This window comes from Pogona vitticeps, chromosome 4, assembly GCF_051106095.1.
Source record: "Pogona vitticeps strain Pit_001003342236 chromosome 4, PviZW2.1, whole genome shotgun sequence".
Lineage (NCBI taxonomy): Eukaryota > Metazoa > Chordata > Lepidosauria > Squamata > Agamidae > Pogona > Pogona vitticeps.
In genome coordinates this window covers 195,042,884-195,160,020 of record NC_135786.1, presented here as the reverse complement: position 1 = coordinate 195,160,020, position 117,137 = coordinate 195,042,884, and the positions used below count along the sequence as shown (strand labels likewise).

Sequence of the window (117,137 nt, the reverse complement as noted above, 5' to 3'; positions counted from 1 at the left end):
TACAGCATTGTTAGAAATTGCCTTTGTATACTAGTGAAAGGATAACAATTGTATCATTACCATATTTCTGATGAGCTAATTATTAACAGTGAAGTAACAGAAGTGTATACTTTTCTCATTAGCGCATACCCTTAATGAGGTGGAAGGTAAGGTATATAGTAGAACCCTGTATCTGTGGGGGATTGGTTCCACACCCCGTTGATGTTTTAAAAGTACAGATAGTAGCGAACGTCTAGTAAATATGCTTTAAAACTTTAATTCATTAATTTCTTATTTGTATGGAAAGAGGACCTTTTTTTCTGTCAGAAACCTTCCCCCTTCTATCAAGCTAGCAATTCTTCCATGGCTTCTCTTGTGAAACTTTGCTCTAGGTGTTCTGAAGATCTGGGCTGGATCCGATGAATGGGTCTGCCCGAGCTGAAACTACTTCAGGTGATCAGTTTCATGGAGCAAACACTTTGCTTTTAAACTTTAATTTATTAATTCCTTACGTACTTGTATGGAAAGAGGATTTTTTTTCCTTTTGGGAACCTACCCCTCCCTTCTACCAAGCTAACAAGAATTCTCCCCAGCTTCTTTGTGAAACTTTCCTCCAGGCATTCTGAAAATCTCACCTAGATCTCAGGAATTGGATCTGCAGAATTTAAACAGCTTCTAGTGATCTGGTTTCATTGACTGCAGGTGACCATGAGTAAGTGCATCGGTGGATACTGATCCAGTGGATACTGGGGTTCTTTCTACTGTACTTTTGGAATTCTTCAGTCATACACAGATCAAGGACACTGCAACATTTAATGTAAGCATGGAACTAGATAAAAAGATTGAACATCATTTTCTATGGACACCACAAATTTAAGTTGGCTGGATAGCTGAGAGGTTTAGATATGTGGCTGTGGAGCCAGAGGTTGGGAGTTCAATTACCCATTCTGTCTCCTGTGAGTAAAGTCAGCCTGGATGGCCTTTGGCAAGCTTCATAGTCCCAGGTCAGCCCCAGAAGAAGGGAATGGTAAACACAGTTCTGTATGGGAAAGCCACAATAAAAAGCCTCACAGGATATGATGGCAAAAGATTCCTGATGAGTTCAAGCCAGTGACAGTTTTCCCCCAGAAGTATATTTGTAGGTGTACTAGGTCCCACACATTAAAATATGAAAGAAAATGGCACATTTCGTACTAAATTTGCCGTTCTAAATGTAATTTCTCTGACATGAATCATACTGATTATGTTATATTGACAATGAAAGATGTCTTCACATTTTCAGTAAAAGGGGACGAAGTTATTTGGATGAGTGGGGGAACACTTGTTCTCTTCTAACACATTTTCATTTCAGGTCCCTTTCTCCCCTGCTATTGACTGATCTCAACAGCTTCTATTTCTGCCATGTGGCACAAAATATGGTGGTACTGCACACTGGCCAAAATACTGTTGCACAACTATGCATGTGCAACTCAAGGTTGCACACATGGTAACTGCACTAGCCTCAAGACAGGAGTGCAATTCCCACAGCATTTCCACTGGCACATTATACAAAAAGCTGTGTCAGGGATGTGCGACTGATTGCAATTCCATATAATCATCTTAGAACTTCAGAGTTGGAAGGGATCACTGAGTCCAGCCCCTATCAGAGAAACACAGTGCGGGTCTGAACTCACAACTTCTGGCTCCACAGCCAGATATCTAAACCACTGAGCTATCTAGCCGTCGTCATCGTTTAGTCATGTACGACTCTTCGTGACCCCATGGACCAGAGCACGCCAGGCCCTCCTATCTTCCACTGCCTCCCGGAGTTGGGTCAGATTCATGTTGGTCGCTTCTATGACACTGTCCAACTTATCTAGCAGTTCTTTGTAATTCTATCTTGCCAGGCATAACACCTGACACATTTATATCAGCATAACTTTGCATTACACTGACATGAAAATACTGGCCAATGTTGGTACCAACATATTTGTTTTCTTATACATTAATCAAATGCTGTTTCCAAGCTGGTAAAGATATTTGGCCTCAGCCATACTATGGAAATGGATGGTTTGATACTTGTTCACCTCAAATTTTTACTTCTTGATACACTACACCTATAGAAACAATACACACAGTATCCCACATAGTATCTTTGTGACTAAGAAATTCCTGCACTAATTTGAATTCATGACGGTGTTCTTTATAGCAGGACACCTATTCAAGAAAAAGTTTTGAAGAGCTCACTGAACGGTAACTAGGGGTAAAGCTTTTTGAGCACTAGCTCACTGTTGCCTTTCAATAAGCACTACCGCCGCTACTGACCACTCCTGACAGCCACCCTACCTGGCTATCTGGACCAATTGAAGCCTGTGCAAAAAAACATTGTACAGAAGGGGATGCACAGCCCTTGTACAACAACCATAGAGAAGATGTCGAGAAAAAAAAGACGTTTTAGGAGTGAGAGAAGTTATTTCGGCATCTGAATCCCAACACAGTTCTCTTCCCCCCCCCCCCCGACTTTCAGCAATAAATCATTCAGGGCTAAGTCTCACGCCTCAGCGAGAGCAGACCCACGGAAAGGCCTGGGATATGCTCCGTCAACGCAAGTCCCCGTGATTCAGATGGTCTCCCCCAGCTCCGTGGGAGGAACAAGAGGCTCTAACCCCAAATATATAACTAGCAACAGGCCGCCCTTTCATGACAGCCCCAATTTGCTGCCTCAGGCGGCTCCCTCCGTGTCAAAGGCCCTTAACCCCAGAGAGGCCAGCACTGCTTCTCCCTCTTTCCCATCTGCGGACACTTCTTCACCGGCTATTCGGCCTCCTCAGGCACGACTACGGCCTGGGCCATTTCTCCCAAAGCGACAAGAGGCCCCTCCACTTCCGCAGATCCAGGCACAGCAGCTGTTGCGGGTAGGGAAGCTCCACCTTCTCTCCCTGGCCCCCGCCTCGATCGATGTTTTCGGCTTGCCGCACGACGGCCTGGCTCCCTCGACCGAGGTTTGATGAGCCCGGACTGGCGCCGCGGCTGCCGAGCTGTCGCTTTGGGGTCAGAACGGGTGGATGCGCGTTTAGCCGCCCGGGCGGGTGGGTTGGCGGCTCCATCTTTGCTCGCACCGAAAGCAGGCTTCGGTGATCCCAGTTAACGGAGGCGGCGGCGGCTCTTGGAGGACGACGACGACGACGCTCCGCTGAACAGGCGCCATGAGCACCGAAGACGAGATCATTCGCATTGCGAAGAAGATGGACAAGATGGTGCAAAAGAAGAACGCGGTGAGAGGAATGAACTTGCACTGGGAGGGGGGAGGGGGGAGGAAAAAAGAGGCGCCCGCGAACCCCCTCGCGCGCTCGCCTTGAACTTCGGCCCAGCCAATCAGGGGCGCCGCGCGCTCAGCTGGGCGCCCGCCTTTTTCATGAAGGAAACAAATGAGGGCTGATGGTGGGGAGAGCGTCGCTCGCGCGCGGCGCGTCTGTTGGGAGGCCTCCGTGGTCCGTCCGCCCCCCCCCCCCACGCGGGCAGGCGCGCGCCAAAGGAAGGAGGCGGGAGGGCGCGGCGCGGGTCGGGGAGGCGCCTCCTTTCCCCTTCACTCACCTGGCCTCTGACGGAGAGTCGTTTATTCCTGTCTTGTGCTCACCTGAGAGCCACCCATGCCACCACGTTCAGAGAGCCTGAGGGAATCCCACGGATTGCATTGATCCGGCCACCAGCCGGATTGTTGTTCTTCCTGGAAGCCGGGTCTCGTGACTTCAGCCAAATAAATATTTACTCGTGACAGCTTAAGGGCCCTTTTGGAGCAGGTTCTTTTGCTCGCCCTCTGTTTTCCAGCTTCTTTGTAAAGTTTAAATAGCGCCTGGTATCCAAAGGGCGACCTTTGCGGGTTTTCTTTTCCACAACCCTCCACTGCCACTTTCTGAGGTTTTTAGTCTCAACGATTAGCGGGTCTTTAACCACTTCTGTAGTAGCCTAAAATATGTGTGTGTGGAGGAGGTATGTGTATGGGCTTTATATCTTAATTTCTTTTTTTCAGAGCTGGAGAATAATTAGACCGTTGTTTCTGACGTGGGGACTTAAGCCTTTCATGAATCTGAACATCTTTTTCTGACATACTGGATATCATATGACAGGATAGTTTTATGTACTATAGACTTGAGACAGAAGTTACTTAAGTAGAGAGTGAAATACTGTACATCCATAATTTAGCAAGTAATTTAACTCACTAGCATCTGCCTTCATCTTAAAAACTGACATTTTAAAGCATCTGTGAATTTTGCCTTTGTGTGCAAGGCAATAGACAAAAAAGTTATCCACACTGACCATAATTTTATTGGGTTCTGTTTTTTAGAAAGTAAGTCAACTAACAGTATTCTGACTATTAAAAGCACAGAACTGAAATAATCCTGAGTGATGAGTTTTAGGGAACATATCTTTAATAATTTTGTAGCAAAGATATAGGGATTCCAGAGCACTTTGTGCAAGGGGTTAAGACTAGCAACGAAGTCAAGATGAATTTTGCTTGATTGAAAGTCTGCTTTTATAGGTACAGTACTGTACATGGAGAAAGAGCTAAGGGTGCAGTGCTAATAAAGCAAGATGGCTGAAGCTGGATGAGTTGATATTAAGCCAGGTGAGGCTGTGCTGATTCCACATCCATCACAACCAAGGGATGTAGGAAGTTATTTGGGATTACCCAGATTTACATTTTGTGCCAGCATACTGTCAATGAGCCTGGGCTGGGAGAGGCTTGAGTCTGGCATAATTCAGCTCTTCCCCTTCTCCACCCCTTATTTGGCTATTCTGCCAGCTGATCCTAGTCAGCTTAACAGCTGTGCCAGCAAATCTGAGATTGGGGGGCGGGGTTGCAAGCAAAAGATAGTTCTGTCCCTTCCAAACCCTTTATAGCTTGTATATCTTTGGTCTTTGATTTCACTTTAAATAAAGTTTGTCTTATTCCATTCAGTTTTGTTAAAATAAGTATTGCAGTCATACATATGGAAATAATAATATTATGGCCAAAATCCCATTTTTGTAAAGTTATATGGTGGAAGCTGATGATGTAGTCAACTGACTCAGGTAACATTTCATTAAAATTAATTAAAAACATCCTCTCTGCTTTAGGTTCTGATGCTCCCTAGCACTCTATTTTGCCCTGAAGGAGTCTTTGATAGATAACATTTGGTACCAAATCACTGCCATCATTTCCAACCCTGGCAACAGTGACCAGGGGATAATTTATAATTTTGAAAGGCTTCTGCCCTCCTATCCCAAGGCTCCCAAAGATTTCTCCAGTGCAAAAGGAAGCCCAAGGAAACTTTGGAACCTAAAGTTGGGGAGAAGCTTTTAATTAGTTTTTGGTAAATGTTACTGATGCCAGCTGATTATGTCATTAGCTTCCACTGCATAACTTTATGCGAACAGGAATTTGCCCATTGAGACTTTCTACTACATTTTCTAGTATTATTCATATTCCATTATTAGTATTGTTCATACTAAAGTAATATTAGTAGTCAAAATCACTGGGGGAGTGTAAGATTCTGTTTAAATGGACATAAAGATTGCTATAAGGATTCATTTGAAAAATATTCAGCATGAATAACCTCAGAACAAAGCTAAGGAGTTTTGGTAGTTATGCTAGCTACAATCCCACAATTTCATGTCTTCTCCAAACCCATGTCTAATTTTATGCTAATTTTGAGCCACAAATTATGTTTTTACAAATGTTGTAGACAAAAATCTTAAAATGGGAGAAGAGATGCTCTTTTTTTGAAACTTTATGTCATTTTCATGCTGGAGTGGGGCAGATGCTTGCAGGTTGTGATAGGTTATATGCAACATTCCCTCTAATTCTCTGGAGTTCTGTGGGGAGACTCCACCCCCTGCATGCAGGGTTCCAGCCACAAATGGAAGCAAATTGGTGGATACACTTGTTGGGCTTCGCACACCTGATGCAGAGGCATGCTTCTGTGCAGCTTCGAGGAAATGTATAGCATACAAGTAGCATGAATCTTTGGTAGTGGTTTAAAGTGCATTTGATAGCGATGATTAACTGTGAACTCCTATTGTAATACTGTCTTGCGGAACCTGGAGTTTGTAGCCCAAGTCAAGCCCCAGACCTGTACACATTTTGGACAAGTGTGGAGGAGATAAACAATGTGGGAGAAATTGTTGTTTTCCTCCTTAGTTTTTGGGTTATCTCTACATTGTTTCCCCAAAAATTAGACCTAGCCTGAAAATAAGCCTTAGTGTTATTTTTCAGGATGCTTCTAATATAAGCCCTACCCCAAAAATAAGACCCAGTTAAGTGAAATCCTGCCCTCCACCATTGATTGTGCAGCAACCAGAAGATGACATGACTAGCAATAGTGTTCAGGCCTTAGTATTTATTTATTTTTAAATACTGGCTTATTTTTAGTACATTTGATTGCTCATTTAAAAAGGGACAAAGCAGAGAAAACTGATGCATACACTGATGGCAGAAGTATGAATGGGAATACCATCCTTCTGTATTTACGCTTTGGATCAATGTTGGAGCTGGTATAGCCCAACCAAGAACCAAAAGTTCTGAAAACTCACTCCTGAAGAAGGCCACACCTGAAATGTGTCGAGCCTAAGCTTTTAGATAGGAACAAAGTCTGCTTTGCCAATATTTTTATACATCTTGAGACTTAGTCTCTCATTTATAAAGGTAACACACAACTACACAGAAGCCTTGGTCCATTTCTTCTTGATAATTCAGTGGTGGCTCTGCTTCCCTTTGCCTAGCTTTGGGGGAACTGAGCCTGCTCTCTTCAGGGTTAATGCAAAGATGTTTCTCCTCTAAGAAGATCCTATGCCCTGTACGTTAATTAAACAGATGTTAGAGTACAAAGCAGCATCTTCTTGATCTAAGTCAGTTTCAACTTTACAGCATAGAACACACGGAAACATACCATATATACAGTGGTGCCTCGCTTAACGGGTGCCCCGTTTAACGAAGAATCCGCATACCGATGCAGATTTTGCGATCGCAAAAGCGATCGTATTACGATGTTACCTATGGGGAAAAATCGCTTTGCGATTTTTCCCCATAGGCACCATTTTCCCCCAGCTGACTGGCGGGGGCATCAGAAGGACCGCGGGAGAGGGCTCCCCCTGCGGTCCTTCTCAAGCTCCCGCCGGTCAGCTGGGGGAAAATGCAGGTGGGAGCTTGAGTGGGGAGACCTCTTCCTCCGAGGAGGCGGCGGCGGCCGCTCATCCGAAGGCCGGGCTCGCTCCTCCCGGGCCGTGGAGGGGGAAGGGGGAAGAAAAAGAGACCCGGCGCGGCCGGGCGCTTGGCTCCGCCTCCCCCTTCACCTCCTCCTCTTCCAGCCGGCAGCCGGCTGCCTTGTTGCTTCCCGGGCCGTGGAGGGGGAAGGGGGGAGAAAAAGACCCAGCACTGCCGGGTGCTTGGCTCCTCCTCCCCCTTCACCTCCTCCTCTTCCAGCCAGCAGCCGGCTGCCTTGTTGCTTCCCGGGCCGTGGAGGGAGAAGGGGGAAGAAAAAGAGACCCGGCGCGGCCGGGCGCTTGGCTCCTCCTCCCCCTTCACCTCCTCCTCTTCCAACCGGCAGCCGGCTGCCTTGTTGCTTCCCGGGCCGTGGAGGGGGAAGGGGGAAGAAAAAGCGACCTGGCGCGGCCGGGCGCTTGGCTCCGCCTCCCCCTTCACCTCCTCCTCTTCCAGCTGGCAGCCGGCTGCCTTGTTGCTTCCCGGGCCGTGGAGGGGGAAGGGGGAAGAAAAAGAGACCCAGCACTGCCGGGCGCTTGGCTCCTCCTCCTCCTCCCCCTTCACCTCCTCCTCTTCCTCTTCAAGCCGGCAACCGGCCGGCTTGTTCCTCCCAGGGCGGCAGCGGCGGCGGCAGGGAAAGGGAAAGGGCCTGGCGCTTGGCTCCCCCTCTCCTGCTTCTGGCTACTTTTGAAACACCCGCCGGCCAGCTGGGGGGAAATGCCAGCTGATCGGCGGTTCCAAAATGGCGGCCCACTATTTTCTGGAGATTCCTCGCTTACCGAGGCGGCGAAAATGGCCGCCCCTATGGAGGATCCTCGCTGAACGGTGAGTTTTTGCCGCATAGGAACGAATTAAACAGGGTTTGATTCGTTCCTATGGGGTTTTTCTTTCCGTTTAGCGATGTTTTCGTACAGCGACGTTAATCTTGGAACGGATTAACGTCGCTGTGCGGGGCACCACTGTACTTAGAATAGTCTCTACTTCCCCCTTGTGGCCATTTCTGGTAATACACCTTGGAGACGTGCATTTTGGGGGGGGGGTCATCTATTATTTTGAGGCAGTGGATAACTAACCATAGTTATTGATCCTTTAGCAAACCCCAGAAAGTGAAATGCATCTTGTTATGGTTATATAAATAATTGAAGATCAAGACTGACTGGTCAAGTTTATGTTTAGGGGCAGGGGGAACAACCTTATTTCTTATGTGAAGGACAAAGTGCATATTTGGTCTTTTATAATGTATTTTTACAGGCTGGGGCTCTTGATTTACTCAAGGAACTCAAGAATATGCCCATGACTCTGGAGTTGCTGCAGGTATGTGTTTTAAATTTTTCAGTAATTTTTAATATAAACTTTATTGTATCATAAATATAGAAAAACAGTGTCTAACACCAATAAGATATTTTGGTGCCTGGCAAAAGAAAAGAAAAACTCTTATGATGACAGTTGTAACTACTGGATAGCCAAATGGCTTAGGTCATGCTTTCCATCAGTATTCCTCAGATGTTGTCCTTGCAATTTTTTTTTATTTCTCCAACTGTTTAATTTATTTTCAGATTGTTTTTTTCTTATATTGAGCCTTTGTTTCTGTTGTTTTCAAAATATTCTCCATTTTCACTGCCTTAAGTGATTTCTCTCTAATTGTACTGATATAATCATTTAGGCTTCTTTTTTCCTCCTCTACTGCCTGCTGTATTTGCAGTAATCTACGGCCTCCAATTTTTCATGGTAAATATAATCTGTCCACATCACTTTTTGGATGCAGTATGTGATGCATGTTCATTAGTTTCCATGTTTTTCTGAAATGAATGGGGCCTCTAGATAAGCCCATCTTGACAGCTTTATCTATGCAAATACAGTCATGTGAAAAAGTGTACCCTCTTTGAATTCTATGGTTTTACCATAGTTAGTGGCTAAGTTTTTATTTTCAGCTATGAGAATTTGCAAAATGCTATAGCAAGATTTTATATTATACTACATATTTATTTTATGTATTTTATCTTTGTATAATTGGGTCTGTTATCACATAATAAAACTTATAAACTTATAATTATGGTTTTACATATCAGGACATCATAGAAATCATCTGGTCCTTAGCAGGTCTGAAAATTAGGTAGATACAACCTCAGATGAACAACAACACGACATATTACACATACGTGAAAAACTAAGGAAACCTTTCAGTAGCTTAGCAGCTATAACTTAAAGCAATCATTTCTGTATGACATTATCAGTCTCTCATATTGTGAAGGAATTTTGGGCCATTCTTCTTTACAACGTTGGTTCAGTTCATTGAGGTTTCTGGGTATTGCTTTATGCATAGCTCTTGTAAGGTCCCGACACAGCATTTCAGTCGGGTTGAGGTCTGGACTCTGACTGGGCCAATCCAACACCTTGAATCTTTTCTTTTTCAGCCATTCTGTTGTAGATTTGCCAGTTTGCATGGGATCATTGTCCTACTAATCTGCACTGACATTTCAGTGGGTCTCGTCTAGATAAGACTAGCATTGGATTCAGCCCATGCTTTGTCCTGTTGTAAGGGTTGCATATATGATGTTTTGTTTTGCACTGTAGATGGCAGTTTGTTGTTTAGTCAAGTCGTGTCCGACTCTTCGTGACCCCATTGACCACAGCACATCAGGCCCTCCGGTCTTCCACTCCCTCTCGGAGTTGGATCAAATTCATGTTGGTAGCTTTGATGACACTGTCCAACCATCTCATCCTCTGTCGTCCCCTTCTCCTCTTGCCTTCACACTTTCCCAACATCAGGGTCTTTTCCAGGGAGTCTTCTCTTCTCGTGAGATGGCCAAAGTACTGGAGCCTCAGCTTCAGGATCTGTCCTTCCAGTGAGCACTCAGGGTTGATTTCCTTCAGAATGGATTGGTTTGTTCTCTTTCCAGTCCAGGGGACTTGAGTCTCCTCCAGCACCACAGTTCAAAAGCATCAATTCTTCGCCAGTCAGCCTTCTTCATGATCCAGCTCTCACTTCCATTCATCACTACTGGAAAAACCATAGCTTTGTCTATGCAGATCCTTGTCGGCAAGGTGATGTCTCTGCTTTTAAAGATGCTGTCTAGGTTTGTCATCGCTCCTCCTCACTTTCTGCCATCAGAGAGGTATCATCTGCATATCTGAGGTTGTTGATATTTCTTCCGGCAATCTCAATTCCGGTTTGGGTTTCCTCCAGTTCTGCCTTTCACATGATGTATTCTGCATATGTTAAATAAGCAGGGAGACAATATACAGCCTTGGTGTACTCCTTTCCCAATTTTGAACCAATCAGTTGTTCCATATCTCGTTCCAGCTGTTGCTTCCTGTCCCACATATACAGTGGTACCTTGACTTATGAACTTAATCCGTATTGGAATGGTGTTAGTAAGTCGAAATGTTCGTAGGTCAAAGCACCATTTCCCATTGAAATGCATGGGAACGAGATTAATCCATTCCAGCATTTCAAAAAAACATACCAAAAATAAAAATAAACAGAGCAAGTCCCACACTGGGACTTAATAAATAAATAATAAAATCCAAAAACAACACAGCACAGAAACATAACCCCCCCCCAGTCCAAACCCACCCTCCAAAACCTACCCAGAACAGTTTTTTTAAAAGGAAAAAGCAGCACCTTACCAATCCGAAGCCTCCTCAGCCTCCCGGGCTTCCACTGCTGCTGTGACCGCCGCTGGCGGAGGCTTGAGCCTGGCCAGGGTGCTTCAGCCGCTCACCTCCCAGCTCGCCTTCCACTTGCTTCTTGCCACCCTCCGTGGGCCGATGGCAGGAAATTCCATTGGTGGATGGTGGCAAGGAGTGAGCAGGAGGTGAGTTGGGAGGCGAGCAGCTAAAGAAACCTGACCAGCTCAAGCCTCCCTGCACTGGGTGATCGCTGCCTCCACTGCGGCCGGTGGCGAACAGCTGAAGAAACACAGCCAACTCAAGCCTCCTGGTGCTGGGCGACTTGCTAACGGCTGAAGAATCCCGGTCAGCTCAAGCCTCCCGGCGCTGGGCTACTGTTGCCTCTGCCGCCCCCGCCACTGCGGTCAGAGCACGCAGGAGGCTCAAGCCTCCTGATTCTGGGTCACCTCTGCCTCTGCTGTGCCCACCAGAGCACCCAGGAGGCTCAAGCCTCCTAGCTCTGGGCTACCTCCACCACATCCCTTTCCCTAACTATTGGGGCGAAAGAGCTACAAAGAAGCAGCCTTTTCGCCACCAACAGTTAGTAAATTCAAATTTCCCGCCCTTTCCCCCTGCCTTTTTGTGTTTGTAAGTGGAAGCTCCATTCGCAAGTCGAAGCAAAATTTTGCGAATGGAGCAGATAGTAAGTTGAAATGTTCATAGGTAGGGACGTTTGTAAGTCGAGATTCCACTCTAGATTTCTCAGGAGACAAATAAGGTGGTCAGGCACTCCCATTTCTTTAAGAACTTGCCATAGTTTGTCGTGGTTGACACAGTCAAAGGCTTTTTCGTGGTCAATGAAGCAGAAGTAAATATTTTTCTGGAACTCTCTGGCTTTCTCCACAATCCAGCGCATGCTAGCAGTTAGGTCTCTAGTTCCTCTGCCCCTTCGGAATCCAGTTTGTACTTCTGGGAGTTCTCAGTCCACATACTGCTGAAGCCTACCTTGCAGGGTTTTGAGCATAACCTTGCTAGCGTGGGAAATGAGTGCAATTGTACGGTAGTTGGAGAATTCTTTGGCACTGCCCTTCTTTGGGATTGGGATGTAGACTGATCTTTTCCAGTCCTCTGGCCACTGCTGAGTTTTCCAAACATGCTGGTATATTGAGTGTAGCACCTTAATTAACAGTGTCATCTTCTAAGATTTTAAATAGTTCAACTGGAGTGTCATCACCTCCACTGGCCCTGTTGTTAGCCATGCTTTCTAAGGCCCACTTGACTTCAATCTCCAGGATGTCTGGCTCAAGGTCAGCAACCACACTATCTGGGATGTCTGGGACATCCAGATCTTTCTGGTATAGTTCCTCTGTGTATTCTTGCCACCTCTTTTTGATGTCTTCTGCTTCTGTGAGGTCTCTCCCATTTTTGTCCTTTATCATGTCCATCTTTGCACAAAATGTTCCTTTCATATCTCCATTTTTCTTGAACAGATCTCTGGTTTTTCCCATTTTATTATTTTCCTCTGTTTCTTTGCACTGTTCATTTAAGAAGGCCCTCTTGTCTCTCCTTGCGATTCTTTGGAAGTCTGCATTCAGTAGATGGCAGTAGCAGTCTGTTCTGCTTTATTGTAAAGTCTTATTAATGACATTTCAGTTTTGACAACTTTCTAATAAAATAAATAGTGGTAGGCTTATGTTTTGTTTCCTTCATTTCCTTCCATACTAATATCCTAGTTTTTTTGGAGCAGCCAGCTAGAATCAATTTAGTTAAGCAGCTCCACATGTAATATTCAAAAATTGAAAGTATTAAAATATTCTCACTTTAGAAAAGTTTATTTATAACTGCCGCAATATTCATCTCATTTGTTCAGAGGACATGGCCTTCTCATGGCATCGCTAAAAACCTGGACCTTATGACACTTTAATCTTTCTGTGTCAGAGGGTACATTCTGAAAGCTGTATACAAATAATGAAATAGTATTAAAGGCTTTATTGTATTCATTAGTTTAGAAGTGGATTATTATACATATCTCATAGGTACAGTGGTGCCCCACTTGACGATTATCTCATTTGCGATCACAAAATGAGGTTTGTGTGGGATTTTTTGTTTAATGGCGATCGGTTCCCTGCTTTGGGAACCAATTTTTTGCTTAACGACGATCAAAACAGCTGATCGTCGGGTTTTCAGAATGGCTGCCCACTGTGCAAAATGGCTCCCCGCTGTGTTTTAGGATGGATTCCTCGCTATACAGGCACTGGAAACTGGCCGCCCTATGGAGGATCTTTGCTAGACGCTGAGGTATTTCGCCCATTGGAAAGCATTGAACCGGTTTTCAATGCATTTCAATTGGTTTTTTACTTTCGCTTGACAATTATTTCATTCTACAGCGATTTTGCTGGAATGGATTATCCTCGTCAAGCGAGGCACCACTGCATCTGAAAACTTTGTAATGAGTGACGTAGATTTACTTTTGCACCGAAGATGGACTTTCTCTTTGTATTTTATGTATTTTGCTTAAGTAAACAATTTTTTATATATTCATATATTTTGTGGCATTATTTTTGTTCAAGTAATAACAAGACTAAAGGTTTACATATGTATCTTCCAGGTGTAAACTGTTGTCAGTTGTTACTATTTTATTAAACAATTAGAGTCTCAGCTTAGAAGATAAAATAAGTATGTAATAGGACACATTTTCATTGTATTTACCTAGGCAGTAAACTAAGCTTGTTGTGTAGAATTGTGTTGAAGCATACATCTGCTGAAGTGGCAGCTGTAATAATTAAGATAGTTTGTTAAGAAGTTCTAATTAAGAAGTATATTGTGGATACTATTGTATAACTGAAATAGGGATTTATTTAGAATTACCAGCTAAATGAGAACTTTCCAGTAGTTTCAGATTTAGTGATCAGCTTCTGATTTCAGAAACAAGAATCTTAAAACAGATTCATCTGTAATGAATTCTTTGTCTTTGCAGTAGATCAAATTATTTTGAACTGATTGCCTTCAACATTCAAGAGCATAGAGGCAAAATATGTACATCTGCTTACGTTAATAGCATGTTTGCTACTCAGCTAACTAGTTCTCAAATAGGTTTTAAAATACAGGTGAATCAGAGGAAAACTGTAGAGGCAAAGGTGACTTTCCTGGATCTCAATACAGTGGTGCCTCGCTTAACGAGCGCCCCGTACAGCGATGAATTCGCATAGCGATCCCTTTTCCGGGATCGCTAATTCGAAGGCATCGCGTTGGCCCCAATGGGCGAAATTCGCATAGCGAAGATCGGTAAGCGTTTCGCTTACTGACCTTCGCTTTGCGACCCGCGGATCAGCTGTTCAGTGGGTCCAAAATGGCCGCCGGAACAGCCGAAAGGGCCGGGCGCAGGGTTTTCGCGCCCTTGGTAAGCAAGGGGAGGACGCGAAAACGCTGCTGGAACAGCTGAAATGGCTGCGCGCAGCGTTTTCGCGCCCTCCCCTCACCAAGGGAGCGAAAACGCTGTGCCCGGCCCTTTCGGCTGTTCCGGCGGCCATTTTGAAGCCGCTGAACAGCTGATCCGCGGTCTCGCTGCGGCCGAAATGGCCGCGCGCAGCGTTTTTGCGCCCTCCCCTCGCTTACTGAGGGCGCGAAAATGGCTGCCGGACCCGGAAAACATCGCTGTACGGTGAGTTTTCTGCCAATTTGGAACGCATTAAACGATGTTTAATGCATTCCAATGGCTTTTTTTGATCCGTACAGCGATGTTTTCATATAGCGAAGGTTAATCCGGAATGGATTAACCTCGCTATGCGAGGCACCACTGTATTAATAACATCAGGTTAAGTAACTCCTTGTGCAGCTGCTTAAGAAGAAAAAAGTGTTCTGGCTCTGACTTGAAACACCCTACACTAAGAATTATTTGCACTTTTATGGTTGATAATCCATCTTCATGCAGTTGTGCCCATTCTATTTATTTTACATTCTTGTACATATTTTTTATATTGTATGTTTCAAGTGTTGATATTTTCCTTGCAGTCTACAAGAATTGGGATGTCAGTGAATGCAATACGGAAGCAAAGCACAGACGAAGATGTTACATCTTTAGCAAAGTCTCTCATTAAATCATGGAAGAAATTATTAGGTATAGTTGCATCAAGGTTTTGAACTGTGCTTTCTGCAGCTTTTTTTCAAACCAATTAATTTTGATAACAAGGGCTTCCCTATTTTCTTCTGTCTACAGTACAAATATTTATTTTATAGTGGAGCAGGCAATGTGGCCGTCAAAGGTGGTCATTCTTGATCTTATAGCTTGACTACAGAGAGGTTGTTCAGGGTGTGGTGGTTATACAGTGGACCCTTGACTTACAGACGGCTTGACTTACAGACTTTTTGAGTTACAGACTTCTCTGGCCGCAAAATTTAGGTTTGACTTGCAGACTGAGATTTGATTTACAGACCAGAAAAAAACCAAAATGGAACAAAAACGGCCTGTTACGGGATTAATCGGTTTTCAATGCACTGTAGGTCAATGGAGACTTGACTTACAGACTTTTTGACTTGAGAACCGCCTTCCAATACGGATTAAGTTCTCAAGTCAAGCCCCCACTGTACCTTAAGGATCCTTTCTAGAGTGAGTTTAATTTGAGTTGGACAGTTAGGAATGACTGCATTATAAGAAAAGAACACAATAAAACATCCTTTAAAAATTCTTAGCATTTCTCAGCATTATTATCTTTTCCAGAGAATCTTGCCATCTCATGATGGGCCCAAAGTAGGACTTGGTAGTGTCTTTAAAACACATATGGCTAAAAGATTGCAGCAAGTATAGATCAGTTAATTTTGGTGTATAAATAACATCTGCTACATTGAAATTTAATTCAGCTATTTCATATAAGCTTTGTAATAGAGCAAGAGATAACTATGTTTTGATGAGAAGATAAACCTCAACATTCTGAGCTTTCAGTAAGTTTGTAATGGGTAAAAACACAGGTGCAGTTCCTAGCAGAGTTCACATGTTGAGACTTGATTCGTTGAGATCTTTTTTCTATATTGTAGTTAGAGAAAGCCCTTTGAATCATTGGGGATTTGGTGAGTCTACTCTAATTGCTGCTTACTGTGCTAAGCAACAGGATTTCATCCATGGTGACAGTGCTTAGAAATTTGTCTATGGGAAACAGTGTATTCTTAGCTTACCAGATACTAAACTTGAAATTTTCTAATTTAGAATATCCATTTGTAAATATATTTATGGTATTTCAGAGCACTATTGCCAAAAGTTATTTTCTTTTTAAATGAGTCTCAGTTGTCTAGTTGCTTTCTGAAACTACTGCTATAGTAGTTAATTGATTGTGTGGAACAATCAGTTAAAAACTTGCTGATCATTAAAAAAAATTTCCTAAGTGGCAGTGAAGTAAGCTGCTATTTCACACCTCAGCCTTCCCATCCTCTTGTTGGTTGTACTAGCTTACTGTATATTGTAGGTCTTACAGTATTGTTGTTACAGGGAGGAGAATATGTCAGGTGTTAGAACATTCACAATGTGCTATATAAATGAAACACTCTTGTTATGAACATATATAGATACATACTTGAAAATATGTGTCTATTGCAGATGGACCATCAAATGATAAAGACTCTGAGGAAAAGAAAAAAGAAACAGCTTCTTCATCACAAAATAGTCCTGAAGCAAGGGAGGAAAGGTATGTCTTCAAACTTTTTTTGTATTGTTTGTTAGAACTAATTTGAAACTTCAGACTTTGTGATAATTAGAATAAGTCATTTTTTTGTTTGGTAGGGAAAAAGGCTTGAGAGTAAGAGGGGCCTAATGCCAAGAGAGGCAGGTGGGAAAAAACTAGAAATTGGGCCTTTTTGGCAGTGGCCCCTTGCCTCTGGAATAACGTACCTGTAGAGATCTGCCTGGCTCCCTCGCTGAGGGCCTTCAAGACTAACTTGAAGACATGGCTATATAGGCAGGCATTCCCTGCAGCAACGTTCCTGTCTTCGGGGGAGTCGCTGGTAACATCTGCCGTCCCCAGGCATTGGGTGAGAGACAGTGCCTGGGAGTATTTTTGGCCTGCACTCCCCTGCCCTTCAGGACCGGGACCCTGCTGCTGCTGCTGCTGCTGCTTTGGGCAAACCCACCCCTTCCTCAACACCAGCCACCTGGCTGGGAGGGGAGGGAAGCTTTAAAAGCAAGAAGCCGGTGCCAGGGCCCTCTGAGAGCAACGTTCCTGTCTTCGGGGGAGTCGCTGGTAACATCTGCCATCCCCAGGCACTGGGTGAGAGACAGTGCCTGGGAGTATTTCTGGCCTGCACTCCCCTGCCCTTCAGGACCGAGACCCTGCTGCTGCTGCTTTGGGCAAACCCACCCCTTCCTCAACACCAGCCACCTGGCTGGGAGGGGAGGGAAGCTTTAAAAGCAAGAAGCCGGTGCCAGGGCCCTCTGAGAGCAACGTTCCTGTCTTCGGGGGAGTCGCTGGTAACATCTGCCATCCTCAGGCACTGGGTGAGAGACAGTGCCTGGGAGTATTTCTGGCCTGCACTCCCCTGCCCTTCAGGACCGGGACCCTGCTGCTGCTGCTGCTGCTGCTTTGGGCAAACCCACCCCTTCCTCAACACCAGCCACCTGGCTGGGAGGGGAGGGAAGCTTTAAAAGCAAAAAGCCGGTGCCAGGGCCCTCTGAGAGCAACGTTCCTGTCTTCGGGGGAGTCGCTGGTAACATCTGCCATCCCCAGGCACTGGGTGAGAGACAGTGCCTGGGAGTATTTCTGGCCTGCACTCCCCTGCCCTTCAGGACCGGGACCCTGCTGCTGCTGCTGCTGCTGCTTTGGGCAAACCCACCCCTTCCTCAACACCAGCCACCTGGCTGGGAGGGGAGGGAAGCTTTAAAAGCAAAAAGCCGGTGCCAGGGCCCTCTGAGAGCAACGTTCCTGTCTTCGGGGGAGTCGCTGGTAACATCTGCCGTCCCCAGGCACTGGGTGAGAGACAGTGCCTGGGAGTATTTCTGGCCTGCACTCCCCTACCCTTCAGGACCGGGACCCTGCTGCTGCTGCTGCTGCTGCTTTGGGCAAACCCACCCCTTCCTCAACACCAGCCACCTGGCTGGGAGGGGAGGGAAGCTTTAAAAGCAAGAAGCCGGTGCCAGGGCCCTCTGAGAGCAACGTTCCTGTCTTCGGGGGAGTCGCTGGTAACATCTGCCGTCCCCAGGCACTGGGTGAGAGACAGTGCCTGGGAGTATTTTTGGCCTGCACTCCCCTGCCCTTCAGGACCGGGACCCTGCTGCTGCTGCTGCTGCTGCTGCTTTGGGCAAACCCACCCCTTCCTCAACACCAGCCACCTGGCTGGGAGGGGAGGGAAGCTTTAAAAGCAAGAAGCCGGTGCCAGGGCCCTCTGAGAGCAACGTTCCTGTCTTCGGGGGAGTCGCTGGTAACATCTGCCATCCCCAGGCACTGGGTGAGAGACAGTGCCTGGGAGTATTTCTGGCCTGCACTCCCCTGCCCTTCAGGACCGAGACCCTGCTGCTGCTGCTTTGGGCAAACCCACCCCTTCCTCAACACCAGCCACCTGGCTGGGAGGGGAGGGAAGCTTTAAAAGCAAGAAGCCGGTGCCAGGGCCCTCTGAGAGCAACGTTCCTGTCTTCGGGGGAGTCGCTGGTAACATCTGCCATCCCCAGGCACTGGGTGAGAGACAGTGCCTGGGAGTATTTCTGGCCTGCACTCCCCTGCCCTTCAGGATCGGGACCCTGCTGCTGCTGCTGCTGCTGCTTTGGGCAAACCCACCCCTTCCTCAACACCAGCCACCTGGCTGGGAGGGGAGGGAAGCTTTAAAAGCAAGAAGCCGGTGCCAGGGCCCTCTGAGAGCAACGTTCCTGTCTTCGGGGGAGTCGCTGGTAACATCTGCCATCCCCAGGCACTGGGTGAGAGACAGTGCCTGGGAGTATTTCTGGCCTGCACTCCCCTGCCCTTCAGGATCGGGACCCTGCTGCTGCTGCTGCTGCTGCTTTGGGCAAACCCACCCCTTCCTCAACACCAGCCACCTGGCTGGGAGGGGAGAAGGGGCATTAGAAGGGTGTGTGGGTTTGTTCTTGTTTGTTTGTTTTAATTGTTAGTATTACTAATTGCCATCAGGTTGCATAGAGACCCACAGTGGACCTGATGGAACAGGAAGGGGGGAGGGCGTTGGAGGGGGCAGCCATTGAGGTGGTGCTGGGTAGGGGAAGGAATGGTGGTGGGGGTAGAACATGCCCGCGTAGGAGAAGAGAGGTTAGATATCTTACATCTATCCCCTCTTCTAGTCCTACCTCCAACCAAATGGTATCAGGCGACCATATCAGCAAACCCTCGAGCCACACAGTGCTGCTGATGAACGCCAGGTCAGTACAAAACAAAACTGCCCTCATCCATGATGTAATTCTGGATGAGGGGGCTGACCTGGCGTGCATTACTGAGACCTGGGTGGGAGAGGAAGGTGGTGTCCCCCTCTCCCAGCTGTGTCCTCCTGGGTACTCAGTCCAGCACCAGTGTCGCTCAGAGGGTCGGGGAGGGGGAGTTGCTATAGTCTATAGGAGTTCTATCTCCTTGACCAGGCTTCCTATCCCTTTGAGAGGAGGTCTTGAGGGCCTGTATTGTGTGTTGGGCTCACGAGACAGATTAGGGATTCTGTTGGTGTACCGCCCACCCTGCTGCGTACCAACAGTCTCCCTACCTGAGCTGACGGAGGCAGTCTCGGACCTGGTGTTGAGGACTCCCAGGCTGCTGGTGCTGGGGGACCTCAACATCCATGCTGAGGCTGCCTTGACTGGGGCAGCTCAGGACTTCATGGCCGCCATGACAACCATGGGGCTGTCTCAATGTGTCATCGGCCCGACACATGAGAAGGGCCACACCTTGGACCTGGTTTTCACAACGGGACTGGAAGGTGGTGGTTTGGATGTGGAGGGGCTGGTCGTGACCCCATTGTCATGGTCAGACCACTTCCTGGTCAAATTTAGTCTATTAGCTTCTTCTTCCCTCTGCAAGGGTGGGGGATCGATTAAGATGATCCGCCCCCGGAGACTAATGGATCCGGATGGTTTCCTGAATGCTCTGGGGGAGTATCCGTCTGATATGGTTGGCGCTCCTGTCGAAGCTCAGGTCACCCTATGGAATAGGGAGATGACCCGGGCGGTTGACACGATTGCGCCTAAGCGCCCTCTCCCTGCTCGCCGAGCCCAGACAGCTCCCTGGTATACTTCTGAACTGCGGGCGATGAAGCAAGAGGGGAGACGGCTAGAGCGCAGGTGGAGGAAGTCCCGCTGGGAATCCGATCGAACACGACTTAGAGCCCATTATCGGGCCTATTTCGTGGCAATACGGCTGGCGAAACGGCAATATTTCTCCAGCCGTATTGCTTCCTCAGAATGTCGTCCAGCAGAGCTGTTTCGGGTGGTCCGGGATCTTCTTCAACCGGGAAACCCGGTGGAGGTCCCGGACTGCTCATCAGCTCGCTGTGATGAGTTTGCTATTCATTTTGAGGAAAAAATCGCCCAGATTCGCAGTGGGCTGGACTCCACTGTTACTGCAAAATCGGAAGATGTGTCCAGTGGGCCGTGCTTAGGTCAAACTTTAATGGATGAGTTTCAATTGTTGAGACCCGAGGATGTGGACAGGGTGCTTGGATCTGTCCGTTCTACCACAACTCCGCTCGACCCTTGCCCATCTTGGCTAATTGGAAGATCTGCCAGGGGGGTTCGCACTTGGGTCCAGGAGGCCGTGAACGCCTCTCTGAGAGAGGGAGTGGTCCCTACCGCCTTGAAAGAGGCGGTAATTCGACCACTCCTTAAAAAGCCTAACCTGGATCCAAGGCTGGTGATTAATTACCGACCAGTGGCGAACCTCCCTTATTTGGGCAAGGTGTTGGAGCGGGTTGTGGCCGGGCAACTCCAGGCGCTGCTGGATGAAACGGATTTTCTGGATCCATTTCAATCGGGTTTCAGGCCGGGTTTTAGTACAGAGACAGCCTTGGTCGCCCTGTATGATGACCTTTGCCGGGAGAGAGACAGGGGGAGTGTGACCCTGTTGATACTCCTGGACCTCTCAGCGGCTTTCGACACCATCGACCATGGTGTCCTTCTGGATAGGCTGGCTGGGTTAGGAGTTGGGGGCACTGTTTTACGGTGGTTCCGCTCCTTCCTAGCTGACCGTATCCAGAGGGTGGTGCTGGGGGACAGTTGCTCTGCCCCATGGCAGTTATGTCATGGGGTTCCTCAGGGCTCGATACTGTCCCCCATGCTGTTTAACATCTACATGAAACCGCTGGGAGAGGTCATCAGGAGGTTTGGGCTGAGGAGTCAGCAATATGCTGACGACACTCAGCTCTACCTCTCGTTTTCCACCAATCCAGGTGAGGCGGTTTCTGTGCTGAACTCGTGTCTGGACCTGATAATGGACTGGATGAGGGTTAATAAATTGAAACTCAATCCAGACAAGACGGAAGTGCTGTTAGTGGGTGCTTCGCCGGACAGGTTGGAGGGCCACTTCCCTGTCCTGAATGGGGTTACACTCCCCCTAAGGGACAGGGTCCGCAGCTTGGGGGTGCTCCTGGACCCCAGTCTAACACTGGAAGCCCAGGTGGACTCGGTGGCCAGGGGCGCCTTCCTCCAGCTGCGGAAACTATACCAGCTACGGCCCTACCTGGACGAGCGGAGTCTCATGACAGTTACACATGCACTGGTAACATCTCGTATTGATTATTGCAATGCGCTCTACGTGGGGCTGCCTTTGAAGACGGTCCGGCGACTGCAACTGGTCCAGAATCGAGCTGCGCGGCTGGTGAGTGGTGGGGCCGCCAGAGAGCACATCAAGCCGATTCTGTATAATTTACACTGGTTACCAGTTGCTGTCCGGGCCCAATTCAAAGTGCTTGTTTTGACATATAAAGCCCTAAACGGCTTGGGCCCTGGATACTTGAAGGACCGCCTCCTTCCATATGAGCCTACCAGGCTGTTAAGATCTAGCCAGGGGGCCCTTTTGAAAGAGCCATCCCTCAAGGAGGTAAGAGGGATGGCTTGTAGACAAAGGGCCTTCTCGGCAGCTGCCCCCAGACTATGGAACGCCCTCCCAACTGAAATTCGCCTGGCGCCGACACTGATGATATTTCGACGCCAGGTCAAAACCTTCCTGTTCCAGAAGGCTTTTAATTGAAATAACATTAACTGTGGGTCTTAATGATGGCAATTTTAATTGTATTTTTAATTGTATTTTAATTGTATTTTAACTGTATTTTAATTATTTTATTTTATTGCATTTAATTTTAATTGTTGTGAGCCGCCCAGGGACCTTTGGGTAGAGTGGGCGGCATATAAATTAAATAAATAAATAAAATAAATAAAATAAATTACCTATCTCCCTTTTCTTTTTTCTCATTCTTTTTCTTCTTTTCTTCCTTTCCCATCTTGGACTCTGTAGTCAGTCTGGATTTTATTTTTATGTTATATGTAAACTGCCTAGAGTAGACATGATCTAGATAGGCGGTATATAAATCTAATAAATAAATAAGATTATAGAACACAGTAAAATTGTCTAGCAATCTGTCCATTTTTAAATTACATTTATATCCCACCTTTTCACTAAAAACAGTGCTCAGGGCAGCTTACAGTCTTTTTTAGAAAAATACAAATACCTGTAGATAAAAACTACATTTAAATAAAAAAATATTTATTATCCATTATACATAGGCCATGCAATGGTGGCTGGATATAGTTGTTTGAATATTGAATCATTCTCAGGAACCAAGGGTATTCATAAGCATTTCCTTAAAATATATGCTGTTCCAAGCGAGCCAGTCTTCTGCACTTGCGAAGACTGCACTTGTGATCTCAGTTACACCTGGACTACAAAGATGGTTTTCTAGGTCTTTTGCACATAAAGCACCAGTTGCAACCAGAACAGTCCCAGTTTTCTTTTGCTATAATCATTCAGTCTCAGTCTGTCAATACTCATATTTGGCAAACTTTTCAAATTCCTTGTCTTTCATTCTAGTATCACCAGGCACTGCCACATTTACTATCCGGACTTGCTTCCTCTGGGTATTTTTTTATCTGTTACTATTATTGTTATTCAAAAACACCAAGCACAGTGAATCTAAACTAAAAACATATACTAGTATTATACAACACATACAAGTTTTCAGGATATTGGGTGATTATGGTGATCAGGGTGTTCTACAATCTGGCTCCCAGTAAAAGCAAAAGCAAAGTGTGCTGCTTATATACCGCATAGTGCGGTATAAGAGGCATAAGAGCCTCGTGGTGCAGTGGTTAAACCACTGTATTGCAGCCAAAATTGTACTCACAACCTGGGGTTCAATCCCAGGTAGCGGCTCAAGGTTGACTCAGCCTTCTATCCTTCTGAGGTCGGTAAAATGAGTACCCAGCTTGCTGGGGAGGCAATGTGTAGCCTGCACATTGTAAACCGCCCAGAGAGAGCTTGAAGCACTATGGGGTGGTACATAAGCAGCACGCTTTGCTTTTGCTTTGCTTTTAATTATGCAGGCTATGCATTGCCCCCCCCCCCCAGCGAGCTAGGTACTCATTTTACCAACCTAGGAAGGATAGAAGGCTGAGTCAACCTTGAGCCGGCTACCTGGGATTTGAACCCCAGCCTGCAAAAGGTCAGTGAACTCTACCCAGTCACAAGGACCAGTGATCACTGCACACAAAAGACTGGCTAACGACGCCCGTCAGTCACAGTGGCAGACCATCTCCCCCCCATCACAATAATACACCCATAACAAAAAACACCCTGATCACCATAATGACGCAATCTCCTGAAAAGGACAAATAGCTGATCCCACAGCTACAAATACAAAGCTATCCCACACACTTGATCAGAACACAGAGTTCTGACTCCTATCCTCTGAAGATGCCAGCCTCAGAGACTGGCGAAACGTTAGGAAGAGAAACCTTCAGAACATGGCCAAACAGCCTGAAAAACCTACAACAACCAACCTACGTATCTGTTAATTATCACTGCAGTATGTATGTTGTTCCTAATATTGTAGTTTTTTGTAGCTCTGATGGTGTGATTTCTGAGATCTGTAACTGCTTCTAATACTGTGTGAAATTTCTTGATAATATTCCCAAAGCCCCAGTGACTACAGGGACCATTGAAATGTGTTTCATCCACAAACAAGATGTTTCGATTGCCAGGTCTCTGTAGTTTGTTCGTTCATCCAATTCTTTATTTTCAATTCTGGCATCTCCTGGAATGTCAGTGATGTCAATGATCCAGACTTTTCTTTGTTCTATTTCTACTGTGTCTGGTGTCTATATTTAAGGTGTCTATCCATTTGGATCCAGAAATCCCACAAGATCTTGACTTCCTCATTTTCTGACACCTTTTCTGTTGTTGTTATTCCTTTTAGCAGTTCCAGTAGCAACTCAAACAATAGAAAAGAAGAAGTTAGTGCTCCATCAGAAACATTGATCTCTTCTTTTCCTCGAGCTCCAAGCACATCTGATTCTGTACGTATGAAATGTAGAGAAATGTTGGCAGCAGCTCTCAGAACAGGAGGTAAGTCTTCTATTACAATGTTTGTCTTTTGTTCTGTTCATTTTCCTCTCTCTTATGATATTTAATGCTAATTAGAATTTTTGTATTAATAAAACACAGTTATAATTGTATTGTTAATACTATTATAATATAATGTTGTTATAGAAACAACAAGTCATTTGTTAGGTTCAACTTCTCAAATGAATTATGTAACTTTGTTTCTTCGTGGCCTCTGTGAATCACACCTTGGGTGATCCGTGCCTGTGCGGAGCCTCATCGGAAAGTTCTAGAGATTCTGCGATAGCAAAAAAACCCATTAGAATAAGGCCCCTCCCCCCTCGTATAAGTACCTTGACACCAATTTTCCCCTTTCAGTTTTCAACCGCCGTGTCGAGAGCCTCATAGTTCTGCTTCTGTGAGTAAAAGAGAGAGTTTATTCTTGATTCCTTCCTGTTATTAATCTTTTTTCCATTAAACTTTTAGATCAAATTCATTATCATCAGAGATTTTTTTCTTTTCTAATTCGCTTTTTGTCTGGCCACAGCACACACCCCCCATCATTGTTTTTTCTCCTCAAATTATTTTCTATTCATGGCCCCTGTGGGCCCGTTTAAACACAGCATGGTCTGTGATAACAAAATACCACTTTCCAACGGCCACACCAAGTGTCTTTTTTTTTTTTTTTTTTTTTGGGAGAAGCACACCAGATGTCCTCCTGCCAGCATTGTAAGAACTTATCCAGATTAAAACTCCATCTTTGAGAACAATCCCTTCAGCCAACCAAAATGGCCAAACTTCCTTGTAAGGCCACCTCACAAACCAAAGCAATGGACAAGGCTCTTTCTGAAGCCTCAAAACAACGTCCATTGACCACACCATCCCACTCCAATACTCCGTCCACTTTGTCTAAAACTTCAAAAACTCATAAATCGAAGCACTCGATACCAAAATCCTTGATATCGAAGCCTTCCACTAAACGTCAAGTGTCCACTAAAGCCTTTTCAGTTCCAGAGCCTTCTCCTCCTAAAAGACTTAAACAGCATAAATCTAAAGCTGCAGTCATTTCTCAGCAGCCTCATCAAATCGCCGAATCAATCTCTGTTGGTTCGCTTTCTGACGATGACGGAATCCTCTCTCAACAACCCTGCTCCCAATCACTGGAATGGGATGACAGCGTTGATCAATTAACATCTTCTCCTCCATAACATCTCCTCCCAGTCCTCAACATTGTTCTTTCGAGCAACCCTTCCATAGTTGCTTCAACTGACAGGGTTAACTCTGAACAACAACTATAGACCATACCTTATTCGGTAAGATCTGATAGTCTACTACGACCTCAGAGACATCGGCCCCAACAGTCACTGGAGCCATTTATTTCATCACATGTAGCTCAGACCCGCATTCAGTACTCTCACCGGATTGCCATTTGCCTCGACCGAACAAACCGCAACCGCCAATCAGCCAGTTGCTCTATCCAGCTCGGCCATACCTTCTCATGGTGGGCCTTGATCTCAACAGGCATCGGTGTCGAAATGGCCATATCACCGTGATCCACATCAACTCCAACCTGCTCCCTACCTGGCACCTAAAAGACCCAGTACAGTTGAGCAATTTCCTTCTACACATGAGGCTTCTACAGCTCCAGCTTCCTGATATTTTCCTGCTAATCCAGATGAGGGAAATCATTCCTCTCGCTTGGCATCTCCAGCGTCTATATATTCCACTGCTTTACAAGCTCGTCAACAACCTCCATTTCAACATCACCGAGAGGCTCTGATATTAATGATCCTTGATATCTATCCTCATCAATGGACACTTGTTCTATCCCTCTATTGATGCACGATTTCCGTCACCCGATAGAACCAAGCCATCGAACTCGACGTCACTATGACCCTGGGTTCATCACCGACGTTCAGCCATATCAAACAATATCCATGGACACTCAGATGACATCTCTCAATATTGAAAATTCTCGACAGTGACAAATGCCCATGCCTTCATCGACATCGAGCCACAAACGTCAATACTATGACACTCAACCTATCAACACCGAAGTCGATCGACAATCTGTCGACTCCAGACGTGATCCCAATTATTCCAATCACGGATCCAGACCTCAGATGTCATCAGTATTAGTTACCTCATCAGATTCTGACCTTGTTGATGCCAACCCACCATCACCAGCAGAAGACTTCTGAACTTAATACCCAACTTATGATCTGTATGGCTAAGTCTCTCAATCTCCAAATCCACCGTCCTTCCAATTTATGATCTATATGGCTAAGTATCTCAATCTCCAAATTCACTGTCCTTCGACAGAACCAGCTGATCATTCATACAACCCAGTCTCTAAAGATACAACTACTCCAGTACACATCTTGATGCTTCCATCTCTACTTAGCAGCGCTCAATGATCCTAGACAAAACCAGCCTCTCCCCATACCATGTCTAAACAAATTAATATCCTCTATAGAGTCCATGATCCTGGAGCTCTGTTTCTTCAAAAACAACCAACTCCAAACTATTTTTGTCAAAGCCTCACAATCCACATCTCGACAGACCCTCATACCACCAAATAAAGACAGTAGAATAATTGACTCACTAGGAAGATGGCTTTATTCATCAGCAGCATTCACCATGCATGTTGCTAACTACCAGGGAGCCATGGGTACATATCGTTTCCTTTGGGACAATATGCCAATCTTTGTCAGAAGATAAAGTACTCACCCAAACATTTCAACAAGAAGGTCTTTCCGTTGCCAAACAACAGATGCTTTCTGCTAGGGACATGGTAGATGCCACAGCAAAGTCAATGGCCACTTCAGTAACCTTACGACATTTCTTTTGGCTAAGGACAGCTGGCCTGGCTGAGGATGCCCGCGCCCATATCAAAGACCTTCCATTCGATGGGGCAGGCCTCTTTAATGCTGAGACTGATTTTATATTTTGGAAAACGTACAAAAGAAAAGATCAGCTAGACATTGGGGAGTTTATCCATCTTGCCAACAATGGCGCCAACAAAATCAGTCAAGACAACCCTACAACTCATATCAAAAATTCCAATGTGATCCTCCAAAGCAAACATCTTATACAGCCTATTTCAGAAATCAAATAAACCCGCTGTGACAGCCTCCTCATACGTCACAAAGGAGGTGCCACGTCACTCTCACACACTCACTTTATTCACGCTGCCACCAACCATTCCCTCAAATGACTCTTCAGACTAATAAATGATTTTGAAAATAAAAACTTGTGTTTATTGGTTACAACAAAAGGAATGGTAAATCACTTTAAAAACTCAAATAATAAGGCAATCAATGTAAGAAAGTATCACTCACTCACACACACTCTCACAGACCCTCACTGTATAGCACAGTTCTCCACAATAGGAACAAACCCTAACACCCTAACCGGTCCCTAACCAGTCCCTATCTGGTCCCTATCTGGTCCCTATCTAAAGCACTCATACCCATTCACTCCCCTTATATACATTGGCTCCACCCCTTATGTCCCACCTTCCGTCATGCTATTGGCAGATGACATGCCGCAACAGCAATGACGGACAGATGGCTTCCAAGCTACCGTAACACCCGCCAACAACCCATTACTAGGCTCAACGACCGCAAGTCCAAACATCACATTTGACGCTCCCATGACCGAGATCGCACACCACTCCACCCATCCTACCCTCTGGAAACATCTACCTGTCTGGGAATCCATTACTACAAATGCCTGGCTACTGTCCATCATCCGCGACTGCTACCGCATCCATTTTTTCCAACTTCCTCCAGCAGCACACATCATCACTCCACCATCTCCAACCCTACAAGAGGAAATAAGAAATTTACTCCTCAAATTAACAACCCGTCTCACAACACAACAAAGGGTTTTTCTCTCGCTATTTCATCATACCCAAAAAGGACGGAGGTCTTCACCCTATCCTAGACCTATGAGAGTGAAACAGATACATAATTACCACAAAACTCCATATGGTTACCCTCAAATCAGTTCTCCCTTTACTCCAAAAAATGACTGGTTCTTTGTCACAGATCTCGACTCATACTTCCATATTTCCATACATCCTTCACACAGAAAATTCCTTCAGTTTGGCCTTGCAACAGCTCCAAGAGTATTCACCAAGTGCATAGCACCAGTACCTGCTTACCTCAGTTTACAAAAAATTCTCATATTTCCATATATCAGCAATTGGCTCCTCATAGCTCATTCCTGTTGCAAGGTCCAACGAGACACTTCACACTTACCCTCCTTCGCGATCTCGGTCTTGCTGTCAGTGAACAAAAATCAAATTTGAAGCCTACAAAGATTATTAATTCTATAGGCGTATGCATAGATTCCACACAAATTCGCGCCTTTCTTCCTCCAGACAAGAGAGAAAATCTCTTCACATTACTTCAAGTTTTTACCCCTCATGCTATGGTACCCACCTTGACTGTGCAACGTGTACTAGGTACCATGGCCTCTATGACTTCAGTAGTGCAGCACTTCCATCTCAAGATGAAATCTCTTCAGTCGTGGTTTCTGGCCTCCTCAACCCACTCACAGACCGTCCTCACACTCTTTTAAGGGCCACCCCAGAACTTGCCTCCCAACTTCAGTGGTGGCGTTTTCCTCCCAACCTTGGGTGGCTGTTCCAACAACCACGACCACAAATACAGGTCACCATTGACGCCAGCCTCACATGCTGGGGAACTCACTGCAGATCTCTCAAAATCCACACCAAGTGGTCTTCCAGAGAGAAATTGCTTCACATCAGTGAATTAGAACTGTTGGCGGTTATAAAAGCTTGCAAAGCTTTCAGAAGTCTCCTCGCTGGCAAGATGGTACAAATTGCCACTGACAACACCACGGCGATGTATATTCTGAAACAAGGTGGCACCCACTCTCCAAGTCTCCTCTATTTAGCGGTCGGCATATGGGAGTGGTACCTAGCCCATCATATCTGCCTCATGGCTTTAAACATTGCCAGCCATGACAATGACTTGGGCGATCTATTCAGCTGCACCAACTTTCCAGCTCACGAGTGGGAGTTGGACCAATCAGTTTTTCTTCGCCTGTGCGAACAATGGGGCAAACCAACTCTTGACCTCTTCACCTCCTGTGTGCATCGGAAGTGCAAACAATATTGCTCCCGAGCCGCATTAGCAAACACACTCAAGGAAATGCATTCGTCGGCTGATGGCCCAAGACCCTCACTTACCTTTTCCTGCCATTCCCGCTTCTCCACAAGGCTGTGGTTCGCCTACAACAAGACAAACCTGATGCCATTGTTACAGCCCCTTGGTGGCTGAGACAACCCTGGTTTCCAGTCCTTCATCAGACATTCACCACATCCCTCGCCTGCCCCACCTCCTCACACAGAGCAATGTCCAAGTACTCCACCAGACTTACCTGTTCTGCACCTGGCAGCGTGGAGGATTCTATCTCACTAATGAATGTCCTCTGTCAATGAAAGAAGCCCTCCACTAGAAAGGCTTACCTGTATAAATGGAACAGATTCAAATCTTTCACTGAAGCTTTTTCATTGCCTTCTATCAACCCATCACTTGCTACTGTTCTACATTTTTTGCTTCATCTCAAGTCTAGCAGCCTTTCCCTCTCTTCCTTGAGAGTTTACCTCTCTGCCGTAGTTTCTTATCAGCCCCCTAACTCTCCAGCAGCTGATTTCTTTAAGCATCCAACATTGAAACGTTTTCTTAAAGGAATATCTCATATCTACCCAGATACTCGCCTTTCCCACAATTGTCACTAACACTAGTACTGCAACAACTCACTAAAGCTCCATTCGAATCTTTAGCTTCAACTGAATTATAGCTACTTAACTTGAAAACAATTTTCCTCGTCACCATCACCTCAGCTCAATGAGCTAGTGATTTAGCAGCCTTACGCCGACTATCCTTATTTACAGTTTTTTCCAGACAAAGTCAAACTATCCATAAATATTTCTTTCTTTCCCAAAGTCGTATCTCAGTTCCATCTCTCTCAGCTGTTTATCCTTCCTTCCTCCTTCCTGTCACCGTCCACAACTCAAGAAAGAATCCTTCATACTTTAGACGTTAGGCGAGCCCTTACCTTTTATGTCCAAGGCACCCAACCTTTCAGGCGTTCACCTCGACTTTTCATAAGTCACCAACCACCTACTAAAGGTTGCCAGGTGATGTCTCAAACTATATCTAGATCAGTCGCTTCAACCATTCACCTCGCATATCAGCTGGCATGCAAACCAGTCCTGAAGGCGATTCGCCCTCACTCCAACAGAGCAATGGTGACCTCTATGACATTCCTACACAGCGTACCTCTTCCAGACGTCTGCACCTCTGCCACCTGGGCACAGCCGTCCAATTTCATCTGGCATTATAGACTTGATCTTTGGCAAAAGTCTGATGTGGCCTTTGGACATGCTGTTCTAGCCTCTACCTTGGCATGACACCCTGCCGCTGGGTAAGACAGCTTTTTAGTCACCCAGGGTGTGATTCACAGAGGCCACAAAGAAGAACGACAGGTTGCCTACCTGTAATTGTAGTTCTTCAAGTGGACCTCTGTGATTCACACATCCTGCTTGTCCTCCCCACTGTCACACCATTCTACTTAATTTAGCGGCGGTTGACACAACTGAAAGGGGAACCTTGGCGCCAAGGTACTTATACGAGGGGGGAGGGGCCTTACTCTAATGTGTTTTTTGCTTCTACAGAAGCTCTAGAACTTTCTGATGAGGCTCCACGTAGGCACGGATCACCCAGGGCATGAATCACAGAGGTCCACTCGAAGAACTGGAATTACAGGTGGGTAACCTGTTGTTTACAGCATACAGTATGGGTCTGTCAGGGAAGCAAGAACGCTTTTTATAACCCTGTAATAGTGAGAATACTCTTCAGTGAGTTTTTAAATCACTTTTCTCAGCTTTGTGCTCGTAATTGCAACTGAAGTTTAACCTTTGAATTCCTTTGAAAATACCATAACTTCACAACTAAGAAATAACTTTCTACAAACAAAAATTGCTTTGGGCTTGCATGAAGTATATTGCAGTAAGAAACCAGATAGAAATGCTATAGAACATTAAACAGCAAAGGAGTGAAAGATTGGCAAAGCACAGTAAGAGTCCAAAGAACCTGTCTTCACTGTGGAAAATACTGTGTATATTACTATACCTAAAATGAGGGGGAGGAGGCTCTGAAAGATTGAGTAAACTGTGTAAAGAGAGATAAGGGAAAGATGTTTATTCGGTAAGTTAAATTAAATAGCCACTGGGTCCAGATGGATTATACTGAAGAATAGTTAAATAATTCAGATGAGAAATTGTTGATCAACAGGAAAAGTGCAGCAGTACAAACAGTGACAGTCATAACACAGCTGAAATTGAAAAGTAGCTGAATTTACTGGATTTTTGAGGTGAGAAGAAATTAGAAGCAGCTTAGTTTAATGTCACATGACTATAGTGGTGCCTCGACTTATGACCATAATCCATTCCAGAAGATGAATGTAACTCAAAATGGTCGTAAGACAAAGCACCATTTCCCATAGGAATGCATTGAACTGCAATTAATCTGTTCTGGCCAAAGACAAAAATCACCAAAAAAAAAAAAAATTACGGCAAGATTAATTGGAAACGCGATTAATCCCTTCCAGCCGAGGGGGGGGGAGAGAAAAGCAATCAAGCGTGCAAGACCCATTGGAAATGCACAGAAAACAAATGGAACAGATCGGAAATGCACAGAGAACAAAGGGGGCAGCTCGGAAATGCAAAGAAAACAAAGGAAAAAGCAAACAAACCCCCCAAGACCCATCAGAAATGGGGGGGAGCAAAATACAAACAAACCCCCAAGACCCATCGGAATGGGGGAGCCAACAAACCCCTCAAAACCCATTACCAGGCAGCCCGAAGCCTCCCTGCAAACACACACACACGCTCACTCAGAAGCAGAAGTGAGGCAGTCCCAAGCCTCCAACGCACACTCTCTAGCTGCTGGGGCGAAAGAGCTACAAAGAAGCAGCCTCATCGCCACCTACAGTTAGAAATTTGAATTTCCGACCTTTTTTCCCTGCCTTTTTCTCTTCATAAGTGGAAGCTCCAGTTGCAAGTAGAAGCAAAATTTTGTGACTGGAGATGGTCATAACTCGAAATGGTCGTAAGTAGGGACGTTTGTAAGTCGCGGCACCACTGTACTTATACAGTTTTTAAAAGTCTTTATATACATTTTCATTAAGATGCTATGATTTTTCTACTTAAATTTTAATTCATTTAAAATGTAAGTTTAATTTAAAATAAGTATTTATTCTATTTATTTATTGTATTTATACCCCACCTATCTAGTCATTTCGTAGTATATTTAGTCATTTAGTAGTAATGAATTTCATTGCAGAATATAAATGAATTATTTTTTGAAGTAACCAGATGTTCCAGTGAGCATATTTAGCATTCGTGAATTCAGATTTTAATATTTTTGGAATCAATATTGATAACCAAGGATTACTCATATCTTCAGCAGCCCTGCCAAAATCTTACACCGAGTAGTATAACATAATTGGCATAAAACTCTGTTGAATTGCCACAAGTTAAGATATTAGCTCAATAAAAAACAATTTGTCTATGCCTACTGGCAGTTCACCACTGAAATTTATGCCAGTTGCATTATAATGATGTAAAAACTTAAGGCTGAAATCCTGTTTGTGTATTGTAATGTAAAGTTGTACCTGAATAAATTTGCCAGCCATTATGCTGAGACAATGGATTCATGCAATTTGATTGCTCAGTCACTTGTACAATTCCCATTGTTACTGTTGCAACAGTTGTAACAGATCACTGGTAGAAGTTTTCTGTAGATAGCACATTTCCCTTGGCAGCATTCTAGCTACCATGGATATACGTTAAATTATGCCTATGTATCTATGGTACAGGATTTCAGCCAATCAAATTTTGGCTATTAAAGCTGCCATCCTATACCCACATATCAGACACTAAGTCCCACTGAATTCTGAGTATGTGTGGGAAAGGATTTTATTGTGAAGCGGCAATTATGTCTACATTTCCAAGGAAGTAAGATGAGAAATTGTGGAACATCAGGAATAAAATATATACAGCATTGCATATTTAAGAATATAACATGATTCCGGAATTGTACTACAAAAATGAATCATCTTGAGTTTTTACTGCTGTGAATTCACTATAGTTTCATATTAGCATATTTAATTCATCATATTCCTGAATTTTTTATTCAGCTTTAGTGTTCCTTGGTGCAACTTGTTAAAGTTATTAGTTGATTTTAGGTAACTTTTTCAAGTGCCCCTTCCCCAAACCAGTGATTCTGAATTTGAGAATTATATCCATGAATCCATATACCTGGGGTTGTTTTTTATTATATTAGTGTTCCTGGAGTCCATTGCAACAGTAGAGGATACCCATGCTTAAATACTATATATTATGCTGCCATTTTACATATCCCTACAACCATTATTGTGCAAACACATTTAAATAATTTTACTTCTAATATGAAGTATTACCAGTTATGTAAATGACTTCTTTTTCAGATGATTACATTGCTATTGGTGCCGATGAAGAAGAGCTGGGATCTCAGATTGAAGAGGATATCCTTTCCTGTCTAATGAGAGACTGTATAGCTTAATAAGCTGTTTGTTCTCTTTGAAATATGTTTAACTTATGCTCCACAGCTGCCAACAGTTGATTAATTGCATATACTGTAATCTTTATCAAACATATTCTTAAAGATTTTGATGAACCACACTGCCTGCAAAAAAGTTGTATAGAAGTTGCTATCAAAGATGGATGTACTTTCTAGAAGTATGGGCTTCATCGTAAGACTTCTGTATCCCATCCTTACTTCATGAAGTTTCATATGCCATAGAACTTCCCAATTTTGTCCTTGAAATATCCCTGTATGGTGGATTAGAGTTGGTTTCATTGAGTATGTCAGTCACAAATAGCATTTATTCAGAGTTTACTCTGTTCATCATGCTACACCATAGGCATAGGAAATCGTTTCACTTTTGGAAACCAGATGAAGCACACATCCCTGTCTCCAACTCCTGGGACAAATTTGAATGCAAGTGGTATGTGAGGGAATCATATCCCTACAGGTTGTGCGGCATTAGACAAGGTGGGTCGGGGGAGGGAGATTCTTCCTGAGGCCCTCGTGTGGGCTGAGTGAGCAAATTCTGCAAGATGAATTATTTGTCCCAAAGGCTGGAAGATCTTTTCCCATGCCATACTGGCTCTCATATAATATTCCAATTTCTGAACCTCTCATCTTCTGAAGTTTTCATTTATTTCACCTAGAGATTGGACAGGACAGAAGCATCCTTTATGTACTATAGCCAGTACTTGCCATATTTGTGCTTTTTTTCCATAGTATCCTTATATTCCAATTCATCATTATAGTTAGATTCCTCTCTTGAGATGAGTATTGTATGTTTAAAATGCTGGTTTCAGTTAAAAGAAGAAGCAAGTGTGAATTGTCAGGTGAATTTTTGGAAATGTTTCTATAGGAATAGAGTAAAAACTTTATACCAATAATATTACTCTTGTCCTTAACTCATAAACACCTATATTTCAGGAGCTAAAAAACACTGACATGAAATACAAAAACAGAGTGCGCAGCAGAATAGCAAATCTTAAAGACACAAAGAATCCTAATCTGAGAAAAAATGTATTATGTGGGAATATTCCTCCAGATAGTTTTGCTAAAATGACAGCAGAGGTAAGCAACTTACTTTGTTTTCTTAAATTAAGATTTGAGTGCAGTACCACACTGTGGGAGTTGGGTATTTTGGATCAGATATTATTATCTTGATATACTATAAGCTTGGTAGCTAGAAACAATTACAGTGGTGCCTCGCTTGACGAGGATAATCAGTTCCAGCGAAATCGCTGTCTCCATAGGACGGCCATTTTCTGATGCCTGTGCAGTGAAAAATCTGTCCTGAACACAGCAGGGAGCCATTTTGAACAGCCGGCGGTCATTTTGAAAACTCAAGGATCAGCTGTTTTGATCGTCGTGATGCGAAGAATCGGTTCCTGAAGCAGGGAACTGATCGTTGCAAAGCGGATTTTGCCCATTAAAACATTGTTTTGCTATTGCAATAGCGATCGTAAAAACATCGTCGTGAAGCGGATTCATCATCAAGTAGGGTAATCGTTAAGCGGGGCACCACTGTATGTATGTTTATATCTTTTTGCCTGCATGTAAGTATTTTATAAGGCAAAGGTTTGTAGTCTTGTACATGTATTTCAAAGACCAAAAACATTTTGATTTATCTTTTTCGAAATGAATATAAAAGGATGTTCATACATGTATGATTTAGTTCCTTCCAGAAGGTAAATCAACTGTATAGAAAGATCTCCATGTTTTTAAAATCTCCACAGCCATGGGAAGGACCTTATATCAATGCAGGCAGTTCTGAGATTCAGTCTTAGACTTCTTCAGTTAGGATTGGTAAAGATTCATGGTGGAAATCTTGGAGAGTTACCGTATTTTTTGCTCCATAAGACGCACTTCCCCCCCCCCCAAAAAATGTAGGACCGAAGGCAGCAATTTCGTCGCTGCTGGCCCCGTGGGGGGGAGCATTGCAAGGGTCTGAGGGAGCCTTCCAGGACCCTTGCCATGCTCCTCCCACCCCTGCACGGGGCCAGCACTGGCGAAATCGCCAGGTTCTGGGAGTGTTTGGAGGCTTGGGGAGCCTCCAAACACTCCCAGAAGCTGGTTATTTTACCCCCCTGGCCCCATGGGGGGGGTGGGGGGAGTGTGGCAAGGGTCCGAGGGAGCCTCCCAGGACCCTTGCCATGCTCCCCCCCCCGCACAGGGCCAGCACCGGCAAAATTGCCAGCTTCTGGGAGTGTTTGAAGGCTCCCCAAGCCTCCAAACACTCCCAGAACCTGGCGATTTTACCCCCCTGGCCCCGTGGGGGGAGTGTGGCAAGGGTCTGAGGGAGCCTCCCAGGACCCTTGCCACACTCCCCCCACCCCCGCACCGGGCCAGCACCAGCAAAATTGCCAGTTTCTGGGAGTCTTTTGAGACTTGGGAAGCCTCTGAAGAGTCCCAGAAGGTGGCGATTTTGCCCCCTCTGACCCCCGAGGGGGGCAGGGTGAGTCTCTAAAGTGTCCTGGAACACACCCTAGGACCCTTTGGAGGCTCACCCTTCCCCCCCCGCGCGCGCTGGGCCAGAGGCAGGAAATTGCCAGCTTCTGGGACTCTTCTGAAGCTTCCCAAGCCTCAAGTCCCAGAAGCTGGCGATTTCGCCCCCTCTGACTCCCGGGGGGGTAGGGTGGGCCTCCAAAGGGTCCTAGGGTGTGTTCCATAAGATGGACCTCTCCATAAGGCTCACCAGTTTTTTTGGAGAAGAAAACAATTTTTTTCCTGTTTTCTTCTAAAAATTTGTTGCGTCTTGTGGTAAGGTGCGTCTTATGGAGCGAAAAATACGGTACTTCCAGGAGACAAAAAGACACCAGGTTTGAGTAAAGAGGAGCAGGGGCAGAGGGGTGGAGAGAAGTGGTGGATGTGGGTTGAAGACTTCAGATTCAGTTAAAAGCGAGCAGGGGGGAGGAAGAGTATATAAGAGTAAATCCAAGTATGAAAGAAGTTAGCAGAGGAATCAAATGTGTTAATGTTGGAAATATTAACAGTTTTTACCTTCAAGCCTAGTGATGAGAGATTGACTTGATAGTTGTGAAGAAAATAACACTGGCAGTGGATAACAGCAGAAATACTGCATTTGGTAATGTTCTGCTTGTGAAACTGATATTCCAGTCAATGTAGACAGCTTAGTATACTCAGCTAGACAAGCCAAAGAACAGGTATTATCAAAATGTGAGCCTCTTAGTTTTCTGTAGTGTAGTGAAATGGTTTTCCTCTTTCTTAAGATGATTCTGAGTACGTCCATTTTTGGTTGCAACATTTGGTGATATCCCAATTAGTGATTTCAGACAATGTGATTTAACCTAGGAATTTGCCTTTAGTCTGGTATATTAAGTTGCTTTCTGTAGGGACAGAAAAAAATTAATTTGTTCCCATTTTAATGAGAGTGATATGTGGTCCAAATGCAGCTATTCTTCAATATACAGAAACTTCATATTTTCTGATAGTTTCCCATTGCAGTTTATTAAAATATGGATATTAGAGAATATATACATGAAAAAAGTGTGTACTAAGAAAATATCATTCAGAACAGCAGTAACTCATTTGGGATTGCCATGCAGATAGGAGGGAATTATTCCCATACACTGCCACTAAACCTTATGGCAATGAGAATAAAAAATTTTCACGCTTCCATGAGGAAAAATAAGAACTCAGATTCATAATCTAAGACTATGGTGAACAAGCTAATTTATGGAGTCAGTACATTATCTTCAGTGCATTAATTTGGGTTTGCCACCGCAGGAGTAAAGATGATGAGTAAGAGGTAGCCATTTAATTACCGTATTTTTCGCACCATAAGATGCATTTTTTCCCACAAAACGGGAGTGGAAAGTCTGTGCGCCTTATGGAGCGAAGAAAACAGATTATATTTTCCTGTTTTCTTCTCCTAAAAAAATTGGTGCGTCTTATGGACAGGTGCGTCTTATGGAGCGAAAAATACGGTAATTTTGTGTTGGTTTTCCAATTAATACACATTGAAAAGGTTTCACAGCAATATGATTACCTGTGCGTTTAAACAGGAGATGGCAAGTGATGAACTGAAAGAAATGAGGAAAAATCTTACCAAAGAAGCTATAAGGGAACATCAAATGGCTAAAACGGGAGGAACCCAGACTGATCTATTTACATGTGGCAAATGCAAGAAGAAGAATTGTACTTACACACAGGTATGTGAAGTCTATTACCCCAGTGTTTAATTCTAATACAGTGGGATCTTGACTTACGAACGACCCTACTTGCGAACAATTCAACTTACGAACCCGCCCTATACGGGAAATAAGGTCTCGACATACGAACTTCCCTCGAGTTACGTACAGGAAAAAAGTGCCCCCTCCTTCCCTTAGAGGCTTATGGGGGGGGGAAGGGTCAGAAACTTAAAAATAAATAAAAGAAAGTCACTTACCAGGCCTTGGTAGCCCCCAAACAGCAGGAAAAAGAGCAGGAAACAGCTAAAAGCTGACACCCAGAAGGGAGCCTGGCAGCCATTTTGTGATTTTCCCCTGCTCCTGCTCCCTCCTCCCCCCGCCTGTCAGCTTATGGCCTGGCTCTGAAGAGGCTTGGGGACGCTTGCTCAGCACCTAAAAAGCCTGCCTGTGTGTCTTTGTGCTGAAAAAAATCAGCACAACATGCTTTAAAACATGATTTAAAATTGGCTTCGTTGAAAAAAAAGATTTCTAAAGTGCTTTGCAAACTGTTCCCTGCCTTCCTCCTCGTTTCCTGAACCTAAGGGAAAAAAAGAAAAAATATCCCCTTCTAGTGGCAGAAGCCCTTTCATGGATTGCTGCCTTGTCGTGGCGAAGGGGCTTGAGTAACTCAGAAAAGCTATGGGCTATGCCATGGAGGGACACCCAAGATGGACAGGACATAGTGGAGAGTTCCGACTAAACGCAATCCACCTGGAGTAGGAACTGGCAATGCCACTCCAGTATCTTTGCCAAGAATGCCCCGTGATCAGAAACAAAAGGCTAAAAGATATAATGCTGGAAGATGGGACCCTCAAGTAGGAATGGCGTCCAACATGCTACTGAGGAAGAGTGGAGGACAAGTACAAGTACGTAGCTCCAGAGCTAATGAAGTGGTTGGGCCAAAGCCGAAAGGACGCTCAGCTGTGGACGTGCCTGGAAGTGAAAGGAAAATCCAATGCTGCAAAGAAAAATACTGCATAGGAACCTGGAATGTAAGATCTATGAACCTTGGTAAGCTGGAGGTGGTCAAACAGGAGATGACAAGAATAAACATCGACATCCTGGGCATCAGTGAACTAAAATGGACAGGAATGGGCGAATTCAGCTCAGATGATTATCATATCTACTACTGTGGGCAAGAATCCCGTAGAAGGAATGGAGTGGCCCTCATAGTCAACAAAAGAGTGGGAAAAGCTGTAATGGGATACAATCTCAAAAATGATAGAATGATGTCAATACAAATCAAAGGCAGACCTTTCAACATCACAATAATCCAAGTTTATGCACCAACCACCACTGCTGAGGAGACTGAAATTGAACAGTTTTATGAAGATTTACAACACCTTCTAGAACTGACACCGAAGAAAGATGAGATGGCTGGACAGTGTCTGCGAAGCAACCAACATGAATTTGACACAACTCCGGGAGGCAGTAGAAGATAGGAGGGCCTGGCGTGCTCTGGTCCATGGGGTCACGAAGAGTCGGACATGACTAAACGACGACGAGTGGCAGAAGGCAGAATAGCAGCTTCCCATTAGTTTCTATGGACAGAAAAGAGCAGATACAGATTAAATGGTTTTCAGTGCATTCCTATGGGAAATGCAGATTCGACCTAAGAACTTTTCGACCTAAGAACCACCTTCCAATACGGATTAAGTTCGTAAGTCGAGACCCCACTGTAACTTTTTTGATGTATCATTAACTTTTTCTAACACACTGTCAAGATTATGGCTGGGACAGATAGGACCACACTAACTACAACCGTATTTTTGCTGTATTCTACCATCTTAATTCAGAATGTGTTGTTGATCAACATTAAAGCTGTGGTACCAAGTTAAATTTTAGTTCACAGTCAGCTAAGATCCTTTAAACACAGTAGCTCATACATCTGAACTAATATTGCTGTGTCAAAATGGAGTAAAGCATAGACAGGTTGTACAATATAATATTTGTTAATGCATGCTTTCCCCCTTTTTTTCTGTAGGTTCAAACTCGAAGTGCTGATGAACCTATGACAACATTTGTTGTGTGTAATGAATGTGGGAACAGATGGAAGGTAAAAAGACTAGTCATGATTATGTTTTATATAGACTGCCTTGTAATGCAGCTTTACTATATTATCTACTTAGAGTGTGTTTTTGTCATATCATATGCTTGTTTATGTACTGCAGCCAATATATGAAAAAAAAATAAAACTGGGGCATCAGAACATTGATCAGTGAAATGTTGGCTGAATACAGTTGAATATTTCATAATAGTTTATCAAGGGAGGAGGGGAATAGCAGGGGCAATATTATGACTTCATACTCTGCTTAAGGGCTTCCTAGAAGCATCTACCTGACCTATTTTGGAAAATGGATGCAATAGTGCATTGAAAAGGTCATTATTTATGAGAAATCATTAAGTGAGCTGATGTTCTCCTTTTCAATACCACAAACAGGATTTAGTACGACAGTAAAGCCATTTTTCAGAAACACTATGCTGGAATCTAGTGGTTCCACATCTGATTGTAAAATCATTATCTGTAACTTCACAAAAGCAGAAATTAGTACACCCTGCAGAATTTTTATTTTTTAAAAACATCCTAATTAGATGATTAAAGTTAGAAGGAGTATTGAGAATTCTGCTTGATTCTTAACAACTGATGAAAGATGTATGTGGAAAATAAGTAGAATATCTTCATTTGTTTTTGCTTGCAACTGAGTTAAAACTTTGCTATATGTATATCTCATAAATATTTCTTTTCTTTTGACAGTTCTGCTAGAAGAAGACATTGTTAAATCTGGACCAGTATGAAAGAGGATTTTATAATTAGCTTTAAGAACTAGGTCAAGCATCTAGCTTCCTGCAAAAATGTTTTCTTTTTCTCCTTGCCCTTTTAAACAGTCATCTCTGAAGTTAGATTTTGTTTTTGACATGCACATCACTGTAGTTAAATCAGTAGAGCCAGGATGCTCAGTTGTATGGTGTAATTTCATTTCCCCCCCACTCCATTTTTATAAGGAAGTCTACATTAAACTTTTATCAATGACATTTGGTAACTGCTTTTTTTTCTTTATGAACAAAGAGTTGTATATCTCGTATTTGGCATATCTGACTGAAACATTTTCTTGTACAATGAAGTTCACAGAATACTCCTTTTTAACCATTTTGGTGTGCATTGGCCAATGGTTTTCCTTTGTTCTTAATAAAATACTTTAAATGTGGATAGCCAACTTGTATAAACCATTTCTGACTGGCTTTGGCTGGCTTTGGCAGATCTATGCTTTGTAAGATGCACAACTTCCTATTACATTATCAAACTTGTTTTTCAAAACATGCTTTGATCTTTCCAACTTATTGTATAGTTTATGTATAATTATCCTGTCCTTCTAGAAAAAATGTCCTAAAAGATTGTTTGCCTTACTCTTTCTACTTTCCTTGCTTCCTTTCTCTTCTTTACACCATAATTCATTGTGGATAGTGTAAATGGAAACAATGGTATGGTAGCTGAAGATTTGATGCTTTACCAATTTATATAGATATCAGGCCATATGAATTCTTTAATGACCAGCACTTTTTTCATGTAGAATCATTGATTTCTAAACACGAGAGGTCAGAAATAAAATTATGTTGGTTTTTTACCACCTGTTTTGGTGAAGCTTTGTCAGAATGTTTCTCAGACAATGGTCAGAAACCTGTTAATTATGCCTACTGGCATAAGTGTATCAGTCTGAATTTCAGCAGTAAATTGTCTCAGGTAAACAAATTGGGTAGAAAAATTTGCTATCTTGTACCAGCTTTGTAACTCTGTGCAATAGCAAATGCTTTCACTGACTTCTTAATCTACGGCAGTTGGTCACATGAATACGTAATGGGATTCCAGCCTTTGCTTTTAAAGACTAAAAAACAATACTGAAGAAATCATAATAGTTTACCACTTATATATATTTGGCCATATTGTGCAAATCTATTCCTGTTTACATTGGAAATAACTCTCTTGTGTTCCACATGTGAAGATCTTTTCCAAGCCTTTTCTGAGCCAGGCCTTCAAATCATAAAGGCTTGAACTTGAATTGACACTTAAGAAATTATTCTAGATTATTAATAATCGATTTACCACCACCACCACCTCTTTTTGGGGTGCTCTGTGAATGTACGGTGTGCCCAAGGCTACATAGGCAGGCTTTTTTTCCTGAGAGACAGTGGAGAATTAAATGCCCAATTTCTGCTTGGCAGCTAAGCACTCAGCTCACTGAACTATCCATCTGGACAAATGTAACTACAGATCATAATATCTGGTGTTCCCTTAGAATCTTAGCTGAAACTTTGTGTTGCTATAAGCCACAAGCACTAGCATATAGCCAGGGTGTTCTGTTACTTGTATATGTACCCAGTTATAGAGCATTGTGAGAAAACACATATATCAGGTTTTGGCATATTTCACTACTGCAAGCCAAGTTCCTGTGCATCTGATTCCAATAATAAATCTGTATTTATGGCTTCAGAAGATACATGGACAGATTGGATTCATTTTTGTTTTAAAGGATTCATGAGCCTTTAAGGGAGATCCAGTACCTTCCATTGAATGGAACAATTTGTGTAAGTTTTTGTAGCTGTATGAGATAATTAGATATATTAGGTGCACATATGTGGGTTCATAGAATCATGGAATAGTGAAGTTGTTAGGGGCCTATGAGGCCATCAAGTCAAACCCCATGCTTTATGCAGGAATACAAGTCAAAAGATATCTGCTAGGTGGTTGTCTAAGTTTCTCTTGAATACCTCCAGTGTTGGAGCACTTACCACCTTGCAGCATGAAGCTTGCCCTCTGTGATACAAAACTTGGTTTAGATTTTGAGGGCATGTCAAACTAGGTAAAATCCATCTGAAAAAAAGGTTGTAGCATATAACTAACCATATTGACATTTGTAGGACTTTTGAGGCCGTAACTAGAATTTTACCCAGATTAGCAAGCTTAATGCAAAAAGTCTGCTTAGTTTTTTCTATCTTCTCCCTATTCTAAGTTCAAGATATACAGTAGTTATATTTCAGTAATATCAAGTTCAGTGCATTTTGTAGACATTGGTGTTGTCTAGAAATGTTTTTACTGCATTGTAACTTTTACTAATGAAGCCAAAAATTCAAGAACAATGAATGTACACACCTGAAGTTAGGATCAATTGATTGTCCTAGTTGGAAATGTCCATACAATTTTAATCATGTCTACTGAAAAAGAGTATGTGAATAGTGTGAATGTTCTCTGGAACTGCTTGATATATAAAGGGCAGACCTCTAACTGATAATGTCAAGGGAATAGAATACAACAAGTGGCTAATGGGTATCTTGCTGCTTGATAAATGCCAAGCCTGATTTAGTAATGACTTTCATTCCCCCAACCCTGGGGTACATTGATTCTGTAACAGGAAACTTGTCTTGTGATGGTATATATGAATCTGCATGCAAAGAGATGGGTAAAAATTCTCAGAGGGACTTGTTTAATAGCAAATTTGTTAGAAGAGACAGCAGTAGAACTTTTCCAATGATCATGTTTTATTTGCTGTTTCCTTTAGCCTCCAGTCATGTCCATTCTTACTGCACATACTAGAAGCTTGTGCCCAGGACTTCATCCTTTGAAGACCTATTTAATGTGCTTACTGTTACATGGTTCTTCAATATAATGGAGACAAAATAAATACCGGTACTTAACACAATATACTAACTTTGCAGCAGTTATAAAGAATGTTACTGTGCTTACAGGTAGGAAGAATGGGAATGGCTTTCTAAGATGTAGCAACTCTGTAGCTGAGAAGGAATGAAGGTACAGAGGAAATAACGTCATATAGAATCAGACCATTGCACCATCTAGCCCAATATTCTCCACTTTGACTGGCAGCAGCTTTTTGGGATTTTACACAGTATCCTTGCCTTGCCTTATCTTGTGAAGAGATCCCTGGTATTAATTGATGGTTTCTCATCCTATTTCTACTTACCGTAATTTCTGAAATCTGGCATGATTAGTGTGTTCAGAGTAATATGCTTGGACGTGGATTCAACTTCAAGGTCAAATTTAAATGTGATTCCAACTACGTATGTTGCTTTCTCAGTGGCATCACATAAATATACACTGCAGTATAACCAAGGAGGTAATGATAAGTGTATTTACATTGAAGCTGCACTCAATTCAGGTCATGGTGACTTGAGCAGTGCTTGGTGGGTGCAATTCTTGCTAGTTTCCCACCCACTTATCAGTGCATTATGGGAGGATTTTTTTTTTTTTTTTTTTTTTTTTTTTTTTTGGCTTGTTTAAACCTGTGGTGCAGTTGCACATCCACAGATGGGAAAGACCAAAAATGTTAGTCAGCAGGGGCAATGATGATGGAAGACAGCTGACTGGAAATAAATTAATAAACAAAGGCTGCATTAGAGCAGACAGAATCTTTATTGCTTAATCCAGAGACCATAGCAAATACATTATATTAGTACAATTACACACAAATAATTTCTATTATTTGGACTAGAAAAGTGTGTGTTCTGTTCCCACAATTATTGTTGTGGGATGTATTGGAGTTTCAAATCTAAAATGCAGTTCTACACCAAGAGGTTCTTTCATCTTCAGGAAAGAAAGATACCAGTTTCCTGATTGCTTAGGAATTGTTGCTTGCCTTCTAGTAAACTTTGATTTAGTTTGGAGTTTCTAGAAGCAAGTATTCTGCACCCAGTGCCCTTTCTTGCACTGTTGTCCATGTCCTTTTCATCTGTTCCCTATTTCTGTGACATAGGCACATTGCTATGCCATTTTAAATTTAAGTGCACTTAATTAAATTTCCAAGCATCCTGTTGCTAATCTATAATATTGTGAATGTACAAAACTGTTTCTATTCAGATAATACATTTTATTTTCTTTATTACAGAATGTGTGGTTCATATTTTCAGCTTATTCCTGCTTTTCAGTGTGCATGCTCAGATGGCATAGGAAGCACTAATTTTCACATCTTTCATTAAGTGTTCCTTTAGTTTTGCAAAACCAGGGCATTTAAATGAGAGCCGCAATCCCTGGCCATAAGCTCCACTGAACTATAGGCCTTATTTATATCTGAGTAAACATGCTTGAAATTGATGTGTAGTTTTCATAAATATGCCAAATGTTACAATTGTATATGTTCAGTTATACATGATGTATTTTTATTATTAACATTTAAAATAGGTTTAGATTATATTGCACAAATGTCAGTGTTTCCCTTTTTTATAAAAAAAATGTGGAGGAAAATATGGACATTTGATGTATTTCAATATTAGTAACTTTAGAGTGTTCTTTTTTCCTCATATCTTTTGTGTGACTGAATATATTCCATTGTTATAGTAAAATGGATATGGGGGAGTGAGGAACCCTTACCTGTTGCAAATGCCTAACTTTATTTCTGTAGTAAAGTGCTTACAAATACTATTATTTACAAAATAGGTTGAATGAATGTTTGGTCACAGGCAAGGCATTACTGACTCTATCAACTTTTTTCCAAGTTGTCTCCCTTGGTACTGTGTCATGACAGAACTTGTTATTTATAACTTTTTAATGGGTTAACATGGAAAAAGGAAAACATGTCTTCACTATTTTGCATTGTGCAATTAGTGTGTATTTCAGCGTTCTCCCAGTGGGGAGGAGTCTTTGTTAACGTTTTTGTTTTGCAGTACCCGGGTAAGAATACCAATAATAAAATAAAAATAATGGGGAAAATCGCAGATATCTAACAGAACAATCTCTGCCATTTCATTTTAAGGGTGCAGTTGGCTAATAGTGGTTCCCAACGCAGGTGTTCTTGGACTGCAACTCCCAGAAGCCTTCACCCCAGCTGTGCTGTCCAGGGTTTCTGGGAGTTGCAGTCCAAGAACCCTTGGTGTACCCAAGGTGGGGAATCACTGGAATAACAATCCAAGACAAGATCTGTTCTTTTTTTTAAAAAAGTTTAACATCCTGGGGGTTTGAAGACTTTCACTCCCTGATGTGTTTTAATTTTTGTAAGCCGCCCCGAATAGACGTTGTCTAGAGGGGCGGGGTAAAAAAATGAATAAATAAGTAAATGAATGAATGAATGAATGAATGAATGATGTTCCTCTACTCCAGTCCCAGCCAATGAGGAAAACCTACAGGTTATTTTTTTATTTTAACAAACAACAAAACCCAGAAGATCTAGTAATCTCCTTTTTTGTCTACTTTCACTATTAAACAACCTTGCTTTAAAGACTATTGAGATCACTCTATTAAAGCATTTAGAGTGTGTCTGTAATGTTATATGGAGTATATTGATTGCTTTTAAAATATAGGACATCCTGAGCATTTAGTATTATCTTATTGAGTCAAACATACAGAGTTGAAATAATCTGTTGCAAAATGGATCAGGCCAACTTTCCCTGTAGAGCTCTGATATAATAGTTTGTTGTGAAGTCAATTCTAAGTAGGGATTTTTTTTTTTGAGGGTACTGAGTGTAGGGAAACCTCAGACATGGTTTACCATTCCCCCCTTCTTGGGACACTCTGGAACTGTGTAGGTTGCCCAAGGCCACAGAGGCTCGCTGTTCTGGGATGCAGAGCAGGGAGTTGAACTCTCCTACCTCCACTGCCAGATCCTAAACCACGGAGTTACCCAGCCATCAATAGCTGTGATGCACTCTTTTTTCTCTGTGTTCTTCCAATAAAGTTTAAATGTAAGATTAAAACGTGAAGGAACATAGAGAAAAAATAATAGTACAGGTCTTTCACCAAGAACGTACTGTCTGATACAGTACCTTCACACCATTGCAATCTGTATCGGATTAGAATATCACTCCAAACATTGATACGGGAGGCTGATGGAAAATAAGTCTTGTCATTTTTATTAACACAATAAATAAAAGGAAACCATCTATTGAAAAAAACATCTTGGGAGTATGGTTGTTTAAGTAATCTGATCTGGTGAGTTACCGTATTCCCTCCCCCCAAAAAATTAGGGCATTATGTCATATTCTATTTCTCCATGTAAAATTTAATTACAAATTGCTTTCTAGTTTCCCTTCTATATGTCCACTACATGTGAAAGTACATACAGTTATTCCTACATTTCATCCCACAGCAGAAGCTTAATAGACTGCTCCTTAAATTTGGAGGAGATTAAGAGGAGCCTTGTTCCATAGAGCCTGCCATTTTTCATCAGATATGGTCATTTCCAGGTCACTTTCCCAATCTATTTTAGGATCTAATTTACAGCCATAGCGGAATGGATTCAAATAGTATTTCATATAATTTTGAAGCCAGTCCCTGCTGGTTATTTTCTGAGGCTAGTAGCATACTTTAAATGCTGTGACACATTCGCTAAGTCCGTTTTTATACTTGTCTGTTTTTCCTCTCAAATGGGTGCTTTGTCTTCTGAAAATCAAAATAAATATGGATGTCTGACTGTTTTGGTCCCAAGAGCTGCGTATGATACTGATTTAGGGCCCACAGTCATGTATCCCAGTGACTGTCTTTCCATTCCCTTCCTGAGGAATTCTGCTGGCAGTAGTGATGAAAGAGCAAAGGGAATAAAATTAAAGGAAAATTCACAAGATGGAGAGGTGCCCATGAGGGTTGCACTAAAAAAGTACAGTGGTGCCCCGCATAGCGGCGTTAATCCGTTCCGGATTAATCGTCGCTATGCAAAAACATCGCTAAACGGATCGAAAAACCCCCTAGGAACGCATTAAACTTAGTTTAATGCGTTCCTATGGGGCCCAAACTCACCGTTCAGCGAAGTTCCTCCATAGCGCCTCCATTTTTGCACCCTCGGTAAGCGAGGGCAGGGCGCAAAAACACTTGCGGTGTCCATTTTGGAACTGCCGATCAGCTGTTGTAAAACATCGCAATGCGAAGATCAGTAAGCGAAACGCTTACCGATCATCACAATGTGAGTTTTTGCCTATCCAAACGTCGCAATGCGATCGCTTTTGCGATTGCAAAAGCGACATCGCTATGCAGATTTGTCGTTAAACGGTGCACTCGTTAAGCGAGGCACCACTGTATTATAGATTGTGCATCCCCTTTTTCAAAGTTGCATCTGTACTAAGAATGATGGTGTACCATGACCAAGCAAAATTATGTTCTGAAGCAGATTGTAACAATACCACATCATCATGTCCAAAGTTCTTTTAAAGGTTAGACCTTGAGTGCTGTTACTTTGAAATTGAGGCTTACCCTGATAAGACAGCACTTGAATCTAGAACTATAGACTCTGGGCTAGTCTTTGTGAACAAGGCTTGCTGTCTCTACTAAAGGATTATGTGCTTCCTCCAATTTGGAAATACTTTATAGGTTTGATACTGAACCTTGTGACATGCAGAAATTAATTCCTCTTTATTTGAGGGTGTGATAAATGTGGATTAGAAATAAATTTAATGCTGCCCTATGAAGGATTTTTCCCATTGAGAGTTTTCACAATGTACATATTTCAAAATACATTTAGGATTTTTTAAAAAAATCTTGACTGCTAAACACAGAATATATATTAATATCCTCAAAAGAGATGTACTGAAAATACAGTTATGTCCCTCTCTTGATTAATGATGCTGTTCAAAATGTCTTGGGGTTATGCCTTTAAAAATATACAGAATAATATTATGAATGTGGAACCATAATTGTAAGATAACAGAATGAAAAGAACTGAAACATGTGTTTTGTGCTTTATTTAAAATAGCAAATGTCAACTCTTCTCCTAACTAAAGTGCATTAATATTTTCTAGAAACTTAATAATGCAACTCTTCAAATTCCACATATTCTAGTAATAAAATAACACTTTATAGGTGATAGCACTCAAATCAGCTCCTTTCATTTGTTTATGTTTGAAACATGTTAGTTTGTTTTTGATTTGAAGTCAGTAATGAATAGTTTGTTTTTGATTTGAAGTCAATAATGAAAAGGTTATTCAAATCCAATGTGATTTAATATTTCTTGAAATCAGAGAGAGATTGAGAAACCCCCATACAAATTTTAGGTAAAAGAAAAACTTCTTTAAGGTTGATTTCCAGAAACACACTAATAAGTCTGAGTTATTAGGGCATAAGGAGGATAGGATAGGGAGAAGTGACGAATTGCTGATAAGGAAACATGACCCAGAAGGCATGTGAGCATGCAGAACTTTATCATGTGGCTAGTTGGATACTGGACTATGTTCCTTGAGAGCAGTTCAGACACATGGTAGTACTGCAGACAAACCTGCACATCAAATTGAGCCTGGTCACGGCAATTGAAGTAATACAGTCTTTCAGCACATAGGCTTCTATATGAATTCTGGGGAAAGAGTCAAGTTCCACTCTCCCCCTCAAAATGTATCATTTATTTTTAATTAGTTTTAAGCATTTCAAAAACTCTGGCTATATCTCTGCCTTTTAGTGTGTCTTTTTGCTAGCATCTTAGGGGTTTCTTTTCTCCATGCTCTATGTCACCAAGTCACAGTATAACTCAGTCAAAAGCTGGAAATAGTGATTCTTTAAATCTTTCCATGTTGGAACACTTTGAAACAGTATTAAAATATGTAATATGTATTGAGTTATTTTCAATTAATGAAAATGGCTGAATCTATCCTAAATTCCATGTTAATAGACAGCCCAGCATTTCATTTGTGTTATGTGTTACGGTTGTACAATAAATATATTTAATATAGTCTATGCTTCAGCAGATCTTTGAGAGAGAGACTCAACTAAGTCCTTATATATTGCAGAGTTCATAAATCGAGGGTAGGAGTCTCTGTGCATCAATGTGTAAATCTGGAGTTGTGCATCATCAAAACTATGTTGATTTGGTTCCAGCATGTTTCGGTTGATAACTTCTCGCACCCTGGAGTCCAAGCTGACCTGTGAACAGAGAAATCATTTAATAATAGCACACAACAGCATACTTTTAAAAAACTCTTATAAGCCATGGAAAAGATTGCATGTGGTCATAGTGCAAGTGAAGGGCATTCCGTTTTTGAAACAAAGCTCTTCTCATTATTTTTCAGAGCCTTTGACGATGATGTGTTCCTGTCTCACTCACCTTTTATTTAACCTAATAATTGTTTTTATAAACCACATTAAATGTTCTCACAGAAGGGAGGCAGTGGAATTAAATCAGTTTGAAATAATATTTTAACTGTGCGTATAGCCATCTATAGCTATACAAAGGTTCCAGCAAGGGACTAGATAAACCTCCAGCCTAGAGCTAAGATGAGCCTCTCTGATTGCAAAATATGTCAGATATTTTCCTTCTGGCAGGATCTGCTCCATAATTTCCCAATCTTTAGGAACGGCTTTTCAAGAGATGAAGAAACGTGCCCTAAAAAGTCCCTTAGTGGGAGAGTGGATGGATGAACGGATATATTATAACAGATGTGGATTGGCTTCTGAAGCTTTCAAATCCTTGCAAGTCAGAATTGTTAACACCAGCATGCTTAGATTTCATGTAATCATTTCATATCACTGATTGCAGCATAGTCATGCTTTCACAGTGTAGTTGTGCAAGACTAGTTCTGATCTCCTTGCCCAGTAGGATTTAAATTGATGTCACATCTCCAAAACAGCAAAACCATCCCAAAAACACACACAAACAAAAACTAATCCAAAAGAAACATTACAGAATACCAATTTAAAAACTTTAATAACCACTTTAATAACCACATTCTTCCTCTTAATAATACAATCAAGAAACAAATACAGTGGTGTCTCGCTTAACGATGTTAATTGGTTCCCAAAAAAACACTGCTATGGGAAAACATTGCTAAGCGAAACACCATTTCCCATAGGAATGCATTGAAATCCGGATAATCTGTTCCAATGGAACGTCCTTAAGCGAAAATTGCCATAGGAAACATTGCTAAGCGAAACGCGGTTCCCCCATTGGAATGCATTGAATAGGTTTCAATGCATTTCAATGGTTTTGACAGGTCCGTTTTCGCTATTTTTAAAGTGTCTTAAAATGTTCAAAAACTGTTTTAAATGCTTGGAATCGTCATAGCACCTTGTAAAACCTTTGCAAACTTAATTTGGCTTTGTTCTGACTCTTCGTTAATTTTTGGTGAATCCCCCCCCATTGGAATGCATTGAACTGTAGGCTTGACAGCGATCCCAAGCATTTTAAACAGTTTTTGAACATTTTAAGACACACTTAAAATAGTGAAAACGGACATCGCTAAGTGAAACAGGGGGACCTAAACTGTCATTGCTAAGCGAGGCAAGGTCCCAAACATCGCTATGCGAAATTTCCCCATAGGAAACATCGCTAAACGGAGCGCAAAATCGCTCCAAAAACCTCATAGCTAAGCGAATACATCGTTAAACGAGGCAATCGCTAAGCAAGGCACCACTGTATCTGAGAACATTCTTTCACTTCAGATCCATGGTTTGGTCATTGCAGAGTTACAGCTATTACAAAATGTTACACACCTCTTTTGGAGAAAGGATGGAAATATAATCTTCATATATTAGCCTTGCTTTCTCTTCAATGACACTCTTGTTGGATTCTCGCTTTAGGTCCTCACAGGCCATCCAGAAAAGCATGTTCTCTTCACTGAACTCTGTCCGAAGGAACTCCCTGAAAGCATTTCTGCCTGCTGGTGTTCTCATCATTTTGTCAAAGGACTGGGCCCAAGCGTTCACTTCTTCAAGAGTAGGAGTGGAGCTTTAAGAAAAGGGAGAAGCACAAAGGCAGGAAATTAAGCATATCAGAAGAGAATTCTAGGTGGATCAAGGAAGTGGAGAGGTTATGTGTACCCTGCCACAAGTCTAGTATTGCAAACATCTCAGTTGTAAGGAGAAATATCCATCTCATGCACTAGTCGAAAACTAAAGAAAACAGGGCAGTGGCAAACCTTTGTCACCAACAAGAAGTACAGATGATCCGCTTTTCAACCTGTAACCAAAATGATAGGTTTTGGTTACAGGTTGAATGTCCTCTAGTACAGTGAACAATCTGCATTCATCCATTCATTCATTTAAAATATTTTACCCCACCTTTCTCAACAAAAAGGAACCAAGGCGGCTTATATCATTAAAAGACAATATTGAAAAGCTAAAAAACAGTAAATATATAAATATTAAAAAGTATAAAACAAATGTGACACTAAAAGTGTGTTTTTTAAAAAATCAACAATAAAACAGATTCAAAGTAACAAGGCATAACACTCCATTTAAAACCCAACTCGGATTGCCAGTCACTAAGAGAAAGCCTGTATGAAGAAAAAGATTTTTGTCTGCTTCTAGAAGGACAGCAAAGATGGAGCCAATTTGATCTCCTGTGGAAGGGAGTTCCAGAGTCTGGGCGCAGCAACAGAGAAGGCCCTCTCCCGTGTCCTCGCTAAGTGCATCTGTGAAGGTGGTGAGACCAACAGAAAAGTTTTCATGATTATCTTAAAACCCATGCAGCCTAATAAAGGGGCACATGGTCATTGAGACAGCTTGGATCCAAATCATTTATGTCTTTATAGGTTAATATCATGGGGACGTGGTGGCGCTGTGGGTTAAACCGCTGAAACCTCTGTGCTGCAAGGTCAGAAGACCTGCAGTCGTAAGATCGAATCCATGTGACGGAGTGAGCCCCCGTTGCTTCTCCCAGCTCCCACCAATCTAGTGGTTTGAAAGCATGCAAAATGCAAAAATGCGAGTAGATAAATAGGTACTACATCAGTGGGGAGGTAAACAGTGTTCCATGTCTAGTCATGCTGGCCACGTGACCACAGAGGATTGTCTGCAGACTAATGCTAGCTCTGGGTTGGAAACGGAGATGAGCACCGCCCCCTAGAGTTGGACACGACTGGACAAATTGTCAAGGGGAGCCTTTACCTTTACTAAGGTTAATACCAGCACTTTGAATTGTGCCCAGAAATGAACAGGCAGCCAGTAAAGGGGTTATGTGATCCTTGTAACCAGCCTTAGTTAACAATCTGGCCGCAGCATTTTGAAACCATTTCTGAACCTTTTCCAAAGCCAGACCCACATAGAGTGCATTATAGTAATCCACTGGTCCCAGATCAGACCTCTCCAGGAAGGGGCACAGCTGGGGCACTAGTTTTAATTGTGCAAATACTCTCCTGGCCACTACCAAAACCTGGGCATCCAGGCTCAGAGATGAATTATCTGTAATAACTCTGTGTGTGTGCATGCATGCGTGTGTGTGTGTGTGTGTGTGTGTGTGTACACGTATGTGTGCCAACATGCATATATGTGTATGCACACAGGTATGTGTTTTGTGTGCTGTTGAGTTGCATATGACTTATAGTGACCCTAATATGGTCTTTTAAGGTATACATTTATGCAATACATATAGCAATATGTTGATTAAGTGGAGAACCTTGAGAACAAACAGAAATAATTATCACACTTCCATATTTCATCCAATACATTGGGGCTGGACGACAGCTAAAAGTGCCACATCAGATCTCCAGCCGTAGGGCTGTAGATGGTCAGATAATACATATCAAGTAAGGTGTTTTTCTCCTCTTAATTTCCAAATTTCTTTATTTATTTGATTTTATTCTGCCATTTTAAAATAGGGAAAGAACCCATAAAAACTTTTATTATTAAAAATACAAATAAGCTAGCAATAATATTAAAGCATGACTAAATTAAAAACCATTTAAAACATATTTGTATGTTATGACTTATTTCCTAGCTTCTGGTTCTGCAGAAAGGTTTTGGACTGAAGGTGGGGTATGTGATCAATCATTTATCTTTCATCACCTAATATTATATGACTATTGTGTATCTCTGTTTGGTTTTTAATTTTTATTAAATACAGTGGGGTCTTGACTTGAGAACTTAATCCGTATTGGAAGGCAGTTCTCAAGTCAAAAAGTTCTCAGGTCAAATCTGCATTTCCCATAGGAATGCATTGAAAACCATTTGATCCGTATCTGCTCTTTTCCGTCCATAGAAACTAATGGGAAGCTGCTATTCCGCCTTCGACCACTACAGGGGGATATTTTGTTTCTTTTTTTCTTAGGTCAAGAAAGGTTCAGGGAAGGCAGGGAAAATACAGTCCAGGCAGTACCAGGCAGTCCGAAGACTGTCTCCCAATCCACTCTCTAAACGCTGGGAGGAGTGAGGAAGCAGACAGGCACCCTTTTCACTGGCCAACAGTTAACTGAAAGTTCACATTTTGCACTTTCCCTGCCTCCCTCGTGGGTGGGGTATGTGATCAAACCCCCTCGTGGGTTTTTTTCAGTTCTTAACTCAAATCTAAGTATGTAAGTCAAGTCAATATTTTCCTATGAGAGTGGTTCTTAAGTCAAAATGTTCTTAACTCAAGTCGTTCTTAAGTCAAGACCCCACTGTATATACATTCTTATATTTTATGCCCTTCTTCCCTCTGACCCTCCCATTCCCATTCCCATGGCAAAGTCATATCAAATTTCTTATAAATCTTTTAGGGGAAAATTATAAATATCTTCCAAGTATAATTTCTGTATACATCAGGGAGTCCCTTGTTATCCATTCTATTCATATAAACAATAAAAGGATGCCAGTGAGTTGCAAAAGAGTCAAAGTGTTTTATCCCTTTAACTGTATGCAATTTGGTGTTTAATTTTTCTCACAGTGCTACCTGCCATACTCTTGAGTACCATACTGCAATTGATACTCCTTTCGCTATGGTCTGTTTTGCTGCAGTCAAAAGATGGCCTATTAAGGTTTTGTTAAAAAATGGTTTCATTTTTCCCCAGAAAAAGAGTAAGAAGTGTAAAATCTGGAGATTTGTTAATCAACGGGTTTGTAATTTTATTTATTTCATTAAACACTACTTCCCAAAATTGGTCTACCTTTTTGTAATACCACCAAAAGTGTTGAAAAGATCCCTTACACTTACAGCCTCTCCAACAGCGACAAAGTGGAGTCAAATACAATTTTTTGAGTATTTTTGAGGCAATTTTTGGAGTATTTTTGAGGCAATCTCAAAATCTCATGATTATTCCAATCATGTTCCCATGTCTCCCGCAGCCCTGCTGATGGTTCTTGATCTACCTCAATCAGCAACCAATGAAGTGTTGATGCTGCTCCTTTATTTGTTTCAGCTAGAGAGAGGAGAAGATTTTCAAAAGAAGTGAGGCACCTTGTGGCCTGTTTCAGAGTATTGGCCTGTATTTTTCCTAGTTGGATGTACCCAGTACAGTAATTCCATTTCTATTTGAAGCAAAGGAGTTTGGCCTGGTCCTATGTCTAGCTGCATCATTATATGAAGCTGATAGGATTCATAATATGTGTGAAGTGATGGTATACCCTAACCTCCTTTAGAAATTGGACGGTAATGAAGGGATTTTGCTGAGCTGTTTTTTTTTTTCCTATTAAAAATAAATGTTTCAATTCCTTTCTGCCACATCTTGAATGTGGCATCTTGAATTTTTAAAGGCAAGGCATAAAAGAGATATGTAAACCAGAGTAAAATCATCATCTTGGGGCAATTCGATTTGATAGTGATAAGTTATGTTTTTCCCATTTTTTCATTTCTAATTTGGATTTCTTCCAAATACCTACATAGTTGAATTTGAGAAGCTTGGTAGAACTTTTAGCTATGAAGACTTCTAAATATTTAAACCCTTTATTTGTGAGTGGGACTTTCAGCCTTTGTGACATTGAAATTTGATCGGGGGGGGTTATATTGAAGCACATTAAATCAAATTCCCTAAAATTCACTTGAAGTCCTGCAGTCTTGAAAAATTTTTCTAATTCTTTTAGTATATGAGGGGTTGCTTCTATAGGATTCCTCAGCATCAATATAACATCATCAGCATACACTGTAAGCTGATGACATGAGTTGAATTCTTAATATGCATCCCCTGAATGTTCTCATTTGCCCTTATACATGAGGCTAAAAATTCAATCACCATAGTAAATAGAAGACGTGACAACAGGCATCCCTCTTTAGTCCCTCTCCAAACATAAAATTCTTTGGAGTCCTGATCATTAATACTGAGCCTTGAATGCATAAGAGAATAAACTGCATGTAATACTGATGTAAATTTAGGGCAAAATTTATATAATTGCAACGACTTAAGTAAAAATTTCCAACTAACACAATCAAAGATCTTATAGAAATCTAAAACTAATGCTAATGGAGGTTGCTTTTTTCCTTTCTTCCTTTTTCCCCCTGTAATTTATTTCAAATAATCTTCTAATCGGGTCTGCAATCTATCTTTTCAGAATAAAGCCAAATTGATCTTCATGTATCATTTGTCCAAGATACCTCTTAAGATGTTTTGCTATAACTGAAGCAAATAGTATGTGCTGAGAAGTGAAATTGGCCTATAAGACTCTATCAACATGGAGTCCTAATACCACCACTCTGGATTGGGTCCAAGTCTGTGGAAGTTGTGCCCCCCCCCCAGGATGGCATTGAAAACCCTTTGCAGATGCCAGAAGTTCACTAAAATGTTTATAGAAGGAACCAATATATCCATCAGGTCCTGGGGCCTTATTGGGTTTAATGTTTTTAATACCTTCCATCACCTCTTCTAGATTTTCAAAATTTTTCAAACTTTCTTCATCTAGGGGTTTCACCTTTATAAATACCTGGTATTGATTAATGTCATTAGAGTTAGAAGAGGGATCAGAATATTTGCTGTTGTTGTTTAGTCGTTAAGTCATGTCTGACTCCTTGTGACCCCATGGACCAGAGCACGCCAGGCCCTCCTGTCTTCCACTGCCTCCCGGAGTTTGGTCAAATTCATGTTGGTAGCTTCGATAACACTGTCCAACCATCTCATCCTCTGTCGTCTCCTTCTCCATAATATAGCTATTCATAAAAGTCTGTAAAAGCTTCCAGAATCTTTTGCGGATCTAGACACCTTTCTCCATTCTTAATTATTATACCAGTGAGTCTAGTTTTTCTCTTCCCTATTTGCCAAATGTTTTGACCCTTTTCTGTCAAATTCATAACACTTTTGTTGAAAGTGCAACATCCCTATCATAGTTCTATCAATATCTATTGCTTTTAATTCTGCCCTTTTCCTATCTAGGATTAACCTCATTCATCGTGAACTACTCTCCTTATATTTTACCATTAAGGAAGTTATCTCTGATTCTAAATGGCTTATTTTTTCATTTCTCTTTCTTTTCATCTTTGACAATTCTTTTATACAAATGCCACAGAGTACAGCCTTCATAGCTTCCCATCTGGTGATATTGGAGATTGAGGGATCTGCATTATCCTTAAATTCCAAGCCTTTACGAATATTATGCTCATGTATTAGAGATGTTAACAGTGATGAGCTGAATCTCTATATTCTGTCTTCCCTTTGTTGTTTACTTAGATTCAAAGTCACTTTTAAAAGTGTGTGATCTGTCACTTTGATCATTCCTATTTTAGTTTCCATTACGTTATGCAACAAACCTTTTGTATCTAACCGAGAAAAGACTCCATGTGCCGCAAAACAGTAGGAGTGGCTGTTATCTCCCGGATTAAATTCCAACCAGACCTCATGAAAATCATATAAATTAAATATCTGTAGTATTTTAAAGTTAGATTTTCTATGCTGATTATACCTTTGTGAGATTAACCCCTGTGAAGGTTTTGAATTGTAAGTAACTCGAGGATCTAAACCTTGCATGTTCCAATTCAGGTTCCCTCCTATTATAACATCTTTATCAGTGAATTTTCTTATCTTCCTAAATACCTTATGAAGAAAAGGGAGCTGACCTGTGTTGGGAGCATAAATTGTAGCTAGGGCAAGTGACTTAGTTCCATTAAAAGTGCCCTCTAAAAAAGGTATCTTCCTCTAGGGTTTTGAAGCTTCTTGCTCAATTGAAATTCTATGTCAGAATGAAGGAGTATAGCCACTCCTCTCCCTTTTGCTACCCCTTAGCAGCATATTTCCTTTTCCACTCATTCCCAGTGTTATGTGTTTCTTGAAGGAATAGTATTGATGGCTTGTGCTCTTTGATAACTCAATAAAGGCGTGCTTTTTTTTACTGGATCTCCGGCTCCCCAAACTTTTAAAGTCAGTGTAGTTAACTACATGTTTGGTTCCAAACAAAGACATTTGAATGAATGATTTCCCTGTATTCTATAGCTTGGAGATATATACTTTGCCACGTAGCCCCCCTTAAACCTCTCCCTTCCCTTCTCACCTCTCCCTGGCTGGCCAACAACTTATCAGTGAGATTTCCCCGCCAGCCTAAAACTCTCAGATCACCACCTTAAGACTACCCTCTTGTGGAGTCTTGCCTTGCGTTCCTACCTTCCACAAGGCACTGGTCAAATCCTATTTCTACCCTACTACCTATATTTGGTGTGTGTATGAGGAGAAAGATTCTAAATTAATTGTTACAGTAATCTTTGTATGAACCCTCAGACCAAAATATAAGAGGGGTTCCATTTCCCCGTGATGTACTACTTTCCATATATTTAATATTATAAATTTAACATTATACCTATCCTTTAAGTATTAAATTAAAAAACTATATTTCTAAGTCTATTATAATGAGGAGCAATATGGAAATGTTCTTTTCATATTTCATTATTTCAGTTCATCTCTTCTTCACTTCTTGACCTAGCATTGTGTAGAATGTGTTGTGTTTGTGGTTCCCTTCCTGATGTCTCCGGCTGCCCTTGAATCTTGCAATTCTGATGCACGCTTGTCTGTACCTTTTCGCCTTCCTCAGCTGTATCCAAATGTTCCATGTCTGCGGGAAAGTTGGTCTTTAATTTCTGCAGGAGGTCCTGCTTGTTGGTAGCTGACAGGACAACCCCATCTGAGATGACTTGGAAAGGAAACCCCCATCTGTACTTCACTCCTTCTTCCTGTAGACGCTATGTGTAGGGACAGAATTCTTGCAGTGATTTTTTGTGTGTGATTTTTTTCCCTTCGGCCGGAACGGATTAATTTCATTTCAGTGCATTCCTATGGGGAATGGTGCTTCGACTTACGACCATTTCGAGTTACAACCGGAGTTCTGGAACCAATTAAGTTCGTAAGTTGAGGCATCACTGTATTTAAGGAAGAATCTGTAGCAGAGCAGATTCTTGTCACAGAAAGAACTCTGGATGCACAAAGAAAAACAGTCAAACAGTGAATCAGTGAACGCCACCTAAGATTTCCAGGAAAGGAACCACTAGACAGTAATTTTATGTGGCAGTTACCACAATGTAAGTGTGAGTCCTGGTCTTAAGGAAGGAATACTTCCTGAGTGAGTATCAGAGAAGGCCAAAAGCAAGCCACAGTCAGAAGACCTGTGAGACTGAATTGAGAAAGAAGAAAGAAGCTCTGCCAGAAGGAGTTTGAAATTTGGAGGACGGGCTCATAAGATTCCTATTTCCTTATCTCTGTGTAGGAAGGAACAATCAAACAAAGGCAAGGAGCAGCTGCAAGCGAGAATTTTCATATGTAGTCCACGTATGCTGCAGTTTTGTATAGGTATAGATGGATTCTTGTAGTAACAGCAGAGCCCCCAACAACAGGCCCCATCAACCATCTGGGTAGCCCTGCAAAAATAACCATGAAGATGGGGAGCTGTCAAAAGCATTGCTGAATGAGAATGTTATTTTTCCTAGGACCAGCCCTACTGATGATACCGAAAAGCAGGAGCTGGCTAGTTTCCCATAAAGAAAATGGGGGAAAAGGTGGCTCCCAAATTTACCTCATATCTTGGGAAGACCATAGAGATGCCTTTAAAAATTGACAACAGAAAACTAGAAACCTTCTCTGGGGGAGAAACCGCTTCCTCTACTCCCTTTCTAAATACCCATGTATCAGTCAGTTCTTACCTTTCTTCACAGTTTGCAATGGTTTCTGATCTGAGTTCATGTGATGCCGCTCTTGTTCTTTCGTCTTGGTTCCTAACAGTAAGACTGCAAGGTAAGACACAGGGTTTGAGCCAACTGAAATAAGGCAGTTTGTCGATGCTTTGAGTTTTCTTCCTAAGCTCCTATCCAGTTACTCCAGGATAACAGCACTGCTCTGAACTGACTATATTAAATACAGGCACCAAACTCAACCTCTTTAAACTGTTTTAGCTCATGTAAATGTTGAATGGCTGGATAGTTCCATGTTTTCGATATCTGGCTGTGGTGCCAGAGGTTGGGAGTTCAATTCCTCACTGTGCCTCCTGGGAAAAAAGTCATCCTGTGCAGTCATGGACAACCTGCAAAGCCCAAGGAGACCCACAGAAGAAGGGAATTGTGAACCACTTCTGAGTCTTCCCTACCTAGAAAATTCTGGAAAGGGACACCATATGCAGGAATTGACTTGATGGTACACTATTATTATTATTATTATTATTATTATTATTATTATTATTATTATTATTATTATTATTATTATTATTATTATTATTATTATTATTATTATTATTATTATTATTAGTGTTGAATCTGTCTACCTTGTCTGAAAAAAGAAAGAGGCAAAAACAGGGAAACAAAGGTTTCTCAAGCTCATGCAGCTGCTTCCCAGAAAATCTGTAATACTACATAGTGCAAGGACCACTAAATATGTTAAACTAACTTTAGATAAGTTTGTCATATTTGAAAATAATCAGCATCCTGATAATCATCCATAATAGAGATGGGCCTGAACCACAGGTTCTGGGGTTCATGCTGGTTCATTTGTCATCCGAGCAGGTATTTGGTGTTTCTGAGCCCCCCACCTCTTCTGGCAGGCGCCCACTCAAAGGCAGTGCCTGGGGGAGGCGGGACAGGGAAGCCAGAGTGCTGCCTCTCAGTGGGCACCTGCCAGAAGAGGTGGGGGGCTCAGAAGTGCCAAACACCTGTTCAGTTGATAAATGAACTGGCATGAATCTCCGAACCAGAGGTTTGTGCCCATCTCCAATCCACAACTTAGGGCAGAAACAGACTTTATAGACAGACTGTGAGTAGGAGAAAAAGGTCTGAAAGAACTGATTATGTGTCCCTGTCACAGAAAGAGCTTCTCTGAACTTCTAGAACTTGAGCATAGCTTGCTTCATTTGATGATTGATCTTAAGTATGGTATTTCTCTAAAGTCTGACTACTAATACACAAAAATCTGTCTCCATCACATGCTCTGACATGTTATCTGCCATGCTTGTTTGTGCCCTAGGGTGCTGTGAATGTTTCAGATGTGCATATGGGACAGTTTTAGGTACAGGCATTCCTCCCCTGATGTTCAGTGGACTAGGAAAGTGGAAAGTATTTGAGTTTTTGGTCCAACTCCCTGGAACTGTTTGATACTTGACCAAACAGTTCCAGGAAGATTTAGGAGGAAATATAGAAGTTGTTATCTAGAAGGCACTTTCCCTATTCTCTCCCCTTGCTACTTCTTATATTTGATTTGCCTACATTTTTATACTGCTAAAAACTGCTGGGAGAAGGTAGTGTAATGGAAGAGTGGGTGGTTAATGCAACCTTTCCCACCACATTACAATGAATAGAAACCTTAAATGGGTAGGTGGGTGAAGGAAGGGAGCCTTTGCATGGAAGGGAACTTTGCCCGTCTAATTTGCAAGACATGGCTGGATCTGAGTCATTATGTGACAGCGTATCTGACTGGAAATCAATGGGAGTTAGAATATAGTTCCACAGAGTAAAATCCCTTGTATGCCTCTGCATATAGATCTACCCTGTATCTCTTCTACAACTTTCCCTGGAGACTTTTGAGATCCCCCAGAGAAGTTTTGCTGCACAGGAGAGGGTGAGGACATCCTGTTATACCAGCAGTGGTTGACTTGCATGTCATGTCAGCTCAGCTGAATTCTGTGGGGTGTACAATTATATTATGCATGTGTGGGTCTGCAGCCCTAGCTGACTTTGTATTTCTGCCATGTTTCCAGCCTCAAGCAGTTATCAGATAGATAACTCTTGCGATGATATCTCTTGCAATGTTTCTCTTCCCTTCTGCCTCAGAGGCTCAGATGAAAGGTCTCTGATTAGTTTACTTGAATGTTTTTTTTTTTAAAGAGCTGTGGGAAAATCTGGGTTTGATTGCAGCATGTTTAATCTTAAACCACAGTGTTCCACCCACTCCCTGACCTAAAATATGCGAAAGCTCTCACTCATTCTCCTCTCTCTCTTTTGCTCTCACATAGATCCATGATGCTAATGCTACTGAGGAAGAGCATGGCCATTGTCCTGCTATCTCAATTGTCCCATCTCACTGTACCCTTCACATTAAAGTTTTTAACAGCTGTGAAGGTGTGGGGGATTTTGATCCAGGATGTGGTCCAGGGATTTCCAATGTCTGATAAGCCCAGCTGTTGCCTTGAATTATTACTCAAGCCACATTCATGTGTGGACAGCTCATGGATCAGGACAGGGGACCCTCCACTGCCCACTCATGAGCTGCTGCTGCTGAAATGATGGCAAATCCAAGCAGAGCTCGAAAACATTCCTGTTTTGGACTACAATCTCCAGGATGTCCTTTCCATTTTTACCAATGGGCCTGCAGGCTGAAAGACTCTGAGAGTTTTAGTCCAGAAAGCTTCCTTTCCATGATTAGAGGAATGAGAATGTGGACTCCAGTTTGGGCAGGGGTTTAGACTAGATAACCATTGGGAAGCCGTTCAGCTCTACAGTTCTACGATTCTGTGGGCTCTGACTCCTGAACATTCTAGTGTAGAAAAAGATTTAGGAAATCGGGAGAGTGGTTGTTGTGGGTTTTTTGGGCTTCTTGGCCATGTTCTGAAAGTGGTTCTTCCTAACGTTTCGCCAGTCTCTGTGGCCGGCATCTTTAGAGGACAGCAAACTGTGCTGTCGGGAGAGTCCTTGGAAGAAGAAGGTTTTCATATGTACAGACAGACTCATGAAGGACCACTTACTATCCCATGAACCTGCCTGCTTTTTTTGTGTGTGACAGAGGCTCTTCTTCAGACTCTGTGATCTTCAGAAATTAGGTGAATGAGGACTGGGGGAAAAAAGAGCCTTTCTGGTTGTGTTGCCCCACTTATCCAATAGTGTCACAGTAAGCTGGAAGTGTGGGAGGTTTTGTATTATTTATATGCAAGAGAACTAATACTGGGTATATAGACTATTAAAAAAAACACACAATAAGGTCTCTTGGTGTGTGTGACTACAGCCCTGCTTGTTGTTATTTGAGAGCAAATGGAAATTTCTTCTGGCTCCATCGGTTCAACTTGTAAAATACACTGAAGTTCAAGAATAGTTCTGTATCCTACTAAAATGCAACCTTCAGCTTTGAATTAAAAATGCAGATAATTTTGCATGGAAAGTTGCCATTTAAGCTCCCAACATTAAGTAAAAACTCCATTAAAATGAATGGAAATATACAGTATCTTCTGATACCTCATAAAGAAAAACTTGAAAGTCTCATTATCACTTTACATCCTTGTCAAAACAAGCAGTGTCTATCAGTTGCTCTAGCCAATGATGTAACTGCTCTTGTTCCAGAAAAAAAAAGCCAAAAGTTGTATTCCCTTACCTCCACCCCCTTTTTAATCCATTGTGAACCACTCTCCTTACATAGAAAGATTTGCTTATCACCTACTGGGAGCCTAAATTAGACCTATTTATTTTTCCGGTTTTGGCTTTTCTTTTAAATCTACCCTTATTAGGCTTTTTATTTCGGTTGGATGCTGTATTATCCAGTGCATTTTATGACTGGCCTAGATTTAGTGGCATTGTTCCACTGATTGAAATACTTCCATCAGCATAAGATAGGGCAATTCCACCTCCCCCAGTTCTTACAGACTCTCAGAACCTTCTAGGGCATCCTCCACAGGAGGGAGTGTTGGGTAGCATGGTGGTCTGCAACAGGGCTGAGGAAGTTCATCAAAGTACCAGGACCGAAACAGGTAAGTGGTTTTGGAAAGTCTCCCACTAATGATTCCTAGGAAGAGAATTATGCCCAAAACCTTGAACTACCAAGCAGAGTGGACTATATTGGGCTGGCTGGATTGATTCAAGAGTCTCTTCTCCTAGGAAGAGACCAGCGTGCCTGCGTGAGGAGGAAGCCAGGGACCATCGGCCGGCCACAGCCACTGGGTGAGAGGCAGTGGACTGTGGTTGGGCCCCTGCTGGACGCCAGCCCTCTTTTCCAGAAGAGCTGCTCGGCCCCCTCTGTGTCTGCAGGACCAGGTCCTGCTGCTCCGGCTGCCTCATCCCCTTTGAACACCAGCCACCTGGCCGAGGGAGAGAGAGAGCTCTTAGCCAGAGCTGCTTTTGGGACCTGACCAGACCAGCGTGCCTGCGTGAGGAGGAAGCCAGGGACCATCGGCCGGCCACAGCCACTGGGTGAGAGGCAGTGGACTGTGGTTGGGCCCCTGCTGGACACCAGCCCTCTTTTCCAGAAGAGCTGCTCGGCCCCCTCTGTGTCTGCAGGACCAGGTCCTGCTGCTCCGGCTGCCTCATCCCCTTTGAACACCAGCCACCTGGCCGAGGGAGAGAGAGAGCTCTTAGCCAGAGCTGCTTTTGGGACCTGACCAGACCAGCGTGCCTGCGTGAGGAGGAAGCCAGGGACCATCGGCCGGCCACAGCCACTGGGTGAGAGGCAGTGGACTGTGGTTGGGCACCTGCTGGACGCCAGCCCTCTTTTCCAGAAGAGCTGCTCGGCCCCCTCTGTGTCTGCAGGACCAGGTCCTGCTGCTCCGGCTGCCTCATCCCCTTTGAACACCAGCCACCTGGCCGAGAGAGAGAGAGAGCTCTTAGCCAGAGCTGCTTTGGGGACCTGACCAGACCAGCGTGCCTGCGTGAGGAGGAAGCCAGGGACCATCGGCCGGCCACAGCCACTGGGTGAGAGGCAGTGGACTGTGGTTGGGCCCCTGCTGGACGCCAGCCCTCTTTTCCAGAAGAGCTGCTCAGCCCCCTCTGTGTCTGCAGGACCAGGTCCTGCTGCTCCGGCTGCCTCATCCCCTTTGAACACCAGCCACCTGGCCGAGGGAGAGAGAGAGCTCTTAGCCAGAGCTGCTTTTGGGACCTGACCAGACCAGCGTGCCTGCGTGAGGAGGAAGCCAGGGACCATCGGCCGGCCACAGCCACTGGGTGAGAGGCAGTGGACTGTGGTTGGGCCCCTGCTGGACACCAGCCCTCTTTTCCAGAAGAGCTGCTCGGCCCCCTCTGTGTCTGCAGGACCAGGTCCTGCTGCTCCGGCTGCCTCATCCCCTTTGAACACCAGCCACCTGGCCGAGGGAGAGAGAGAGCTCTTAGCCAGAGCTGCTTTTGGGACCTGACCAGACCAGCGTGCCTGCGTGAGGAGGAAGCCAGGGACCATCGGCCGGCCACAGCCACTGGGTGAGAGGCAGTGGACTGTGGTTGGGCACCTGCTGGACGCCAGCCCTCTTTTCCAGAAGAGCTGCTCGGCCCCCTCTGTGTCTGCAGGACCAGGTCCTGCTGCTCCGGCTGCCTCATCCCCTTTGAACACCAGCCACCTGGCCGAGGGAGAGAGAGAGAGCTCTTAGCCAGAGCTGCTTTGGGGACCTGACCAGACCAGCGTGCCTGCGTGAGGAGGAAGCCAGGGACCATCGGCCGGCCACAGCCACTGGGTGAGAGGCAGTGGACTGTGGTTGGGCCCCTGCTGGATGCCAGCCCTCTTTTCCAGAAGAGCTGCTCGGCCCCCTCTGTGTCTGCAGGACCAGGTCCTGCTGCTCCAGGCTGCCTCATTCCTCTCAACATGAGCCACATGACTTGGTGGGGGGGAGAGAAGGGGCTTTAGAAATGTTTTATTTTATATATGTTTTAAATGTTTTTTAAATTGTTTTTAATTGCCATCAATTAAGAAGAGACCCACAGCGGATCTAATGGAACAGGAAGGGGGGAGGGCGTTGGAGGGGGCAGCCATTGAGGTGGTGCTGGGTAGGGGAAGGAATGGCGGTGGGGGTAGAACATGCCCGCGTAGGAGAAGAGAAGTTAGATATCTTACATCTATCCTCTCTTCTAGTCCTACTCCCAACCAGATGGTATCAGGTGACCATATCAGCAAACCCTCGAGCCACACGGTGCTGTTGATGAACGCCAGGTCAGTACAAAATAAAACTGCCCTCATCCATGATGTAATTCTGGATGAGGGGGCTGACCTGGCGTGCATTACTGAGACCTGGGTGGGAGAGGAGGGTGGTGTTTCCCTCTCCCAGCTGTGTCCACCTGGGTACTCGGTCCAGCACCAAGGTCGCTCGGAGGGTCGGGGAGGGGGAGTTGCTATAGTCTATAGGAGTTCTATCTCCTTGACCAGGCTTCCTATCCCTTTGAGAGGAGGTCTCGAGGGCCTGTATTGTGTGTTGGGCTCGCGAGACAGGTTAGGGATTCTGTTGGTGTACCGCCCACCCTGCTGCATACCAACAGTCTCCCTGCCTGAGCTGACGGAGGTAGTCTCGGACCTGGTGTTGAGGACTCCCAGGCTGTTGGTGCTGGGGGACCTCAACATTCACGCCGAGGCTCCCTTGACTGGGGCAGCTCAGGACTTCATGGCCACCATGACAACTATGGGGCTGTCTCAATGTGTCATCAGCCCAACGCATGAGAAGGGCCATACCTTGGACCTGGTTTTCTCAACGGGACTGGAAGATGGTGGTTTGGATGTGGAGGGGTTGGTTGTGACCCCATTGTCATGGTCAGACCACTTCCTGGTCAAGTTTAGTCTATTAGCTTCTTCTTCCCTCTGCAAGGGTGGGGGATCTATTAAGATGATCCGCCCTCGGAGACTAATGGATCCAGATGGATTCCTGAATGCTCTGGGGGATTATCCGTCCGATATGGTCGGCGCTCCCGTCAAAGCTCAGGTCACCCTATGGAATAAGGAGATGACCCGGGCCGTTGACACGATTGCGCCTAAGCGCCCTCTCCCTGCTCGCCGAGCCCAGACAGCCCCTTGGTATACTTCTGAACTGCGGGCGATGAAGCGAGAGGGGAGACGGCTGGAGCGCAGGTGGAGGAAATCCCGCTGGGAGTCCGACCGAACACGACTTAGAGCCCATTATCGGGCCTATTTCGTGGCAATACGGCTGGCGAAACGGCAATATTTCTCCAGCCGTATTGCTTCCTCAGAATGTCGCCCAGCCGAGCTGTTTCGGGTGGTCCAGGATCTTCTTCAACCGGGAAATCCGGTGGAGGTCCTGGACTGCTCATCAGCTCGCTGTGATGAGTTTGCCATCCATTTTGAGGAAAAAATCGCTCAGATTCGCAGTGGGTTGGACTCCACAGTTACTGCAGAATCAGAGGATGTGTCCAGCGCACCGTGCTTTGGTCAGGTATTAATGGATGAGTTTCAATTGTTGAGACCTGAGGATGTGGACAGGGTGCTTGGATCTGTCCGTTCTACCACAACTCCGCTCGACCCTTGCCCATCCTGGCTAATTAGAAGATCAGCCAGGGGGGTTCGCACCTGGGTCCAGGAGGCCGTGAACGCCTCTTTGAGAGAGGGAGTGGTCCCTACCACCTTGAAAGAGGCGGTAATTCGACCACTCCTTAAAAAGCCAAACCTGGACCCAAGGCTGGTGGCTAACTACCGACCAGTAGCGAACCTCCCTTATTTGGGCAAAGTGTTGGAGCGGGTTGTGGCTGGGCAACTCCAGGCGCTGCTGGATGAAACGGATTTTCTGGATCCATTTCAATCGGGTTTCAGGCCGGGTTTTGGTACAGAGACTGCCTTGGTCGCCCTGTATGATGACCTTTGCCGGGAGAGAGACAGGGGGAGTGTGACCCTGTTGATACTCCTGGACCTCTCAGCGGCTTTCGACACCATCGACCATGGTGTCCTTCTGGATAGGCTGGCTGGGTTGGGAGTTGGGGGCACTGTTTTACGGTGGTTCCGCTCCTTCCTGGCTGACCGTGTCCAGAGGGTGGTGCTGGGGGACAGTTGCTCTGCCCCATGGCATTCATGTCATGGGGTTCCTCAGGGCTCGATACTGTCCCCCATGCTGTTTAACATCTACATGAAACCGCTGGGAGAGGTCATCAGGAGGTTTGGGCTGAGGAGTCAGCAATATGCTGACGACACTCAGCTCTACCTCTCGTTTTCCACCAATCCAGGTGAGGCGGTTTCTGTGCTGAACTCGTGTCTGGACCTGATAATGGACTGGATGAGGGTCAATAAATTGAAACTCAATCCAGACAAGACGGAAGTGCTGTTAGTGGGTGCTTTGCCAGACAGGCTGGAGGGCCATCTCCCTGCCCTGAATGGGGTTACACTCCCCCTAAGGGACAGGGTCCGCAGCTTGGGGGTGCTCCTGGACCCCAGTCTAACACTGGAAGCCCAGGTGGACTCGGTGGCCAGGGGCGCCTTCCTCCAGCTGCGGAAACTATACCAGCTACGGCCCTACCTGGACGAGCGGAGTCTCATGACAGTTACACATGCACTGGTAACATCCCGTATAGATTACTGCAATGCGCTTTACGTGGGGCTGCCTTTGAAGACGGTCCGGCGACTGCAACTGGTTCAGAATCGAGCGGCGCGGCTGGTGAGTGGTGTGGCCGCCAGGGACCATATCAAGCCGATTCTGTACAAGTTACATTGGCTACCAGTTGCTGCCCGGGCCCAATTCAAAGTGCTTGTTTTGACATATAAAGCCCTAAACGGCTTGGGCCCTGGATACCTGAAGGACCGCCTCCTTCCATATGAGCCTACCCGGCAGTTAAGATCTAGCCAGGGGGCCCTTTTGAAAGAGCCATCCCTCAAGGAGGTAAGAGGGATGGCTTGTAGACAAAGGGCCTTCTCGGCAGCTGCCCCCAGACTATGGAATGCCCTCCCGACTGAGATTCGTCTGGCGCCGACACTGATGACATTTCGGCGCCAGGTCAAAACCTTCCTGTTCCAGAAGGCTTTTAACTGAAATAATATTAACTGTGGGTCTGATGGTAATTTTATATATATTTTAATTGCATTTTAATTGTACATATTTTTATTGTATTTAATGCTGTAAGCCGCCCAGAGACCTTTGGGTAGTGTGGGCGGCATATAAATTAAATAAATAAATAAAATAAATAAATAAATATTAAGGAAGCTTTAATCAGTCTCGTCACATTAGTGGTTGGCTGCTAGCACCATGTTGAATTTAAACCTGTGTTATTATATTAGTGTGTTAACTGAAGAAATGTTTTGTCACTCATTCTGAAAATTGAATCATTGAAACATGACCAAAAAAAAATCACCAAAATGACCTTTAATAGACTAATAAGACCATCTCTATCACCAGTGTGGTGTGTGGTAAATGTTGTCAAGTCAGTTTTGATCCCAACAGGCGTTTCAAGGTAAATAAGATACTTAAGGAGTGGTTTTATCAGTGCCAGGCCCTGGTGAGTTTTCCTGGAAGAGCAGGAATTTGAACCCAGGGCTCCTAAATCCTAGTCTGTCATTCTGCCCATCCCATTATACGATATATCATCACCAGTGGCAATGCAGCATATTTCTGGACTGAGAGAAATTTTATGCAGAGCAGTACAAATAGGGCATGTATTTTTTTTTCTGTTTTCAATTTGGTGCTTCTCATCCTTAACAGAATGACAGCTGCGTCTTTTTAAACACTGAAGCCACTTTAAAACAGACCCTTCATCGTAATCACATGGCTAAAAGTATAATTGATACTAAAACTGCTGATGAAAAGATGGAGCATAACTTATGGCCTCAACTAACAAAAGCCCATCTGGTAACTGTTCTTTCCCTATCATTTTTTTAATAAAATGGTTAATTTTTTTTTCAAAGGGACTTTGACTGTTGGAGATTCTGTAGCTTGTGGTGCTATTTCTGTTCCTATTCATGTTTCCTCTCTTTTCATGTCATTCAGGTTATTTGTGGAAATGCCTTATAAAAACTGGTATTATAAATAAAGCATTAAATTGCAGTTTGTTTTACACTTCCCCTTAGTCTAAAAGAGTTATTCTGAACAAATTATTTTCAATCCAGAGTGAGGCTGTGTCCTTTGCCACCAAACCCTTGGCTGCTATTAAATGCAGGTCCTCTTTTTTTAAGTATTACCAATAGTTAGTGGCCGCTAACATGCAACTGAGCAATGGTTTTTCTTCTGTGACGATATTTATGGATCCTAAAATAGCTAGCATGGAAGAATAGAATGGAATAAAATAGCTGTGATTTTCCCATCCAATCTAAAGATGGTTAAAATACATACATGCTTATTCTGCAAAAATCGTTCCATCTGAGAAAATATACTCCTAACAACCTTACTGAGACCAAATATGGCAGGAAATGGAAGAACGCAAGGCTCCTTTGAAAGGTGATTCCTATCCCATCGAAGAAATTGTTACATTGGCACAGTCTGTTTCTTCCCATGAATTCTAGAAATCAGGAATTATCTCTGAGGTTGGCACACAAAACCACCACAGCATCCATCCAACCTGGTCTCACATTCCTGCAACTACAGCTGGTCCAGTTGTTTGGGAGGAAAGATCCTGTGCCCTTTCTACATTTTCTCTGCACTCCTGAATGCAAAACAGTTCCTTTTGAGACCACTAGGCACATTAAGACTTTGTTAAAGGATGAAACATCCTTGGCAGAAGAAGCAAAGTAATGTACATATACTATTCAGACTTGATTAAACATTAGAAAGAATCTCCTTTGCTCCTCCCTTTCTCTCTTCCTGCTTTGTTTGTCTTAGAACAAATATTTAAAAGTGCAACAAAAATTCTGGGAAGATGGTGTCCTCTCCTTCATTGGAGACTTTTAAACACAGGTTGGATAATCACCTCTCTGGGAAAAATCCAGTCCGCTTGGATTTTTCTAAATTAGAAAAGGATCGGGCTAGAAAACCTTTACAATCCCTTTCACCTCGCCTTTCCTGTGATTCTTAGCCACTGGATAGAAATCTCTAAAGCTTCAGGGCATAATCTAGAGGGTGCTTATCAGAGCAAGAGTGGTAATCTTATAAATTTGCTTTTAGATTTCAATGAGACTACACTAAAGTAATCTGAAGGCAACATATAGCAGATTGTTGATTGGGTGCAGCCCTGATTGACTGCAGCGGCTCTTCGATAGAAACAGAGCTTGGAGGATTACATAGCTCAACCATGCTCAGGAAACATATTATGTTCCATGCTGAATCCTGTCTGAGTAAGTCCCAGATATGTCAGCATCTTCAATTTCCCTGCTAAACAGATGCTGCTCAAAAGCTTCTCTTTTGAAGATGATGTGAAAGGACTGATTGGATTGTACATGAATAAACATTATTGCTAGTTTGTGCCTTTTCTCTGTCTTTCCTGATTGCTTTGGATAAATAGTATGTAGAACAGATTTAAAAAAAATTAGTTCCAAGTTAAATTAGTTTCTTCCTTCCTTCCTTCCACCCACCCACCCATCCACCTACCACTCTCTGGGGCACTGCATTGACTTACCCAGACTGTTCGACAACTTCTGTCTAAATCCAATATGGAGGGCATGGCATTATTTGGATATCATCCCCTCCTCTAAGCTGCTCCCTCCTGTGCCATAAGTCTATTCCAGAGGGTTTCAGAGTGTCTGAGACACATAGGAGGCTCCAGGATGAAGTGGAGCCAGGAATTATCTCACTGCTTGGTTGCACCCACAGAAGCAGGTGCACTGACAACATCGGATACACTCAGTCCTTCCTGCCTGTTTTGTTTTTCCAAGAAGGAATATTTCAGACAACTGTTATCTCTTTATGTTTATGGTCCACTGTAGATAATTTTCTACCTTTTTGCCCTCTAAAATGCTTCTTTGCTTAAAGAAGGGGTGTGTGTGTGTGTGTGTGTGTGTGTGTGTGTGTGTGTGTGTGTCTGTGTCTGTGTCTGTGTGTGTCTGTGTCTCTCTGTGTGTGTGTTGGGGTGAACCACTGGCCCTTTGAATGGTGGCCTCTAGCTCCCATTACACTCACCCAGCACAGAAAGGGTAAGAGTTTGAGTAAATGGTGGCCCCAAGCATGTGGAGGACCTAAGGTTTTCCACTGAAGTTGTAAAGAACTTTCTATTGTGTCACACCTCTAGCATTCCCCCAAAGATCTTTTGAAATGCCAAAGAATGGTTCTGGAATGAGTACTGTACTTGCAAAGCATCCTCTCAGTCACTCATTGATGCCCCTCCCTAACATGTGTCTACAATGTGGTTCTGCATGCAGTTAATCTGTTCGAATATCAGATATATTTAAAATGAACTGTTTCAAATCTATTTGCATTTTACGCAGGTCCACGGGATTCGAAGTAAGGTTATTTTGTTTTCCATCTTGCTACCTATGGAACACGAGGCAACAGCTGTCTCTCTGACATTCATCTCATTGCCCAAGGGGTATATCTTTATGCTCCCATGGTAACCAGCTGCCATCTTTGCCCCTCTCACCCCTGGGAGATCTGAATATAGTTGAGAAACCTACCAGGAGCAGCTGCAGCAACAGCACCAACAGAAGCAGCAGGCATTGGGACTTCGATTCCCTACCCCAGGCTGTGCTGGAACAGAGCCTGGCGTCTCCTGGGATGCAAGTGTTTGCCTCTTGCGCACCTCCATCCGCTCAGATCCCATGGGCTGCAAGTCGGAAAAGCAGAAAGGAGATTTAACTCTGTGGGAGAAGCCCCTTACTTACCAGGTTCCTGTAAAATGTTGTGCTTCGTTCACTATACTGCCAGCAAGTGGTTTTTCTAACTGTTGTGAATAGGTGATTGTGGCCAGCTGAGCAGCCAACAATATTTTGCTAATTGGATAAGAAATCCACAGGCATTCATACCAAAAAACACCTACTGTTTCTTAGATGCAAAGTACCTCACAAATATTCAATGTCTTCAAAATGTACTACATTGAAAGTTTCAAAAGGGCAGGGGAAAGAGAATATATGCCCAACATACTTTCCTCAACATGGCCCAAGCCACAAAAGTTAATTTTCCAAGCCCTAAAATATGGAGCAAGGAGAGAGAAAGTTTCTGGCTGGTTGGAGAACAGATATTGGGCCAAGATTCAGAAAGAAACATCTGTATTATTATCCTTGCCATAGAAAGTTGCTAAGTCATATCAAATCATACAACTGGTCCCCTTAGACCGGGGTGGACAAAGTGCCACCTGGGGACTGCATGAAGCTCTTCAGTTCTTCCTGTGGCCATATCTTCTTCTGGCAGCAAAAGCAACCTGCAGGTCCTGCAGGTCTCCAGGTGTGACATCATCTTTTAAACAGGCCACAGACACACACACCCCAAATAGCATTCCAGATGATCTTTGGGTGGTGACAGAACTCTGAAGGCCTGGGGACCAATTTTCTGGGGACAAGGTTACTCCAATGCTCTCCTTTGTCCATTTCTGATCTATTCCTCCAAGATGAAATTAGGCCAAGAAGCGCACCTTCCCAAATCATGGTTTAGGGTGTCTGGCAAAGATTTTCTTCCATCACCTGTTACCAGTGCAACAACCACTATGACTAGTGAGTGTGTGGCAGGGACTAGAGTTTTGGATTAAGGCTTGGTCAACTTGGCTTCAAATCATCATGTCACAAAACCCACTGGCTTCCACTGGAACAGCCCCAACATCTCAGACTGTTCTACCTCATAAGACTGTTGTAAGGATAAGGTGGTGACAAGTAGAGTCATGTACATTGCCTTGAGATCACTATAGCCAAGGTAAGACAGAAATACAATAAATCAATAAGTAAATAGTATGACTTCCACTTTCAAAGCAAGAGCCTGACCACTGAGATGTACCCCCTTGCAATATAACAATTAAAGCAAGATTTAAAAGGAGGGAAACCTGGGGCTGGCTATGCTCTGAAATGACTTGAGAACTTATTTCTCATTCTCTGAAACCTGACAGTTTATCAAGGTTATCTGTATGCAACTGGAAAATGATCTGTCCATGAGAGATGCATCAATACTACTGTTGCCCTTGCTCGCAATGTGCAGTGGGGGGAGGGGAGGGGAGGGGAGGGATAAAGCAGTTGCATCAGAAAGACGGGATTAGAGGGGTAGGACAGAAAATGTGACACAGTTTGCTAGAAAAAGGTGAATGTATGTCCCACAATACTAGGGACAGAAGAAGCAACCAAAAGGGTTTATTTAATCAGCACATGAGATCTAAAGGTTACATATAATGGAAACACATCTGTTCCCTTTATGTGGGAATTCCCATCTTTTGAGTGCCTTCATACTACTTTGTGCCCCATCACACAATGATTTATTGTCCTTCTTCATAGTCCTGCTGAACAAATAACCCAAATACTTGATCATCTCATAGTGCAGGACATGTAATAATGGGTTCAGGCTATGATAAGCCAGATTTAGACTGAATATCAGGATGAACTTTTTTAATTGTTAAAGCAATACAACAATGGAAACAATTACTCCATGAGGTGGGAAATGCTCCAATGCTGGAGACATTTAAGAAGAAATTGGGCAACCAGATCTGCTTCAACTTGGATTCCTGCATTGAGCAGGGGGTTCAACTTGATGGCCTTATAGGCCCCCTTCAACTCAATTATCCTGTGATTTTATGATTCTACTCCGTTAAAAGCAACATCATTTTAGAGTGCTAAAGACCTAGTGAGTTCTCTATGACATGCACTACTCAATCCCTTACAACGTCACTGCAGGGGCCATTGTTAGATCACACTCTGGCCAGAATCCTATCGATGTCCATGCAAGCTTTGCCTAATTTACTGTGGCTAATTGGAGAATGTGTCTCACTCAAATGACTGGTCAAACACTTAACTGCAAAACTAAGATGCACCCCAGCATCTTGTCAGAAAGTAGCATGTGCTGGTTGTAAGAAGTGATTTATACCTCAGTGTTATGTAGAAATGGAAAGAGAGAAACAGAGAGGACATGCTTTCCTTCTTACACAGCCATTTGGACAATATTGGCACAATATTAGTATTACATCTGTTTCACCTAGAGTACTGTACTTGCAAATAAGTGGGGGGAGGGTTTGTTGGTTTTTAAAAAAGCACATTTTCACCTTGCTTCCTTCATTGAGAAAAGGACAAGATAGCTGCATAGTACTTTCTGGCTGTTAGCATGAGAAGTCCTTCTGAGCTAATGTGGTGTAGTGGATAACATGTAGTGTGGAAACCTAGGTTCTAATTCTGCTAAGCCAGACAGCTCCTAAATTACCTGTGTCTTTCAATATACCTTACAGCAGACCCAGGCAAAGTACGGCCCAAAGGCCACATATGGCCCGCGAGCCACTCCTGTCCGGCCCGTGGACAGTTTTGAACATCAAAACCATTTATAGCTTTTTGTCTAAAGTTGATCAGTTGCTTATCTTTAACATACTGCAAAAATACTCTTTAGTATATGTGAAGATGAACACGTTTAAAATAAAAACAGTCGTAACATCACTGTTTAATTTTATTTTTAAGTAAAGTTGGTTCAGCCCCCAAACACAATTCAGATTTTTCATGTGGCCGCCCTATAGAAATTAATTGCCCACCCCTGCCTTATAGAGTTGTTGTATGTAATCTGCAGCCAAGGGGGGAGGGTGGGGGGAATCCTGAGAAATGAAGAAGGAAAAGTGCTAGAGATTCTGCTAAGAGATCCTTGGCCTCTCTCACAAAAAACACATTTGTATAGACTACCATTGACCAAGCAAATATTAATTTTGAAAACAACCTGAAATTAGAAGTGCAAACAAAAAGAAAATTGATTGGATAACAAAAGAGACCCAGAATTCCTCTGCTGGTTCCTTCTTTCTTTTCTGGAAGTCCCTTTGTTACTTTGGAGAGAAAACTGTGAATGGCGCATATGCAGTGCCAGCCAAAACTGAAAAGGACTGTGCGCGCGCTAGACTGACAAGATGATTAGCCCGGTTTTTATTTTCAGTTGTCCTTTGGCTCTTGAAGCAAGTGAGAGCTATAATAAAGCAGATGGCATATTGTTGGAGGTTGCTTTATTCCTGCTCACTTTTGTTCCTAAATTTAGCAGAAACTGATTCTGCATGCATATTCAGGGACTCAGTTTTAAGCCGGAAAGTGAAAGGAAAGTACTGTTTCTGCAGGTGTTACTATGTGAAATAGTTTGTTTTTTTTTGTCTTGGATAAGTGAAATACCTGCTGCATAGCTTCTTTACTCTTGCAGTTTCTTTCTTTCTTTCTTTCTTTCTTTCTTTCTTTCTTTCTTTCTTTCTTTCTTTCTTTCTTTCTTTCTTTCTTTCTTTCTTTCTTTCTTTCTTTCTTTCTTTCTTGTTTGTACATTCCCTTACTTGTTTCAAAGGCTTTGTGCTTTTATGTTAGGGAAAAATTCAATGGAAGCTACTTTCCCCTATTTTGCATATCACAATGACAAACCAAAGCACATTCACAGGAACAAAATTTTACTGGCCATAAATGCAGTTTTTGATAACAAATTTAATTTTAAGCAGAGAATTCTGCCTGCTAATTCAGGAAAGCAGAATTATTCTATTCCTGAATAATAATAATAATAATAATAATAATAATAATAATAATAATAATAATAATAATAATAATAATAATAATAATAATAATAATAATAATAATAATAATAATAATAATAATAATAATAATAATAAATTGCCACTGGTCATACCTGATCTCGTCTGGTTACAGCAACTAAACAAGGTCAGGCCTTAGTCAGGATAACAAATGAGCCCCAGAATTCCTCTGCTGGTTCCTATCCAGGTCATGTATCTGGATGGGAGATCATGAGGAAATGCCACTGATCTCCACGCAGAGCGCAAGAGAGTCCTGTCTGAAATTCTGGAAGGCTGCTACCAATCAGGTTTGACAATACTGAGCTAGAAGGGCCAATGAGCTGGCACAGTATAGGGTAGGACTTTATATTCCTATGCCACTCTCACCAGAGCACTGATGGCCTGTGATCTAAGCAAGGGGGCATCTCTTCTCACAGTTTGAGGCATCTCTCTGCTGAGACCATGGACTAATGGTACATAATAGCAATGATAATCATGTGTCATCAAGTCAGTTCTGACTTATGGTGGCCCTTTCCAGGGTTTTCAAGGACTCAGAAGTAGTTTATCATTCCTTTCTTCTGGGGCAGCCTGGGACTGTGCAGCTTGCCCATGGCCACACAGGTTGGCTCTTCTCACTGGATGTACAGTGGTGAATCAAACTCCAAACCTCTGGTTCTGCAGCCACATACTTGTCTTTATGGTGCCATGGCACTTTTGTCTTATTTTTTATTTTTGTTTTGTTTCTTATTGGCATAGTAGAATATGGAAGACCACCACTATAGCATCCTTGCGCCAGACTGGAGATGAATTCCGATCCAGCCTTTTTGATACCTGAGACAATGGACACAATGATACCTTATCCTTCACCCCAAATATGCAATCACATTTAACTTCAACACTAGAAATAACACAGGGTAGCAAGGTAGTTTAGGTGGTACTGGGACGTCCGCATGATACATTCAACTGTCTTCCAAATTAAGGGAATGGCCAGATGACTTGGGGGAAATGGCCAGTGGGCTGGCACCACTGCCCCCAGGATCTCTTATGCCCAAGGCAGTTGCCAAACTCAACCAAGTAGTAGGCATAGCCCTACTGTGATCTCAAAAAGTTTTAAGAGACCAGAAACTAGGTTGCCTTTAGAAGAGCAGTGGCTCTGAAAAATCTCTGTTCTCCTGTACACGTGAAAACCCTGCTTTACATTTCAAAGGCAAACACTCGTTGGAACAGTGACACACACACACACACACACAATAACAATGAGCTGTATACTGCCTTGTTCACTAATAGTTTGAAGCCTGCATTTGATTTATGCACAGTCTATTTGACAGCAATCTGACAGTTTGAAGAGGGTTTAAATGAGGACAATTATGTGTTGAAACCTAGGCTGCTTACAAAGCTGGTTAATGCAGAGACTGACGGATCTTGCATGTTTAAACTTCATACACATTTCACTGTTTGCCATGGTGCAAAATTAAAACAAAATCCTTAAATTATGTGGGTTAAAAATACGAGGCTGGAAACAAGAGATAAAGAAAATTCAGGAAGCAATTCTCTTTAGCCTTTAAAATAATGTACATTGCAGTCAAGCTGGTTTTACATGCCTCTTTTTAAAAGAAAAAAGACCAATAAAGGGATGAATATGCAATTAAAGTCTAGAGATGTTCAGAGACAACGGGATTTTGCTCCAAATTTTATATCCCAATGCCTTCTTCCAAGGCATTGAAACCTCAGAGCACTGACAAAGCTACGTATCTGTTTTGGTTAGACACTAAAGTTGTAAGTTATAAAAGTTACAACTTTACAATTCACACCCCTGGTCCTCCATCTCCCTACAGCAGCATTTTCTTTTGAAAATATATATATACATTTTTGCAATATCTGTATTCCTCTGACTTTGAATTCCTAAATTCAACCTTTGGGAAGGTTCTGAACTTGACCCAGTCCCATTCAAAAGAACCTTGCTTCACTTCAGATCTCTCTTAAAATCAGCTCAATGCAATCTTAGTTTTAAATTAATCTGAAGCACTACATGTAGTTTTATAACCAACTTTATAATAAGCAGAATTAAATGGGAGAGCTGCTAATGTTCCCCATTGTGTTCCACCAAGGTATAATTCAATGAAAATTCTGCTGCTTCCAGCATTATTAATTGTTTCAGCAAAGCTACTGGGCTATAGTTTGGAGTGATTCATATCAATGAGAAACTCTGACAGATCATAGTAGGTGCTGCAGCTTCTGATACTATGTGAAGCCATGACTCATATTTTCTTGTATTAAGCACCACAAAATCAGACAGAAACAGACATTGTATTGGTCTGCATCCTAATTTGCATCTGGGTGATTCATCATGTTGTGCATTATTCACTGATTCATACACCTTTCTTTGTAAGTGTGGTTGGTATAATATTTATGCTACTATACTAAGATCTGACATTTGTTTAAGGATTCCATAGCTGAATATGGGATTGTGAATCCAATTTACCCAGCATTCCTCTAATCTTACAGAGCTGCTGATAGACGTGTGTTCTGACATGAAAACAAGGAAGGCTTTAAGATATAAATAATTTGGCAAGCTGGCTTTAGGTCCAATACAGGAGAAATCTGCTCCCTTGAAGTCTGCTACAGGCTTGATCATCCAGGACTGAGCACAGCAGATGGAACACTGGGTGCAGCACTACTCTCAGCTGTATTCCAGAGAGAATGTAGTAACTGAAGAAGCACTAAATAACATTGAGTGCCTGCCTGTCATGGGAGAGTTGGACAGCGAACCAACTTTAGCAGAAATAAAAGCAGCCTTGGATTCCCTCGCCTCCGGCAAGGCACCTGGGAAGGATGACAGCCCTGCTGAAGTGCTGTAAAGACATACTCACCACCGAGCTGTATGAAATCTTTTGTCTTTGCTGGAGGAAGGTGGAGTACCACAGGACATGAAGGAGACAAACATCACCACATTGTATAAGAACAAAAGAGATAGGGGCGACCGCAATAACTACCATGGCATCTCTCTTTTCAGCATTGTAGGGAAGCTGCTTGCCCATGTTGTGCTGAAGAGACTCCAGGTGTATGCAGACAGAGTCTATTCAGAATCACAGTGTGGATTACGAGCTAATAGATCCACCACTGACATAGTATTCTCCCTCAGACAGTTGCAGGAGAAATTTAGGGAACAACAGCAACTCTTTGTGGTCTTCATAAATCTCACCAAGGCCTTTGATTTGATTAGCAGGGACAGCCTTTTTAAAATACTTCCCAAGATTGGATGTGTACCTCGACTCCTTAACATAATCAGGTCCTTTCATAGGAAATGAAGGGCACTGTAGGTTTTGATGGCTCAACATCAGATCCCCTTGACATCCGAAGCAGAGTGAAACAGGGCTGTGTCCTCGAGCCAACCCTGTTTGGGATCTCTTTCGCTGTCATGCTGAAGCACTCCTTTTGAACTGCAACAGAAGGTGTCTATCTCCGGACTAGATCAGATGGAAAGCTCTTTAGTCTCTCTAGATTGAGAGTGAAGACCAAAGTCCAGCTGAAATGCATGCGGGACTTCACCAATGATGCAGCTGTTGTTGGCCACTCTGCTGAAGACCTCCAACAACTCATGAATCGTTTTAGCAAGGCCTGCCAAGACTTTGGATTAACAATCAGCCTGAAGAAAACACAAGTCATGGGACAGGGCATGGACTCACCTCCCTCTATTACCATCTCCACACAAGAATTGGAAGCTGTTCATGACTTTATGTACCTTGGCTCAATTATCTCTGACACTCTCTCCCTAGATGTCGAGCTGGATGAATACATTGGCAAAGCAACATTCTCTAGACTCACAAAGAGAGTATGGCTTAATAAGAAAATAACATATACCAAGATCCAGTTCTATACAGCCTGTGTCTTGAGCACATTCCTATACTGCAGTGAGTCCTGGACCCTTCATGCACAGCAGGAGAGGAAGCTGAACACGTTCCATGTGCATTACCTCCGACGCATTTTTTCGTATCACCTGGCAGGACAAAGTTCCAAATAGAGTAGTCCTAGAATGAGCTGGAATTTTTAGCATGTATACATTACTGAAACAGCAACATCTATGTTGGCTTGGGCATGTTGTGAGAATGGCTGGTGGTCGGATTCCAAAAGATCTCCTGTATGGAAATTAGTGCAGGGAAATCACCCCAGAGGGAGACCACAGCTGCAATACAAGGATATCTGCAAGCGGGATCTGAAGGCTTTAGAAATGGACCTCAGCAGATGGGAAACCTTTGACATCTGAGCATTCAGCCTGGAGGCAGGCGTTGCATCATGGCCTCTCCCATTTTGAAGAGACACTTGTCCAGCAGGCCAAGGCAAAGAGGCAATCCTGAATCCAGCAAAATCAGGGAGCTGGACAGGGGACGGATTGTATTTGTCTTCAGAGTGGAAGGGATTGTTACTCTTGAATTGGCCTTCTCAGCCACACTAGATGCTGTTGCAAGTCCTCCATACAGAGTACGTTACCATAGTCTCTTGAGACTGAAGGATGCCTAATCTGAATTTGGCATAGAGATTAGAACCTTGTATCTATCTACTATCCAAGGATCTATGTGCTTATTTATTTAATCTTCATTTCTATATGTATTCTGGAAGTTGAGTCATGGCAACTGGACTTCTTTCTTTTTAGGTTGAAAAATTTCACTACTCATCCAAGCAGCTTCTTCAGTCTGAGGAGAGTTGGTAGAAGACCCTTGATATATCCTCCATGACGTTGGTTTCACTTCCCTCTGGTCTGAATAGGCTCATAAGAAGGAGAAACGGGGGGGGGGGGGGGTGTGAGTGAAAATTCCACTTCTGCAGTCCTTCTCCACCCATTGTCTTGGATTGTTAACAGTCATTAGCAGTTGTCTTTCTGGTGTGTGGTCCTGATCTTTCTGGGAGTGGATAAAAGGGCAGCATGAGAAACAGGAGACAGATTGTTTCTAAGGCCTGTTGAGTGAGGGATTTTCTATATGCACATGTGTGGCTTCCTGACCCCTCTCTCAAACTACCTATCTTCTCGGTCCAAAATGAGCATATCTTGGTCATCAAACGAGAAAGAAAGAAGTCCAGTTACAACTTCCAGATAACATCACATCATTAAAAAAAGGGATTGAAAATGAAAGAGCCAACATTATAATGCCATTGTACAAAATGCTGGTAAGGCCACACCTGGAGTATTGCGTACAGTTTTAGTTGCTGCACCTCTAAAAAGACATCATGGAACTGGAAAAGGTGCAGAAGAGAATGACTAAAATGATGACTGGGCTGGGACCACCTCCCATATGAGGAAAGGTTACAGTGTTTAGGGTTCTTTAGTCTAGAGAAAAGGTGCCTGAGGGGTGACTTGATTGAGATTTATAAAGTTATGCAGGGAACGGACAGAGTGGATAGAAGGAAGCTCTTTTCCCTCTCACTCAATAGCAGAACCAGGGGACATCCACTCTAATTGAGTGTTGGGAGAGTGAGAACAGACAAAAGAAAATAATTCTTTACCCAGCGTGTTGTTAGCTGTGGAACTCCTTGCCACATGATGCAGTGATGGCATCTGGCCTAGATGCCTTGAAAAGGGGAAAGTCCATTGCAGGTTACAAGCTGTGATGGGGATGTATAATCGCCAGGCTTCAAGGAAGGTACCTATCAGATACAAGGGAATGTTATCAGGAGACAGGTACCGTGTTTTCCCAAAAATAAAACAGTCTTATATGAATTCTTGCTCCAAAAAACACATTAGGCCTTTTTTTCAGGGATTGTTTTATTTTACAGTCATGACATCTTCTGGTTGCTGCACAATGCTGCACAATGGTGGAGGGCAGGTTTAACTTAACTGGGGCTTATTTTGGGGGTAGGGCTTTTATTACAAACATCCTGAAAAATCATACTAGAGCACAGGCCAGGGAACTTTTTTACCTTTTACCCCCCAAAAAATTTATATACGCCGACATTACCCCCTTGATTCAAAAGGAAGGAAATCATACATTATTTGAATTCAAAATATTATTGAATCTACACAGGCTGTGTACCAAACTAGCAGGATGCACTAAATTTGATAAGGATGTGCACTATTTTTGCTGGAACACATTGCACTCCAGCCATGGTGTGGTATAGGGAGTAGTAAGGTGTCTAACGTGCCTAGCAAGTTGCATTAAATTTTTGCTTTCTCGCAGAGGATTTAATCATTATCAGTGGCTGCCAGAGTGGTGCAAGCAATGACATGCTTGCTAGAGACAGCCAACGCAGAATTGGGGGGGGGGGGCTTTCCCTACCACTTTAATCATTCTATGTGTGGTGTGCAAAAAGGAACAAACCAGGCTAAAGGTCATGTCACGCACCCTGGTGCCACAGCCCAATATCAGACCAGTGTGCTTTTTTTATCATCATCAATGGAAAACTCAGCAGTGGCCAGAGGATTGGAAAAGATCAGTCTACATCCCAATCCCAAAGAAGGGCAGTGCCAAAGAATGTTCTAACTACCATACAATTGCACTCATTTCACACGCTAGAAACGTTATGCTCAAAATCCTACAAATTGGGCTTCAGCAGTATGTGGACCGAGAACTCCCAGAAGTACAAGTTGGATTCTGAAGGGGCAGAGGAACTAGAGACCAAATGGCTAACATGCGCTGGATTATGGAGAAAGCCAGAGAGTTCCAGAAAAATATCTACTTCTGCTTCATTGACTACGCAAAAGCATGGCAGAAAGTGAGGATGAATTAATAACTTCTTAATGAGGGTGAAAGAGAGTGCAAAAAATGGTCTGAAGCTCAACATCAAAAAAACTAAGATCATGGCCACTGGTCCCATCACCACCTGGCAAACAGAAGGGGAAGATATGGAGGCAATGACAGATTTTACTTTATTGGGCTCCATGATCACTGCCGATGGTGACAGCAGCCACGAAATTCAAAGATGCCTGCTTCTTGGGAGGAAAGCAATGATAAACCTAGACAGCACCTTAAAAAGCCACCCTTTCCCTCCCCCCCACCTTAATTCAGTTTCTCTTTTGCTTGCCTGCCTGTTCATTTTCACAGTTTTGAGCCAGTCTCTCTCTCTCTCTCTCTCTCTCTCTCTCTCACACACACACACACACACACACACACACACACACACACACACATCTATCCACCCATTTCCTCCCTCCCTCCATTTTGTACATTTAAATAAGCTTGATGAAGTCCTCGGTCTCTCGCACCTTTCTTCCCTCCTTCCCCTGGTTGGCTCCTTTCCCTCCTCCTGCTTGTTTGCAGTCATTTCCGGAGGAAGCAGTCATTCAGAAGCCCTGGATAGATTGATTGCCCGGGGCTAATCCCCAGCTGCAACCAATCAAGGAGCTTATCTCCCGATCTCTAACAATGGAGGATTTAGAAGTGCCCTGCTGCAACAAAGGAAGTAACAGGGAGAGGTGGCTTACAATTTGAGCTTTGGCTGCAGAGGGTGGGGGTGGGAAGGAGGGAGGGGGTAGCACTCTGCTGATTACCCCCAGGATTTTCACTTTTACCCAATTTGGGGTAATTTTATCCCTGTTCCCCGACCTATGTAGTAGTTTCAGGTTAGGTCTTATTTTCAGGAAAACAGGGTATCTAGTTGTCTCGTTTGCTCCCAGAGGCATCTGGTGGGGCAACTGTGAGATATAGGAAGCTGGACTAGATGGGCCCTTGGCCTGATCCAGCAGGGCTCTTCTTATGTTCTCACCTGGATAACTAAGAATATATTCTATACCATATGTATGGGTTTTTTTTGGAGGAATTAACTTTGCAAAGGTCTCAAAGCTGGCCAACTGTGTCTTCAAAGCAAGGCCTACATGGGTTTTGTATCAGGAAGAAGAGAACTGAAGAGCTTCAGTGTCCAAATTTGATATCTCTTTAAAATTAATAAGCACTACAAGGATGTAAGGAAGGGAGAGGTGTGTGTTTTTGTACGGGCAATGGTCAGTTAAAATGAGTTGCTATCTCAATAGCATTTTACAAAATATTCCATTGTCCATATCCCATTCATTCTATTATCATTCTTTCTTTTTTAAAAAAGATCACAGTTTTGAATTATTATTTTTTAAATCCAAGGCACAGTCCATCTGAACTTTAAATATTTTACAAGTAAAATCAGACATGAGATAAGAGCATCCTGGTCAGGAGTTCCATCAGGAGTTCCCATAGCTTTGAAAATATTTATTTCAGACAGGAAGTGGTGCTTTGGATCAGGGCCATTGGGCCCGCAAAGTCTTAAATCCTTTTATTCTGCCTCATTTTCCATCTCAGATAGATGATATGGTTCAGGCCCCAGTTTTTATAATGTTCTGTAATTAATGGAAATACTGTTTCCATTGAAAAGACAGTAAATGTCAGATGAAAGCCGTTAGACACTACTGACTATAAAAAAATAATAAAATCAATCTAAATATCCTTGCTTTATCATATAATGCTAACCTCTCTCTTAGCACTTATGTATTGGCACACATTTCAGAAATACAATCATGATAGAAATTCTGCACTTTAAAAAATATCCTCCCAGCCTTCCCTTGCAAGTATATACAAGAATTATCATGAAGAGACTTCTCCTGATCCATTTAGACCAGTGCTCTTAACATCAACTATTTCCATTTCCCAGCAAGCTTAACTCCTCATCCTGTTAAAAGCATATCCAGTAACTCATATATTTGCATATGTATTCTAGAAATAGAATAGAAATAGACATGGAAATACTGTATACCTTCTCTGTAGCCCAGGAACAGCCATACAAGAGTCAGGAATTTTCTGTAGTATAACTCGTGCTCTCTCACATACTGTACAAGAACCCCAAATGCAGAAATTCAATTAATAAGCCAGCCATATTTCTGCTCCTACTTTTTTGCCTGAAATATTATAACTTTCCTTTGTATGATTAGTGCTTTCCCTGTGTCCTGACTTGCTCTGAATTGTTGTATAAAACGTAAGACATTTATGTTGTCATTTGTTAATAATTGGTCGTGCTTAATATTCAAGTGTGAACATTTTAGTTACAGCAAACATGATCCGGATTTCAACACATGAAAGATCTAGATTTCTCCTCCTCCTTGAATTTGATGAAATCTGCAGGAACTATAGGTGCATGTGGAGAGGATGGGTTGTGCCATATCAATTGACATATGGCTGTATCTAGTAGAATGTGAGAAAAATTTGTTCCGGGTTCAGATCTGGCCTGACCATTAGCTAAACCAAAGCAGTTGCCCCAAATGATGGAACACTGTGGATGGTGGCAGAAGCACAGGCACCTGGTCTCTGCTACCTTAGCGGATAGTCACTTCTGCCACCTCCAGGTTCCTGCCACTTGTTTGCATAGCCCAGCAACAGCTCAACTGGTTTGTGAAGCATCTGTACAGCTAAGGCATTATGGAGATGTGACTCCCTCATCCCAAATGGCCTGTGTACAGGTAACATTTTGATCACACCTCTTTATTGTTCCTGGGAAATAACCCTCAAGGCCAAAGGCATTACTCACATAGCCACTTAAAGAAGAGCTAGATTTCACAAGGGAGAAAGCTGCTATCGTTGCCTTTGTTGCCCAGTGAATGATGCAGGGCTAGGGAGTGGCATGAACCAGTGGTAATACCAGCGGTGGTGCTTCTTGTCCTACTTCAGGCCAAGGAACAGCCTGCATCGTAATTGGCAAGATCAGGCTTTCTGCTAAGATTTCTAGCACAAGGGCTTTAAAAAAGGATCTGGTTCTTTCTCTAGCTTTTATCTGACCATTGAAAACAACAGGTACCAAAGAGGCGAGTGTAAGTAACACAGCTGGAAATTCTCAGAAGGGTAGGTGCAATTCTGTATTTGGAAGAGGAGAGACACAATTATTTGAGGGGGATGAACGATCTGCTTCCATGTGCCAGTCCTCGGGCCGGGGTGGGTGGGGTTGTTTGTTTTCAGGGTGCATAAATGGTATGAAACCAGCATCCTAGAAACTTACCCAGGCAGGAAATCTACAAAGCTTGAGGAAGGCAGGCTAGGGAGTGATGATGCTTGGAAGCCAGCTTAAAGCTTTTCACATCGTGCTGTTTGATGGGCTGGGAGAAGAGTTTAAAGATCTTATGGCCCCATCTTTGCATCCTCCACACTGAAGTGATTGCAGGTATTCTCATAAAATGTGCCTCAGAATTAAAAGATGAACCCATCACCCTTCTGTTACCTTCCGTCCAGACACCCTTCAGTGCCATTAGCCATGGATTCTACATGGTTTTCTCAAGGGGAGGGGCTCAGTCTGTGGAGGCTGCTAATGAAGTTTTGAACCCTGTCAAGTAAGGGTGTGATCCATGTGGGAGACGACCATAGACAGTGGAGGATCTCCCCTCCGGAAAGTCACCTGGGACAGGTAGAGAGTGATGGAGAAAACAGGACCTGTACACTCTGCATATTTACACAGAAAGGAAGTGTGTAAGTAGGGTGTTGAGCTTTCTGAAATGGTCTCTCTTATTGCATATTAACATAACAGATCATCAGAGAGAAATGATGCCCACAGAATGAAGAGGAAGCAGCAGGAGGTATGTGAGACAGCAAGACAAAACTGCAGATTGAACAAGAATGGTATTCTGGTGGGCTGACTAAGACACTCATATTTATTCATACTGTTTTCAGCAATTGTTGCTGCTGATCAATCATTGTGATGTCCTGTTCATGACCTTATTGCAATATCTGTGTCAAGATTGCCTTGCTAACCTGGGCAGACCCGTGTACTAACTACCCAGTATGGGTAACAATTTTCAGATAGGTAGCTATGTTACTTGGTTGCAGCAAAAGAACAGGAAGTCCTGTGGTACCTTGAAGATCAGTGCAGTTATTATGGGGTAACATAGTCCATGAACTTTTATTTCATAAAAATACTATAGCCTTGAGTGTACCACAAGATTCTATTATGATTTTAAAACTGTTATTATGACACATGGCATTGTTACAGAGGTAACTTTTCTAACTCTGAGTGTGCTTTCGCTCTGCATACTGTACTTTTGCTGTGCTCCTCTCCTTCAAGAGATAAAAACTTTGTGGCTAGAATCCTGTTGGTGATTTATATGTGTGTAAGTGAAATTGCACAGTACATCATGGTGAATTGCTGCTAATTAATAAGGCATTCAGCAGGCATACACCTGTTGCACAGTCAGGCATTTGTCTTGCAACCTGCCCAGCATTTTGTTGTGGTGAGTACTCCATTTAGCATGTGCATTTATTAATCACCCATAGAATTCTGGCCCAAATTCTGACAGAATGCTCTGCCAGTTAAGAGTATTTATCAATGAAGAAAAGGGCCTTCTTTGGTGATGTCTCCTAAATTTGGGGATTCTCAACCAGGGAAAATTCACAGAGACACTTTCCCTCTCTTCAGTTTTGGGAAAGTAGATACTTGTTTATTTGTTCTATCTTGTCTATCTAAATTACCTAGTAATTTTGACCGTTCCTTCTGTTTGATCTTGTTCTTTTCTTTCTTTCCTTTGTAATTGCTGGAAATAATTTTAAACTGATTATTATATTGTTGCAGTAAAATCTTTTTTTTTTTGGAAAGTAATTCACAGATACTTCAGATTTAAACATACACACATGCAGGGCAGAGCTAAGAAAACGACGGGGTTTTGTCGGCCACACTCTGTGTGCCTGGACCAATGTGACGGACAAGGATCTGCTCTTTTGTCCCTTCCAAACTGCATCCTCTAGCAATCGATCGCGCAGAACTTTGACGGTAGAAAGGCGAGCAGAGAGAAGCCGCTTATGCTTGTTTCCACCTGCTAACTTTGGGCCCGGACGCTAAAATCGTGTGCCCGCTGAAACAAGGGGGTAGGGAGGGGAGCTGCTATTCGCGGTCAATGGTAAGCAACGCATCAGAGTGTGAAATCGACACGCCGCCACCCAAACAATCTGATCCAAAGGTGTTCAGAGAATGAACCGGCCAAATAAGGTGGGAGCCGCGGATAAAACCACGTGTACACGAGATCGGATCTGATCAGGAGGAAAACGGGATGGGGAGAAGGAAAGGAACGCTCTTTGTCCTATCCTCAAACTTGCTTTGCTATCTATGCTAAACTTCTGACCCTACCGAGGACCCAGTCGACCCCACAAGCCTGTTTAGGACTTCAGCTGCCGTTGGGTGATCGCAGAGAGCAAAACGGTGCCATTCGCATTCCGGCTTCTCCGGGCCTCGAGGTGAGCCTGTTTCACATGGTTAGACCGGCGCATCTGCCCTGACCCGGACTGGGCGGCACCGCCTCTCTCCCTCGCAACAGCACGAGGTGCTTCTCCGGGCGGATCAGGCTTCCCGTTCAACCCTCCTTTTCCCCTCGTCAGTCTCCCGCCCCTCCAAGCTCTCTTGACAAGCACTCCCACTCCCTTGCCCCTCAAGTCCCCCTCTTTCTCTCGCCCCCGAGGAGGATTCAGCTTTAACGCAAGTAGGTACCTACCTACCTACCTACCTACCTACCTACCTACCTACCTACCTACCTACCTACCTACCTACCTACCTACCTACCTTCCTTCCTTCCTTCCTTCCTTCCTTCCTTCCTTCCTTCCTTCCTTCCTTCCTTCCTTCCTTCCTTCCTTCCTTCCTTCCTTCCTTCCTTCCTTCCACACCAGCGCTGCTGGCGCCTGGGTCAAAGGAAGCTTCTTGACTGCCCGAGCTTCACCGGCTGTCATTCCCACTCCCGCCGCTGCTTTCCCGCTTAACCTCCTCTCCCTCTCCTCCTCCCCCTCGGAAATACCTAGGCAAAGCCCTCTGGCGAGCCTCCGTTCCAGCACCATCCGAAAAACACCCGAAGAGAATCCTCCCAATCGCAGAGACTCACTCATCCGCCCTCCTTTTTCCAGATCCACTACGAACCTCACATTATACCTGCCCCAATAGGAGGAAGGATCTCTCTCTCTCTTTTATTTATGACTCAACATGCCTTGTTCTGGATACTCTCTCGACGCAAATCTCTGACCTCCGCTCGGTTTCGGCAAGAAGAAGTAGACCAAAGACCTGTGGCATGTAGATAGAAGCGGAACAATTCTGCTGGACTTCTGATGGAAGAGACCAGGAAGCCTGAAGGAAACACACACGCGCACACACACACACACACACACAGACACGAATACTATCAATCGCCCAGCGCTCGCCTGGCCAATCCGAGCAACCGTAGTCCAAGAGGGCAGGAAGGGCTGCCGGGTACTTACCTCCCCTTGGATCTCGGGAGCCGGCTGGAAATCTTTGCATTGCTCACCGCCGCCGTTACTAGCCGCGGGCTCTTCAGCCGGGGACGGCAACTCGCCGGCCATATGCGCATGCGTCTCGGGCTGGTTTCGGGGAGCCCGGCTTGCTGCCGCTTCCACACCCGGGATCACCTTTCACGCCGCCGACACCCCCCCCCCCCCGCTCCCACTTTCCTCTCTTGCTTTCCGGTCGTCGAAATGTCTAAGGGATCCCCTCGAGAGCTCCGCGGAGAAGCGGGAACAAGAGCAGCAGCAGCGAAAGAGAGACGGGAATGGAGGCGCTGCGAGGAATCCAGAGCCCGCCTTCCAACCAGGCAGCGCCCGCTCGCCTCTTTCCCGAGATTCAGCACCTTGGACAGTTCCCGGAAAGCCAACTCAAGGGCAGGGGCGCTTGGCCGGGCTTCCCTTGCGCGCTCATTTACTCAAAGTTCCCCCCAGCGGGAAGCGCCTCGGATGTTGGGCGGGGGGGGGGGAGCGGGCGGAAGAGAAAGACGAGACACCACACAGACACGTGCGCGCATGAATGTCAAGCCAGGACATTGACATCTGGAGCAAACAAACATCTGCAAAGAAGCCCACTGTGAAAACAGACTGGAAGGCAGGAGGGAGGGAGGAGGGAGGGAAGGGAAGGGGGCGGCTGTAGCTGCTGTTTAGATCTCCCTCGGGGAGAAGAAACGGAGGGATAAACAAACGTGTTTGTCTAGGAGGGAAAGGGGCGGGGAAAGGAGCGCCGGGTGGCTCCTCTCGGCTTTGCCATGAGGGGTCCTCTCCCTTTCCTTTACAGCTGGATCAGCTTTACTGCAAGGCGCAGGCGGGGCGGAGCCCGGAAAGGCCTCCTGAATAAATCGTAAGGACGTCGTCTAAACTTCATCTGAATTTTTATTTCCTTCCGACTGTACACGAATCGCTCTTCTCTAGAAAGCTCTCTGCGGGTTACGCGTTCTTGGTCAACTAGAATCTGACGAGCTAATACGGTAGTAGGGAATCTAGGCGGGAGGAGTCTCTACCTGAGACTAACTCATAGTTAAAAGGAAATTCCGTCTCTAGGGTTTCTTTTTTGGAATGGAGGGCAAGCTACCTTCATTTGGACAACGAAGCTCGCCTGGAGCTTTTGGGCTCTCGGATTTGCCCCCACCCACCTTGCGTTGGGTTTCTTGTTTGGGTTTCTGCGGCCACTTTCGGCCTGCGCTTAGAGAGCGAGAGCGAGAGCGAGGCAATTTTGTCCCCCTGAAATTGATCAAAAGACATAAATAACCTCCGCGTCACTTCCTCCTGCTTCTCAGGAACTCGAATCAGGGTTCCCTAGTTACCGGGAAAGGAGAGAGCATTCAGCCCTAACAATCATGACAGCTCATAGCTTGCATTGATTAGCTCAGGATTCGAGGAGGGGAAAAAAACCCACAGTCGTCAGCTTTCCTTCGCTCTTTGGGCGCAGGTCCTGCTCTCACCTAGCTAAGGCACTTCTCTGTTCAGTTGACCACAGATCAGTTGATGGTAGGAAGTGGAAGCGTTATTTTACTTACAAGGAATTCAACAGCAAAGTTTCCCTATGTCAGGGCTGCTGCTTGTCTCTGTTGGCCTTAGCCCATTAAAAAACAACAACTCACCTTTCTCCTAAAAAGGATCTGAGGCACCTTACGGTATTAAGAGGGACAATATTAAAAGCTAAAATAATAAAGTATTACAATATTTTAAAAGAATTAAATATATTACAATTATTAGATTGAAAACAGTACTGATACACATTAAAAAGGCAACAATAAACACAAAGGCAATGCCATAGTAATCATGCAAACAGAAGAATGCAAGGACAAAATCAGGGAACTTCTAGACCCCATGACCTACAGAAAACTGAAACGGGACCCAAAGAAATGTAGGGTCCCATTTCAGAGAGACACTGCAGACTAAAACAACCAGAAAAATCAGCAGTAGCTGAACATGCCTTAAAACAAGCTGGACACGAAATTGTATTTCAAAACACTTTAGTACTGGACAACACCAGATAGGCGGGATATTAAATAAATAAATAAATAAATAAATAAATAAATAAATAAATAAATAAATAAATAAACAAACAAATAAACAAATAAACAAATAAATAAATAAATAAATAAATAAATAAATAAATAAATAAATAAATAAATAAATGATTATGTTAGACTGCAAAGGGAAGCCACTGAAATCCACAAACACCACCAGAATTTCAACAAAAAAGAAAGTTTAAAATTCAAAAAAACCTGGCTCCCAGCACTGAAAAATATAGCCTGCAAAAGGTCAACAAACTCTACCCAGCCACAACGACCGGTGATCACTCCACACAAAAGACCAGCTAACGACACCTTTCAATCACAGTGACAGATAATCTCTCTCTCTCTCTCACACACACACACACACACACACAAACACACAAAACCACGCTGATGACCATAATCACCCAGTCTCCTGAACAGGACAAAAGCTGATCCCACAGCTATAAATACTCAACTATCCAAGCAAACTGCACCAGAGTACAGACAGAGTTCTGACTCCTGTCCTCTGAAGATGCCAGCCACAACAACCATCAAATCCTGGCTGTGAAAGCCTTCGAGAATATAGTGATGCCTCACAAGCAGAAAATAATTTGTTCCATGAGTCACTTCATATTGCGAAAATTTTGTCTTGCAAAGTGTGGTTTCCCATAGGAATGCATTGAAATTTAATTAATGCATTCCTATGGGAGAAAAAAGTGAGTAAAGATTGGGGGGGGGAGAAAGAGAGAGAAACACAGAGAGGAGGTGCAACAAGAAGGCAAAGTTACGAGGATCCCTTTCCTCCCCCCTTTCCCCTAAAAAAGAGAAGCTGCTTACTGGCAGATCGCACTCTCCCCCTTCTAATAAACCCAAGTCTCCAAGCCTTGGGAAAGCTCATTCACTCCGGGGCGGACTCACTGAAGTGCACGACTTTCTCCTCTTGGGCAGAAACATTTCATTTCCACATCCCTCCCTCCCTCCAGCCCCTTCGCTCCCTCTCTCCATCCGTCCATCCCTCTCTACTTCCAGGCCTCTCTCTATCTCTCCCTATGGGCATACGCCGCCAGCTTTCGGGGGATGCCTGCTGGCACGTTCAGCATTGACAACATCTTGGCAGCCAGACCACGCTGCAAGGAGGCGGTGCTGCTCCAGCAGCACCTGTCGCCACTGCCTGGCCCGCAACCCAGTGCAGCACCATCCATGGTCTTCTTGGCCAGCCTGCACGGAGGGGATTCACTCTACACGGCGGTCATGAGGGTGGAACTTTGCTGGCAACCAGTCAAGCTCCCTTGTTTTTTCCTATGCCTGTGCTTCGTCTTGCGAGTTTTTCATTGTAAGAGGCATTCGTCTTGCGAGGTACCACTGTACATATTCTTTGTCTTTGTTCCCTCACTCAGCCTAAATTACTAAACTTTCCTGAAATATTATTGCACTTATGATTGAGTGTGTGTGATTATGGAAGGTAGGTCACATAATAGCCCCCAGGTCATAGCTGTTTGTATTTGCCCCATTCATACCTATTTGTTCTTTCTCTTTTTCTCTCTCTTTTAAAGAGAGATCCAGAAATGCACAGGTAATGTCATGGACCCAGGAATGTAGAGGGTTGGGATGCCTAAGCAGGTGAGCCCTAATCTGAATGCTCTTTCCTCAAATACAGATTAGGTAGGATGGTTTCTTCATACTTCCAGACCTTGATCACATTCAAATGTGTATAGGGCAAAGGAACATAAACTTTAGAGTTGCTCCCACTTCTTAATGCGTGTACAGCCTATTTGGCAAGACTATGTGTGAACTGACTATCAGTCACCGAAGGTAGACCTGCACAACTGGGATTTGGGTGATGCCAGGGAAAAGGGATTACAGACAAGCTAGAACACCATCATTTTCTCTTCTGCATGGGGGGCAGGGAGCTCTCCATGTTCAACAGCAGTCCACTTGGGAACAGAAGATGCTGAGGACTGTTGTTTGAAAGATCTCTAGTAATCCTCCCAGGAGAGTTTGGTTAGATTATAGAATGGGTGGTCTTTCTGCTTACATTGTGGAGCAGTGGTGGGCAACTCAGCAGAGGTAAGGGCTGTTTTTCTAAATGGTCAACAGAGATAATAAGAAACAGCAGATGGCTAGTGGCAAAAGGGGCCTTTGGGCAGTGACACTTTATGGCTGAATAATTTATCAGCCTTTTTAAAAAAAACCATTTATCATGTTTCTGCCCAGTAGGGATCCCAATGCATGGTATGATCAAATAGGTACTTAAAACATGCAAAGATGAATTGAAAATGCCATTTTAATCTAGCTTAAAAACCCCAAAGTCTTTTGGAATAATACAGAACAATATCAATAGCGGTGGGGCCAACCTAACTACTCTCATCAATGAGTTCCAGGATCAAGGTTCTGGGCAAGGTTCTGACTCAAACTTCTCTCCCTAAAGAAATCTACCTTGGTCCTACTTTTCCTTCTTTTCATTACTGAGCCACGACCTTTTAATTTTTCCCGGCCTCTTACAATCAAAGTTTAAGTCCAGTTTATATTTATTTTTTGGCATTGCTGACAGGTTTTATCTTATGGTTACATTCATTTTACTCTCTGCTTTATATGTTTGTGTTTATAGCTATGTTTTACCATCATTGTTAGCTTTCCCAACAACTTCAGTTCACACGCTGCTAATAAACAATGACAATAATAAATCAATCAGCCAGGCTTGTGTCCTAGTGATTTTCCTTTTTAGAAAGAAGTGGAGACACTCAACCTCCTTGTTAAGAGGAGAATCAGATGAAGATGAGCTGCTCCTACTTTCCCCAGAGACATTACTCTCTCTTCCTGTAGAAATGGTACTCACATCATTGGGTTGCTTTGGGGAAGTCCCCTGTTTCATGAATGTTGCTTCTTTACATTTAGAGCATCTTAGGGGCTCCGAGGAGATGCAGTTGCGTAAGGCCAGCTCTGCCAAGAGGCCTCCTAGTAAGGTGTCAAGCGGAGCCAATGCTGCCGCTTCCCTCCAGAGCTGAGTCCCTGTTTGGAAGGGTAAGAATTTAGAGAAAGGGGCAGCTGGCAGAGTTGGGAGGAGTGGGTGGTGAGGTACAGGCTGCAAGAATGACCTAGAGATGAAAGGGAAGCTGGGAAGAAGGTTGGAGAGGAAATGGAGAATCTGGAGAATTGCAAGAGAGCAGGAAAGGACAGAAAGAGGGAAAAAGAGAGAAACACAAAGGAAATATTACCAAGAGAAGCTCATCAAATTTGATCTACGCAGCTAGACAATAAGTCAGGAGAATGATCTAAGTCAGTGGTTCTTAACCTTGGGTTACTCAGGTGTTTTTGAACTGCAAATCCCAGAAACCCCAGTCAGCACAGCTGGTGGTGAAGGCTTCTGGGAGTTGCAGTCCAAAAACACCTGAGTAATCCAAGGTTAAGAACCACTGATCTAAGTGACCAGTCTTTAAGTCTGGGTCAGTATACTTAGTATTAGTTTGTTCCATTTTAATCCTGCCTTTCCTTAGCATTCAAAGTACATAGAGGACAAAGCTCTCCTCTTTTACACTGCTGGGGTATGCTATTTGTCAATTTCCCCTCTCCAGAAAGAATTCTGGGTGTTCCTGCCCACAGGCACACACCTACGCACTTCTAGATTTCGCTCACGAGGAACAGGGCCTATCATTCAGGCTATCTCAGGACTACTTCTTGTACAAAACAAGAAATGGTGTCAGTGATTCCTGGGAGGCCTACCTTGAGAGGTAAAGTTCTTTGGAGGTCTTCTATATAGAGTCTAATGGGCAGCAAAGCTATAATTCCAACAAAGAGCTGGACCTCCAGGAAGGCACTGCTTCATTTTTGTACAGGAAGTAGGTGTGAAGTCAGGTCTTGTTCCAGGTGACGAAGGCACTTGTCTGTCACCAAGAACTCCAAATATTGTGCATGGGGAATTCTTGGAGAATTCTGCGAGCTGGACTGAAAAAGAAAAATTGTTGAGGCCTCTCACAGCAATTCTACAAAGTAGATGAGTCTAAAAGGAATGACTAGCCAAAATCACTGAGGGAATTTTATAGCTCAGTGAGGACTCCCAACTCCCAGCCCAAAACTCTAATCACTATATTTATTTATTTACAAGTTTTTTTTAGCCGTGCCATAACCAGTGGTCTCTGAGTACAACAATATTAAGACTTTGAAAACATTAAAACCATTAAAATAGGCAATATTATAATAATACCCTATATTAAAAACAGTCATTAAAACATTAATATTATTAAATCCTGCTGCTGATATGGCCAGCTAAAATATGCTATTTAATTTATATGACACTGGGATATGTGAAACCAGTAATTCTGTGAGACTCATCTTTTACTTAAAGGAGAATTAATTATTTTCATGGATATGGTAATGAGAACCACAATGAGATAAGAGCATGACAGCCACATATTAACTTGTCTCCTGCCCTGGTAACACTTAGGGTACATTTTTCTGCTTGCAGATGTTTGGGTATCAGAAATGAAAAGTTTAGAAAAGGGAACCAGAAAAAGAAGTAGAATATGGCCAGTCTCCTGTGACTGTTCCTAGAATCATGTGGATGTCACTTCCATATGCTGGCCTTCCTCTGTTGTATCTCTGTGTCTGAAAGTATACAGGAAGGTGCACAATACACTCACATTTTATCTTATATATTTATGGATTAAATTGTATACATATTTACATTCTATTTGTAATAGATTCTGATAGAGAGAGAGCATCATTCCACACACATTGGTCTTCTTTAAGTTAACAAACCCAATAAATCCTGCTATAGTTTGGTCAAAGGGTCTATTTTGTGGCAGTGTTTTCTGAGCAGCTAGGGCTCTTCGTCTTCTGCACTGCAGTCTGCCTTTTCGTATCATCTGTGGCAGGATGTGATACTGCCGTGTCATTGGTCTCTTTCATAGGAATTCCATAGTATTCTAGATTATGGCTGATACATTGGCTCATTAATGTACTATTTTCAGCTGGTACTCAAGCCAAGTGCTAGAATGTTCAGATATCTGTGGTATTCATTTTGTAAATGAAAGCAACTGGACATTTAGAAAAGTTACTATAAAAACCCTGGCTTTGCGCTGTGCCTTTGCTTCATGCCCTTTTGTTTCATATTATTGCTGTATGCTTCCTGTATGTTTTTTCCTTGTATTTGGCTTAAGCTTATGTGGAGGTGTTCATTTTTTGTGTTTTCATCTTTGGTTTCATGGACTTACTCTGCTATTGATATGTGTAAATGAGGACTAGAGATGGGGATATTTACATTCATAAACAAATATGAATATCCCTGTCCCAGCTGAACGTAATAAGGCTCCAGCCCCTGAGACCAGACCGTCCACACATGCGTCCCGGTGCTGGTGCCACAAAGGTCCCACTCTTCTTGCCAATGGCACCCAGATCTCCCCACACGGCTGCTGAGTGGCCAGCTGAGCAGAGGAGTTCCAGGCATCATTGGCAGGAAAAGTGGGACATTTTGTGGCACCATGGACAGGACAGTCCTGGGGGCCATACCCTCATTAAATCCAGCTGGGATGGGGATATTCATATTTGTTTATGAATATGAATATCCCTATCTCTAATTAGGACACTAATTTTATAACTGCAGAGCCTATGGATCATCAAGCCCAGCCTTTGTCAAGAAGCACAGTTGGGAATTGAACTACTAACCTAACTAAACCACTGAGCTATCCAGCAGTTCCTTTATCTAGTTATTGTATTTCCTACTATATGTCTTTTCAAAAGTGGTCCTCTGAAACTTTTCAAACTTTTTATTCTTTGTATTTTATTATTGGCTTTCCTCTTTTCCATTTAATAAAACAACCTTCTTGTAGTTTTGGGCTATGTGTTTGCTGTGCATCTCTTACTGAGACTTGCTATTCCTTGAGTTTTTGGGTTATTTTGATTGCTACGGTTTGTTTTCCCTAAGAAGTCTGCAAATAAGCAGGCCAAGTTGGTACTTATTTTCCCTTGCAGGGTTGGCATGAGAATCAAAGTGCTTAAGTTCATGAATTTTTGGCAAGCAAAGTGAGAGACAGAAAGAACTGGTGGATGAATGGTGTAAAGGTGAAGGGAGCAGTTGGGAGAGCTCAGGAAAAGATTAGAAGAGATAAAATTGTAACAGGAACAGAATGTTTGACAGTCAAACGGCTTAGCATGGTTTGTGCTTTGATCAAGACTTGAAAATAAAATTTCACTGTCTGGAGTTTTAATTGCTACCTGAGCCTTTTTGGTAAAGGAAGTGATTGGATTCTAGCCATGCACCTGCAGAACATAGAAAACATGCATACAACCCTTCCCTGTGATGGAACTCATCTATTTCCAGGGATGGAGAGTCGAGTCGTGGGACTTGCTGTCAAGTTGGACTTAAGTTGTGCTGGCAGTTTGACCAGAATTCAGCTGTTTTCCCCCCAAAATGTCTCAGACTCGTGACTCAGAACCCACCTATCCCTCCCTTTTTTTCTGGTGAAAAAAGCTTGTTTTTAACAGGGACTCGGACTTGGTGCCCGGGATTTGGTAAAGACTTAGGCTTGGGATTCAGACCCCAAAACTTGCCAACATCCATGCCTATTCTCTTTTCTGAGCCGTTGGGTTGGTTCCTTTAATGAGAAATAAATTGGGGCATAGAAGTCCCAGTCAAAGAAGAAGGTGCTGCAAAAGAGACATGTAAAGGGTCATATAAACACACTGCCTTTTGGGAAGGTACATAGAGGGTGTTCTCAGAGGGATACTGAATACAGAAACAATGACAGTTGACCATTACTTTATAGATACAGGCCATTTACAAAACCATTGCTGATACTGCAGTTACAGTATACTGGCACTAGGCGAGCCAGTTACCAGAAACAGTGTGATAAGGAACTTGCAACCTATTTCATGCCAAGATGGCTGAGTTACAATTCATCAGGAATTGTAACTCAGCCATTGTAATTCCACTAGCAACCTGAATGGGAATGAAGGTTTTATATTTTACGGTATATTGCTTGCTATATTGCTTGCTCAGTGCAAGGCTGTTTGTGAATGGCCTCCATTATTTACAGTGGTGCCTCGCAAGACAAATTTAATTCATTCCATGGTTAATGTTGTCTTGCAAAAAATTCGTCTTGCGAAATGCGTTTTCCCATAGGAATGCATTGAAATCTAATTAATGTGTTCCTATGGGCAAAAAAAGTCAGAAGAAAGTCAAATGTGCTTTACAAAGGGTTTATTAAGTGCTCTTTAAAGCCATACATATTGTGCAGATGATTTTAAAAAATTCAATCCAAAAACTTTAACTTTTTAAACATCATAGAAAAACATTTAAAAATCAGCAAACATGAGGGCAGGAACAAAAAAAGGAAAACATTCGTCTTGTGAAGCATGGGCATAGGAACATTTGTCTTGTGAGTCATCAACCCCATTGCCAAAACCATTTGTCTTGTGAGTTTTTTGTCCTGTGAGGCATTTGCCTTGCGAGGCACCACTGTATATTGTTGTCACTGCCAGCATCCTGGCTTTAAAAGGAAATTTGACAAATTCAGGAAGGGCAGGAGCCTCAATGGTTCTTAGCCATGACAGATATATAGACTCTCCAGGTTCTGGATCAGTAAGCTACTGGATACTTGTTGCAAGCTAGCAACAATAAGATAAGGCTATTGCTTTCCAATTTTGTGGGCTTCATTGAGACATTAGCTTGGCCATTTATTGAAAAAACTGGATGCTGATGTTAGTGGGCCTATATTTTGATCCAGAAGGGTTACTCTGCAGGGTGACACCCAATGGGATTGCTCCACTGACAGAAGTGCTTTCATCAGGAACCAGAAGGGAATGAGTCTCCTCCATCTTGACCCTGCCAAACATCTTCCAGACCTGCTCTGGAGGTCTACAAAAGTCTCCAGAACAGGCTTTTAATTAGTGTGGAGGGCTACATGGGGAGAATTGGGGTGTGTGTGTGTGTGTGTGTGTGTGTGTGTGTGTGTGTGTGTGTGTGTGTGTGTGTGTGTGTAAAACCTATGTGCTAGCCTATGTTTCCTAGTGCAAACATAGGAGCTAGGCTACATTTGTTGTATTCAGAGAATATAAAACCATTATTGGTTTTATTTTTTATGGTTCATACCATCTATCTCTTTAATATTGCTGCTTTTCCAATTTATTTGAAAAACATACTGTATTTAATTTTCCAAATATTACCTGTAATACTCCCACTAGTAGTATTCCCATCAGTAACATTAATTTGTGTTTCATAAATACCTTTATCCTATGTGGCTGAAAATTACAGGCATATTAGTACAGCAGGCCTTACTCCCTATACAATTTAAGAATGTATAAGACTTTAAGAAACCCAAGTGGGCTGTACCTAAAGCAACACTGGATTTAGCTTGCCTGGCTATTATATTATGTACTTAGGATAGAATGCCACAAGGCAGGGACAATTTTGAGGGTCTTCTCTGGTGACTTTAAGGTCTTGCCAGGTAAATGTGAGAAGGGACATTGTGCCAGTGAGCCTGATTCCAAGTTGATGCACAAGTTCCATGATAGTAGATCTCATTGTAACATTTGGGGAGAAAGAAAATGGCCTTTTAGGATACTAATGCAAGTCAGATTTTTTAATTTACAGACAAAAGTCAAAACTTTGGATGAAATATGTGAATATCCCTGCAACAAACTTTAGATCAAACTTACGTTGCGGCCAGTTTGCAACACATTATGGAACAAAATTGCTTGTATCCAGTCTAATTAAGAAGCCAAAATTATAGCAGAGTCAAAGATGTATGAAGCTAGTGCACTATGCGTTAGTGTTATCTTTCATCCTCTCCCTCTTTCTAACACATGGACAAATTATTTTGTAGATGTTGCCAAGTATGTTCTCAGAGCACATGCATGAACTCACACATGTTTGGAGATACACCCATAAGGGATCATTGAGCTATGGCAATACCACATCTTGATTGCTATTGCACATGGATTGGACTGAGTATATCACACTCACTCTGAGCTATTCATATGGGGAATGTTATTGAAAAACCAGAATTAGAAATAAATACAAATAGCAATAGAGTATATCCTGAATATAGGGAATATAGGCTCAAACAGAGGCAAACTAGCATGGCTAAAAGAGTTCAGAGATTCGGACTACACTGAGAAGGTCTGCAGTACCTGAGCAGATTATTTGCAGAGGTGCTACAAGGAGAAGAAGAAGAAAGGGAGGAAAAATGTTTCCCTAAATTACATGCATGCACATGGATGTGTGCGCATGCACAAACACATACATGAAAGTGGGGGTAGGTTGGATACCCACCAGCATGTGGGGAAAAGACTCTCAAATGAGGGTGACAAAATTACTCCTCCATAGCCTTGTTAGACTGTCTTGAAGCTAGAGAGTGTTGGGATTCTAGCTCGAAGGGATCAGCCAGGGATTCAGACTGAGACACAGCAGGAAGATTTACTCCAAAAGATTCAACCCATATTCAAACTTGAACAACTAATATGACTATTGTTAAGTCTTCTGTGTGGTTTCTTGACTGGTGATCTGGCCCCGTTTAAGCTCTATGAGGCGGTATATAAGCAGAACACTTTTAATTTATTTGGACTTTCTAGAGATGGGATATATTTTTCAGCAGCTTGCACATAGCAATGAACGAAATGATAATAACCACTGCAAAGAAATAGATTTTTTTTAAAAAACAAAAAAACAAGTAATCTCTTTCATAAGATCCCAAAATCAAAGAAATTTTAAACATATATTAGGGATCCTGAAAGCTCAATAGGGATATATAATCTGACCATAATAAAATAAAGAGAAGATGGAAATTACCAGGAAACTATACAGAGTTGCAAGGATGACAGATTACTTTGAAGAAGAATCAAATGATGAAGAACATTCAGGTTTAGAAGAAGGGGTGGAAGCTGATCTCAGAACACTTGGAAGAAATAAATCTCCAGGAGTAGATGGGATAACATTAGAACTACTCCAAAGAACTACGCTATCAAAGTCCTAACAAGAATTGCCAACAAATATGAAAAACAAAATAATTACCCAAAGACTAGAAATGTTCAAAATACATTGCAATCCACAAGAAAGGGGTTGCCAAAGGGTGCAGTAACTGTAGGACCATCATACTAATTTCCAAGCAAAGTGATGCTCAAGATCTGGGGTTAAGATGTTTACCATATATAGCAGTGGTCAGGAAACAGGGGTAAATTACCCCAAATGGGATAAAAATAAAAATCCTGGGGGATTTTCCCATCCCCAAAGCAGACAAGAGTATCATAGTTTCTTCCAAAAATCTGAATCCCAGTCTTTCTGCTCCTGGTCCTACTTTTGGGTGACATGACCTTTCGTCTGTTTTGTTCCCTTTTGCACACCACACACAGAATGATTAAAGTGGTAGGAAAAGGCCCACCCCCAACTCTGCCTTGGCTGTCTCTAGCAAGCACGTCATTGCTAACACCACTCTGGCAGCCACTGATGATGATTAAATCCTCTGTGAGCTAGCTAGCAAAAAATTTAATGCAACTTGCTAGGCATGTTGGACACCTTACTACTCCCTATACCACCCCATGGCTGGTGTGCAATGTGTTCCAGCAAAAATAGTGCACATTTTTATTAAATTTGGTGCATCCTGCTAATTTGGTACATAGCCTGACAGCCATTGATACTGATGATATATCCTGCTAGTTCGGTACACAACCTGTGTAGATTCAATAAGATTTTGAATTCAAATAATGTATGATTTCCTTCCTTTCAGATCAAGGGGGTAATGTCAGCGCATATAATTTTTTTTGGGGGGGGGCGGGTAAAAGGTAAAAAAGTTTCCTGACCCCTGATATATAGAGCAAGAAATGGCTGATGTGAAGCTGCATTTAGAAAAAGAAGAGTCGTTAGAGATCATATTGCAATTATACACTGGCTACTGGAGTGTGCCAAACAATTTCAGAAGAAAATCACTCTGTGCTTAATGTCTTTGTTTGGATCATGAAAAGCTATGAATGTGTCCTGATCACAACTTTTATTTAACAAAACTGGATCAGGGCTTTTTAATGATAGGACCTTTTAGATGTCATTAATTCCTATGCCCACCACAAGTTGGAAACAACTTTATGGCACATAACAACAATAAATGTGTTAGTCTGTTGCAGCAAGAATGAGTCTGGTGTCATCTTAAACACTAACAAGTTTTATTTGGCAGAAGATTTTGTTGATTGTAGTTCATTTCTTCAGGTGTATTTGAAGATGCAATAAGACTCCTTGGTTGTTTTCACATTTATTTACACTTCTAGGATCATTACCTCACTCTCACCACTAACTAGTACTGTTTTTGACAATTAGGAGCAGCATTATAATGCTATATTACCTCCACATGTTTATTTAACATTTATTTATTGGCTACTTTTCTACCCTCTCTTTCCCCTGTTATACCACTAGACAACACTGACTTCCTGTGTCTATTGGAAGAAACAGTATATGAATTTGATAGTGAATGAATGTTCCTGCAGTTCATTAATACACCTGCTACTGATAAATATCTTTGGCTCTCCCACAATTAGATCAAGAATTGTAATAATGTAATACTGTATTCAGATAGAATTTAAATGTTAATTGTTTTCAACGTTGTGTGTAACTGGAATCACTGATTCAGTGGCATTTTAGATCACTAAATTAAAATCTTCCAGCAGGTGTCACTGTCCGCTTGCAATAAAATCGGAACAATGTTCCAGTGAAGATAATCGTAATGTTCTGGAGCATTTTTCATATCTGAGGGTTAAATGGCCTTGAAGTCTCTGTGGTGTCATTTATGTGAACACTCACTCATGTTAATGTGAGTGAGACAACACAGAAGAGAGCCATTTGGTATGTAAATGAACTTTCTAGCTAATGTAGGCTCACACTGATCTTCCAAATGGTTTAACACAAAAACTGCTTTAAATCTTGTATGTGAAAAAAGGCAGTAATCTTTCCCCTCATTTTTTAAGCCCGAGTGTCCTAGTTTTTTTTTTTTTATGTCTGAGGAAGTGGACTTGTCCAGAAAAACTCACATTAAAATAAAATAGCTAGTTTTTGAGATGCCAAGTTTTCTTTTTCTTTTTTGCCTGATATGGTAAAACAGATTAACGCAGCTACCTTTTCTAAAAGTAATTTCCATTGCTTTCAGCTAAACCAAACTTCCACTTCTGAGTAAACATAATGAAAAGCCTTTTGTCACCTTAAAGACTACTCAATCTATTCTTGTTGCTAAGTACTGTCAAGTCACTTCTGACTTGTGGCAACCCTATGAAATGCTAACCTCTGAAAGATCCTATCATTAACAACACCACTCAGATCTTGCAAAGTAAAGGCCATGGTATCAAGTTTATTCATATCATGCTATATCATCATTCATATCATATCATTCTTTTCCCCTGCTGCCTTCTAGCTTTATTGCTTTTCCAGTGAGTGGTCTCCTCATGACGTACCCAAACTACAGCAGCCTGAGCTTTATCATTTTTTGCTTTTAGAAAGAGTTCAGGTTTGATTTGATCTAGCACCTATTTACTTGCCTTTCTGGAAGTCCATGGAATCCATAAAGCCTTCAGCAAACACGTTTCAAATGAATTGATCCCGCCACCCCACTTTCTTCACTGTCCAGTTTTCATATCCACACACAATTGGGATACCACAGTACTTATTTATTTGTTTACTCCGTTTTTCTCCTTAAAAAAGGACCCAAGGTGGCTTACATCATTAAAATACAATATTTAAAGCTAAAATCATTAAGTATACAAATACCAGAAAAGGTCAAATACTGCACAACAACACAGTAAACAATAGCAACACCAGAAACACATTCAAAGCAAGCACAACAATCCATTTAACAGCCACACTCAAGCAGCTGGTCACCGAGGGAAAGCTTGCCTGAAGAGAAAGGTCTTTGCCTGCTTTTGGAAGGACAGCAAAGATGGGGCCAGTCTGGCCTCCTGTGGGAGGGAGTTCCAAAGTCTGGGAGCAACAACAGAGAAGGCCCTCTCCTGTGTCCCCACCAAATGTACCTGTGCAAGTAGTGGAACTGAAAGAATGGCCTGTCCTATTTTAATACCTGAGCAGGCTCATAAAGGGAGATGTGGCCCTAACAATGAGAAGGAGAGAAGCAGAAGGAGGCTGAGAGGACCCCAGGAAGCATGAGGAGACTCAAGAGCATGGCTACGTACTTAAGAGTTGGTAAGCGGCTTTTCCCCATCTGGCACCTCAGATGTGTTGAGCTACAAGGTCCTCATCTCCAACCAAGATGGTTGTATTGTGAGGGTGACAGGAATTATAGCCTCATCTGGAAAGGATTGGGCTTGCTATGGCAATTTTATTTTTAAAAGGGGGAAGAGAGAAAGATCTGAACACTCTGCCACTAATAGCTATAGGATACAAATTCCACCTGTAACCTACTTAATCTAGGAAACAGATAAAAAAATTGTTCCCCAAGAACAGGACTGGCATTCAAGCACATGACTGCCCCTCATATTGATCTTTCTCCTGGTGAGCCAGGCAAGCTAATCCTTCCTAAATCCCACCAGAGATTCATATCAAACAAGAGGTTTTGTTTTACAAAGGTGGTTTTTTAATCTATTGCTTATGGTCAAAGAAATCTACAAGGAGAGCAGAGTTTGTTAATTGGATGTTTCAAGTCATTAGCATTATTCTATAATGTAACCTGAGTTGACAGGAAGGAAATAGAACTGAAAGGAAAGTGAAAAGTTCTGCATATCTTAATTAATTGCTTCTTTCAGGATGTGGCCCATACTCTTTATGTTCAATAAACTCAAAGTCTCCCATGTGGTATCACAAATCTCTATATTTAGAACTGATGTTTGGTGAGACATTTCACTGGCCCTTTTTTAATGGTTGGAAAGGTCAGCAATTGCTCGTCTTAACTAACCTTCGCTCTTCCTGATTGTGAAAATGTTAATTTGATGGTTTCGGTCAACATTCACCTGTTATATTTTAGACATTAATATTGAAATATTGGGTACTGTAGATAGAAGTGAAATTGGTAACTGGAAAAAGATTGCTCATCCATGACAACAAGGACAATCAGATGTGTGCATAAAGACCTTGTCAGAAGAAAGGACAGTCTCTTTGAACTCTCCCTTCTTGATGTTTTGGTACAGCAGTAGCTCAGATTCAATGGATCAGGAAGGAGAAAATAATCTCAGTCTATCGGGACTTGATATTCTTTACCAAATGCCCAGCAGTTTCCTAGTTTTCAATGTTTATATATCTGAAGTTGGGCCCTATCAGGTAGGGTAGGGAATCTAGGGCAGTTTCCTCCTCCTTAAGATTTCCTACCCTATCTGGCAGTCATAAGGCTACTAGGGGAGCCCCAGTGAATCATGGGATGTATAGTTTTTTGAGATGCACAATCAAAAGAGATTAATGGAGAGTGAGACTACTTGCTGCATAATTCATTGGGAGTCCCATGCAGCCTTGCCATTCCCAACCTCCAATGGAACAATTTATTATTTCTTCTGGAAGTGGCATACATACAAACAAACAAACAAATGGGAACAGGAAGTATGCGGCAGCATTTTTGTAGATTTTTGGAATATGGTAACTAACCATAGCTTTTGGCACAGTCATACCTGGATAGTCTGGGAACTTAAACTGCTCTAGAGTGCTACTACCAACATTTTGTCTGGGGTCAAGGGAGCCTGAATATCATCCTCCCACAGCTCAGTAATGGATATCTTCAGCATGCCATTATATTTATTCTTAAAAGTAACTTCCCAGGTTCTTTTATGGAAAAAGGTCGTTGCAGAGCCAGAAAAAGTACAGAAAAGGACATTCAAAATGACTGACTACAGCAAATCCCAGTGAGGAAAGGTTACAATGTTTGGGTTTTGTAGTTTAGGGGGAAAAGATGAATAAGAGGAAATAATGACAGAGATGTTTACAATTGTGGATGCAGTGGAGAAAATGGATAAGCTTTCTTTCCTTTCTCAGGGTACGAGAATCTGGACCGACCCACTGAAAGTGAATTCAGGAAAGATAAAAGGAAGAACATCTGCAAACATTACATTATTAAACAGAGGAATTCACTGCCACAAGATATAGCACTAGTTGCTGATCTAGAAGGCTATAAAATGTGATTAAATAAATTCAGGGAAATTATGGCCATCAGTAATTCCTAGTCTGGATGGCTGTATGTCTTCTCCAGTATCTTCTATATATCACTTGTTGAAGAATACGAGGTCACTTGCATAGGCTGGTGTCCTGTAAGCAACCCATTGACCATAGGGTGAATGGAATCCTGGACCAGATGCTCCTTCAGTCTGATCCCGTAAGGCCCTTCTGATGGGAGTTGAACAATATTGTCAGAACCACAGGTCAATATAGTAAGAATCTCCCCAGCAATACAAGATATTTTAGATTGCTTTCGTCTCCAGCTTTCTGGAACTAAACCATAAGAATGAAGCAGAGCAATTTAACTGACCTGTTTCAACCTCTCCGGCATTTGCAATGAACAGCTAGATACAGAACACCTCTCAGAGTTCATCTAAATGTCATAACGAATATTTAAATGCAGACTAGTGGGCCTTAAAGTATTTCTTTTGTACTTAAATTATTGATAGAAATAAAATTAAGACTAAGTGCCATTTTATCTAATGAAAGAGGCCAGATATACAGTAGGATTTTAGCCTGTTGAGCCTGCTGTGGTACAGTTGGGTAAGTAGAAGAAAATCAAGATCGGAGAAGGCACAAAGCATTTACTAGGAAACCAGCCAAGGGCTCAGTACTCAGAGGATTAACTTAGAAACCAATAATAAACTCAGAGTAAGGTCAGGGTCAAGAAACAAAGAAGGAGGTCAGGATTAAGAAAAATAAAGCTAGGAGTAAAAGCAGATTTAGGCTACCAGTAGCTATCCAGGGACTGGTGGGATTGGAAATTTAAGCCATCGAGAAGACCAAAGGTAGTTCATGATCTGTAGAATCTGAGAATGCAAAAGAGGCAGACTTCCAGGTCTGTGATTAGGTTTGCAGTGTCGAGAAGGAATTGAACAGGTTTTGGGGTGAAGCAAGGCTTGTGAATGATCCCATGACATAGTGTAGTTACAGGAACACAAATATCTGTGCTATTACTCTGCCTTCTATATATCTGCACATATACAACAAACTGATTCAACAGGACTGAGTCAGCATACAATGCTGGCAAATCAGTTACTCGTCTTTCTTATTAATTTATTTGAATTGAGTAAGCAGCAGCGTCGTCGTCGTCAGCATCTTAGAATTATGGAGCTGGAAGGGACCCTATGGATCATCAAGTCCAGCTCCCTTCAAGGACGCACAGTGGGGAATTGAACTCCCAACATCTGGCACCACAGCCAGATACCTAAACCACTGAGCTATCCTTTCTCTCTTGCTCTCTTTTTCTGTTAACAAAAGAGATAAAGAATGGTGCAATTCATTTTAGGCAAGTAGTATATGACTAGGAGGAGGAGTTGTTTTCTAGGATGCAGGGTGGGTATATTGTGTAAGGAGGTCTTGTCTGATGAGCAATTAGAGAAAACTTGAAAACCACATTGGGATTTCTGAGCAGCATTATGTACTACATGTATGTTTCAAAATTCCTCTCTTAAAAATTGAAGAATAGAATGTACCCTTGTAAAAATGGAAGACAAGAATTTGAAACTTCCAATTGTTCTTGATTTGAAGGCAATGTCATCACTGAGGTTGCAGAAGTATTATACAACTTCCCAATTCTATGATGACAAGAACCTACAAGAACCATTTATGAAAAGAAGCTCAGTAGGTTTACTGCAAGTGTAAAAACATATTTTTGGCCTGAAGGTTGCATTCAGTTTCAGAGAAGTTCTGTTGGACTGCATTTCAGGGGCAAATGAAACCAAATGCAAAAAGAATTAGACCAGAAATAACCAGCATATTTTAACTTAACGTTTCCACTTCTAAGCCTTATGAGAGATGTCTTAGAGTGGGAAAATTCCAACAGTGGGAAATAAATAAACCACAGTGTCTTTGTGAATAGGGCATGGCCATTTCGGGAAAATCCAGAGGGCAAAATTGGGCTTCCAGGAATGCCAGATTCAACTCCAGGAATCTGAGGCACGCAGGATGCAGTGAATCAAACTGATGAGGAAGAATGGAGTCTGGCCTTCATCATCTGGCCAATCAGTTGTTGCAGTCTCTTGGAGTTCTGGTTCAGACAGATTGTCCATCACACACAAGCTGTTACTATGTACAGTTCAGACATCATGGCCAAACTATGCTTTGGCTGTAGGAAATCTTAGAACTACAGGACTGGAAAGGACCCTATGGATCAAGTCCAGCCCCTGCCAAAGAGGAACCACTGAGGTATCCAGCAATTCCACAAGCTGTTACTATGTCCAGTTCAGACATCATGGTTGTAGGAAATCTGTTGTGGGCTTTTGTGCCCCCTCCTTTCCTCATGTGCCCTGATCTTCACTATTTCTTCCTAATTTGCAATATCATTTAGTATGACTAAATACTGCTATCACTAGGATTATGCTGTCACCTGCTAACCTGGTTTACACTTGGATGACATACAGATTGGTAGCTAATTTGCTCCAAGCCCCTTGGAGACCCTCCAACCCAATATTTGGTTGCCTCAAAACCAGACTGGGGAACATGGTACCCCCAGATGTTCTTGGGCTGTAACTCCCAACCACCCAATCCAGCAATGAGGGACAATGGGAGACAAAATCCAATAACATCTGGAGGGCTCCAAGTTCCTCATTCCTGCATCTAACTATAATCACAAATATGACAAAGTTCCCAGCTATCATTCAGTGGGCTGTGATGACTTTTTTCTTTTGTTGTTAAATAAAATGACAGAGCAAAACAACAATGCCTCTATCTAGCATGATAATACTACCAATATATCTCGTTTATCTAGAATAGTGTAGTGACTTCCTCCTTTTAAAAAAATTCCTCCCAAAGTCAGTGCTGCATCAGATACAATGCAAATAACAAAGGGCACCTCCAATGTATCTAGAATTGTGCTACATCAATTAGGGAAACATATTTTAAGAAGTGAAAGAAGACAAAAATAGAGTAATGGGTTTCCCTGTCATCCCTTTCAGTGTCACAACCCATCAAATACGTCACAGAGTTGTTACCTCAGATAACACCACACATAGTTCTATTTTGGTGTGAACTAGTCATCCACATGGGCTACAGAGTGGACAAAGTAGGAGTGATCCAAATTGTGCTAAAAATTCTGTATCCCTAGTGCTGTGCAAAAAAGGAGCAGAACAGCTCTAAAAAAATGCAATACAGATCACTCTAAGCTGAAACATGTGTGGATGCCATAAACTAAATGGAATCAAAAGTGATCCAAGTAGTGAGGTATTCTGCCGGTGTGGGTTTGCCCTGAATTTAGTATCAGAGAAAGATATGTTTATAAAGAAAGATAGAGAGAAGTTCAGAGGAGGGCAACAAGGGTGATTGGGGGCTGGAAACCAAGCCTTATGAGGAAAGGCTGAAGTGGTCGCAAGACCAGATAGGCGGGATATAAATAGAATAAATAAATAAAATAAAATAAAGAATTGGGCATGTTTAGCCTTGAGAAAAGAAGACTGAGGGGTGATATGATAACACTTTTCAAATATTTGAAAGGCTGTCATACAGAGCAGGGGCAAGATCTGTTTTTGATCATCCCAGGGTGCAGGAGACACAACAATGGGCTCAAATTAAAGGAAGTCAGATTTTGGTTGAATATCAGGAAATACGTCCTAACTGTTAGAGCAGTATGACAGTGGAACCAGTTACCTCGGGAGTTGGTGAGTGCTCCAACACTGGAGGCATTCAAGAAAAACTTGGATAAACACCTGGCAGATATGCTTTGATTGTATTCATGTGTTGAGCAGGGGGCTGGACTTGATGGCCTTGTAGGCCCCTTCCACTTTCCTTTGAGTCTATGAACGTAAAAATATTTTGCCTTTGCAGTATTACATCTCTCTCTTGGCCGCTACATTATTTATGTGGTTTTATGACTGCACTGGCTGAGACTGATAATCTAGTGCAGTATTTTTCTCATTTGCATCTATAAAGCAAGACAAAATCCTTGTGCTGGTCTTAGCAACAAATGGCACACATTCCTTACTCTGTCTAATAGCAAACCCAGAGCCCCTGAACCTGAACCAAAACTGAGGTCACTGAAAAATAGGAGTAACCTAATACAGTGCTACAGGACATCACAGGCTGGCTAAAATCCTGAAGTGTCTCAAGGCACACCACAGTGGATTTTGTTGTTGTTGTTACAAGACCCCTCCTGCGAAAACGATGTGTTTTTGAAGCAACACTTCTACTCAATTTCCACTGCCGCTGTCATCCAAAATTGCTCTGTGTACATTGGCCACTCTCTTCAACAAGCTGATCTTTCAGAGGCACAGCAGTGTTATCTGAATCCTCTGTTGTAATCTTTATAGTACGTTGAGCTTTTTCTTACCTTGATAAGCAGCAGAATGTTCTTAGAAGTGCCTTCATTTTCATTTTCTGTATTCGTGCTTTGCGTCCTAAAGGAAAGTAAATATCGTCTCCACCCTGATAGGTCATAGAAGGGCATGTTCCTGATTCCAGTCCCACGCTCAGTTTTCTTTGAAAAATGATAGTGATTTTTTAAAAAAGACTCCTCAATCACAGAAGCTGAAGGACATGGAAGAAAAGTAAGATTAATTTCTCCTTGTAAAACTGGGGCAAGTATCTGCATAGCATCTCTACAAGATGGTTAGATCTCGCCTTCACTGTTTACAGCGGGGAAGGCAAACAGGATGATCTGTTCTCTGTGTAGCAGTTCCTTTTTTTAATCCACAAAGTATTAATTCTTTGCTCTGGTTAAAGGATTAACTCTCCCCTGTATTCCTTGATCAAAAAGGAAAAAACAAGACTTTTTTTCTGATTGCAGAATCTCTGAAGAGCCAGAAGATACTGTACCTCAACTCCATATAGCAGGCTGCCAAAAGGCATCATACAACTAACTGGGTTTTACAATCTGTCCTCCATGGACAGGATTAGACATACCATGACACAGTTCAATGTAGACCAGTGGTATCAATCACAGAGCAGCCAATTGATTGAACAGATGGTGTTTGACTAATCCTTCCAATCTAAATGAACATTCCGTATTAGCTGTATAAGTGCTCACTTACAGGGATTGCAGGTAGATTATTAGCAAGCCTTTGATTTTGACTTTAGTGGCACTGAAGACATCTCCCCTTTTTTTCAGCATCTACTTATTGCATTCAGCAATGCCATTCAGATTGTTTATATTCATCTTTTGTTCTGCTGAAAGGTGAGAGCAGAGGAATATCAGGTGAAAACCAGGTTAAATTGTGGTTGCAAAGTCATTCATCAAACCCTATTAATGATATGGTTACTTCTGTCTGTTGGCAATACTTTCATAATTATATTTGTGACAAATTGGTTTCCTTTGATTTCACTCCATTCAGTGCTTGCATTAGTCCAATTACTGCTGAGAGTCTTTCACAGATTTTACATACTAGTAGAATTTCTGTTAGCTCAGTTTTTGAGACTGAATTGATATGTTTTTATCAATGTCTTTTATTATTATGTGTGAATCAACATGGTCATGTGACTGGAGTAGCGACATCAGAGAGAGATAGTCAAACTAAACATGTAATCATTCATGTAAGTAGCAGGCATAATGATGGGAGGAGACAATCTGGATGAGGACCCTGGGTTGAAAAAGGGCTTTAACATTTTGCTTCTGTCCACAGCGAGCACCTGGCATTTGTTCTGAAAAGAAATCTGCTTTCTTTCATACCAGGGAAAGCTTTCCTTTTAAAACAAATAATGGCCAGGGGCCTGATCCAGATCAGGACATGAGGAATTAAAGTCTTTCCGGTGCATCACAGAGCCCATTTATCTCAGGAAAATCTGTACATGCTATTTACTTCACACCCACATCCCAAACACCCCTGTAGATTTCAGATATACTGGCACTTGTTTCTTTTAAAGTCTGCTTTTTGCTTTGTTGCTTCTCTTTTTTATTTGATTTGTGATTTTACAACTATAATGCCTCAAAGAAATGTGCACTGAGATTCCTAAGACATCTACGAAGCCCAGGTATTTTTCTTAGACAAATACAGTAACACAATTTCTTTTTTCTTCTTTTCTTGTTTTCCTTGTTTGATAACAAATTAATACTTTAGAAGGGTTTTCCCCCCAAAGTTCATACAGAAGTTAAGAGTTTATTGTATCTTTTGATGTTCCCTATAACCTCAATGTTTGTGTGTAGAGGGCAGATGCAATTCAGGGTTTCTTATCAGATTTTTAAAAATCACAGGCAACTTTAGAATCTTGTTAAACTTTTCTTTTTCTTTTGGGTGTAAGATTTTTCTTTTACATGCTATAAACAGGGTTAGCTGTTTATTTTTGGGTACCGTCTTTTTTCCTTTTCTTCTACATCCATAATACTCGGTTTTACACTTATTATGTTTCAGAGTGTCTTTTTCTTTCTTTCTTTCTTTCTTTCTTTCTTTCTTTCTTTCTTTCTTTCTTTCTTTCTTTCTTTCTTTCTTTCTTTCTTTCTTTCTTTCTTTTGTAGGAAAGGAATTCAGGTGTTTACTTAGGTCAGGGCTAGAATTCACATTATGAATTATATTGTTAGGTAGCAACTAGGTTGGATATGGGTATATTACAGAAGCATCTAGCTATTGTTGACCTAGATAGCTATTGTATTAGTTTGGTGATGAATTGTGCGATAGAATTACATTTAAGCTTAACATTTTTGGCCCAAATATGAATTCACCTATTCTGTTTCATGACTGTTCTAACCGTTGGGCAGGCATTTCTTATTATTAATGGGTGACGAGATTTTGATTATATTCTGGATCCAATTCTTGATAGAAACAGTTCCCTATCCCCACCCCTACTGTAGAGTGCATTCTTGAGGACAGCTACATGTAGGGCTTCTATGACTGAACTCAGACCAGCAGACATTTGGCAGATATTAAAACTAACCAAATCACTAGGCCAGCCCTCCATAATCTGTTGCAATTCAGATGTGTTGAAATATGGTCTCCCTCATCCACAATTGGCTATGTTATAGTCCAACACAACTGCAGAGCACCAATGTGGTAATGGCGGCATTAGACTGATAAAGCATAATCGGGTGATATCAACAACAACCTGAATGGTGATAGTTATTTAAAACATTTACTTTTTCATATGCCACCAATGTGGGTGTGTTATAGTTGTACATAACATGTATAAGCATACAGGTATATGTGCTACAGTTTTGTGTATAAAGCCAGCCCTACCATGAGTCAGAGTGAGTTGACTGTCTCATCAGCAAATCTGGAGTGTCACAAAACGCTAATTACTGCAAACTGCTATTTCTTGTTATGATTTTATTGCCACAGCTGGGGATTTTCTACCTTAGGATTTGTACTTTGCATCTTCATTTGGAGAATACTCAAACAACAAATTGTCTGAGAAATAAATTAGATTTAGCAATCCATAGCAATAAGCTCTTGAACAGCTTAAGTTCATGCAGCTACCACACTAAATAAAAAATGACTTTTGTTCACACATGTGAACTTTTGTCACCAAGAAAATAGGACCACAATAACTGCTATAATTTTTGTTCCTCATCCTTACAGGTTCTTGTTTGACTATGTCTCATCACTCAACTTCACAGAAAAATGATATACAATGCAGGGAAGAACCACATACTGAGGTCAAGTTCATTCTGCCAAAAAGATAACCCATATTGCTGTCACAGACTGTTCAGGCAAAAATGAGAAAAAGGTATTAGGGTGATTAGCTATATGCACAAATACAAGATGTTATTAAAGGCCTAAAAGGAGGGCTTCCCTCACAGATTTTATCTTCCCAACCCCCTTCTTTTTTAGCATTTGCCTCAGCGTTTGGACTTTTAAAAAGCTTCTTTTCTAATAGTTTTACTAAATCTTTCTTTTCAAGCTCTTATGGTAAGATTTAATTAAGAAAGAATTAAGCTGATTTTCAGCAGACTTTACATTCTGCCTACTATGTATATGGATTTGAGTTCTGCCCGATTTTTTGGCTTCCTTTTTTTAATGTCAAGTATTATCTGTGAATTACATGAGCATATCATGTTATTTTGACCTTTTGTGTAGTCCTTATTATCATTCTGTGTCTTTTACTGCAGCTGATACTGCAGTAGGAATGCAATAAAAACTAGTTAGGGGAAATGCAGGAGCAGGTGATACGATTAATAGACCACTAAGAATATAAAACAAAAAAAGCAAAAAACAAACTGAGCTTTCAATGATAAATCATCTTCTTCAACTATAAGATAGTTCCAAACTTATGTGCTGTTATTAATGTCCCAAATTCACATGGCTAGGTTAGAGTAGAGGCCAGGTTAGCTTCTTAGATGGAAATAGCTGCAGCATGCCAGTGGCATGGCCTGCCTCCAACAGAGCTGGGATCAGGAATTTAGTTAACCCACCAGGAACAGTCAATTTAAGCCAAATTAAAGACATTTTACCAAATCCCCAGACGTTTTACTTGGCAAATACTTTCTTTAGCATGCAGTATTGCTTGTTTGGTGCCAAGAAGTCCATGGTGTTCAGGAACTCATTTTGGTCTTAAGTTGATGCCCTGATCAGCCATTCTATGGTATCTTACAGTTCAGGAAAAATCAAGAAAAGGCTGCATGGTCATGGAAACAATACATACACAGGAACAGGTGATACCTTTAACCAAACATTAAGAATATAAAACAAAACAAAACAACAAAAACAAACACAGAGCTTTTGATGCTAAATCATCTTCTTCAAGATTGTGTATTAAGTTCTTACGGGTAGTTCAACACCATAAATTCCAAACTGTTAGTTAAGGAGAAGCTTGAAATCAACATGCATACTTCCACTATTTCCATCTAAGAAGCTAGCCTGGCCTTTACACCATTTGTATTACAAAACAGCAAATGAAAGAGAAAAGGTGTAGAAGAATGTTGTGAGCTTAATTTTAGAATTCCCACCCACCCCTTTTAACCTTAGTGAACACATACTCTAATTTTTCTAGCTAATGATTTACAACCCTGCTTCTGAGTTCTTACATGTAATCATCACTCTGCAGCTCTTTTCAGATTAAAATATGTTTATAGTTCATATATATACTATTTTATGTATTTCCATTAAGATGGACTAGGACGTTAGATTATGCATCATTAATGAAATGAAGAAATAATCTCCTTCCTGAAAAAAAAGGTCAACAATGTTAATATTCATAGAGTAGCGAGGGGTGGGATGGGCACTATAGGAGACAGCTGACTTCAGTCCCCATAAGTACAGGGGGAGGTTCACTTCTAGCAACATCATTGATGTTGTGGCAGGAAGCTATGCCATCCTTGCAGTGGTGGGACGTGTTAGATATGCCAGACTCTTTGTACTACAACACCCATATTCCTCTGTCATTGGCTATGCTGTGTAGGTGTGATGGGAACTACAGGTTCAAACATTGGAGAAGCTGATGGTTCTCCACCCCTGCAGTGCTCCAAAATAGGAGCAAATTAACAGCAAATGAACAGCTGCCACCAGCCAAGGTAAGAGAGGGAAAAAGAACACTTAGCAGAAAGGCAGGTCTCTCTTTCAATTCAAAGGCTGAATGGAACAATTGGTTAGTCCTGGATGGATAGACAGTTCAAAATGGAAGATATGGTCTTTGAAATAGCTTGGACCCAGACCATTTAGGGCTTGATAGATTTTGTGGTGGCGCTGTGGGCTAAACCGCAGAAGCCTGTGCTGCAGGGTTAGAAGACCAAGCAGTCATAAGATCGAATCCACGCGACGGAGTGAGCTCCCGTCGCTTGTCCCAGCTCCCGCCAACCTAGCGGTTCGAAAGCATTTAAATGCAAGTAGATAAATAGGGACCACTTCGGTGGGAAGGTAACAGCGTTCCGTGTCTAAGTCGCACTGGCCATGTGACTACGGAGGATTGTCTTCGGACAAACGCTGGCTCTATGGCTTGAAAACGGGGATGAGCACCGCCTCCTAGAGTTGAACACGACTGGACAAAAATTGTCAAGGGGAACCTTTACCTTTACCTTTAAGATTTTGAATTGTGCTTTGAATTGTGTCCGGAAACCGATTGACAACCAGTAGAGCTGCTGTAACAGGAGCTCCTATGTGATCCTTTAACCAGACCCCGTCAGCAATCTGGCTGCTGCATTTTGGACCCACTGAAGTTTTCTGACACTTTCCATCAACAGCCCCACATACAGCCTGCTACAGTAATCCAGCTGGGAAGTAACTAAGGTGTGTGTCACAGTGGCCAGACCAGATCTCCCAAGAAACAGATGTAGCTGGTGTACTAGTTTTAATTGTGCAAATGCACTCCTGGCTCAGGGATGAATCCAGGAGTACTCACAAGCTGTTCATTTGTTTTTTTCAATGGGAGTGTAATGTTAGGACTCACTGCCATTTAGAGAAAGACAAGGGTAGGTGGAGCACTAACATCTAGCTTCCAACTCTGCATGAATCTCAACTAGGTCGAACTATTTATTTATTTATTTATTTATTTATTTATTTATTTATTTATTTATTTATTTAT

The 117,137-nt window shown here is 42.6% G+C and overlaps 2 protein-coding genes and 1 long non-coding RNA gene across 5 annotated transcripts; 1 reads left to right on the top strand and 2 right to left on the bottom strand.

Moving 5' to 3' along the window:
* The first annotated feature begins 2,993 nt into the window (after positions 1–2,993).
* On the top strand, positions 2,994–41,787 carry TCEA1 (transcription elongation factor A1). Of its 3 annotated transcripts, XM_078393748.1 has the most exons (11): positions 3,031–3,233; positions 8,450–8,512; positions 8,901–8,926; positions 14,822–14,927; positions 16,398–16,485; positions 24,188–24,336; positions 33,859–33,915; positions 34,891–35,045; positions 38,000–38,146; positions 40,149–40,220; positions 40,920–41,787. In XM_078393748.1, the coding sequence occupies exons 3-11, from the start codon at positions 8,924–8,926 to the stop codon at positions 40,926–40,928; spliced, it is 786 nt and encodes a 261-aa protein (XP_078249874.1). In that variant the 5' UTR covers positions 3,031–3,233; positions 8,450–8,512; positions 8,901–8,923; the 3' UTR covers positions 40,929–41,787. The 3 variants fall into 3 exon arrangements, with proteins under 3 accessions (XP_020651615.1, XP_078249874.1, XP_078249873.1); XM_020795956.3 differs by lacking the exon at positions 8,901–8,926 and having other exon boundaries at positions 2,994–3,233; XM_078393747.1 differs by lacking the exons at positions 3,031–3,233; positions 8,901–8,926 and adding an exon at positions 3,928–3,948.
* A 5,206-nt stretch (positions 41,788–46,993) lies between these two features.
* RGS20 (regulator of G protein signaling 20) lies at positions 46,994–89,765 on the bottom strand. The gene is made up of 5 exons (XM_020795947.3): positions 89,559–89,765; positions 72,365–72,513; positions 59,878–59,961; positions 51,570–51,804; positions 46,994–50,003 (listed from the first exon to the last, which is right to left on the bottom strand). The coding sequence occupies exons 1-5, from the start codon at positions 89,658–89,660 to the stop codon at positions 49,815–49,817; spliced, it is 759 nt and encodes a 252-aa protein (XP_020651606.1). The 5' UTR covers positions 89,661–89,765; the 3' UTR covers positions 46,994–49,814.
* A 4,348-nt stretch (positions 89,766–94,113) lies between these two features.
* On the bottom strand, positions 94,114–111,151 carry LOC140706395 (uncharacterized). The gene is made up of 2 exons (XR_012086037.2): positions 111,025–111,151; positions 94,114–94,748 (listed from the first exon to the last, which is right to left on the bottom strand). It is a non-coding gene; the product is annotated as an uncharacterized LOC140706395 (long non-coding RNA).
* Positions 111,152–117,137: the final 5,986 nt, after the last annotated feature.

Coding starts and splice junctions, on each gene's coding strand:
- RGS20 (XM_020795947.3), bottom strand. CDS start 89,660: ATGGCCGGCGAGTTGCCGTCCCCGGCTGAAGAGCCCGCGGCTAGTAAC. Junction 59,962..72,364: donor TGTTGCTGCAGCTGCTCCTG/GTAGGTTTCTCA, acceptor CTTACCTTGCAG/TCTTACTGTTAGGAACCAAG. Junction 50,004..51,569: donor CCATCCTTTCTCCAAAAGAG/GTGTGTAACATT, acceptor CTCTGTTCACAG/GTCAGCTTGGACTCCAGGGT.
- TCEA1 (XM_020795956.3), top strand. CDS start 3,165: ATGAGCACCGAAGACGAGATCATTCGCATTGCGAAGAAGATGGACAAG. Junction 14,928..16,397: donor ATCATGGAAGAAATTATTAG/GTATAGTTGCAT, acceptor TGTCTATTGCAG/ATGGACCATCAAATGATAAA. Junction 24,337..33,858: donor AGCAGCTCTCAGAACAGGAG/GTAAGTCTTCTA, acceptor CTTCTTTTTCAG/ATGATTACATTGCTATTGGT.